Source organism: Podarcis cretensis, assembly GCF_951804945.1.
Source record: "Podarcis cretensis genome assembly, chromosome: Z".
Taxonomy (NCBI): Eukaryota; Metazoa; Chordata; class Lepidosauria; order Squamata; family Lacertidae; genus Podarcis; species Podarcis cretensis.
The window spans coordinates 18,693,541-18,823,271 of record NC_137184.1 but is presented as its reverse complement, the minus strand read 5'-3'; the positions used below and the strand labels follow the sequence as shown (position 1 = coordinate 18,823,271).

The window sequence follows — 129,731 nt, the reverse complement described above, 5'->3', positions numbered from 1 at the left end:
TCTATAAAGGAGAAGCCACTTGTTGCCCAAAGGCCTGGTGGATGGGGAAAATCTGCCTTGAACATGGGTGTGTGTGCAGAAACAGGACAAATAGAAATGAATGCTATTAAAAGCAGGGCCAGATAGAGGCAGGGTGTGGACTGATGAAAGAGCAATTAGTGGTACAGGGAGGAGGGGAACTGCTGGAGGAGGTTGTGGACTGCCCTGGTGGGCAGGATCAGGGTGACTGTGGCTGCAGTCTGTGAGAACATAAGAAGAGCCTGGCTGGTGGATGAGGCTAAAGTTCTCACAGTGGTTGACCAGATGCCCCCAAGGGAGGTCCACAAACTAGATCTGAGGGCAGCAGCCACTCTCTCCCCAAAATCCAAGCTAGAGCAAAAGCAGCAGCTTCCACTAGAAAGGCTGAGCTGACAGGAGGTTACAATGCAAGGAAAGGCCAAGGCCTTCAATGCAAATCATACAGAGGAAGATGGTATACAGTGCTTTGTTGATTAATCTGAAAAACAGCATTTTAGAACTTACTTCTCTCAAACAACCAACAGAGGAGGGTAAAGCCAACAATAGTTGCCACCCAGTATCAGTTTCCTGGGAGCAATATCAAGAGCAGGAGTGGAGAATTGTACTCATATCCTCATAGGCTTCACACTGGGACACATGGCTGGCTAGTGTGAGGACTGGGTGCTGGACTAAATGGACCCCCTTTGATCTGACTCATGACTCTTCTTGTGTTCCTAAGGAGTTGTAAGAGCCAACCAAAGGAGAAGCTTCAGAGCTTGTCATAGGCAGAGCTTGGCAACAGTCAGCACATTGTTAGATGCCAATGTTTACATGGGTGGAAAGATGGCCCCATCAGCCATGTTTAACTCCAAACAGTGGAATTGCTAGAGAGAGGCTGCTGAATGTAAAAACAGAGCAGAAGCAGAAGGAAAAACAAAAAAGGCTGCCCATAGGGGCTCACAGCAGCACCAAGTCGACCATGACATGCACTAAGGCTTCATCCACCCTAATTGCTCTTTCCTGAAATCAGCAAAACTTAATGGAACCTGAAATAAGGCAGCCTAAGAAAGAAATTTCAAATGACTTTGCTGTAAAGAGCAACAACTAAAAATATCTTAACCATATCAGACACAGAAGATGTTGGGGGAATGAGGAAAGTGGACTTATGTTAATGCTGATACCTATGGGAAAGGAAGGTTCCCCTCTTCTGCCTCAGCTCCTTCTCCACAGAAGGAGCTGAGCCACACCTTAGTCATTTCTACATGGGTTTCCCACCTCAGCAGAACCAAAGCAGGGAGATGGCAAAGAACAAGGCATCAGCAAACTAGGCCAAGTTGGGTGTCTGGATCACTGACATTTGTTCAAGAGTTGAGCCCTTAAAGAACTCAAACGTGAAATCCCACAGTCATAAAAATATCCAGTGCAACATTAAAACCAGACTCTATCTTGGGTTCCTGGAGGATAATCAATAGGGTGTTTGGTTTGATGACAGCATTGGGGTAACCAGCCTGAACATAAATATGGTCACAGAGGGGAGCAATGAATGGTGCTCAGTGACCTCTTTGGGAGGGGGTACTTTTTAGCCTGGCCACCTGCTGTGTCCCTTGAGCAGCTTGTGGATTTCCATCCATCCACAACAGATTAAGTGTCAGATTGAACAGAAACAGAAACTGCAACTTCTCTACATAATGGCAAAAAAGAGATCAGAGTTGGTTTAGGGATCCCAAAATGTTAAATGGGCCTCACTGACCAGCCCCAGATTCCTCTATCTGTCTGTCATCCAGTGTCCTCTGCTTGGGTAGAAGTATGTCCTTCTCCACCCCATGTAGGAATGTATTTGGATCTTGGGGTATGGAAAGCCCTCCACCCCTGAGAATGCAAAAAAGCAGCAAAGGCTTTTGTCAGCCACCCATCCTGCTTTCCTGCCAGGTGTGGGAAGTGGGGACTTTAAATCTGCTTGGCCGTGCACACCCCTCTCTTGGCTGAATGTAGTCTTTGCCACAGATGGTCCCTAGGTGCACTCCTGCTGCCTGCCCTGAAATGCTCTCCAATCAACTGCAAAATAATTGCCTTTCCTTGGCAGATGCAAGGCACAGGAGACTCATCACAGCATCTGTGCCAGTCCCCAAGGGGCCAGCAGTGCAGATGCAAGGGTCAAGCTCTCCCCTGGGCCCAGAGATAGATGCTACTGAAGTTGAGCACAGCAGCACTGGAAAACCTCTTGGAGGCAACAGCCTCTGAGGTCAGCTTTGCCATGTGCAGGTTTCTGCAGGATAACAGTCTCCTGGGGTTACCATGGGCCATGAGAAACTGAGCAGGGCCCATAAGGGAGAATAGCAGCGTGCGCACACACAATGCAGGGCTCCTCTGAAAGCAGCAGTGGTGGCAGGGGGAAGAAGCACCTGGCCCAAATCATGCAGTGCAGCCAAAGGCACCAAACTCAGCCCCATAGCTATGCCTAAGCTGGGACTGGAAAGAACTGGGGTGGGGAATTGCAAGGAAATCCCTCCATTTGAATTATATTGCATATATCCTGTTCCACATTATCAGTTCCCATAAGTGTACCCATGGGGCAAAGGATAGATTTGTCCCAAGGAGCAGATTAACTCCCCCCCAACCCTTCCCCTAAAGGTCTGTGGGGTTCAGGGTAGCGGGCGGGGGGAGGGGGGGAGGGATCCTATTTCCTTTCAGAGATCATGAAAAGCCTATAGCTTTCCATTTTTTCCAGAGACAGGTCTAATTTTTTTCAGGAGTGGTCTTTTTCTTTTTTTACTTACAGGCAGTGGGACACCCCCACTTTCTCAGAGAAGCATTTACAGAGAGCCACCTAGACCCAGATTGACATTCCTTCTCTGCTAGATAAAATTAGCAATGGTGATGGAAAGGCTTGAGCCTACAGGTAAAGCACCTTGTCCCAATCATCCAACAAAACTGCTTTAGATTTTCTCCTTCCATTGAGAGGAAACAAGACAGTGTCCCAGGCCAGTAGATGATGCAAGCTGTGCTCCTAGTTCCCCTTGGCCCAGGAATGTGCCAGTGACTTTCCTGCTCTTTGCACCCGCTTGGTTTGTGGGCCATGGCTGGGTTGTGGGCAATGGAGATTTGTTCTGGGTGGAGCAGCTCCTCAGAACTCCACAGCTGGCTGGCTGGCTGGCTGGCTGCCACTATGGGGTCAAGGACAATGTTCCACATACATGGGGAAGGCAAATCTTAGATTTGTAAACCATGTGAGAGCCACCCATGAAATAATGTCAGAACCCCAGATAGTGCTATGGGGCCCTTCCCAGTGAAATCCATGGGCTTGCTTGTGGCTGCATCATCTGGGACAGGGTCCTCCCCATAGTGGTTCTGTCTGCCATCACACGATCATAGCAGGGGCTGGGCAGGCACTGGGACCTCTACAGAAAAGAGCAAACTCATATGTGACACAGCAGGTGCTTCTTGCCTTTGTGTCACCAACACCTTTTTTAGACAAGCAGGTCTCAATATGACACACAGTCTGGACTTGTTTTCACTACTTTTTCTTAAGCAGCATTCAGCAACTAATTAGCAGATTGTTTTAAAAATAACCTCTCAGAACATTCACACCCAAGTGCTGGAAATTTGGGTCAGTTCAGAGACTTGTAGTTTGGTTAGAACACAGGAGAGCATGTTTGACTTTTCCCTGGCAAGGAGGCCACAAAGGTGGTCCTGGCTCCTCTCTCATGGGGCATCCTGTAAACCTCAGCCACCAGCTTGCCCTTGGTTTGCAGCAACCATAAGAAGAGCCTGCTGGATCAGGCCAATGGCCTATCTAGTCCAGCATTCTGTTCTCACCATGCCCAGCCAGATACCTGAGGGAAACCAGCAATCAGGACCTGGGCACAAGAGCACTCACTTGTCCTGTGGTTTAAGGCAACTGCTGTTCAGAAGCATTGCTGCCTGCTGCTTCCAACTGTGGAGAGCAGAGCGTAGTCATCATGTCTAGTAGCCATAGATAGATCTCTCCTTTGTTTTCTGTTCTGCATAGTTTTATCTTGGTGGATAAGGAGAGTTGCTGGGCAAGCTCTACTTGGGGATCCTTCCTTCCATCTCTGATTCTAGCACCACCTGAAGTTCAGAGAAACCACTGAGTCTCTTGGGCTTGCTAAACAGAAGGTCGGTGGTTCGAATCCCTGTGATAGGGTGAGCTCCCATTGCTCTGTCCCAGCTTCTGCCAACCTATCAGTTTGAAAGCACACCAGTGCAAGAGAAATAGGTATCGCTGCAGCAGGAAGGTAAACGGTGTTTCCGTGCATTCTGAGTTCTGTCACGGTGTTCCATTGCACCAGAAGTGGTTTTGTCATGCTGGCCACATGACCTGGAAAGCTGTCTGTGGACAAACTCCCTCGGCCTGAAGCGAGATGAGTGCCCACCCCAAAGTTGCCTTTGACTGGACTTAACTTTCCTTTTACCACCAAAGTCCACACTCCCACTTCTTCTTCCAGCTTCTCCCTGCCTCTCTGCCTTGCACTTTGTTGAATGGATTTGGTTGAGTAGGAGAAGATATTTTATTTATTAATTATCCTTCCTCTTCTCATTTGTGTGAGAATGCAAATACCTATTTAAGCAGAGTAAAAACTGTAGGAATGGGTTTTGACACTAGGAGAGGTTATATTGCTTAGTTATTATCCTTCCTTGCTCATGTTTGTGAGATCAGCAGAATACCATCCTTCGCTGCTTAAACCTGGAAGCTAAGACAAGGTTGATTTAACCTTCTGCAAACAATAATCCAGGATGCTGTAAGACAGACTGGATTTTCCTGGTATTACCCCTTTTCTTCCCCTTAAAAACAATAATCACACACACATTGTTTTATGAATAAAAGTAGTGTTTACTTACTTAATCTAGGTCTTGAAGCAGTAGTTACAGTAGCAGAATGAAGGAAAGTTTAAATCTACTATCTAAGTTACAAAAGTACAAGGTAGAACCTTACAAAAGGACAATATGAGTGGACTCTCTGTGCCCCTACCGCAGCAAAAAGACTGATACTGATGAACTGGAAAAAGAAAAATGCGGCTCACTTCTATGATTGGATTGGAAACTTATACAAACTTGCAACATATGAACAACTTGCACATAAACGCAGACTTGCAATGGACAAATTCAATGATACAGTGGTACCTCGGGTTACAGACACTTCAGGTTACAGACTCCACTAACCCAGAAATAGTACCTTGGGTTAACAACTTTGCTTCAGTAGAGTGATAGAAAAGATTCAAGAATTTGGGGAAGTGGCAGGTTTTAAATTAAACAGAAATAATACTAAGCTATTAGTATAAAATTTGAAGGAAGAAGAGAAAAAAGAGTTGATGCAAAGCATTGAGATAGAAGATCATAAAAAAGTAAAATATTTAGGGATATGGTTAACAGCAAAAAACATAAATGTTTACAAAGACAATTATGAAAAAGTGTGGTCTGAGATAAAAAGGAATTTAGAAATTTAGGAAAAATAGCAGTGGTAAAAATGAATGTATTGCCAAAAATGCTTTTTCTGTTCCAGACAGTCCCAGTAATGGTGAAAGATGATTGCCTCAAAAAATGGCAGAAGGATATTTCAAAGTTTGTCTGGGGGGGAGGGGGCAAAAGGCCAAGGATTAAACATAAGATACTTACAGATATAAAAGAAAGAGGTGGGTTTGCCCTCCCAGACCTCAAATTATACTACGAGGCTGCATGTTTGGTATGAATTAGGGACTGGATAAAACTGGAAAGGAGGAAGCATTAGATTTGGAAGGACATGATAACAGATTTGGATGGCATGCATACTTATGGTATGGGAAAGTGAAAGTCCACAAGGGATTCTACAATCATATAATTAGGAAATCACTAATAAGGGTGTGGGAGAGATATAAAGACTTAATAGAACAAAAAAATACCATGGCGGTTATCACCAATTGAAGCTTCATTACTCAAACTGCTTGGCAAAAAAGGGAAGTGGCCTACATACAGAGATTTGCTGAAGGATCAAGAAGAGAGATGGAAGCTAAAAGTTTACTGGGAAATTAAAGATCATTTTCAGAGTTGGTTACATTACAGACAACTACATGAGATGTACAAGGAGGATAATAAGAAAGGGTTTAGTTATACAACTTCTAGATTTAAAAAGGAAGTTATAGAAGAAGAAGTGAAGTTGTTGAAGAAAGCATATAATATTTTGCTAGAATGGGAAACAAAAGATGAGGAGCTCAAAGCGGTTATGATCACATGGGCACAGGATATAGGACATAATATACAATTTGAAGACTGGGAAAAATTGTGGAAAATAAACTTGAAATTTACAGATTGTTCTCTCTTGAAAGAAAATTACATGAAAATGATGTATAGATGGTGTATTACACCAGTACAGATCGCAAAAAATTATAAAACCGGCTCAAATATATGTGGGAAATGTAAAGAAAAAGCAGGGACCTTTATCATATGTGGTGGGAATGCAGAGAATTTTTTTAAAAAAGGGAAATGATATATAGTCATACCTCATGTTACGTTTGCTTCAGGTTGAGCATTTTCAGGTTGCGTCCTGCAGCGACCCGGAAGTACCAGAACGGCTTACTTCCGGGTTTCACCACTTGCGCATGTGCAGACAGGCAAAATGACATCACGCGCATGCACAGAAGTGGTGAATCATGACCCGCGCATGCACAGACGTGCAGGCGCGGGTTGTGTTCTTTTCAGGTTGCGAACAGGCCTCTGGAACGGATCCCATTCGCAACCAGAGAAAAAATGTTTGGAAAAATGTTTAAAATGACATTTGTAAAGAAACCAAAAGCATTTTTGTTAGGGATTGTAGGACAAGTCCTGCCAAGAAAAACAAAGAATTTATTTATGTATATTGAGATTGCTAATAAAAATGATTAAAAAAAAAAAAGAACTTTGCTTCAGGATGAGAACAGAAACCGCGTGGTGGCAGCGGGAGGCCCCCATTAGCTAAAGTGGTACCTCAGGTTAAGAACAGTTTCAGGTGTCATGTCATGGACAAGAATTGACCAAATTTGGGTAACTAGGGGGCTGGCCCCGAAGACTAGAAAAGTGGAAATTTGTCCTAAAACCTGCTCCGACCACAATGCGGTGAAGATGGAAATGAAACTAACACCAATTGGTTCCTTTAGATGGAGGATGAATGACACTTTGTTTAGGAATGAAGAAGTGACTAAAAAGGCCCAAAAAAACTTGAGAGACTATTTTGAGATAAATTTGAATACCAATGTTGAAAAAAGAGTAATCTGGGACGCAAGTAAAGCAGTTATGAGAGGGTTTTTGATACAACAGAATGTAATTATTTTTTTTTTATAATAATTTTTATTAATTTTCCACACAAATAATAAAGAACAATATAAAACAGTATAACTTCAAGCTCATCGGTTCATGCCCTTTTTTCTTTGACTTCCCCATACCTCCCCAACCCTGCATCCTTATTTAATAGTTCTTTAGCAACCCTTAGGTCCATTGTCTTAATTCCCTTTCATCAAAAATTTCTTAAGTTTTTTATTTACTGCTGCAATTCTTTACTTCTTACCCCCTGACATCTTAACATTCCTCAATTTTACAATTATTTTTAAGATATATTTTGAATTTCTTCCAGTCCTCTTCCATTGTCTCTTTCCCCTGGTCCCGGATTCTGCCCGTCATCTCGGCCAGTCCCATAAAGTCGATCACCTTTGTTTGCCATTCTTCCAGAGTAGGTAGTTCTTGCGTCTTCCAATACTTTGCCAGTAGAATTCTTGCTGCTGTAGTGGCATACATAAAGAAAATCCTATCCTTCCTTGGCACCATTTGGCCCACCATGCCCAAGAGGAAAGCCTCTGGTTTCTTAGGAAAAGTCCACTTAAGGACCTTCTTAATTTCATTATAGATCATTTCCCAGAAAGCTTTAACCTTTGGGCAGGTCCACCAAAGGTGGTAGAAAGTGCCTTCAGTCTCATTACATTTCCAACACTTATTATTAGGCAAATGATATATTTTTGCAAGCTTGGCTGGGGTCATGTACCATCGGTAGATCATTTTCATAATATTTTCTTTTAAGGCATTACATGCAGTAAATTTAATACCGGTGGTCCATAACTGTTCCCAGTCAGCAAACATAATATCATGACCAATATCTTGTGCCCATTTAATCATAGCTGATTTCACCATTTCATCCTGTGTATTCCATTTTAACAGCAAGTTATACATTTTTGATAAGTTCTTAGTATTGGGTTCTAACAATTCTGTTTCTAGTTTTGACTTCTCTTTCTGAAATCCTATTTTCCTGTCCTGTTTAAACGTCTCATTTATCTGATGGTAATGCAACCAGTCTCGAACCTTAGGCTTTAGTTTCTCATAACTCTGAAGTTTCACCCTTTCGCCATCGTATTCTAAAATCTCATGATATTTTGGCCATTTAGAATCCATATTAAGTTTTTTTACTTCCCTAGCTTCCATTGGTGACACCCACCTAGGGGTTTTACTTTCCAACAAATCTTTGTATCTAATCCAAACGTTATACAGTGCTTTCCTTACAATATGGTTTTTAAAGCTTTTATACACCTTTACCTTGTCGTACCATAGGTATGCATGCCAACCAAAACTATTGTCGTACCCTTCCAGATCCAAAATGTCAGTGTTCTCAAGAAGTAGCCAGTGTTTCAACCAGCAGAAAGCTGCTGATTCATAATAAAGTCTTAAGTCCGGCAGGGCAAACCCCCCTCTATCCTTTGCATCAGTTAAGATCTTAAATTTAATTCTGGGCTTTTTGCCCTGCCAGACAAATTTTGATATGTCTTTCTGCCACTTCTTGAAACAGTCCATCTTGTCCACAATCTGCAACGTCTGGAATAAGAACAGCATTCTAGGCAATACATTCATCTTAATAGTAGCAATTCGGCCTAACAAGGAAAGTTTCAACCTTGACCATATTTCCAGATCCTTTTTAACTTCTGACCAACATTTTTCATAATTATCCTTAAATAAGTTCACATTCTTGGATGTTAAGTTTACCCCCAGGTATTTTACCCTTTTTGTTATTTCCAAGCCTGTTTCATTCTGAAAACTCTCTCTTTCTTCCATTGTTAAATTTTTTTCCAACACTTTCGTTTTTTGTCTATTCAATTTAAAACCTGCTACTCGACCAAATATATCAATTAGTTCTAATACTCTTTTAGTACTAGTGTCTGGCTGTTGCAAAGTCAATACCAGATCGTCTGCAAATGCTCTTAATTTGTAATGTCTAACTCCGACCTGAACTCCTTTAACCAACTGGTCCTTTCTGATCATGTTTAACAAAACCTCCAGGACTGATATAAAAAGCAAAGGGGATATTGGGCAACCCTGTCGTGTACCTTTTTCTATAGGTATTTCTTCTGTTACCACGTTATTTACAATTAATTTGGCCTTTTGTTGAGAATATATTGCACCTATACCGTTTTCAAAACCTTGGCCTACCCCCATCCCTTGGAGATTCTTTTTCATAAAGGTCCAACAAATGTTGTCAAAGGCTTTCTCCGCGTCCACAGAAATCAAAACTGCTTTCCTGTTAATATCAACGTCCAGCAGCTCCAAAATGTCTATAATGTTTCTCACATTGTCTGACATATGTCTACCTGGGAGAAAGCCTGTTTGGTCCTTATGAATCTCTTCTGCTAACACTCTTTTCAATCTTTTTGCCAAAATGTCTGCAAAAATTTTGTAATCCACATTGAGTAAAGATATAGGGCGGTAGTTTTTAACCTGGTTCTTCTCAGTCTCTGTTTTCGGTATAAGTGAGATGAAAGCCTCTTTCCACGATTCAGGTGCCTTTTTCCCCTTCAAAATTTCATTGCAAACTTCCTTCAATGGTTGTATCAGCCATTCTTTCAGCATTTTGTAGTATTTGGCCGTCAGGCCATCTGGTCCTGGTGATTTTCCCAATTTCATGTTTTGAATGGCACCCTCTATTTCTTGTTCTGTTATTTCCTCATTTAAGATCCTTTTACTTTGTTCTGAAATTTTTGGTAGACCGTATTTTCTGATGAATTCTTCTATTTCTTGTTCGTTGATTGGCCCTTGTGCATACAATTTCTTAAAAAAACTTTGAAAACAATTGTTGATCTCATTGGGTTTGTGGATAATTTTTCCATCCATTTCTAGACTTGTTACAGTATTCATTTTCTGCCTTTTTTTCAGTTGCCATGACAGAAGTTTCCCACATTTATCCGCTGATTCAAAAGTTCTTTGTCTCATTTGCTTTATCTTCCATTCTATTTGTTGGTTCATAAGCTCCATGTACTGCATCTGATAAAACTTTATTTCTCTCAAAATCTCATGGGACTTTGGTTTAGACCTCAACTTCTTCTCTCCTTCCTTTATTTTTTCTAAAATTTTTTCCTTCTTCTCATTTTGTTGCTTCCTCTTTATAGAATTTTGTTGAATTAGGAAACCTCGCATCACGGCTTTGCTTGCGTCCCAGATTATTCTTTTTTCCACATCTGTTTTCCTGTTGATCTCAAAGTAATCTTTTAATGTTTTAAGGGCCTTCTTGTGGATCTCTTCATCCTTAAATAGGGTGTCATTCATTCTCCATCTAAAGGATCCAGTTGTTGTTAGTTTCATCTCCATCTTCACCGCGTTATGGTCGGAGCACGTTTTTGGACATATTTCTACTTTTTTTGTTCTTGGCGCCAGACTGCTAGAAATCCAAATTTGGTCTATTCTTGTCCATGTCATTTTTGCTTCAGAGAAGAAAGTTCCCTCCCTCTCTAGAGGATTCTTTGTTCTCCAAATATCAATCAAGTCCATTGTTTCAGTCATTTCGAAAAAGATCTTTGGTAGTCTCCCTTCTTTTGAAATCACTTGTCTCTGTGCTTTGTCCATATTTGTTGAGACAACTCCATTCATATCTCCCATCATTAGGATTTTATAATCTAAAAAGTCAACTAATGTCTCATGCAACTTCCTGAAGAATTCGGCCTTCCCTTCATTTGGGGCATAAACTCCCACAATTAGTATCTTTTCTCCTTGGATTTGTATTTCAATTGCCAGGTATCTTCCTTGTTCATCTTTAAATATCAATTTTGGAACCAACTTTTCCTTTGCATAGATCACCACACCTCTTTTCTTTACTTTGTCTGATGAGATAAATTCTTGACCAAGTCTCTTATTTATCAGTAATTTCCTGTGTATCCTGGCAATATGGGTTTCTTGCAAACATATTATATCTAATTGTTCTTTCTTCAAAATGTGAAAAACCTGTCGTCTTTTCCGAGGAAGGTTCAAACCGTTACAGTTCCAACTAAGGAGTTGCAGAGACATTTTGTATTTAAGTATTTAAGTAGCTGTTCCTCCAACTGCTCCAAGCTTCTGCTCTTCCTCCGATGGTGGTGGTAAAAGTCCAAATGACAAATTTGCTATATCAGGCGGTTCCCTCTCCTCCACGGTTCCTTTCTGCAAATCCTCCAGGTATCTCTCCAGAAATTGTTCTTTGTCCTGAATTGTTTTTATTTCAATCTTCCTTCCTTTAAAGTTAAAGGACAATCCTTGTGGAAACTCCCATCTGAATGGTATGGTGTTTTTCTTCAGCAGATCTGCTAGGCTTTTATAATATGTTCTCACCTCTAAAATGTATTTGGGGATGTCCTTAAAAATCTGTATCTGACAATTTTGGATCACCAATGCCTTCTGATAATGCAGATTCAATATTTTATCTCTTTCTTCTTTTGATCTCAGTGTAATTAAACAATCCCTTGGTTTTTTATCCTGCTTTCTACCCAATCGAAAAGCTGATGTTATCTCCAATTCATCCTCTTCCTCCCATTCCTCCTGCCAAAAAGTTATAATGTTCTCTGTAAGAAATTTCACAAGGTTGTCCCCTTCCCCTTCAGGCACCAACCTAAGTTTTAAGTTCTTCTCTTTACGTTGAAGTTCCAGTAAGGAGAGGGCTGCATCATGCTCATTCACTTTTTTAATAATAGGCCCGAACTTTTCCCTTGTCTCTTCAGCCGTTATTTTTGCACTTTCTGCAATCTTTCGTGTTTCTGAATTTTCCTGAATTAATCTATTTATAGAATCTGTGTTAGATTTAACACTAGCTGTATTCACATCCAATCTTGTTGTCAACTCAGTTAGTTTTTTAGAGTTCTCTGTCGATAGCTTTGTCAGTGCTTCCAGGGATTGATTTATTTTAAGTAGTGCCTGAGTCATAGGATCCATGGAAGCTGGTGTTTTTTCCTGTGCAGCTGAGACAGTTCCTGATATAGAGCCCCTTTTCTTGTGAGATTGTTTTGCTTTCAGCCTTGTTACTATCTCTTCTGTAGGGGCACTCATATCCTCAAGGTCGTTTTCACAGAGTTGATTTCCAAGTGGAAAATCCCACTGTTACTTTTCCCAGTGCAACAGTTTCACTTAAGACCCTCTAGAGGGAGCATTCAATTGTATCCAAGTGGCAAGGATAAAGAGAAACAAAGAAGCAAGGAAGTATAACAGTAGCCAAAAGTTTCCAATATCCAAGCTGTAACGTCTCTATCTTCTATGTGGCCAAAATGCAACAGAATAATTCTAAGGTCCGGTAACTTTGTTACAAGCAAACCCCCGCTTCTCAAAGTTTGACAGTCCACGTCCCGGTGCCTTATTTGGGCAGCCCGACCCAGGGGGATTTGGCAATGGAAGATCTTAATTTTCCAATAATTTTCCAGCAGGTTAACAGCGTTCCAATCCCTTCCCCCCTCCTCCTGCCAATCTGGGGGGAAGTTTTAAGTCCGATGTCAGTTTGACAGCTTAAAAAAATAGAAAGGTTCCCTTTAAATGCAGCTTGATTTTCGTTGCTTTATCTCTTCTGCAGTTCCGGGGAGGCAGACTTCCTTAATTTATGCCTTTCCCGTTTTCAGCCGAATTTCTTATTTAATGTCCCGTTACTTTTCCAATCTTACTCACGGGTGCTGTGGTCAAATTCCAATTGCAGGAAGGAATCGGCGCTCTCCGCTCATGGCGACGCGGCTTCACTCCGCTAGCTGGGTGACGACTCTCAGCACCGCGCTTACCCCGATGCCGCTCAGAAGCCTTTAAAAAGGCTCCCTCACAGTGCCGGGGGGCGCAAAAGGTGCCCACCGAATCTCCTTTGTTCACAGGCTCCGCGCCTGTGATTTTAGGGGTCCCCCGCTTGCCGTAGCGGGTAAGACCCGAACTAACGAAGCAGTCCTGCCTCGGAGCTCGAGGCTCGGACCGCCATTAAGCGCTGGCGCCGACCGGAAGTCCCCAACAACAGAATGTAATTAAGAAGAAAACTCAAAATGAAAAAAAAGGATAAAATTTTGGAGAAAATAAAGGAAGGAGAAAAGAGACTGAGAGCAAAACCAAAATCACAGGAGATCCTGAAAGAGATAAAGTTATATCAAGTACAATATACGAAATTGATGAATCAGGAAATAGAATGGAAGATCAAACAGATGAGACAAAAGACATTTGCATCGGCAAATAAATGTGGGAAATTGTTGGCTTGGCAAATGAAAAAAAGACAAAAGCTTAATACTATTACCAATTTGGAAATGGAGGGAAAGAATATACAGAACCCAGTGGAGATTAGGAAATGCTTTCAGAGGTATTTCAAACATCTATATACACAGGAGACCCAGAAAGAAATGGACATTGATCGATTTTTGAAAACAAATGGATTACAAAAAATCTCTCAAGAAAATAAGCTAAAATAACAGACCAGGAGGCTGAAGGAGCCATTCAGAACATGCAATTGGGCAAATCCCCAGGGCTGGACGGCTTGACTTCAAGATACTATAGATCTTTGAAAGAATGGCTAGTACAGCCTTTAAAGGATGTTTGTAATGAAATACTGGAAGGGAAAAAGGCACCAGAGTCGTGGAAGGAAGCATATATTACACTTATACCGAAAACAGAGTCTGAAAAGACACAGCTTAAGAACTACCGCCCTATATCATTGCTCAATGTGGATTACAACATTTTTGCTGATATTATGGCTAAAAGGCTAAAAAAGGTACTGGTAGAAGAAATCCATAAAGATCAAGCGGGCTTTCTCCCGGGGAGAAAAATTACAAGTGAAGATTAACACCAAAGCAGTTTTGATATCTGTGGACACAGAGAAAGCCTTTGACAATATTTCCTGGAGTGTCATGAAGAAAAATTTACAGGGAATGGGGGTAGGTCAAGGTTTTGAAAACGGTATAGGTGCAATTTATTCAGAACAAAAAGCTAAATTAATTGTGAACAATGTAGTTACAGAAGAGTTTAAGATTGAGAAAGGAATACGACAGGGGTGCCCAATCTCCCCATTGCTTTTTATATCGGTCCTGGAGGTTTTGCTAAATATGATTAGAAAGGACCAATTGGTTAAAGGTATACAAGTCGGAGCCAAACAGTACAAATTGAAAGCATTCGCTGATGATTTGGTATTGACATTACAGAAGCCAGAATCTAGTACTAAAAGAGTATTGGAATTGATTCAAGAATTTGGTCAGGTAGTAGGTTTTAAGTTGAACAAGTTGAAAACTAAGGTTTTAGAGAAAAATCTAACAGCAATTGAGAGAGAGAGGTTTCAGAAGGAGACAGGATTAACATTGGTTAAGAAAGTGAAATACCTAGGGGTTAACATGACTGCTAAGAACGTGAACTTATTTAAAGATAATTATGATAAATGTTGGACGGAAGTGAAAAAGGATTTAGAAATATGGACAAATTTGAAGTTATCATTGCTAGGCCGAATTGCTGCGATAAAAATGAATGTATTGCCAAGGATATTGTTTTTGTTTCAAACATTGCAAATTTTGGACAAAATGGAATGTTTCAAGAAGTGGCAGAAAGATATTCCAAGATTTGTCTGGCAGGGCAAGAAGCCCCGAATAAAATTTAAAATACTAACTGATGCTAAAGAAAGAGGTGGATTTGCCCTGCCAGACCTTAAGCTTTATTATGAGTCAGCCGCATTTTGTTGGCTGAAGGAATGGCTACTTCTTGAAAACACTGATGTATTGGATTTGGAAGGGTTTAATAATGTATTTGGTTGGCATGCATACTTGTGGTATGATAAGGCCAAAGCGTTTAAAAACCATATTGTCAGAAAAGCATTGTTTAATGTCTGGATAAGATATAAGGATTTGCTTGAAAACAAAACTCCAAGGTGGTTGTCACCAATGGAAGCAAAGGCTCTGAAAAAGCTCAATATGGAGGCCAACTGGCCGAAATATTGGGAAATATTGGAACAAGAAGGAGACAGATTAAAGTTGCAGAGTTTTGAAAAACTAAAAAACAAAGTACAGGATTGGCTTCATTATTATTAGATAATGGAAGCTTATAATTTGGATAAGAAAATTGGTTTTCAGGTGGAGAAATCAAAATTGGAAACAGAATTGTTAGATCCTAAAACTAACTTGTCAAGAATGTATAACTTGCTGTTGAAATGGAATACTCAGGATGAAACGGTGAAATCTGCTATGATTAAATGGGCACAAGATGTTGGACATAATATTATTGTCAGGGGTTCAGGGAGAGAGGCGCAGAGGAGGGAGGAGACCGAGAGTGAGGGAGAAGGATTCCAGCCTGACGAGGAAGAGGACGACAATGACCCGAGATGGTCCATGAGTCCGTCCAGTGAATCGGAGGATTCCCAAAAGGGAGCCTCCCTGGTCAAGCCAAGGGGAGCCCAAGGGGGAAGCAGTCAGGAGCAGGGGAACGTAGGGGGAACCGCCAGTGGGAGTTGGAGATCGAGACCTGCTTCTCCACCGGAACGGAGTGAAGAGGGTGGAGTTACCAGTGTGTCGGGAGGAACAGAACAAGGAGCAGAGGGGGGAAGGAGATCGGGGCAAGACGTCCTGCCGGAAGGGGCGGAAAGCAGTACCGGGAGCAGTGTGGCTGTTGAAAGGAAGGTCAGGAGCAACGTACGCGCGCCAAGTTCAAATGTGGAGGCGCGCGGAAGTGGGGAGAGCTCTGGGGAGGAGCCTGGTGCTAAAGCACGAAGGAGGGGGCAGCAGGCAGGAGAAGACTCAGCCTCTGGGGAGTCCCGGAAAGAGGGAACACAGGGGGGCAGGAAGACCCTGCGGAAAAGGAAAGAGAGGAAAAGGTGGAGCAGCACAGGGCTCTTAAATTGGTGCAGGGGAGGGACGGACTCAGAGGGGACTTCTAACATCTAAGGGTAACAGATGCGGAGCCACGGAGTTTGGATGTAATGACGACAATGATCTTCAATAAAACCTTTTGTATATAACTTGGACTGGACTTCGGTCTCTTGTGAGCTGGGACCCAGGGTGGCTCTGACAGTAAGTCCCCTCTCTAGAACGCAAAAATTTTTTTTTGCAAAGCTCACGAACGGTGACAGCCATGAGTGCGGAGGAGCAGTTGACAGCTCTGCGAACTACAGTTTCCGAACTCACTGCTGCAGTCCTTGCGTCTCAGAAGAAGCATGACGAAATGGAGAAGCGCTGCCAGGACCTGCAAACCAGGTGGGAACGTGCAAGCAGGGAAGGGTTCCCAGGGTCCAGATCACAAGGGATTGGACTTGGACGGAGGGGGGGCAACCTAGTCACCCACTTCGATGGGAACCTGAAGCACTACCCCAGTTTCAGAGCAGACGTTTTGTATGCATTGCACTTGCTTCGTCATGACTTTAAAGATGAGGAGGAGAAAGTGGGGTTTATTGTTTCTCACTTGCATGGGCCGGCCAGAGACTGGTTGCGCAATTTGTGGCGTGAAGATGGCCCTGCCCGCCGCGATGCAGATGAATTCATTAAAGCAATGGATGCCTGCTTCCAGTCAACTGTAGATGTGGATCTTGCACGCAGGGAAATTTTTGGATTGCGGCAAGGCAAAGCCACTGTGCGTCAGTACCATTCCAGATTTTTTGCTTTACTGACTGCGCTAAGCTGGGAGAAGGATTGTGCACCTGTGAGGGATTTGTTCTGGGAGGGGCTCAGCGGTCCCATTAAGGATGAACTTGCCAGGGGAGACAGACCCCGGACCCTGGAGGAGCTTGTGCAGAGGGCTTTGGCGATTGGGATAAGGCACGAGGGACGTCCTTGGCACACTGAGGAAGAACGTCAGGTGCGTCCACCAGCGAGGACGTCTTCTTTCATCCCCAGGGAGTTCAGTCAGTCACATCCTTCGCCACTGGGAAGGCAGGGGGAGGAGCCCATGGAACTTGGTGGTGCTAAGGCTCAAGCAACAGCCAGAGCCCCAGCTTCCGGTGCAGTAAAGGCACAGCCTCCTAGAGGGACCAGGAAGTGTTACATTTGCGACAGTGCACAGCACATGGCGAAAGAGTGTCCCCAGAGGCTGCAGAAACACACTGCAGCTTTAGCAACTGTTGCAGCAGAAATGATGCAAGCAGAGCAACCTCAGGGAAACGACAGTGCCTGGCTGGAAGCAGAGCTGCTGGGGCTCAGCCAGGCGAATCTGTAGAGCAGTCCCCAGCGCTTTTGCAACGCACAGACCCTTTACCACTCAAGCCAGTACACCAGAAGCCGGCGGGCTTGCTGGAACCACTGGAAACACCACAGCAACCGTGGGAGAGGGTGGCGCTGGACTTCGTCACTGACCTGCCCAGTTCCAGAGGCAAGACGGCGGTACTGGTGGTGGTGGACTTGTTCACCAAGATGGCGCACTTCATTCCCTGCGCGAAGGTGGCGACGGCGGAACAGACCGCCAAGCTCTTCATCGACCACGTGTTCCGGGCGCATGGGCTGCCGCGGGCCATCCTGTCCGACAGGGGGCGCCAGTTTATTTCCAATTTTTGGCAGAAGCTCCTAGGTATCCTGCGCGTCAAGATCAACCTAGCGTCGGCAAGACATCCACGAACCAACGGCCAGGCCGAGAGGGTCAACGCGATCATGCAGCAGTACCTGAGATGCTATGCAAATCAGCGACCTACAGCTTGGGTGGACTACCTACCGATGGCGGAGTTTGCCTACAACAACACGAAGCATGCGTCGACGGGGGTGACGCCGTTCTTCGCGAACAATGGACGTCATCCCAGGACCTTCCCGGGGTTCGTAGCACCAAGAGAGGGGGAGCCGCAAGAGGCCGACCAGTTCGCTGCAGAACTACAAGAGGTGCACGAGGAGCTGCGGAGACATTTGGAGCTAGCCAAACAAGCATATAAGGTGCAGGCAGACAAAGGCAGAAGAGTGGGAGAGGACATCCAGGTGGGGGACTGGGTGTGGTTAGCGGCCCAGGCGATACCAACCAAGTCGTTGGCCAAGAAGAAGCTAGGGCACAGGCAGCTAGGACCATACCAGGTGGAGGCTAAGATCAACCCCGTGGCTTTTCGACTGGCCCTCCCCGAAGGTTCCAGAGTCCACCCGGTTTTTCATAGGTCGGTGCTCACTCCCTACAAGGCCCCGCACAGGTTTCAGGAGTCTGAAACAGTACCGCAGCCACGCACAGAGTCACCCAGGAGGGAGGGATCGCCTAGGGTCGAACCACTCAACGAGGTCACAGAGATCCTGGACTCGAGATGGGGGGAAGAGGGAATAGAATACTTTCTAGTCAGAGAGGGTGCACCAGTCAGTGCCAGTGGGTGGGTGCCGGACTACGCTTTAGACGAACCTCTTTTAAAGGACGAGTTCCATGCCCTTTTCCCACATAGACCCATGCCAACCGAGTACTTCGATGACTGGCTCTTTACCCCCACATGTTCAGGCAGCACTTTCCACGGCTTTTCTTCAGCCGAGGAAAGAACGCCGAACTCAAACTCGCCCAGGGGATCGTGTTCGGGGGTGGACACAGAGCCCTCTTATTGGTGGGATGAGCACCCAGAGGAAGCCTGGCGCAAGAAATGGCTGAAGGGGCCTTGGCTGGCAGCACCAGACGAAGTAGCAATGGAAGAGGGAACTGCGAACATTTTGGGTGAAGGACCCGAATTCGAACACACGTACACCGAGCTGCCAGCAGAGGTCATGGACGTAGCCGAACTGTATCCTGCACCTACCTCCGAGGAGCTGCAGTTCCCACAACCCGCACCCGATGGGGGGGAGGGGGGAAGGGGGGGCTTCGAGGGGGGGATGGATGTCAGGGGTTCAGGGAGAGAGGCGCAGAGGAGGGAGGAGACCGAGAGTGAGGGAGAAGGATTCCAGCCTGACGAGGAAGAGGACGACAATGACCCGAGATGGTCCATGAGTCCGTCCAGTGAATCGGAGGATTCCCAAAAGGGAGCCTCCCTGGTCAAGCCAAGGGGAGCCCAAGGGGGAAGCAGTCAGGAGCAGGGGAACGTAGGGGGAACCGCCAGTGGGAGTTGGAGATCGAGACCTGCTTCTCCACCGGAACGGAGTGAAGAGGGTGGAGTTACCAGTGTGTCGGGAGGAACAGAACAAGGAGCAGAGGGGGGAAGGAGATCGGGGCAAGACGTCCTGCCGGAAGGGGCGGAAAGCAGTACCGGGAGCAGTGTGGCTGTTGAAAGGAAGGTCAGGAGCAACGTACGCGCGCCAAGTTCAAATGTGGAGGCGCGCGGAAGTGGGGAGAGCTCTGGGGAGGAGCCTGGTGCTAAAGCACGAAGGAGGGGGCAGCAGGCAGGAGAAGACTCAGCCTCTGGGGAGTCCCGGAAAGAGGGAACACAGGGGGGCAGGAAGACCCTGCGGAAAAGGAAAGAGAGGAAAAGGTGGAGCAGCACAGGGCTCTTAAATTGGTGCAGGGGAGGGACGGACTCAGAGGGGACTTCTAACATCTAAGGGTAACAGATGCGGAGCCACGGAGTTTGGATGTAATGACGACAATGATCTTCAATAAAACCTTTTGTATATAACTTGGACTGGACTTCGGTCTCTTGTGAGCTGGGACCCAGGGTGGCTCTGACAATTATGATGGCTGACTGGGAACAGTTATGGACCACAGGTATGAAGACCACAGGTATGCAATGCCTTAAGAGAGAATATAATGAAAATGATATACAGGTGGTACATGACACCAGTCAAGCTTGCAAAAATCTATCATTTGCCCGATAATAAATGTTGGAAATGTAAAGAGACTGAAGGTACATTCTTTCATCTTTGGTGGACATGCCCAAGGATTAAGACTTTCTGGGAGATGATCTATAATGAAATGAAAAAGGTATTTAAGTATACCTTTCTGAAGAAACCAGAGGCCTTTCTCCTGGGCATGGTCAGCCAATTGGTGCCAAAGAAGGACAGAACTTTTTTTATGTATGCTACAACAGCAGCAAGAATACTCATCGCAAAGTATTGGAAGACACAAGATTTACCCACCCGGGAAGAATGGCAGATGAAAGTGATGGACTATATGGAACTGGCGGAAATGACTGGCAGAATCCGAGACCAAGGTGAAGAGTTGGTGGAAGAAGATTGGAAAAAATTTAAAGTTTATTTACAGAAACATTGTAAAATTAAGGAATGTTAGAAGGATGTTGGAATGAAATAATATAAAGGGTTAGATAAAAATTGATTTTTTAATTGGCGAAAGATGAGAATGTAAAATTACAGTATATTAAGACAGATTATTAGGGTAAAAACAAAGCTGGAAAGGATTTGCTGAAATATCTAATTGAACTAGAATACAAAAAAGGGAGGTGTGAGGAGGTCAAGGAAGTAAGCAAAGGAAAGAAAGTTATGTAAAAGTTTGAGTTGGGTTTTTTTTGTTCCCTAACTGTTTGTATTTTTTCTGTATTTTTTTTGTTCTTCCTTTTTTTGTCTTTTTTAATTTTCTTTTTGTAATCTTTAAAACTTAAAACCTGAATAAATATTATTAAAAAAAAAAAGAACAGTTTCAGGTGAAGAACGGACCTCCAGAACGAATTAAGTTCTTAACCTGAGGTACCACTGTATTTGGAATCCATTACTTTGTAAAGTAAAAGGAAAAACAAGATGAAAGTTCAAGTGTTGGAGCTGGTCAGTTTGGAAGCATGATGAAGAAAGAGACAGAGAGGGGAAGGCAGGCAGGCAGGCAGGTAGGCAGGCAGGCTGTAGTGTCACAACTTCTTGCCAAGGCAGACAAGGGAAGTGATCTCACAGAGTTCCCCCCAGCAGTTTGTTGTTGTTGTTGTTGTTGCTGCTGCTGCTGCTGCTGTTGCTGCTGCTGCTGCTGCTGTTGTTGTTCTTTCAGAAAACCTCTATGAGCCTCAGCCTCTTCATGTGTGCATTTGGCAAAACATGAATTGCAGGCTTGACTGCAATAATGTCCCACAAAAATCACCACCCATGCTCAGCTTATCTGTAGAAACTATTAGGGCAAATTTGCATAGCCTTCTAGATATCCAATGTTGCATTAGGCGGACTTGGATTATCTTCTCCCTTTTTAGGTTTCCCTCTTAACCAAGCAATCAATCTCAGCCTCTTTAAGTAAAACAAGAAAACAAAAAGGTTCATCATATCAGTAAAGTCTTGCCAGAATTCAACATGAAAATCAGACAGGCAATAATTCTTAAACTTCATAAAAGTCCGTAGTCCAGTTCAAAATGGCATGTGCGATCTGGAGGAGAGCTTACAGACATCAGACCTCATTGCAGGTAAGGAAAAGGGTGAGTAGACTTCCGGGTTAGCGCGATCTGGTTAATGGCGGATTCCCTCCGAGCTCCGGAGGGAATCGGCTCCACTGGAGAAGGGTTCTACTGCGACGGCGATGCGGGGACCCTCAGAAACCGCAGGCGCGGAAGCCTGCGGACTTGGTGACTCAGCGGGCACCTAAAGCGCCCCCCCGACCCACGAAGAGCCTTTTTAAAGGCTACGGAGAGGGTACAGAGAGTGGCGTGGTGCTGTGAGTAGACCGCTACTGCAGTGGAGCGAAGCCGCGAGCCATGGCCGGAGACCGCTGACTTTCTTCCCTGAAATTCGGACTTTAATTAATCCGTGAGTAGATTGGAATTTGGACTTTAAAATTTCTATCCTTGAATTCGGCACGACCGGGGGATGTGCTAAAGGGAAGTCCGCACCCCCCTGCTTACAGAAAATTTAAAGCAAGGATCGGAGAACTAAGGTGGAGAGTTTTTTCTTTTTGGTGTTTTTTAAATGATAATTTTTTCATGAATTTGACAGAAGAAGATTTGTGCTGCAGAGTAAGAGTGGAACTTTAGAAGCTTTTGTTTAAACCCCCCCAGACCCGGAAGTGTCCTCTATGTGAGCTGGAGAAAAAGGAACAAGGAGTTTGACAGCTGTCAAAGGAGCTGTCAAATGGGCAGTGAAAGTTAAAAACTTTATTATTTAACACCTTTCTGGGCTAAATTTGTTATATTTGAACTAAAGTGGTTGGAAACAAAGTTGGGAAATAACAAGGTAACGGACTAGTGGGAAAAGACTAATAAGTAACTAGAATCTCCCTAGGGGAAACATTGAAACACTACAATGGCTACAGATGGAAAATTACAGGCAGAGATAGAAAGAATGTTCTTTCTTGTGGGAAAGTTACAGGAGCAGACTACGGTCATGAGTAAACAACTTATAACCTTGAACTCTAAAATAAGCGACTCTGCTGAAGGCACAATGGACTTGACTGGGAAAAAATCTGCAGCTGAATCGGAAGAGATAACTTTGGAACAGGGGGAGAGTGAACAAGGGCCAGTACAGATGGAGAGTACCAACCACAAGCCTATATTGTCAGAACACAAAGAAGAAGACCCTTGGATTACAAATCTGCGAAAGATGCGAAAGAGGAGGGAGGAAGCCCCTAAAAAAGGAACACTTGGAATATTTGAATTTAAAAGAAACAAGAAATATGATTGGGGCTTCCTCTTTGAGTATGGATTAGCTGACCTTTCGCAGCAGCTGGTACCAAAAACTTTGGATGGAAGAAAATTTGATGAGACTGAGCTAGAACTCCTTCGAGACCCGAGGACCAATAAAGAGGGCTACCAACAAAATCGACAGAGAGAGACTGACAGAGACTTAAAGGCCTCAGATGTGAGGAATCCAGGCTAAAGACTGTTTTTGTGGACATGGGGACATTGGGAAGGGACAGAAACCGGGGCGGGGGGGGGGAGAAAAAGAATTTTTAAAAAATGTTTATGACTTTTGTGTTTGATTATTATGACCTATTTTTAAGATAGAAGGGAAATTCGTGGAAGGAATTCGAGTCGACCTTAGAAAAGGATTTAATATTTATAAGAAAATTGGAATTTGGCTAAGTAAAAGGAATTAAGTATTTCCTTATAAATATATATATACAATAATAATATGTAAAGGATGAGAGATATGAACTTGCTGAGCTAATTTAATTGAATTAGGATGTATGAAGGGGGGGTGGGGGGAGGTCAAGAACTGGGGTTAGGAAAGTAAGGATATGAAACTTCATATGTGTTGTCTTTGTCTGTGTGTGTGTGTTTGTCTTTATAAAATGTGAAAAGTCAATAAAAATTTATAAAAAAAAAAGGAAAAGGGTGAGTAATGACATGAAGGAAGAGGTGCGGATTAGTCCGTTGTCTGTTCCCACCACTAGGTTTGGGGGTATGACTATGATATCCCCACTATAAAGGTCTTCTCTATACAGGTTCTGAAACTCCATGGTGCCATTGCCCCTGTTTGTGACTAATAATCATGCATTCGTGATTTTGGCTGAACATCCTCCCACACACAAGAAGGCCTTTGCCCTTTCATCAATGCTGCATCACTTGGGATACATTCTTCAGTGCTGTTCTCTGCTACACAAAGGCTCCTGGCTCGTCTGACATCTGATTTCGGCCACCCACGTGGCATTTCCTTGGCTTGCCTTCTTATTTGTATGGATTCCTTTTTGAAACAGCTTGAACTGTTTGCTCTCTCAGAGCCAGGTGACCCTGACAAATTTCTCCACATGTTTGTATATGTGTGTAGAGGGGCTGTCGTATAGAAGGGAGTCCAGAGACATTTCCATGGCTGCTCTATTCCCCCCCCCCCCAGCAGCCACAGTGATGAATGTGCCTGGCATCATAGGTATGAATGTGGTTGCTTAAACACCTGCATGATTCTATGGAGGAATCTGGCACGTTCTTAATCAGTTCTAGAGTTTTATATGTCAACTTGGTAGAAGTGCATAAAATTAAGCGTGGTAGGGGGAAAAGGGTTTTAATCTGTTTTCGGTCTATTGTTATTTTAACTTTTCAATAGTCTTAAATTATTGTTCCTTTTTCTTTGTGATGGTTTTATTGCTTTTGGAAACTGCTTTGGTGTGTGTGTGTGTGTGTGTGTGTCTTTTATTTACAATCAAGTGGTGCCTAGATTTTGTGAAATCAAATAAATAAACAATAAAGGAAAAGTCTTACATCTAGAGGCAGTAATGTTTCTGAATACCAATTCATAGAAACCGGGAGGGGGGGGGGAGTTCTCTTGTGCTTAGTTCCTGCTTGTGTGTTTCCCTTTGGGGCATCCAGTTGGCCACTGTGAGACCAGGATGCTGGGCTAGATGCGTTATTGGCCTGATCCAGCAGGGCTCTTCTTACGTTACACTTTTGCTCACCCCTGGCTTTTCTAGCAGAATGAATGAAATGAAATTGCTGAAGGGGCAATTGCACAAAAGTCAAAGCTTTGGATCAAGCAGTGACATATCATGGGAAGGGACCACAGGGGCATTTGCCCCAGGTGCAAAATTGTTAGGGGCACAAAATTTCAACACCTGGTGCTGCCTCAATACAGCTGCATGTTTCCATTGCTGGTCTCCGTTGAAAATGGCTTGTCCATGCAAATCAAGAAGTGATCTCTTCAGACCATGGAATGACTTTGTATCTCTGCAGCTGCAATCTCCTGGGTAACATGGATGCCCATAGGCAGTTGAATGTGTATGAGTATTCCCCCTGTTTCCCTCCCTGCCACCTAGCCCATCCCTCCATGTGGCCCCGGACACTGGCAACCCACGCTACGCCACTGGAATCTAGTCTGATGGTCACCTACGGCTGACTGTGGCCCTTGCTTGCTGGCCAGCCCCACGGATCCCTTAAGAAGCATATGGTTGTAAGGAAACAAGACAAAAGGCCAGTGGTTCTGAGGGGTCATTTTTCTTCTCAGCCTGTAAAGGAAATCATCCAAGCATTGAAGAAGCCAAGGACCTTTGGCACCTGAATGTTTTATGGTGACCCATTTAATAAAGGCACAAAAGCACAGCTCTGAAAGAGTGGTGAGGAGGCTGCCAACATGTGCAGTAACAGCAGCTCTGTACTGGCAGGAGTGCCAGGAGAGGCTTAAAATTTATATTGCAGGGGGGATTCGGGAAGCCATGTGCATAGAAAAGTATGGTTCCATTGTTGTGATCTCTTTACAGCCGACTCCGGCTCTCTCTCAGAGATGCAAAATCCTGCATTTTCTTTTGCCTGTGGTGGGGCCTGGCAAGGCCTCTGACATGCTGAGGGAGACCTCTGACTCACTGAGCATTGCCCCCTCCCACCACAAAAGAGCTGCATCAGCTTGGAGCTCATCTTCCTCCTGCCCGTACGTGCATGCGCACGCGCGTGCAAACACACACAGCTGTAATTGCTTTTTGCTTCTGAATCAGGGGATGCGCTCATCGTCAAAGGCAGCTGCTGCCAAGGGCTTCATTAGCCAGTCTCCATAGTAACCAATCTACAGCTCAACTCAAGGAGACCCCCATCTCTCCTTGCCTGGCTAGAAGTCAGATACCCAGCTCAATGTCCCCATTCAGAGGAGCAGATATTCCACAACTCGCAAGCACTGTGCTTAGTCAAAAGATCACACACTCTCCAGCTCCAGATTAACAGGACTGCAGGGACAGGAGCAGCACACCCCGATTCCACAATCTCCTCCTCATCAGCATGCCCTGGAAAGGTGGGGATTTCCCCTTCCCTGCAGCTTTACACTTATGGCGTTTGAGCAATTCCATCTCTCCACTACTGTTTTCCCAAACGAAGTTCAACATTTCACTGGTTTGTGATTAGCAATGCCATGAGAGTAGGGATGGGTGATTAAAGCGGCATGGTTCATGGTAATTTATTTCCAGCCACTGAGACATTCTGGTGGGAAAGGGAAATGGCTCTGGACTAGAATATCCCTCCTAGCTAAGCTTTCCTTTCTGCCAGAGGGTCCCACCCAGGGCCTCACCCCAGCCCAATGTAAGGATCCAGTGACATCAGTGGTAATGAATGGGTTAAAATCCATTTTAAATCTGTCAAATGGGAGACTGAGCAAGCTTGTTTTCTCCTGATCTGGAGGGTAGGACCAAACCAATGGCTTCACATTACAAAAAAGGAGATTCTGAATAAACATCAGGAAAAACTTTCTAATGGTAAGAGCTGTTCAACAGTGGAATGGACTCCCTTGGAACGTTGTGGATTCTCGCTCCTTGGAAGTTTTTAAGTAGAGTTTTTAAGCTGTTGATTATCATCTGAGGCCCTTCTTCATGTGCCTCCTCTGTTATTGTACATATTTTTGTGATTTTATATTGTAAGCCATCCTGTGATCCTCAGATCAGCTTAGAGGATCACATGATTATTAGGCTTGAGGGCCAATGCTCAGCAGTAGTGGCAGCAGTGACCACAGCAGAATTCCCAGGACCACCTCCTGACTTGGCCTATCCTGGAGCAATGTTCCACTTCTGGATGTTTAGAGATCATGCAGGCAATGTCAAAGAAAGCCCAAAGCGTACAACCCCTGCATTCAGTCCAGGGGAAAGATGCAGTTGGCAGACATGAGCACCTTCATGATCACTAGCAATTCGCACTAAGCCTGTTACCCCATCAGCACTTTCAAGGAAGAGCTGCACACATGCACCAGGTGCAGTTTAGTTGGGGAAAGGCTCCTTTCAAGAAGGGAGGGAGGGGGAAAGTGAAAAAATGTTAATTTCACTTGAGTGGGCAGAAATGATTCCCCCCACACGGTGCAGGTGCAGCTGCAGACTCTTGTAACTCTTGTCTTTACTGTGTTGCTGTGCAGATAAGCACATAGAGCTCGGTATGTAAAGGGCTCAAGTTACGGCATTTCCCTGTAGGAGATTTTGTTGGAAATATTTAGAAAACTTTGTGAAGAGAAGCGTTCACCAGAAAGAAGTTGGACAACTTAAAAGATGTCTGGACTCAGAGAACTCTGAAAGTTGCAGGACTTTGAAAGCAGCTAGACTTAGCACGTACCTTGTGGACTTTGGCACAACAAGGACTTTGAAAGCAAAGAACTCTCTCTGGGCTCAGAGAGTGGACAACTTGTAGCCAATGTAATTACTGTGAGTGCATGGTGTGTGCTAGCTTTTACTTGGCAATCTCTGCTACACAGTTGTTTCCTGCCACCACCAGAAGAGAAGCATGGAGAAGTGGCTGCTGCAGCTTCCAGAATCCAGCGAGATCATGCAAGAGCCCCTCGAGATTGTAGAGATGCATCTTGACAATCTCCCAAGGTTCTCACAGTCTCATAGGACTCTTGCAAGTTCTCTCCAGAACCTGGAAGCCGCAGTTGCATGACCCCAGTAAGTGAGGCTTTGGCAAAGAGGTAGGGGGGCAGTGCACGCACAGGGCAGCATATTCTCGTTTCATCTCAGGGGGTGAAATGGTAAGGGAAACCCCTGGATAAACCCCTTCCACAGCATCCAGGATCCTGCTGTGCCTAGAGGCAGTTGTGGGTAGTGATGTGAGGTGAGAATATTATCTGCTAGAAAATTCTCCGGAGAATATCATCCACAAACTGTAAATTCTGTGTCATCTATACAGCTGCTTTAAATGTACACACCTCATTAATAGAGAATATTCTGGAGAATATTCTCGATTAATGAAGTGTGTACATTTAAAGACTATTCTCGAGAATTTAACATCACTAGTTGTGGGTCTCAATCTGGGCTCTGTCTGTCTTGGCACTTAAGAGACTGTTCCCCCTCAGAGGGGTATAAACTAAAGAAGGAACTACCTAATGCACAGTTGTGCCCAGGCTGGCTCCACAGTGGTTTCAGTGGGCACTGCTCTTCCTTCCCTGGACTTGCACCTGAGCAAATGACTGTGTTTGGCAAGACTCGAATCACACCAGTTTCCTTACCCCAGCAGTCAGAATCCCACCTTACTCCACAGCTGGAACGGAAGGGAACTAGATTTTGTTCTCGAGGCTCTGGTACCCCCTGCTGGCCAAAGTAGAACCTGAAATATCCCCATTAAAAAAAAGCAAGAGAGTTGCGACATTTTAACATTGTTATGGCAGCGCTTCAAGAATGAGTTTCAAGAGCAGAAGAGTGACAACTGAAAGAACAAAAAGGAGGCTACACATTCTTCTGGAAAGGCCTACCAGAACAAGAATGTTAAATACATGGAGTAGGCTTTGCCACAAAGACCATCTATGGGCCAATAAATCATGGCATATGCCCCCTACGCTCAACAGATGGTACCACACTTCTAAAAGACAAAGAAACTATTGCATTGCACTGGAAATAACATTACTAGCATTTCCTTAACTGCAGCTCCCCCATAGTTGCTGAGGTTACAAATTCCACAAAAACAAATTAGAGATCAGCTTAGTATCTCCAAATCTGGGAGAGTTGTGTACAGCTATTAACCAAATGAGAAAACAACAAAGCCAGAGGACCTGCTGAAGTCTTCAAAGTGGGAAAAATTGAACTTACACAACTTCACGAGCTCATCGAAAAAATCTGGGAGAGGAGATTCCAGCAGATTTTAGGGATGCCAAAATTATCAATTTCTTTAAAAAAGGTGATAGAACGGATTGCAGAAACTATCAAGACATCTCTTGATTAGCTGCGGCCAGCAAAATTATTGCAAGGATCTTAGCAAACCTAACAATATCTGAGGCTACCCTTCCTGAATCCCAAAATGGTTTTATGACTTCCAGGGGGACAGTGGACAATTTTCACCGCTCAACAACTTCAAGAAAAGTGCAGAGAGCAAAGCCAACCCCTGTATATGGTGTTTATTGATCTAAGGCCTTCAGCACTGTAAATTGTAATGCTCTGTGGACTGTCCTTCTGAAAATTGGCTGCCCAGATAAATGTGTAAACATCATTCAGCTCCTCCATGATAATATGACAGCAACAACCAGCAGATAACAATGGCTCTCAATGTGAATAATTCACAATGGGATCAGGTGTTAAACAACCCCAACTCTTTTATTTTCATTGCCAAGATCCTACACTTTGGCCAAGGGAAACTGCCCACTGGAACAGAAATTATGTATCGAACAGATGGAAAGCTCTTCAATCTGAGTAGGCTGAAAGCAAAAAGTAAAGTTACTGTAAGTTCTGTTATAGAGCTTCAGTATACTGATGACAATGTAATGTGTGCACACTCAGAGGATGACCTCCAAACCATCTTAAATATCTTCATAGAAGCTTATGAAAAGCTTAGCCTATCACTCAACATCCAAAAAAACCAAAGTGCTGCACCAACAAGCACAAAACAACAACTCTGCAGTGCCACAAATCCAACTCAACGGTGTCATGTTGGAAAGTGTTAATCACTTCTCCGCCCTGCGTAGTTATCTTTCCACAAGGGCCAACATTGATGCCGAAATCCAGCATCACCTGAACTCTGTGAATGCAGCTTTCTCCCTATTGAAGTGCAGTGCTTGAGGACCAGGATATTTGCAGGGAAAGCAAAATGCTTGTTTACAAGGCTATTGTACTACCAACCGTACTGTATCCTTATGAAACTTGGACCATTTATAAGCGCCATCTCCAACACCTTGAAAAATTCCATCTACAGTGTCACTGAAAATTTTTACACATTACTTGGGAAGACAGGTGAACTAATGCCAGTGTACTGGAAGAAGCAAAGATTACCAGTGTTGAAGCAATGATTCTTCAACATTAACTTCATTGAACTGGTCATGTTATTCGGATTCCTGATAATCATCTTCCAAAGCAACTACTCTATTCTTAAAAATGGAAAGCATAATGCTGGTTGCCAACAAAGACTCTCTCAAGGAAAATCTTTAAAAAATGTAGTATGAAGACCCTCAAGGCAAATCTTTAAAAATGTAATATAAACACTGACAACTGGGAAACACTGGCCTGCGAGCGCTCCAGTTGGAGAACAGCCTTTACCAAAGGTGTCATGGACTGTGAAGATGCTTGAACTCAGGACAAAAGCGAGAAACATGCTAAGAGGAAAGCACATTTGGCAAACCCTCACTGTGATCAACTCCTACCTGGAAACTTACATCCCCACTGTGGAAGGATGTGTGGATCCAGAATTGGCCTCCACAGTCACTTACGGACTCACTGTTAAGACCATGTTCATGGAATCTTACTCAGCTACGAGTGATCACCAAAAAAGACAACTAGGAACAAAATGTACACATGCTGACCTTTATGCAAGGTGTGAGGAACTCATGATGTTTCCTGAATGCCTTCAGGACACATCTGGAGATCAGACTTGCACCAAGAGTAAGATCAGCAGAGTTCATTGTGGAAGGTCTCCTGTCAAACCTATGCAATAGTCTACAGACTGTGATCTACTCACAGTATAGGAAAACTGGCAGTGATCTACCCATTGTCGTTGGATGGTCCAAAGTTGCTCAGCTTTTTTTAGAGTTGTTCAGCTTTTTTGGGAAAGGCGAAGTTGCTGAGCTATTTTCAGGAAGCCACAGTGGTTTTTTTTCCCCTTTGGGGGAGGGGGGAGATCACTGAGGGGCCAAATCTACCAGGAACACCCAGTAGATCACAATCTACCTGTTGGACATGCTTGATCTACAGCAATAAACCACAGGACAAGTAGAGATTGAAACACACATCTATTAACACCTGCAAATAGCCAATTTCATCCCACCTTTTCTCTTTAGGATGAGTGTAATAGTCCAACCTGCCCTCTTTCCTGTGTATGCAACAGTTTTAATCTGTAGTATTATTTCTGGTCAACAGTTCCAACTCCCTGTTCTGTTATTTGGGACCTATTTACAAAAAACCCATGATGCAGCCTTCATGGAACTATATGACTTCAGGATGCAAGGAAAGGATGGCTAGGATGAATCATTTGCCTAGTCAGGAACCTCATGCTAAGAAAGCTAGTGTCAAGGAGAAGGGTTCGAGCCTCCTCCTAAAAATGATTGCTACTTTTCAGTGTGCAAGGATTCTTCCTTCCTCTATGCTCTTTTCTGAATGTATAAAGTTCCTTTCAAGCTAAGGGTCAATTAATTGACAAAAGAAAAGCTTCCACCTCTAAACAAGGGTAGTACTGTGTATAAGATGCCCCAATGTATAAGATGGCCTCTATTTTTCTGAACTCCAAATTAAGAAATCAATATTTTAAACATCCATGCCAGAACCCAACCCGAGCCTGGACTGCCTGAACCAGAACTAGAACCTGAGCCACCCATGCCAGAGCCCAAACTCCTGCGCATTCACCGTCCATGTATAAGGACGGCCCCCAATTTTTGACAAACTTTTTTTAGCAAGAAACATTGTATTATACTTATACTCTGAAAAATTCAGTAATCTTGTTTTGCTGAGCTTAATTTTTCCAACTTTGCATGAACTGCATTCAAGCTAGAAACTGTCCAAAGAGGGTCTGAAAACAGACAAGGCCATCCGAAATCTACTGCTGCTGAGAGTGCAGATCCCTTTCCAGTCTGCATTGGAAAAGAGGCAGAGGACGTTCTCAGCAGTGGCTGTGGAATGCCCTCCCATCAGATGTCAGGGAGATAAAGATTTACACAACTTTTAGAAAACATTTGAAGGCAGCCCTGTTCAGGGAAGTTTTTAATGTCTGACATTTTATTATTTTTTGTATTTTGCTGGACGCCACACAGAGTGGCTGGGGAAACCCAGCCAGATGGGTGGGGTATAAACAATATTATAATGATAATAATGATAATGATAATAATAATTTGGTTTGAAAATTATGACAGTAGTTCCTCTGGTCCATAGCAATTGTTGTATGTGTGGAAATGTTATATTGTCCAAGTATGCTTGGAAAGGCTCCAGTGAAATCCAAGCTCAGAGATTTCACAGAACACATGCAGCAACTGCCTTATACTGAATCCTGTTGGTCACATCCATCTCAGTATTGCCTATACTGGCTGGCAGCCGCTCTCGAGAGTTTCAAGCAAGCATGGAGTCTTTCCTAGCTGTATCTGGGCATTGAACTGCATGCATAGGTGCATTCACACTGGTTTTGTTCTGCTTCCTCCATATCCAATTCATAGGTTCATTTGGCCTAGGGTGTTTAGTTGCACCTTAGGGAGAGTGCAAAGCTAAATATTTCTCTGCTAGTTGAGTATGAGGGAACATTAACACAACGGCACACTTCTCCCCTCTCCCACAGGGCCAAAGGCACATGATATTAGCTGCTTAATGCCAGGATTTATCCTTCTTCGCTACCCTTCCTGAACACTTGCGTTGACATGTTCCTGAAGATATATGTAATGGCCTTGATTCAGTTACCCTGTTCCGAGCCACCAAATCAGCTTTTCTTGGTTACACCAAATATGCTCTTAGGGTAGGCACAAACCAACCCTATTCCCAGAGGTCTAACAGCACTTGGTCTCACCCCCACCCGGTCATGCTGCCCTCAAGAAACAACTAGCACAGACAGCCACATGCAAGATGTGTTTTATTCTCTGCGAAGGAACCCTGACCAAAACCAGGCCCGGCCTCAGAAGGGCTTCAGACAGAAAGAAAAAGCTGGAGGTGACCAATTCTTATGTTCTTAATGCCAGCTCCTTCAGATGGGGTGAGGAAGGTTACTTCCAGGGTCTCTCTATTCCACAATGACAAAAAACAGAATGCCAGAATGGTGTTCGTTATCTCAGTGCAGAGGTAACTGTATGAGGAGAAACAAACATTCTGGAGCTGACATTGTGGGGCCAGTCAGGAAGAGGCCTCTGCACTCAGTCTGAACATTAAAAACATGAATTATCTTTTCATTTCTTCAATAAACACATTCTGAGATAACTGTGAACACCTTTTCATGTATTTAGATGTATAATTTCCTGTTTCTATAGAAACACTTGAAAGAAAACAAACACCTAAGTCTTCAAACCATCTTCCACTAACACGGGGTGTGTGTGTGTGGAATAATAATAATAATCACACAGTATGTAAGCCAGAACTGCAAACAAAAAAGTGGGTGACACAGCAACCCCAAAATGCAAAGAGTGAACACCCAACACACTACTTCTGCTCTCTCCTGGTAAACAATTTGCCCTTTTTGTTCTTCTGGAGACTCGGGGCCAAAAAGAGTCCAAAATGACCATACAAGCAAGGATGTTTACTCCTCCCCCCTTCTTGTTCTTCATCTTGTTCTTCTTCCTCCTCCTCTTCCTCCTATGTGCGATTCAGCGTCTGGAAGATTCGGGAAATCTGTAACATGACTGGCCCTGTTTCTGGATCGTTCATCCACTGAGTGCTGTTTAAAGGGTTTTCAAGCATGTCTTCAAAGGCTGCCAAAGAAAGGAGGGTGGGGATGTTCAATTTATAAGATACAAGATAAAGTACAACATTTTATGCATTTCCCCATCTCAGTTTCCAACCTGGACTCTGAGTCCAGTTAAGCAGCCCAAAACAAGCATCAGCTGGAGAGACTGAAAATTCCCTTACAAAAAGTAACTGGTCCAATAGGCTGAACTACTTTTGCAGTTTAATTGCTGTAGATTCCATTTTGTTGCTGTCTTTAGGTTCTTATCTGAAACGCAATACCATTTTTTGTAAGCCTCCTGAGATACTGCAGGATTTGGGGTTGCTTAACACAAAGGGACGTGGGTGGTGCTGTGTGTTAAACCACAGAACCTAGGACTTGCCGATCAGAAGGTCGGCGGTTCGAATCCCCAAGACAGGGTGAGCTCCTGTTGCTCGGTCCCTGTTCCTGCCAACCTAGCAGTTCAAAAGCACCTCAAAGTGCAAATAGATAAATAGGTACCGCTCCGGCAGGAAGGTAAACGGCGTTTCTGTGCACTGCTCTGGTTCGCCAGAAGCGGCTTAGTGAGCTGTACGCCGGCTCCCTCAGCCAATAAACCAAGATGAGCGCCGCAACCCCAGAGTCAGCCACGACTGGACTTAATGGTCAGGGGTCCCTTTACGAAGAGTTATACTAATTCAGCCCACACAGATTTCCCATGGCACAAGAGTACTGACCGAGTAGCGTTTTAGGATTTGTGAGTCCCAACTGTACCACTGGGTTTTCTAGGATGGCTTGGAAGAGGGGGCTGGCAGGATCTATCCCCTTGTCTAAGTCTTCTGGGGTGGGCTTCCGGTCTCCCAACAGCCACTCACACTGCAGAGCAAGTCAGAAGGAAATACGTTAAGGCAGCAAATCCTTTTACAGTGGTACCTTGGGTTAAGTACTTAATTCGTTCCGGAGGTCCATACTTAACCTGAAACTGTTCTTAACCTGAAGCACCACTTTAGCTAAAGGGGCCTCCCACTGCCGCTGCACCGCCGCCACACAATTTCTTTTCTCATCCTGAAGCAAAGTTCTTAACCTGAGGTAATATTTCTGGGTTAGCGGAGTCTGTAACCTGAAGCATATGTAACCTGAAGCGTATGTAACCTTAGGTACCACTGTACTTCCCTTTCCCTGTAAACACAATTTACGCATGGCTCTGCTTTTTAATGCTTAGTTTGGAAGTCTTAGTATAGTTTCCGCACAAAAACAAGGGTTACAATTCAGACACAGACAAAGTTTCTTAAGAGATTAACTGAAAGCAGCAGAAGCTCACCCAGGAAGGAGACAATTTCTCCTGCTACACAGACCTGCTTTTCAAGCATTTTCTAGAGAATCTGGTGGCCAGATGAAGCAGAAGACCCACCCAGCCCAGCATCCTGTCCTCACAGTGGCCAACCAGATGACCTAAAGAAAAGCCCCCCAGTGCAACAGCCTCACTCCTCGCTTGCTTTTACAGAGCACCCATCTTCTAACAACATTTGTTTTCTGATGAGGGAAACAAGAGCATGGCAGACGAACACAAGCTCCAAGGAAGCCAATGGAGATTCCACACAGAAGCAGGCTACCTGCTCTGACCACTCTCTACTACTACCACCCCAGCCCAGCAATGGTCCTTTCCAGTATAAGGCTTGGCATTTGCCACCCACTGCAAAGTACAACTTCCATGTGCTATCCCGCTTAACACTAGCTCCTCACATGTGGCTTCCAACTCCCAAGCCCAAAGGAGTCCTAACAGGATGAGCTGAAATAAGCTGCAGCTTTATAAAATTCTCCACTAAGCAGGAATTACTGCATTTGATGGCAAGGATCAAGGATTGCGCCAATTCAATTGCACTGGGGTGGCACAGGGTTTTTAAAGAGGGAGAATTACATGCATCTCCACCACATTCTCAAATGCAAGGATCCATTCTTGGTGCATCTAGGAAAAAGCCATGCCATCTGCTAAACGTTCCCCACAGAAGGGACCTTGAAAGAATTCACCCACATCATGAGGCTCATCACCCAAAGGCACCCACAAGGTGCATGTGATGGTTTGGGAGGCAAAAGAGAACAGGCAGAGCCCCCAGGCATGATGGTACAGGTACTCACTGCTGCGTTCTGCTGGTTGTTGTTCACTCGGAGGGCATCCACCACCTCTCTCTCATCAAAGCCCATCTCCATCAAGGCGATGACAGCCTGAAAGCAGAACCACAAAGCTTATGTCAGGGACAAGGGCAAAGCCCTTCCAAAGGTCTACAACATACAAGGGCCAGGAGGTGACGGCCATACCCAAGTACGTGGCAGAAGAGGAGGAGAGAGGCCAGGTTTCTAGGAGCAAGGAGATTGTAAAACACAAGCCTGTCTGTAAAAGGGTATGCATTGATTTTGATGAGCCCCACTTGTCACCACGCTCTGAGATGCAAGAGATGCAAAAATATATCACAGGCTAGATTGGGCCCTTTTGGTGTCAGTGCTGGAAAATTTGAAGTGGGTGTTTTGACAGCAGCAGCACTAGAGATGCCTGCAACAGCCCAGGGGACAAGGTGGGAAGCTGAAGAATTTCTAAATGGTTACCATCCTACTCAAAAACATTTTTATCATGTTGGCTTTTGAAAAAAAAACAGACGGCCACAGCTTTCAGATTAAAAAAGCAGTTACCACAAAATACCCCCATTGTATAGAATCAAATGTCCATTTTGGGAATCTGACACACTGTGGACTGAGAATTTATGGACCATTTCCAGTGGCATCAGCAGACTCTCACACCAAAATCCAAAAGAACACATGTGCACATACAGAAAGCATACCCGCGGATCAGGCCGGAACTCTCTTTTCCTGCGGATCTTCTTGAATATTTCTGTCAGCTCATCTTTTGGCTCTTCTCTCCCGACTTCTTGGTTGGGCCCCTCGTGCGCCTGGGCAGGGGGGGCTGCAACTCCTTCCACTGAGGCATTTTCCAGAGAGAACTGACCTGGTAGGGGGGCATCAACGGTGGGGTCATCCGAGTGTTCAATCAGCCACTCCATGGCCTGAGTCACAGACATGCTGGATGAAAAAGTTGACAAGTAAGGAAGCAGCACCAACAACATTGGGGCAGAAACAAACTGGGGTGGGGGTGGGGGTTTACCCTTTGCCGATTCTCAGTGGACTTTGGCTCCTGCCACTTTTGCCAGTGGCCCTGCAAACCACAGTGACTACCAGCCACACTTTTGTACTTCAGTGGAACGGACTCCCTTGCAAAGTGGTGAGCTCTCCTTCACTGGAGGTTTTTAAGCAGAGGTTGGGTGGCTTTAGCTGAGCTTCCTGCACTGAAGGGGTTGGGCTGGATGACCCACAGGGTCCCTTCCAACTCTACAGTTTTATGATTCTATGAGACAAGAGAGCCTGGGAGAGAAAGAGCATTATGCGTGTGCACCAGAAACAAGCTGGAGGAAATGAAGGACAGCTGAAACTCTGTGGAACTGCACACCTGGAACACAGAGACCTGGGTGTTGCTGGGGACCTTTAGCAAGCCATAGAGGGGCAGGAACTATGGCAAGTGCTCACAGAACTCAACGCCAACTGGCTAATTCAACCTGGAAACTTGGCTGGGCCTCCCATTCTAAGCTCCAGCATTCACCATTCACCACCAATTCCCTCAAGAGCAGCAGAAAGCTACAACTTCTGTATATTCTGTGTATTCACAAAACTGAAGAGGCAGCAAGTGGCCAACTCTACTTGCTCCTGTCACTTGAAAACAGGCAGCCAACCACCTCTTCACACTCACTTGCACTTCTGTCTACCAGCAACAGCCCCCTGCCATTCCCCTGGCTCATAAAACCTATAATATGCTTGGGGAATATGTTGGAAAGGGAACAGGGAGAGAAATCACATGGTGGCTCTCGCTGGAACCTTTCTTTTTTTAAAAAAATTAAGCATACCTATACATAGCAATCCCAAATAGCAATGCAATCATGGGAGAAGGAGCCTCTCCAATTCAGATTCATTTACTGGTATCAAGTCATCAGACCATCACTTAATATATATATAATGCTTAATAAAGGGAACAGCTCATCCTCAGAAGTGAAGCACAAGTTCAATATAAAGAGTTATAGCTCCTGTTGTCATGTTGGTTAATTTCAATGAGTGCTGTGGATATGGACAAGCTGGAAGGTATGTAGAGGAGGGCAACCAAAATAATCAAGGATATGGAAACCAAGTCTTAATAGTTGAGGGAATTGAGTATGTTTAGCCAGGAGAAGAGGACAATGAGAGGGCAGTGAGAGGAGATATGATAGCTATCTTCAAATATCTCAAAGGCTGTCCCATGGAAGATGGGGCAAGCTTGCTTTCTCCTGCTTTGGAGAGTATGTTCCGAACTAATGGATTCAAGTTACAAGAAAGGAGATTCCAACTAAACACTGGGAAGAACTTTTCTGACAGTAAGAACTGTTCAACAGTAGAATGGACTCCATCGGAAGGTGGTGGACTCTCCTTCCTTGGAGGTTTTTAAGAAGAGGCTGGATGGGCATCTGCCATCAGTGCTTTAGTTGAGATTCCTGCATTGCAGGGGGTTGGACTAGATGGCCCTCAGGGTTCCTTCCAGCTCTACAATTCTATGAGTCTTCACTTACAGTCTTCTGTGGGGAGGCGGGGACCCATTCTCAAGGGGAGGCTCAATTGCCAGGGACACCTACTGGTTCAAGCGAAGGGCTTTGACCGCTCTGCTTTCTGGAAAGCCCATTTCTGTCAGTTGGCGCAAGGCAATCTCATCCACTCGGTCGTCCTCATCTTCATCCAGCATGGCTAGGGACAAGAATGGCAAGGTCAGTTCACACCTCAGCTCTACCAGTGCTGGGGAAAAGCAGGTCCATGTGTGCTTGGGGCATCTTTCGCTACTCACGAAAGCTGGGGGGCACTTGCTTCACACCATGCTTAAACTTCCCCAGACCTTCCCAATCTCCAAAACAGTGCTTGCAGTCCATGGCAGGAGCCATGTCAGCCCCTCTGTATGACCAGTGGACCAAACACACCTCAGGATGTAAGTCCTAGGAAGAAGGTCAGAAAAGACCCCATCGTACCATTTGCTTTCTTAAAGAGCTCAACTGCATCTGGGTTCAAAGCTAGCAGCTTCTGGGCAACTTCTATGAGAGAAACCAAGATCTTCCGAAGCTCTGTCTGGAACTGAAAGAGGGAAGGCAGTCAAAGCATTTTGTAGGTCACTTGTCAGGCATGCACCTTCCGCCCTTGTTCCTGTGCCAGGAGCGAGGGAGGGCAAAGAGTACTGAGCAGAATGAAGGGGGTGAGGAAGGTATGGGGGGTTTCTTAAACACTTTTTTTTCACCATAAGGTTTATAGGTAGGTTACAATAAAACAACAATACAACGTTCAAATCAGAAAAACACTGTGGGGCTCAGGTGTCAAAGGCCCGGGGAAAGAGGTGCAGCTTAAGAATACACTCATATTACGCTAATACTAGAAAAGCACCATCCATGAAATCTTGCAAAAAGTCAATCAGATCACAGCGTCTTATTAACCTGATTGCTTTCCAACACACACAAGTTATTAGTTCCATCAAGAAAAGGAGGATGCCAAATCACATGCCTGATTTGCTAGTGACATTCAACCATAGTTAAAAATAAATGATGGTATATGGCACCAGACAGACTAGCAAAAATGAAAAGATTGATTAGTAATAAATGTTGGAGATGCAATAAAATGAAGGGCACTCTATACCATATGTGGTGGACATGTTCAGAGATCAAAAAATTCTGGGAAACGATCCATGAAGAAATTAAAAAAAAAAATAAAGGTTTCATATAACAAAAGGGCAGAAACGTACTTATTAGGAATTTTGAGTAAAGATATCCCCAAAGATAAAATTAACATATTCCTATACGCAACAACAGCAGCGAGAATGTTGGTGGCCAGTTACTGGAAAGTAAATAACATCCCAACAAAAAAAAGGAATGGTTAAGTAAACTATGTGAGTATCTGGAGTTAGCAAAATTGACGGATATAATAAGGCACAAATCTAAAACTATGGTACAGAAACAATGGGAATGCTTAAATGAATATTTACACAAACAGGGATCAAATACGAAAGTTTGGTTGTGCTTAGACTAACCTTGTGGAGAATACAGAGAATACAAAGATTAGATGGACTCCGAAAGAATTTAAGGAAAGGAAGGGACTGAAGAACAGGTGTAAAGGTGAATTAGATAACCAAGAGACGTGTGGTGAATGCGGTGGAAGTCTTTTATAATATTTTAACTAGGATTTAAATATTGTAATGTTTGAAGTATGAATTTGGAATAATTGATTATGAAAAGTATTTTTTTTCTTCATTCTTTTTCTTGTTTCTTTCTTTTATCTTTTGTCTTTCTTCTTTTCTAGTCTGCATTCTGGAAAATTGTGTAGACAAATTGTTTTTATGTATGGTTATGTATTGTTTCTATTTCTTTTTCTATTCATTTTTTGTAGCGTATAGTAAAAATAAATAAATAAATAATGGCTTAACATAGGGGTGGAGAATACCTTTTGGTCTGAGATTCAAAAGCAGCCAACCTTCCACGCATGACACTGACAGATGGGCAACCATAGCTAGAATCCAGGGCTGTCTGAACTGGGTACCTTTTCTGCTTCCCTGACTCCAGCAAGATGGGAGCCAGACCCAGCTTTGTGTATGCCCTGATGTGGCAATAGCAGGAGCAGTGTAGGGACCCAGCAAGGATTCATTAGTACAGAAGCATGCAACTACTTTGCAGTGAACCATCACTTATTTTTAATGATGGCTAAACAGAACCATAATTTGTAAACTGGGCTCCTGAAGGGCAGGAGGGAACAGCTGTCCCTGGGTGCTCATAGCCAACAGAGTAAAGGTAAAGGACCCCTGGGCAGTTAAGTCCAGTTGAAATCGACTATGGGGTGTGGTGCTCATCTCTTTTTTAAAAATAAAATTTTCAAGTAGTTTTTCCATAACAAACATCATATAAAATAAACATTGATACAATATCGCAATATGGGAATTTCCCCATCCTGTGACTTCCCTCTACCCTCTCCATGGTTCCATTATTTTTGGTTATATCAAGCATGTCCAGGTCATACTTTCCATCTGTATATATCTAATTCTTATCTATCATCATAATACTGCAAATGTTTTTTGAATCCTGATGTATCAACTTGTATACAATGCTTTGACATATATGCAAAAAGAAAAAAAAATCCCATTCATTGTTAAATTTGTTATTATCCTGATTTCTGAGTCTTCCTGTTAATTTTGCCATCTCTATATATTCCATCAACTTAATTTGCCAATCTTTTTTCGTGAGAATTTTTTCCTCTTTCCAGCATTTGGTTTTCAATATTTGTGCAGCCGTGGTTGCATACATAAATAGATTTTTTATATTTTTGGGATATTTCCCTTGCTGTTATTCTTAATAAAAAGACTTCTGGCTTTTTAACAAAAGTTATTTTAAGTATTTTTTTCAATTCATTATATACCCTTTCCCAAAAATTCTTTATAACTTTGCATTGCCACAACACATTATAAAATGTACCATCTACCTCTTTATATTTCCAACATTTCATTTCTTACATTTGTGATCATTTTACTGGCATTAAATACCACCTATACAGTGGTACCTCAGGTTAAGTACTTAATTCGTTCCGGAGCTCCATTCTTAACCTGAAACTGTTCTTAACCTGAAGCACCACTTTAGCTAATGGGGCCTCCCGCTGCTGCCGCGCTGCCAGAGCCCGATTTCTGTTCTTATCCTGAAGCAAAGTTCTTAACCTGAAGCACTATTTCTGGGTTAGCGGAGTCTGTAACCTGAAGTGTATGTAACCCGAGATACCACTGTATATCATTTTCATATAATTTTCTTTTAACAATGTACAAGCCGTAAATTTCAAATCATTTCCCCACAATTTTTTCCAATCTGACATTTGGATATTATGTCCCATGTCTTTGGCCCACTTTATCACTACACATTTGACGTCTTCATCCTTAGTATCCCATTCAAGCAACAAGCTACATATTCTTGACAATACTCTATTATCACATTCATTTTTATCAATGATATTCTTCCTATCAATGACATATTTATTATTCTCCAAATCTCTAAATTCCTCTTTATCTCCTTCCATGTTTTTTCATAGTTATCTTTAATTATATTTATATTTTTTGCTGTTAGCCAAATTCCTAAAGAATTCACTTTTTTATGAATATTTATACCTGCCTTCTCTTCTATCTTCATTTTATCTTGTCCTGAGACATTTTTAACTATATGTTTTGTTTTTGCTTTACTTAATTTAAAACCTGATACTAGGTCGATTTTTTTAATTTTCCTCAATACAGTGGTACCTCTGGTTATGAACTTAAATTCGTTCCGGAGGTCCATTTTTAACCCGAAACCGTTCTTAACCTGAGGTACCACTTTAGCTAATGGGGCCTCCCACTGCTGCCGCCACGCGATTTCTGTTCTCATCCTGAGGTAAAGTTCTTAACCCGAGGCACTACTTCCAGGTTAGCGGAGTCTGTAACCCAAAGCGTTTGTAACCCGAGGTACCACTGTACAAAACTATCGGATCTTCCACCGTGATTACTAGATCATCTGCGAATGATTTCAGTTTATAGGCTTTGCTCCCCACCTTAATTCCTTTAATTGCATCGTCCGGATCATGTGGCATGACTAAACCACTTCTGGTGCACGAAACACTGTGACGAGTATACCTTCCTGCCACAGCGGTACCTACTGATCTGCTTGTGCTAGTATGCTTTCAAACTGCTAGGTTGGCAGGAGCTGGGACAGAGCAACAGGAGCTCACCCCATCATGCTACCAACCTTACGATCAATAAGCCCAAGTGGCTTAGTGGTATAGACCACAGCACCACGTGCATCCCTAGCCAGAAGAGTAGTGACTACTAGAGATCGCTGAGCAGAGCTGATGGGCCCCAGACTGTAGCAGCCCAGAAGAGGAGCAGAGTACTCACATCCCTCATACTGTGGTGAGCCACGCTGCGGTCCACACTGTGGGATGGGAGGCTGGTGGTTGCCTTCAGAATTGCCTCCTTGTCAGGTGCCTTCTGTTCCTGTTTCCGCTAAAAGAGAAGTGAAATATGCTGTCTGCATAGTGCAGCAATCTCCTTCAAAGAAGCAGACATCAATGAGACAAGAACCAACTCCTCCAGAAAGGAAATGCCCATTCCACTTATAATGAGGGTTTCATTTCTTGAGGAGCCTTTCTAGTTCCTTTAGGGAACCACCCTCCCACTCTCTGCCAATGGTTCCCACCAGGTGGGGGGACGACGCAACAGCCTCCCTTTTCCAACCACCCAACATGCACATTTTCTTGGCCAGCTAGTCATACCTCTTGCCTTGCAGTTCTTTTCATCTCCTCCACAAAAATGTTGGAGAAAAAATATCCCCTGGCCCTTTAAAAAAATGCCTTACAGGATGTGTGCAGTGATAACTTCTCCCTTGGGGACATACAGACACCCTGCTTATCAATTGAGGATAGGAAGGCTGCCAGCAAGCAGCTAAAAATAGAACCGAGGAGATCTTGAATGATCAGCACACACCGCCCAAAATAGGCTGCAGGGACATAGAGCTCAAAGACGGCGGGGGGGGGGGGGGAGAGAGAGCAGCTGCTTCCCACCTGCTGCCCAGATCTGCCTTTGCCGCCCAACATGCACACACTCAGCCCTACTTCCTAAACCTCACTTTTAAAAATTTTCCCAGTGCCCCGGGAGATCTGCTCTGCACTGGCTTTGGGTAGCTCCCATGCTGTCTGTTTTTTCACAGAGAGACTCACAGGGTAAACACAGGCAGACTGTGCCTTAAAGGATGCAAAGAAAGAAGCAGAAATACTCCTACAAGCTGACAAGATGGACTCTCTCCTGAAATCCAAGCCAGATGAGCCACAGGTATCTTTCTACAACTTGTCAAGGCAAAGGCCAGAAGAAGCCACCCCACAAGGCCCCTGGACTCACTTTTTCCTCTGCAGAAATGTCCACCATTTTTGGAGGGGCAGGTGGAGCTCTTTTCTTGACTAGCACTAAAACATCTAGAGAGAGAAGAATTGTCTGGAGTCAGAGAACAAGCATTCCTTGCACATTTTCTGCAAATGGGGTATGGGAAGATGAAGTATTCTGCTGTGTTATGCCCCCACCAGTAGAAGATGAGTCCACAGGGAGAAATGAAATACAGGCAGCCCCCGCTTACATGGGTGTTCTGAGGCACAGCACACGTCAGTGAAATATAATTGAAACCCATTGAAAAAGCCTGCAAACACCCTGTTCCCCCTTTTAGTGATGCTTCAGTAATTTTTTCATTATGCTTCCAGGTCACTTCTGGCTTCAGCATGATGCACGTATACACAATTGTGCACATATTTAATGTGCATAAACGGGGGGTTGCCTGCAGAGTAATGACTTTAATACTATTTCTGAGGACAGCATATGGCAGTAAATGATACAGTTCCCCTCAGTGTCCCAAGTGCTTAAGAAGCTGAAAGTTGTCCTCCAGACAGCAATTCAGGTGGGCACACTTCTGCCCATTGCTTAAGACTAATTGCACAGTCTGGGTATCTGGATACTCCCTGGGGTGTTACTTATCACAACACTCCCTTACCTTGGTCTTGAATATTTTCCTCCAGGACCGTTTTTGTGTCGGTCAGCACCTTTTCTGAAGCAGCATGTATCAATTTATGGTGTGTTATACATTTTGGATCCTCCAGGCTGCCGGGTGCACACTGAGGTGGGAAAGTAAAAAGAAGCAGAAGCTGAATCAAACTACTAAACTGGGGGCGGGGATGGGGTGTGTGCGCACGCAAGCCTTTTCCACCTGGGCCAAACGCTTCCAAGGTACATCGCAGCAACAACAAAACGAAACAAAACGCAGCCCCTATGTTCTGCAAAATCACAAACGGTCAGAAAAACCCTGGGAGAGAAGGAAGTGAACGCAAGGTAGAGAAGGTTGGAACTCCGCAGCTGAACACCAGCTTCGCCTGCAGAAGGCCTTGCGGAGGAGGGGGCATAGCAGCACCCCTGACTCCCAGCCCCAGAGGGCCACGGGTCGGATCTGGCAGCTTCTCGAGGCAACAACTGCGACTGCAAGCGGGGCATAGCTGTCAACTTCTCCCTTTTCTTGCGAGGAATCCTATTCGGAATAAGGGAATTTCCCTTAAAAAAAAGGGAAACATTGACAGCTATGAAGCGGGGAGGCGGGCGCTTCTACCAGCCGCCGCTTCAACGCTGGTTCTGCAAGGCCTCTCCCCTCCCGCCCCCCCGCTGATGAACCCAGCAGGATCGGGGCCGCTCCGAGCACATAAGGACCCCTGGCCAGGCCCAGCATTCAGCGTCCCCCTCCGCCCCCTCCTCTGCTCCCCTCCGCTCACTCGCTTGAGGCAGCGCTCTTTGAGTCGCTCCACGGCCGCGTCCTCGGGCACCTCCTCCAGCCACTCGGTGCCGTCCAGGGCGCAGACGCGGACCCGCAGCACCTTCGCCGCGAAGATCTTGTCCTCCTGCACGAACATCGCCGCATCGCCGCCGGGAAGCCGCCCAGGGAGAACGCAAGGATGCGAACGGCCGGCAGGGAAAGGAGACCGGAAGCGGGCGGGGAGAAAGGAGGGGAGGGGCAGGAAGCCCGTCGCCCGTGGGATACCGGGACCTGCAGTCCCAGCCTCTGCCGCGGAACTACGCGACGCTCTTCCATAGAGATAGGAAAGCTGTAGAGTGGATCATTGCCTGGTTGACAGGGGCAACCTCGGGGGCCGTTTCCAACCCGCCCACTCCGTAGCTCCGCCCCGAGTGGACTCCCGCGGAACTCCAAATTCATACTTCAAACATTACAATATTTAAATCCTAGTTAAAATATTATAAAAGACTTCCACCGCATTCACCACGCGTCTCTTGGTTATCTAATTCACCTTTACACCTGTTCTTCAGTCCCTTCCTTTCCTTAAATTCTTTCGGAGTCCATCTAATCTTTGTATTCTCTGTATTCTCCACAAGGTTAGTCTAAGCACAACCAAACTTTCGTATTTGATCCCTGTTTGTGTAAATATTCATTTAAGCATTCCCATTGTTTCTGTACCATAGTTTTAGATTTGTGCCTTATTATATCCGTCAATTTTGCTAACTCCAGATACTCACATAGTTTACTTAACCATTCCTTTTTTTTTGTTGGGATATTATTTACTTTCCAGTAACTGGCCACCAACATTCTCGCTGCTGTTGTTGCGTATAGGAATATGTTAATTTTATCTTTGGGGATATCTTTACTCAAAATTCCTAATAAGTACGTTTCTGCCCTTTTGTTATATGAAACCTTTATTTTTTTTTTAATTTCTTCATGGATCGTTTCCCAGAATTTTTTGATCTCTGAACATGTCCACCACATATGGTATAGAGTGCCCTTCATTTTATTTCATCTCCAATATTTATTACTAATCAATCTTTTCATTTTTGCTAGTCTGTCTGGTGCCATATACCATCATTTATTTTTAACTATGGTTGAATGTCACTAGCAAATCAGGCATGTGATTTGGCATCCTCCTTTTCTTGATGGAACTAATAACTTGTGTGTGTTGGAAAGCAATCAGGTTAATAAGACGCTGTGATCTGATTGACTTTTTGCAAGATTTCATGGATGGTGCTTTTCTAGTATTAGCGTAATATGAGTGTATTCTTAAGCTGCACCTCTTTCCCCGGGCCTTTGACACCTGAGCCCCACAGTGTTTTTCTGATTTGAACGTTGTATTGTTGTTTTATTGTAACCTACCTATAAACCTGGGACGCAGGTGGCGCTGTGGGTTAAAGCCTCAGCGCCTAGGGCTTGCCGATCGAAAGGTCGGCGGTTCGAATCCCTGCGGCGGGGTGCGCTCCCGCTCCCAGCGCCTGCCAACCTAGCAGTTCGAAAGCACCTCCGGGTGCAAGTAGATAAATAGGGACCGCTTACCAGCGGGAAGGTAAACGGTGTTTCCGTGTGCGGCTCTGGCTCGCCAGAGCAGCGATGTCACGCTGGCCACGTGACCCGGAAGTGTCTCCGGACAGCGCTGGCCCCTGGCCTCTTAAGTGAGATGGGCGCACAACCCCAGAGTCTGTCAAGACTGGCCCGTATGGGCAGGGGTACCTTTACCTTTACCTATTTTTGGTCATCTGCATACTATCTCTTGCTTTTTCCTGTAGGACTAATTGCAGTCATTAACAGTCATCAACAGGTTTACCATACCATACCCATAGAGTCAATCACCTACCTCTTACTACCCTTCTGAGAAAAACCCCACCCCCACCCTCCCACTATATTTAAGGCTCTGGTGACTTCTGTTTCAGTGTATCTGAAAAAGTGTGCATGCATACAAAAGCTTATACCCAGAACAAACTTAGTTGGTCTCTAACATGCTACTGGACGATTTTTTAATTTTACACGGAGGGGGTGCTGGTGGGGCTAAGAGGTTGAAAAGTTGATTGCAGCTTAAAGTGGGGGGAAGAGACCTACAGCCTCACAGTGTAGGCCAAGGTTTGTGTTCCCACACTGCAGGTGTGGGGTGGGACAGTGAAAACAGCTTACACAGCCTTGCAGTGTAGTTCAGAGAGAAAGAAGGGGGCTGTACCTAGACAAACCCCTATAGTTCCCTGAGAAAGGCTTTGCTGGTTTTTCATTACAGCTGAAAAGTCTTAGTAGTTTCTTAAGGGTTCCCACTGCCTGCAGTAGCATCCCTGCATCAAAGACATCCGAGAAAGTAGCACGGAATGGGTGCTGTCTCCCCCACTTTTACTATTATTATATTCAGTGCTATTTTTCTAGAAAAAGAGGTGCCAGAACTCACTATGAATGCTTCCCTTGTTTTCTTATAATGGCAATGGCATCCAACTGAGAGGTAACAGAACTGAGTTCCAGTGAGTTATGGCTGAAAAAAAGCCCCAATTATATTATGTATTTTATGTTTTAATATGTAAAAGGCCCAGTGGTCTCTTGATTTTATTATTATTATTATTATTAGTAGTAGTAGTAGTAGTAGTAGTAGCAGTAGTAGTAATAAATTGTACAGGGTAGAGGTGGGAGCTGGGTGAAGTTGGTTTTGCAACCACGTCCCCCAAAGCTCAAGGTATTTTTCTGTCTTTTGATGGGGGATGAGAGAGAGAGAGAGAGAGAGAGACAGAACACCAGCTGCTCCCCAAAACACAGAATTCCCATTTTCAGCTCCAGAGTTTTGCATGTCCCCTGCACATATCTACCCAGGTTTACTCCAGAGTAAGCCCAGTGAGGTTGACTCCCTGGCAGTTTTCGAAATTAGCCAGGCTCCAGTCGCATTTTGCACCTGTATTTTGACCACTTGCGACCAAGTGAAGATGCCTGGGTGCCAAGATGACTCTCAATATCTCATTGGATCTGGATTATTTTCACACACTAATATCCCATCCTGTAGAATTCTTTCAGTTTTATTTTATCTGCATAATTGGAATGAATTTTTGGAACCAAATTGCTTTTTCTGTGCAGCCTGAGCAGGAGCAGTCACCATTAAGAAAAAGAGCTTGGAATAGGTCAATAGATACAGGAACTGTCCCTGAATGAAGTGAATTTTCTTCTTTAAGTTCTCAGAGCTTTTAAACTAGCTCTAGATTGTCATCAAAACTAGCCAGATGTTTAACTGAGAATCAATCAAAGTCAGTCCACCATTTGAAAAATAAGACTTTAGAGCCATCTTGCCCAAAAATGACAACAAAACATTCCATTTTGGTGACTACAACCTTGGTTTAAGCAGTCATTTGGGACCTAGCTGTGAGTTTCTAACACTGCTCCCTGGTGTGTCCAACGAGGGTTGACTTGAACACCCGCAGAAAGTGAGTGTGGGGAAGTTGGGTCCCACTTTGTCATAGTCTCAATTCTCGCCCAGAAACAGAAAACATTTCAAAGATGTTTTTTCACAATAGGTTTTGACAATTTGATTTAGAAGGCACAGCAAGGCAAAGGCAAAGCCATCCTTCGTGATGGATTAGTGATGCTCTAGAAATGACAAAGCCCCACAAGAGGGCAGAGGAGGGCTGGAAGCACCAGCCAGAAAAGATTGAATCATCTCCACCGCATAGAATCGCAGAACTTTAGAGTTGGAAGGGACCCCAAGTGTCATATAGTCCAACTCCTTGCAATGAGAGGGTCTTGGGGGTAGCAGCCGCTTAGAACATCTGCTGTGATTGATGGATTCCCATTAGCAACAATACTTAACTGGAAAGTGCAACACACTTCTTTTATTGCATTTTACCTATTTACTTCAAATCAAAGCAATGAATTTCATTCATACTTTACTTCCCTTGCAATGCAAGGTACAGGGTGGGCACAAACAAAGAGACACACGTCTCCAAGGCAGGCAGAAAATAAGAAGTCAGATGAATACACCTGGACTCCCCTGATATCAATTTAGTTAGCCTACCAGCTCCTGACCAGGACCGACCCTCTTCCCCAGCCAAATAAAACTCCTTTCCTAGACTGATGAAAGCAAAGGGACATCAGCAGCCATGGGAATGGCTAGACACTTCTATTTTGATTCCTGGCACCCTGCTTTGGGGATCTGAACTGAAAACTTTGTTGCCAGGTTGAGAAGCGCCAGTTCAAGGCAGCACCTGGAGCCGGACTCCTGAAGGGGACTCATCTTGGGATTCTTATGGCCTCCCCTTTCCCCACAGGAAGTTTGGGGGCAGCAAGAGAGGGTAACAAGTTATGCTGTGGATGGTTTGAAAAGGGGCTCCAGTTCCACCACTTTCCTTCATTGGAAACTGTTGGCTGGGGCATGCATGTGGTGTTGCTATTTTCACCTGTGCTGCAATGTGGCTGCTAAACAGTGTTATGTGACCTCAACATTGCAACACTTCTTTCCCCATGTTTCTAGGGTGAGAAGGGGTTTTTTGTGGGGGTGAGGGTTTTTGCTGGGAATAAGCCATTCCTCCATGCAACCTGCCAGATTGGTTTATGCTCCGACGGCCTCGGCCCAGTATACCTGAAGGAGCATCTCCACCCCCACCATTCTGCTTGGACACTGAGGTCCAGCACCGAGGGCCATCTGGCTGTTCCCTCACTGAGAGAAGCAAAGCTACAGGGAACCAGGCAGAGGGTCTTCTCGGTAGTGGCACCCGCCCTGTGGAATGCCCTCCCATCAGATGTCTAAGAGATAAACAACTACCTGACATTTAGAAAACATCTGAAGGCAGCTCTGTTTAGGGAAGTTTTTAATGTGTGACATTTTAATGTATTTTTAATCTTTGTTGGAAGCCGCCCAGAGTGGCTGGGGAAACCCAGCCGGATGGGCAGGGTACAAATAATAAATTTTGCTGCTGCTGCTGCTGCTGCTGCTGCTTCCTCTTTTTTTCTTCTTCTTCTTCTGCTTCTTCTTCTGCTTCTTCTTCTTCTTCTTCTTCTTCTCCTCCTCCTCCTCCTCCTCCCCCTCCCCCTCCCAGATTCATCAGGCAAACCTCTAGCCATCCCTGCACTGAGCTTTGAATGATCTTGAGGATTGAGATAATTCATTCTTTTTTGTCTTTTCCAAATATTCATAAAACCCTATTGCTGTACCGTTTATTCCTTGATGGTTTCCTTAATGGGGTGGCTAGCGTCCCTTGATTTCCAGTATTGTACAGACCCAACTCCATTACTTTGCTTAACTGTGTGCCCTAACTGCGTAGAGTTGGGTTTAGATGCTTAAAGTCTATGTACGTTATGCAAAATACCTGAAGAAAGCATTACTGTCCTAGTACAAAAGTTGTATAAACAGATGTTTTGCCTCTGGAAGGAACATAGTAGAATCACAGAATTGTAGAGCTAGAAGAGATCCTGATGGCTATTTAGTCCAGTGTTCCCCAACCTTTTTCCGACCGTGGCTCCCTTCCGACCTGGTTTCCTTCTTGTGGCCCACCCCATGGGCGAGGCTAAAGGGGGCAGGTGGGAGCAGCTGCCCCCCCCCCAAGTAACAAATCAATATAAATCTGAGGTTCTGCCCCCCCCCCAACCAAAGTCCTGGCTACACCCATGCCTCCTTCCATCCTACTGGTAGAAAGTTAGCTATTTAAATGTTTTGTTTGTAAATAGAACATGTTATATTTATATTTTTTATAATTTATACAAAATACAATTACAGTGGTACCTCGGGTTGAGTACTTAATTCATTCCGGAGGTCCGTTCTTAACCTGAAGCACCACTTTCGCTAATGGGACCTCCCGCTGCGGTACACTGCCACCGTGCGATTTCTGTTCTCATCCTGAAGCAAAGTTCCTAACACGAGGTACTATTTCTGGGTTAGCGGAGTCTGTAACCTGAAGCATATGTAACCTGAAGCGTATGTAACCTGAGGTACCACTGTACATAAAATGATAGAAACAAAATGAAACATTGTTGAAGCAGAAAAACAGATGCCCATCCAACCTCTGCTTAGAAACTACCAAGGAAGTTGAATCCAGAAGCTCCTGAGGGAGATCCATCTTCCATGTATTAAAAAAGTAAACAATACTTAATTGACCCTAGTTATTTGACAGAGGTGGAAACCTACAGATACAGTCCAAAAGGTGCACAGGGAGTTCTGTATATATGGGAGAATTTTAAAAAGAAAGTGGTCCTCGCCGACTTGGTGCAAAAAGATATTGTCATTCAGAGAAGCCCTGGCTGCCTAGATAAAACACTATAGCCCCACACACCCTTACCTGGGAGTAAGGCCCACTGAACTCAGTGCGGCTTTCTTTTGAGTAGACTTAGTTATTTACTAGATGCAAGTCAGAAGCACCAGATAACCCCACTCAGCTAGGCACTGGGGTGGATTTCACCAGGTGCTTTGCAGAGCTGGGCCAACGGGCCTTGCGTCCCTTGTCAACATCCAAAGACCCTGATCCACTAGGTGCTGGGGTGGATTGCACCCTGCACCTTGCAGAGTCAGGCCCAGGCTGCCACCGCATCCAGCACTGGAGGCACCAACAAGCAGCTCCGGCTTGCCCAGCCCTATCAATTGCTGCCCCACCACTGCACTCACCTGACCTGGGGTTCTGGACAGCAGGCTCAACTGGTCAAAATGGGAGGCTCAGCAATCACCCTCTCCCTCCAGAAACAAACCAGGACTGCTCCAAGAAAACCCATGTGGCAAAAAGGAGCATTAGGACCTGATTGGCCACCCCCTTACCCACTTGTGATTGGCCAAGCAGATAGCCAGTCAATCAGGATTTTTTTAACAAAATGATTTCCCCCCCTTTACTTCTCACTTCCCTCTGTGGCCCCCTAGCCTTGTGCTGTACCCCACCCCCATTTATGGGATTTTCACCTGTGGCCCCCTTGGAATATCCTGGGGGCTCCCAGGGGGCCGTATGGCCCCGAGTCGGGAAACACTGATTTAGTCCAACCCCCTGCAATGCAGGAATCCTGGCTAAAGCATCCCTGACAGGTTGCCACTCAATCTCTGATTAAAATCCTCCAGTGAACTAGAGACCATCACCTTCCAAGGGAGTCTGTTCCACTGGGATAACTTAGTTCATAGAACATGAGATCTGAGGGTGATGGGTTTGAGCCCTACATCGGGCAAAAGATCCTTGCATTGAAGCGTGTTGGACTAGAGGACCCTCATGGTTCCCACCCCTGAACAGAATTCCATACCCAGGCTGCATTTGTAAGAACTCATTCCTTTAGTGTGGAAGCACCTGTACTTTGGAACTCCCTGTCTCTTAATATCAAGCAGGTGCCTTCCCGGTATTCCTTTGGTGACTGCTAAAAGCATTCCTGTTTTGATAAACCTGTCCATATGCTTAGAAAGCTGATGTGAATTTTAATCTGTTTTTATATTTTAACTTTTATATGTTTTAAAGTATTGTTGCATTCTTCCCCTGGATTTTAATGTTTTATCTTTTTGGTACTGTATTTTTCGCCCTATAGGATGCACTTTTTCCCCTCCAAAAATGAAGGGGAAATCTGGGTGCGTCCTATGGGGCGAATGCAGGCTTTCACTGAAGCTTGGAGAGCGAGAGGGGTCGGTGTGCACCGACCCCTCAGGCTCTCCAGGCTTCAGGAACACATCCGCAGCCAAGGCAGCGCTGCGGGAGTTCCGCAGGGTTGTCTAGGCTGCAGATAGCAGCCTGTTTCCTGGAGCGCTGGGCGCGCTGAAAGCAGAGCGCCCAGCACTTCGGGAACACATCTGCAGCCTAGGCAGCGCTGCGGGAGTTCCCGCAGGGCTCTCCACGCTGCGGATAGCAGCCTGCTGCCCAGCGCGAGGGGCGCCCTGAAACAGAGTGCCCCGCCCGCCGGACAGACATCTGCAGCGTGTTGGAGCCCTGCGGGAGTTCCCCGCAGGGCTCCCCACGCTGCGGATAGCAGCCTGCCACCCGGCGTGAGGGGCGCCCTGAAGCAGAGCGCCCTGCCCGCCGGACAGACATCGGCCAGCCCCGCAAGCTCAGGGGACAGCAAGGAGGCGCAGCGCCGTCATCCTGCTGTTCCTTTACCTGGTTCGATTTCCCCGACCTGGTTTTGGGGGGAAAATAAAGGGGGGAAATTTCCTTTATTTCCCCCCAAAAAAACTAGGTGCGTTCTATGGGACAGAGCGTCCTATGGGACGAATAATACGGTAACTGCTTTTTGTTTTGTTTAAAGCAATCAAGTGGCATAAATTTAAATAAATAGATAAATGCTATGGGCTCAGAAAGTCAGTGTCATTATGAGCAGAAAGGGGACCTGCAACGAAAAGGGTGCAGTATATCCTCATCCCCTGAGAAGAGCTCAGCTCTTGCACAGTATCCCAGGCCCTTATGGCCTCCCCCCAGGTGGCTAGCACATTGTGTAAGGATTTCAAACAGGAATTTTGGCCCATCCTATGCCTCCTTTTTTCCGTTGCATGTCTTGCAGCTTACATGTGGATACTTTTCTCTTCAACCTGGTGCTCTATCTTCTTGGTCTCCAACCACCTGAGCTGGCTATTGGAGGGGAATCTATTTTGCACTGCCTCTTCTCCCTCTGTATGGAACAGAATCTCAGGAGTCCCTGCATGGATGTTCTAACTCTCAAGGTATTTTAAAAACAGCTTAATAGACTGTGCTGTTCCTGCCCAGATCCCATTTTCAGCAACCGAACCCCACAAAGGACAGGATTTGCTTTCCCCAATGCCACAGGAGGCAGGGAGCTTTCTGAGGGGGCTTGCATTTTACTTAAGAACCTAGAAAAAGAGTGTGCATTATGGCATGTTTTATCGGGGGGGGGGGGTACCTTCTTCCCTATTTTGTCGTAGCACAAAGCCATAAAGATGAAGGCCGACAGAACCCTTCTCATCTGGCATCTCAGGCTCGTAAATTAGTTTCGTATTTATAGCGCTACAGCAGAGAGGAAATGACTATTGAGCACCTGATTTAGCCATTCAAATTCTTTGTAGTGCTTTAGATTAATAAAAAGAATTTAATAACGAATCAAGATGGTTTATATGGCATGGGAATCACAGCTACTGTACTTCCATTGCTGAAAAATGGGAAGTGGGAAGAGAAAGAGGTGATATAAGCTATGGTAAAAATGACAAAAAAAACTACCAATTCCAGTTATATACAGTGCTCTATGGGCTTGCTTGCTTTTTTTTAAGCCAATAAATATAATTGAGTCTTCTGCCCATTTGAGATGATTTGGTGGGAACCTATGTAATTTTTTGGTTAAAAACCACCTCATCCTCAGCAGCTTAAGAAAGCAATTAAATGCTAAATAAATTCTACTGTCAGTGCACTTAAAATCAGATCAAGGCTCATTTACTACCACCAATGAATCAGTTATTCATTTCCAGCCTGCAAACAGTCTACTCTGTTTGTCTCCTCTCCACCACTATATTTCTAAATGCTGCAGCAACCAGTTAATCTTTCCATAGCAGCAAGTGGCTTAAAATGTTCTCCATGCAGTTAGGAGTCACAGAATCAGAACTATAGTGTTGCAAGTGATTCAAAGAGCCATCTAGCCCAACCCCCTGCAATGCAGGAATCACAGCTAAATCAGCCGAACTGCTGGGGTTCCTCTAGCTGAGCATGTGTCCTTGCTACTCTGTGACTGTGGCTTCTAGTCTGAGAAGCTGGCCTGGTCTTATGATGTAAAGGTAAAGGTAAAGGTAAAGTGACCCCTGACCATTAGGTCCAATCGCAGACGACTCTGGGGTTGCAGCGCTCATCTCGCTTTACTGGCTGAGGGAGCCGGCGTACAGCTTCCGGGTCATGTGGCCAGCATGACTTAGCCGCTTCTGGCGAACCAGAGCAGCACACAGAAATGCCATTTACCTTCCCACCGGAGTGGTAACTATTTATCTACTTGCACTTCATAATTTCGAACTGCTAGGTTGGCAGGAGCAGGGACAGAGCAACGGAAGCTCACCCCGTTGCGGGGATTTGAACCGCCGACCCTCTGATCGGCAAGCCCTAGGCTCTGTGGTTTAACCCACAGTGCCACCCGTGTCCCGTCTTATGATGTAGGTGTCCTTAAAAACAAAGGGAGACCTGAGTGAGGTGGAATGGGTGACTCCTGCAGAAAAGACGTTTTCAATGGTGAACCCCTCCCTGCGGTAATGGAAAGTTCTTCCCAAAGAGAAACCTGAGAACTTCCAAGAAAACAAGTGTCTCCAAGGAAGAAATATGCCTAACAATAGCTACAGTTTGATACAATTTCCTTCATAAGTCATCTGCCTATGCTTAATTTATTCATGGGCATCATTTTAATGCAACATCATACATATTCATGCCATTATTGATGGCTGTGCTAGAAAATGCTTGCACCATTTCAGAGAATTGTAAGCACAGCTCCCACTGCTCCCAAGAAACTCTTCCGAGCTTTCCCGGGGCTTTCCTGACACTACAGACGATATTAATATTAACAATATTATTAACCATTCACATGGGCAGAGATGCTCGCTAAAGCCACAGTGGCTTAGCATTAGCATGCATTTGCTGCAAGCTCAGGGATGAAATAGGATGCTTCACAAAGTTGACAGGGAGATCTGTTTTGGAGTCAGTCCCTCTAGGTCTCACATGTAGCCACAACTTGATTTGAATTCTCAACTGCTGCAAATGGGTCTAGCTGTAGTTTGTTCAACATACAGCCACCACCTGCCAAGGAGGGGGCCCAGGCAGCAGCAGCAGCGGCAGCAAAGAATACATGAAATGGCACAGCACTGGTAGCATTTCCCTATTTTTAAATGGTGAAATGAATGCTGTTGGGATAGAGCACACAGCTTCTATGAAATCAGAACAACTTTCAGACATAGGGCATCCTTTCTTCCAGACATCACAGCTGAGCACAAACAATTTCTGAAGCTATTTTGCTTCCACAGGATAGGCCCTGCCTGCCACTATGAAACACAGACATCAGTCTAAAATCTCTTCTAGGTGTTGTGTATTGAGTCAAAGGATTTTATATCTGTATTATTATTGTCTGTAATTGCATTAGGGTAAAGTAACTGCCTTTTGGTTCCAGAGGGTACAGCTATTGGTTCATTTAAGCTGCTGTATTTGGATCCTCTGTCTTATTGGTTGCCTCCAAAAGGCAGGACTGTGATTGCCTATTATTGTTCCCTCCAAAATGTATCCCTTCTAGCTAGTTCCCTGTCCCTATAAATGTAGCTCTCCCCTCCTCAGGTCTCAGTCTTGTTGCTTTAATAAAGAAGTGTTACTAGAGAACTGTCTCCAGCATATTATGTCAAGAGAGCTGAAATCACAAACCCCACGTCACAACAGTACCTTTTATGTAAAGGTGCTGGCACTTACCATGTTGTTACAGTAAGTGCCACACTTTTAACCAATGCTTTTCTTCTAGAAAAAAAAATGGTGCTAGTACTGCATACTCTTGAGTACCCCTATAAAAAAAGCACCATCTAATCCTACAAAGGTCTTCCATCTGAATTTACCTAAAAAAATTACATAAAAGATGCCTTGTGCTTCTCTGTCAGCTATCACACACAGGAAGGTGACCAATACAGGGTCAGACCATTGACCCATCTTGCCCACCCGCATGGACTGGCAGCAGTTCTCCAGGGCTTCAGGCAAGATTCCAGCCCTACCTGGAGGAGATGCTACCTGCAGACCACGCTCTACCACTAACCAAACCAGAGATGCTTCCTGCCACCCTCTGCAGGGCCTTCCTTAAGCCCGACATTCACAGGAGCGAACAGGCAAAGGAGGGAAACTCAGCAACAGCAGGAGCATGGCTGGTGCTCTGGTGACCCCATGGACGGTGCGCTGGGCAGCTGTCCCACAGAGCAGCTCAGTCATCAGCAGTCGCCAGGAAGGGGCATTTTTTTGCCATGCATGAGGCAGGCGGCCTCAATTCTTCCAGGCTGCCCAAAGGGCCGGTCATCCATTCACCCGTTTATTTGGCTGCGGGGTGAGAGGGGCGGCGAATGGGGCGAGGCAGGCAGAAACCGGGCGATCCCCAACGAATCCGCCCAGCCTACTCCGCAGGGCCGTTGTGGGGATTATCACTACGGGGAGGAGGGCAGCGGGTCCACATGCAGCGCCCTGAACTTCCTCAAGGGGCTGAAACACCATCGCCGTCTGGACCGCCCCGCCTCCAAGCATTATCGGGATCCTCCCGCCTCACACTCTCAGGAGAGGGAGGGACGGGCAGCGGCGGCACCACGACTTAGCTGACTCTCGTCCGCTCCGTCTTCTTGCCTTCCTTTGAGCCAGCGGCGAGGAAAGAGTCGCGCGGGCCGATGGCATCATCGCAGGGCGCCAATCTGCCGCAGCCTCCAGGGCCGGGAAGCGGTTACCTAGCAACGGAGAGGAAAAGTCCGAGGCCTGCTGGGCCTTTGGAGTGCATCCATGACATGCGTTAAACTGGTTTTCATATTGCTTTAAAGTTTAAACCAATCGTGGTTCTGCTCCCCCCTCCCCCGAAAAAGAAAAGAATACTGTACTTGGAACTTTAATTTGTTTAAGATGCCGAGGATGGTTAGGAGGCTCTACAGCTATAATTCCAGGAGTTCCTTGGAAAAGGGATTGATTGCTAAACCACTCTGCAATTTGCAACCCTGGGAGGGGGGAATGGGGGCGATATCCTAACTCCCGAACTACAGTTCCCAGAAATCTTGGTTTGGGGGGAGCCATGGCTCTTTAAAGTGGTCTCATAACGCTTTCAGTGCATAGTGTGAATGTAGCTTTGATTTGCTTTTTCCTGCCTGGTAAGGGAAAGTTAGAAGAGTGGAGGGCAGGATGGGATCTCTGGCCCTCCAGTGGTTGTGGGAGGCTGACCAATCCCCTCGCCCCTTCCCCCTAGCCACACTAGCCAGTGCTAATGGGGGCTACAAAGACCAGTCACGTTTGGAGGCTCGCTGGTGCTCCTCACCCTTGTCATAAAGCTCCCCTCCCTTTTTTTCAGGGGGCTCCAACTGAGTCAATCAACAATTCCCACACTGGGCAAATTCATTGCCCTGTTGAATGTTTAACTGTAGTAAAACAAGGCATTTTTTTTAGGATTGGGACGTCAACCATTATTTTGTTATGCTGTTAACTGTGCAACTGGGTTTTTATTTCAATTTCCCCCATAAAGTTTACTCCACACCTTCAGCCTGCAAGGACAGCTAACACAAAGAAATAAAAGCAATATGGGATAAAATCAGTTGCTGATAATATGTGGATTCCCACAATACCCAGGATATTTTGCTTCTCCTACAAATTTCCTGGGAACCACCTTAAGCCCACAAATTTCCCTTGGGCACTTCTTGCAGTTTTTGTTTTCAAAAAGAGATTTGGGAGATGTGGTTCATTAGTACCACCTCTCAAGAGCTGCTTCCCAAACGACGACTTCTTTTTTATGGCTTCCTGCATTCTACCAAATATGTCAGCAAACTTTAAATACCTCTCCTTCTCTCCCCTAGAAACCAGTTTATGGACTCTTCCATGAAGAAGAGGACAAGAAGTGAAGGAGAAGCCCTGCCTCTGTTCCAGAACACTTTTTACAATTAACAGAATATATGTACAGCCCGAGCTTACAGCACACAACTGATTCTGATTAAACATTAAGGAAGAACTTTCTGATGGTAAGAGCTCTTTGACAATGGAAAGGATTTCCTAGGAAGGGGGTGGACTTCCCTTCATTGGTGGTTTCTAAACAGAGGTTGGATGGCCATTTGTCAGGGATGCTTAGCTGTGATTCCTGCATGGCAGGTGGTTGCATTAGGTCAGGCATCCCCAAACTCGGCCCTCCAGATGTTTTGGGGCTACAACTCCCATCATCCCTAGCTAACAGGACTAGTGGTCAGCGATGATGGGAACTGTAGTCCCAAAACATCTGGAGGGCTGAGTTATGGGGTGCCTGCATTAGGTGATCCTTGAGGTCCCTTCCAACTCCACAGCTATGATTCTATGAAAATGATGTGGGGAAGCATTAAATCATCACACTTGAGTGCCACCATTCTGTACACTGCTGTTGCAATTGCCACAGATGAGATGGCAAGGTGGGAAGAAGTGATCCCCAGTGCTAGGAAACCAAGAGGTTGAGTTTCCCTGTGACCCAGGGCTGGGGAATATATATGGCAGCTCTACAAATGTTGATGGACTCTTAGCTTCTCTCAGACCCTGCAGCCAGTAAGACCGGTGGCCAGGGATAAAAGTATTATGCCAGATTTTCATGGGGGGGGGGAATGAATATGATTTAAGGGACCCACACATTTTAGATTTCACAGTTCTCCTGGGCAAATCCAGCAGTAAAGGAAATAAGATAAAGATCCATGGCTACGAGGAAGAGCTGCATTAGGCAGTGTTTCTAAGGTAGGGGCACTTATTTATTTAAGAGAGTTCTCTCCACTTCAACAGCAGGGAAAGGTACATGGAAGAATGTAGGTGAGTTAATTAAATAATAATAATAACAACCAACATTTCCCAGTCTACACATTTGGCATTAAACAGGATGAGTAACCAGTTCCATGATTCCACCAAACCAGCAGTTGTAGCTGCAGTCGTTCAGCACCAATTAGGGGACAGTTCCACAGCCCCAAAAGAAAAAAAATGCAACCAAGTATTCACACAGTTGGGGTTTTTTTTAAAATGCAAAAGTTGCCAATTGGGGTGGGGAGGCCAAAACAGCAGCCCCTTCCTCATGCTTGTTCTCAGGCAGTTTTTCCAGCTTTGCATTTGCTCTGGTGCTGCCTCCTTCTGGAAAGGCTCCTTCACTCTAGGAACTGTGTCATGAAGCAGCAAATAATTCATTCCTATTTCTTATTCCTGCAACCGACCACCATCCATCCCCTACTGACAATACTGCAAGCCAAAGACCTCATTTGGGAAATGGCATTGATAAGTAATCAGTGTGAAGTATGGGAGCATCTGGGCTTTGGCTTTCCTAAAACACTGATGCCTGCAAGAAAAGGGAAAGTCTGATTATAACAACTCATTTAGAATAAATCAGTTTGGAAATGGCTTCTATAACACAGTAGGAAGTTTTATGATTCTACATTACAATGGTTTAGGGGGGCCCTCCTATCCATAGGAAAGAAATTAAATGGCTGTGGTTTGGGAGCAATTGCTTTATATATATTTTAGGTAACTAGAGGAAAATGCAACTTTGCAGCATTTTAATGGTCAATTTGCCTAGGTAAACAGGCAGTAAACTGACAGTTACTGCAGCTATCATGCTTGATGTTGAACACTGGCCTCGAAAATGGGCTGCAAGAGAAAAGCTCAAACCAGCCATGGATCCTTTAGGTGGCACTTTTACGTGGCTATAGTTTCATGCACTAACACCTGTGATGAAAACATCCTTTCTTACTATGTTTTGATACAACAGGGTACCTAAGCTCCAATTTAGGTCCTAAGTTACTGTAAGAGCTAACTGCCCCCCCCCCAATACAGCTCATCTTTGCCCTGCTCAGTGATAATCCTAGCTGGCATACATCAAATTGATAAGACTGCGTATCAGTGATATCAGGATTGGATGCCGGGGGCAGAACTCTCGGATTCAGAAAACGAGCCACCCACCCACCCACCCACCCACCATTCCACCATTCCCACACGCAGCAGGGATAGCATACCATGTTTTGAAATAAGTAAAGCAACACACATTGGGCTCCAGAGACCAAAGTTCTCAAATGGCCTGCACTAATATCCAGGGGCTCTCTAAGCTTCAGAAGGGGGCCTGGTCCAGGCCTTATTTGGAGAATCTTCAGAAGGGGGCCTGGTCCAGGCCTTATTTGGAGAATCCAGGAACCAAATGCAGGGCCTTTTGCAAACAAAACAGATACTCCACCTCTGAGCTTTTCCGAGCGTTGAAAACTGGCTGGCTGGCAGAGTTGTCACTCCATGACTTATTACTTGACCATTTTTAAGTGGCAATGACAGAGACTAACTTCAGGGCCTTTGAAAGGAAAAGCAGCTGCTCGAGTTAGGTCTGTCAGGGCCCCTTACTTGGCCCACAAGACCATGTTCCCCAGAGTGCCCACCTGTCCTATTCCTAACATGTGTGAGGCAAGGGAAGATGTGGCTTCCTGTCAAAAGTGGGGCTTCCTGGCATAAGCACTCAACATTTCTTCAAGAAGCTTGATTTCAAGCCAATTCCCCAGGTTGGAGATGGGACTGGCACACGGCACAGCCACCATCTGTCTGTGCCAGGTGTCCCTTACTTGGCCTGCCCCACCTCCCACACCATACCTCCCCCTACCCTGAACCACTGTGATTGGGACCTCTCCTGCTCTCTCCAGCTCCTCTTTTCTGAGGCACATCCCATAAAAAGCTCAGATTTAGAAACATACAAGGTTAAAGAATTAATAACAATTTAAAACATTTTTTACAAATGGGGAAATAACAGAACTGAAACCAGCAAAACAATACCCCAACCTAAAGGTCTGTTCAGCTGCCTCAGCTTTCAAAGCTGCAGTCAGTCAGGGCCCAGCCCTCCTAGGCAAGGTGGAAAAGATCTGCAAGGCAGGGAGCAGGTCCCCCAAGACTCATAACCAAGGTGGTGTCTGAAAAGCTCAGCAGTCTCAGCTACACCCGCACAACTTCTCTGTAGAATGAGTCCCCCTTTATCCGAGCAAAACACTATTTCTTCATCCACTTGCCTTGCACTTTCACCCGTCTTAAAAGCAAACAGAGCTCCAAAACAGGAATGTCATGGCCACCCCCAGAAGTGATGAGGAATAACCCTTTTTTGAAGATTCAATTGTGCCTCAATTCTTACATATGAACACAACCTATTTATCTGTCAATAAACAGCACATTACACAATTCAGAGGGCTTATACTCACAGGCACCGTATTGCAGTAAAATGTAGGGGACAGGGCCAGATTTATAGGAAAGCAGGATCATTCTATGCCCCACCCGACCTCAGCCCCTTCTTACCCCCATTGTACTCCAGAAATGGTGGATAAGGGAGCAGGGCAGCAGAAACAAGAGACAGATGGTTTTATTTACTTTATTATTTTGTAAATGTGAATTTTACAAAGCATTTTCATCATTAATGATCACATTTTTCCATGGATTTTTCATTATATGAAAAGCGCTACAACCATACTTTGAACTCTTGGCAGGGGGCTTGTGAAGAAGAGACATCTTGAAGCCACTCCCCCACGTTACCCCCGCCCCCGCCCAGCCACCTGACACTGTTCTGAATCTGTAGTGTTAGCCATGGCTGTAACAGTCTCAAGCTGAGGGATGGCACATAAATAACAAAGAGAATAAACAAAACTTTGCATGGCTGAAACAACTCCAAAGCACTTCAAAATCTCCCCTATTAGCGCTGGGATTTTTAACTTTTCATTTATTTTTAACAGTCATGAGTTACAGTACTACTGGGTACTCTTGATAAAGACTCCAAGAGAAACCCTTTTGCTCTCTTAAGACTTTTCTCTCAGGCAGTTCAAAAGGATCTGCACACAATCTGAATCAAGTGCAATCCAAAGGTTCAAGTTAAACATATTTATACATTTTCTTGCTTAGCTATGACTTTATCATTTTTGAGTCTTAAAAATAGTATTGCAAGGTTGGGCTCCCTCCCCTCCACCTCAGACGTAAAAGTGCAAAAAGGACGTTTGGAAGAAACAGAAGATTGTAAGTTCTTCAGCAAGGACAACACATGGGATCCCTCTTTCCCTCCTCTCATGCCAGCTTTGGCAGAGGCACAGATTGCCTTGCTCCAAGGTGGGCACCCAGTGAATTGACCACAACCCTCCATGGGCAGCCACAGCAGCACTGTAACAGTGACACTGAAAGGGCTTTGCACCCCTGGCCCTTTAAGACTGGTTAGGGATCCCTTAATGCCACAGGAGATATGGTCAAAATGCACAGCACATATCACAGGCTGCATCATTTGGACAGCTGTGGAAACTCTGCTGCTCAGGGAAGACAACATCACAGAGAGGGCCTCTTCTCAGGCAAAGATGATTACATGTAAAGCAGCCCGTCTCCCCCGGCACCTTTCCCCCGGAGAGCACCATGCCCAAACGGCTGTGCCCTTTTTAGGACTCCCCCCTTCTCCTGCCCTGTCGGGGGGACGGACCAATTTGCTTTTCCTCTTTGCATTTAATGCTGCAAGGAAGAAGATGCAGAAAGAGAAGTCACCAAGAGGGTCCCAATTCCTCAGTGATGGGAAGTACCAGGAAAGGTTGCCACACCAGGTGAGAAAACAGTCACAACCTTTTATCCACCCTGACAAATCAGCATCCTACAAAAAACAACAACAACAAAAAACTTTCTAGCCAGGATGCTTTCCAGCACTTAATTAAAATGAGAAAGAAGAATTTCTTCAATTAAGCAAAACCCATTTCCAAACTGGATTCCCATGACAGGTGAGAAAAAGTGGGGAACAGCCAAACATCTCTGGCAACTTGAAGGTTGAATTAGTGGCCATTTCAGTTGGAGCAAGAAGAGAATAACTGTCAGGGAAGTCTCAGAGCAGACAAAAGGACAGGACTTATGGCTTAACATGGTCTCACCTTTGCAATGAGATCAGATTTCTGGAATCTTTTTTTTCCCAAGTCTTGTTTTTGGCTCCAAATTTTGGTTTAGAGTGAAAAAAAACCCTGGAATTGCACACTTCTGAGCAAGGGTTAGGTAAAGAAACTTTAGAGAAGCCAGGCTAATTTACAAAGCAACTGCAATCTGGGGATGTTTCCATTGCAGAAAAGGAGGGGGTGGGAATGTTGGTTCGATTCCGATACTATGATGTGGCAACCACTAAATTCACTCGGTTTTCTCTCTCTTTAAAAAGGTGCTTGATATAACTTTATATATATATATATATATTTAATATACACATGTAATATTGCTAACAGTCAAGCATTAAGAATAGAGGTGCAGACATACCATAAATACTTCTGCTTCCATTTTTATTTTTTTTTTAGATCTAGAGGGATGCCGTTTCCATTTCACATTATGCATCATCACAGTCAGAAAGCAACTCCCAGACACTCTCGTGACATTTCTAGCATTATTGTAAACAAAGAGGGGGAAATCGGGGCGGGGGGCATTCCTTCTGATCTGGCATTTCCCCCCCTCTCTGTCCCCTCCGCATGGAAAACAAGTGATCCAAAAAGGGCTAAGGCACTCAGGAAATCCCGATCATTCTGGGCTTCATTCTCACTTTACATTCTTTTATTTTGCGACATTCTTCCTTCCCACCAGGGAGGAGACAATCATGATCCACAGATACGTCTTGGAAATCTGCCCTTAAGCCTCCACATGCGGATCTGGTTTAGTGCAAATGCTCATCCTCATCAAGAAGACAAGGAAGGCCCCCCTCCCCAAAAACAAACCATTCACATTTTTTTTCAAGTTTACCTAAAGCTCTCTCTCTCTCTCTCTTTTACTAGAAAGTAAAAACAAACAAAGAAACCCCAAATAAAAATGTACATGAAATTGTGCTCGGTATAAAAATATATCTTAACTGTGCAATGCGACACTCTCTTCAGATTCTTTTCTAAGCCATTCAAGTATTTTCTTTATGTTCTGGTCATTTCATCATGGGGCCAGGGGCGGGTGGAACAGCTCCTGGATGCACTTTGTACCACCATTATTTTGGGTAGGGTATCCAATTGGAAGAGGAAATGACTCAAGGTAAGAAAGGCAGTAATCCTTTCAGTTTGATGCCATCATATTTCATGGACCCAATCCCCCTTTACCACTGACTCAGGGAAAGATGCAGAAGGGGGGGGGGTCACTGCCCACAGAGCTGCCCCTACTCACTGGACCATCTAGGGCAGATCATTACTCGACTGCTCACTCTGATAACAAAGTTCTCATTCACCTGCAAACGCAGAATTAGGCCCCTGAAGGTGTGGAGTCAACTGCCAGGGCTTCATGCCAGATCCCAGATGAAGCCTTGCCTTGCCTTACTTTCCCTATGGCACACAGGGCAAGGGTAGCAAGGACCTGTGGGAGTACCATGCCAACTACTAGTTGCTTGAAACTGCATGAGGGGAAAGGGCTGCTCTTGTACTCAGGCAGTGCTTGCGAGTTTCCTGTAAAAGGAAACTGGTTGAGCACTGTGAGGTTAGGATGGACTATATAGGCCAATGGCCTGATTGAGCTGCAGCTACAGAGGCATCCCAGGCCAGAAAAGGCCTGGAGACACGTTGGCTCAGCCTCCTGGTGCTTCTCCTTCCCCTCCTCAAGGCCTCACCCATCCACTTCACCAGTGCTCAGCTGGTTTTAATCCTTTGTGGGGTGGCACTGGTACAGATCAGGGACCACAGGTTTTTTATTCAGGGCCCAGAATGAAGTTTCAAATATTGGCCAAAGGCAAGGACTCCCTCCAAAGCCTCCATGGTCACATGACAAAGGGAGGAACCCCCAGGAAGAGAGTATACCCCGCAACACCTCGTGCCATTGGCTCCAGCACAGAGCCTCACCTGGAGCTCAGAAAGTACCCATTACAGAGCTTTCAGAAGCTCCCACTGTCCTGAGCTTTCTGCACCTGAAAAATCCCCCCAAACTCAGTCTGTCTCCCCTCTCCCCTCAAGAGCCTGCTCCGTGGTCCCTTCCCAGAAACCCACACAGGGATCCTGCCTAGAAAAGCAGAGACAAACCCTTACATCAAGGAGGGTTTGGGCTAGGAAAGGGGAGAGATTCCTAAGCAGCACACCCTTCATAGTGAAGCGTCTCCTCTCACATACCAGGTGGGGGCCTTCCAGTAACTCCTGTGTTTCGATCAAGGTGACTGAATCTTGGGATAAACCATTCTAGAACGGCTAAGGGGATGGCTGCCAAGGACCCATTTTGGTTGGAAAAGGGGCAGATCCCAGAGCAAAAGCACCTTTCCCTTATAGAACTGTGGAGAGGAAAGGGTCCCCCAAGGGTAATCTAGGCAACTCCCTGCAATGGCCATCCAACGAGAGACCAGAGAAGGGGCCTCTTTGCCCTTCCATTTATGAAATAGCCCAGTCGGGCCATGGTGGCTTCCCCCTACTCTCTCCTCTGCTACGCCTGTCCGACATATATTAGGGGGATGTGCTGAGTGCAGCAAAAATGGGGCTGCTCTCCCCCTGACACACAACCATCCCAAAAGCAAGCTAGGCTGCCTGCCTGCTTCCCCAGCCCAGATCCCACCCCAACCTGCTCTGTCTCTTGCACACATGCTGGTTCTCCTTTGGCCAAAGTTCGCTCTGCACCCAACACCTTTCAGATGTGAAAGTTGAGCTGTACCTCTCTAAGAAACACCCTACCAGACAAAGCAGCTCAAGCCATCAGAACTGAAAAACTTGTTCTGCCTATTTTACATGAGCCTTCTCAAAAGAAAAAGAAAAAAAAAAAGAAGAAGAGTGGGATCAAATAGGAAAACACAGATCCTAAAAAGGAACAATAGGGTTTGGGGTAGGGTTGGACAGCCACCAAAGACATCCATTCTGGCCAAGTGTGCCACAAAACTCTCAAGTTAGTGACTCCCTTCTCACCTCTCCCTCTGATCTCTTTTCTCTTCCCTGTCTGCTCCTTCAGAAATGCCTTCAGAAATGCCAAGAACAGCAACTGCAGCCCACACTCTGGCCCAGTAGAGCCTTACCATATTCCACCTCCATCAACACACCACTCAATGCTAACAATAACCTCCCTTCCCGGTCCCATGAGATGCATCAGGATAGAGTGAGGCCCTCAGTATTAGTCCCCTGGGGGGCACCTCTGCCCAGCCCAAGCAGCTTTTGCCTTTCACCATCTCTGCCAGCAAAATTTCAGCATTAAACAAAATGAAGCTCAAAGATGTCCCTGTATCTAAGAGCAGGCCAAATAGTATCATGGGAGTCATTCTGGAATGTTTTGTGCAGCCACATACCCACACAAACACAATACTCCTCAGGACGAAATCCATGACACCCACAAATGGTGTCATGTGCCCAACCTGATTCAAATAATTTCAGAAGCCGAAGGGTGTTGCTGTGCCAGAAAGAGCACTGCGCTCACCTTCAAAAAACAAAAAACAAAAAAAAAACCCAAAGAAACTCTGGGGGAAGCAATTGCCTGAGGGGGACACAAAGGAAAGTGTGGTGCCCTGGTGCCACTACCAGGCAGGGGCCACCATCAAGGGAAGAAAATGGGCAATTAAGGCTTTCCATCCAGCAAATATCCTGAGCACTGGCCACCGGTGGAGTTTCCAGGCAAAAATGTCCCTTCGTCCCAACAGTACCTGCACAGGATATATTCCTAGTGGATTGTGCCTGAAAAAAATCCTCCCTGTCCGTAAGTCAAACAAAAGGTCCAAGCAATGGAATTGTGCAGCAACCAAACCAAAACCTCACCCTACAGCAGCCAACCCCAGCAAGGCCTCCTCCTCATCCTACATCAGCTCCTTGCCCCCTCCCCTCTCTGTACATGCCCCATCACAAGGAGGAGGAAGAGGAAGAGGAGGGCTGAGGATGGTGGTGGAGGAGGAGGAGGATGAATGGGGGAGAGGAATATCGCTTAGCTCTTTTGAAACAAAATCCTACTGCCTTCTAGACAAACCTCAGGATTTTTGATTTTAAAGGAGCCGGGGTTTGTTTCATTTCCGTTTTCCGTAAGTAGGTTGCCTTAGGCCTAGAGTTGCTTACAGTATAACGAATGTGATATTTCCTTTATCCATCTTAAACACAAGCAGAATAAAAATCACATTTTTCTCAGGCAACAGTAGCAGTTCAGTAGGTAAATGGTTTGATCACATTTCTCTTTTTTCTGTATTAATAATGCATGCAAGCAGCTTTAGTATTAGAGATCCCTCGTTGGTCAAGCTCAGCATGATCCTGGCTCTTTCACAAAGTCCCTCCTCCTCCTCCTCCGTAGGGGCCTTCCGGTCGTCTTGCCGGAGTCTCCGGCCGGCTAGTGGACCCAGATGGGCCCTGTTCGAAAGGCGGTGTGGTGCTGTGGCTCTCCAAAGCCATTGCTTCTGGGCCAGCAGACTCCTGGATGACAGAACTGGCTCCTTCCCCCTGCTCATTCGGCTCAAACAGCTGGCTGGATCTGTTGCTCTGATCCACAGTGACCGTGTTAGTTCTCAGTGCCACAATGGTTCCAGAATCCCCCCTCCGCTCCGCGTAGATCCGCTGTTCGAACATCTGAGCAGCAGAAGGCTGGAATTCAGGGTCCAGGGAGATACTGCTGGTAGTGGAGCCCATGACGGAGCGATACATCTCCATACCCTCCGGCAACATGGATTTGATCTTCGGCAGCCATCGCTTCCGCACCCGGCGGGCATTAGTGCACATGTCGGCTGCGATGACGTTCATCTCACTCTCCTTGAAACTTGGGGCAAAATTCTGGCAATACACTGCAAAGACAAGGGGGTGTTTTAGCTACAACAGAGGTAGAGTTTTAACATTTTTCTCCCCAGCATCAGGAACAATGGCTGTAAAATTACAGATTGCATAAAGGCGCCTTTACAAGATTTGTAACATCCAGCACAGATAAGGAGACAGTGCTGGAAGGTCCCATAGTAGACTGTGACTTATTCACTATTTTAAGAAAGAAAGATTGAATGCTTCCAGATTTGCATTCAACAGCTTGAATCACACCTCACCTGGCTGGTAGGAAACTAGCAAGCAAGCACAGAGAAGACCAGACCCAGCCTCTGCGGATGACAAACAACTTGTACTTATTGAGAGCCTCTCTGGCATTGCTCAACTCAAGGCCTCCCTCTCCTCATCCCCCTCTCAGAGCCAATTCTCCCAGTCATGCAGCTGCCAGAGTCACGAACCCTAACCCTACACTGCTTTTCAGGCCTTGATTTCCCAAGTCCAGACCTTGAGAGAGCCTCCAAGTCCTTCAAGAGCTGCACAGAAGGACATAATCCTGTAGTGGTAGAAGTTTCATTTGGCAGAATTTCCCCTTCTTTTTAAAGAAGCCCAGGCAGGCTCCTCACCTTCCGAAGCAAAACTGCACACACTTTTTAGAGCATACCCTCTGCTTTGGCTCTGCATGCATCTGGTCTCATTTGTCCTTATCAGATTTATGCTGCTGCATTTTAATTTTCTAGTAGAACTATTTAATTCTTGCAAGTTGCCTTGAGGATACAGCTGAAGTGCAAATTTCTCCCTCCCAGCACCGCCCTCCCAAGTGACTTTCCGATTGGCCCCTTCTGGCTCATGACCTCTCAGCAGTCTTTTTTCAGCCAACATGGCTTGGCCTGGCTCCGGCAGTGTCCAAATTCCCTGACACCCCTTCTGCCTGCCCTTTCAACCAGGGACAACATTCTAAGGAGGGTCTCCTGTTTGGGGCTTCTTTCCACATTGCTGTCATGAGACAATGAGCATTTCATGAAACAGGAGGAGCTCAACCAATTGGGGCTGCCACAAAATAGCTTAGTAGAGAGAAAATCTGCTGTGGCCACAGACTCAAAGATCTTCCCTCTCAAAGATCTTCCCATGACTCAAAGATCTTCCCTCTTATGCCCTGACTTAAAAACAAACTTTGTCAGCACACACAAAAGGCAGTAAACATTTCCCCCTCTCTTCTCCCCCAACCTTATACTGTCTACAACATTACTGTCTCACATTGAATAGAACTGCCCTGTAGAAAGGACTTTATGATCTGAAAACAGAGATAATGTATGTACCTTTGTAACCCAATAAAATTATTTTTTAAAAAACAGTTTTTCAAAAAGGCAGTAAACAGGGTTCTGACGCCAAAACGCAGGATTTTAAAGCTTTGGTGTCTTTTTAGAAGGAGCATTTGAATCCAGACCCCTTAGAATAATAGAGTAGAGCAAGAGTCTCTTAATCTGGTAGAGCAAGAGTCTCTTAATCTGTAATTGGAGATTATAGTATTGTAGAGGACCCATAGGTCTTCTAGTCCAACCTCCTTTAGTCACAACTAAAGGAAGATGTAAAATAAACCGAATAGCTCCCCATCTACCCTCAGAGGCTCCTTCTCCTCTTCCTCTCCACACTTACGTTTCACAGCATTAAGGACCCGGCTGTCCAGTGGCTTCCTGCTGGGATCACTTGTGGAAGACCGGATCCCAGTTCCGCAGCTGTTGGCCAGTGTGTTCCTGTCCCGGGAAGGAGTGGGAAGCAGAATCTCAAGAGCACATTCAAAGAAAACCCACAGCTGGGATCCAAAGCATGGGAAAGAGCCCATTTCAGGCAGCAGACTTTGAAGGAGCTTCCATGGAGGAATGGGTGGGGGGAGAAGAGAGGGAGAAGCAGAAGCCCAAAGAGGTACACTCCCCCAAAAAAAACTCATACAGGAGATAATACAAACCAATCAGTTGTGGCTTGTTGAGGCTCACTCTGCAAATCAGCAGAAATTAAGGAATCTTCACCATGGCCAAAGAACAAAATTTTTAAAAAGGTATTTCATAGTATTACAAATACTGAACACAATTCCAAATTACTTACACTGGATAAACCCCCCAAAGTTTCAGCTTTTCAGGGGGGAGAAAAGCACAACGGAGACATCAACCTACATGTCCATTTCTTTGACTAACCAAATCTATAGACCTACAGAGACATGCAGTGTCAAGAACTTCTGGAAGCTATTTCTTTGTAGATGGTGCAAATACTAGTTGCTAAGAAGAGGCAAGAGAATTTTCACTTGCCAGTAGACTCGTCAGCCCATTTAAAGGAATTATTAAACATACATATTTATGCTCACACCAGTTATTTGAAGAATCATCTGCATCTCATTCTGCGATTCTAGGATAAGGGACAAAATCTGTTACCATGTGTATTTCCAAATGTATTGACATGCAGTGTCCAATTTAGGCTCTGTGATGTCTTATTATACCTATGAGCATTTGTGTACACTGCACCTCCTTCAAAGAACAGCAAAATGAAAGTGGTCTGTCTGCCCTCGACCTGCGGATCTATATGCTGATGGTCCCAGATCTCCCCGCTCCCAGCGAGAGCTAAAACATTCTCTGCCCGAGGGCTGTTTTTCCCCCTCTAGCCAACCTCCTGAAGGTTTCATGCCAGGACTGAGTACAGCCACCTCAGACTCTTACATGTGCAAATGCACAGGATCTGCACACACATACAAATTCCACCCAGCATGGTTGTTAATCTTAATCTGGGCAGGGTTTAGCCATTTCTGATAATTGGTAAAGACAGACATGAAGGGCTGTAACCAGAGTAGGCCTGCTGAAATGAACAAACTTAAGCTAGTCATGTCTGCTAACTTCAGTGGGTCTACTCTGAACAGGACTAACACTGGACACAATCCCACGTCCTCATATTTATGTTTTCTGCTAGGAAACATGTGGCCTCCATTGAGAGACAAATTAAAAACACTTTTAATTCCCATTAAGCAAAATGTGATGGGTAATTTCCCTCCCTTCCATCACTTAAAGCTCCTGCTCCCTCCAAACTTGGTTCCCTGGCAGCAGCTCAAGAGGAGCTAGGAGGACGGGCCCTTCCTTTGTGTCCTACCTGTCAAAGAACGTGGCCAGCAGGCGCCGCAGGAGAACTTTGTGCTTCACACCTGCACACAGGTGGCAGTTCATCAGCTGCCCCCGAGTGATGTAAACACCGGAGCCTGGATGGAGAGAGAGAATCATAAAATTGTAGAGTTGAAAGGGACCCCAAGGGTCATCATGTCCAACTTCCAGCAATGCAGGAGAGAGCAAGTAAGAGGTCCAGAAGTCACACCCCCAGCTCTGCTCTGCAAGGTGTACAACAGGACACAAACATGCAAGCAGTTAATACTGACTCAGATCATCTTGAAGCATCAAAGACTTTTGACATACCCCAGAGAAGTGACCTGGGCAGCAGGAAAAGGAGTTGTCTGTGACCTGAGCGTGGCAACCCAAGGGAGGGTCCTCAGATCCCTCAGGATCACCACCCCCAGCAAAAGATCCAGCCTTTTCACTCTTTACTGGAATGGCCAGCAGTAAAGGCACATTCTCTTCCTGCCAGGTGAGGGCGCCCTGGCCCTGCCCACCTCTAGCCCCTGCTCTCTCAGGGAGGCAACCTTTCTTCCCCCCACTGAAGGCCTGACAAGGGGGAAATGCTCTGGATTAGCTCTTTGGGGTCTCTTATCTAAAACTCCCTTCACACCTAAATACTGAGAAGTTGCTCAGGGAAGGTGGACACCAAGGTGGCCAGTCCATTTCATAAACAAAGCTTAGAAAAATGTAAGACCACATCACAGCTTTCACAGATACAATGTAAAGTAAATGAAATAAGAATCCAAGGAAGTTAGATTTGTTCTCAGAAGTTAAAGACAAGAAGGGGGGGGGGGGACTCTACTTAAATAGATATCGCATTTACAATATTACCATAAATAACAAAGTAATTTTATAAACAAAATAAATTTAGGTCAGATTAATTTTATAAGCAAAATTTTCTACATTTTGGTTCACTGCAATTTATCTTTTCTAAATTTATTTTATTTTTATTTTTTAATTTAAAAAAACCACCAAATCAAGCAGAAATTAAAAGATCCCTTGTTAATGAAACAAATAATTTCAAGAGTTCTACAATTTTTACAATTTTTAAGCCATGTTACTGCAACAAGTCCATAAGCATAAAGGAAAACCTGCCCCTGTGGTCCTTACCTGCCACGAGTTCAAGTTTTTCTCCAGGATCTCCTTCTGAGTAGAGTTTTGGGTGGCAGCGATACCCAATCTGACTGATAAGGCTGGCAGGGAGGGCGACCAAGTCCCGCCTGATGAGGACACAAGAGCGGCTCTCCAGGGGCACCGGCTCCGGCTTCTCTTGAGGCCCTTGGGGAGAAGGAGGGAGGCATGAAAGAGCTACCCAGGATTGTAAGGGAAAACCCCGGGGTATCCCAAATGGCTGAGGCTGCAGGAACCCCGCTTTCTCTTGGGCCAAGAAGCCAAGCAGAAGCAGCCACTGCAAATGACCCCTGTTCTGCAGAGGCAGCAGTGGGAAATGTGAATAGATCCTGACAAGAGGGTTGGGGAAGTAGGCCCAATGGTTACAGCAGGGCCACACTGGTTATGTTCTACCTCCACTCTCGAAGGCAGAATTTATTGTTCATTTATAAGTAAAAATATTTATGACGCCATTTCCTAAGGGACTGATAGGGTGGTGGCATGGCACGCAACGGAACACAAAACACTAGCAAAACTTTATGTAAACCGCTTTGAGGATTTTTCTGACAATCAAGCAGTATATAAAAGTTACGAAATAAACAAATAAGTAACACTGCACAAAATAAACTTTAAGATGGCTGGCTGATCAATGTTTTAAAGAAGTACGTAATATGTAGGCCTCTGAATGCCAGTGGCTGGGAACTGCTAGTGGGGAGAGCTCCTGCTGCTGGCAGCAGGTCTTGCCCACAGGTTCCTTCCCGCTGAGCTACCTGTTGGGGGGCTGGACTAGGTGCTCCAGGTGCTCCTGGTGGGCTGTTGTTTCCCTGGCATACGACTCACATCAAGGAATCACTGTCTCTGAGTGAACCAGATTGGCTTCACTCTCTCAGGGTTTTAAGTTTTGAGTGAGCTTTGAAGGATGGATTTCAGTTTCTCCCTGGGAAAGGAGGTCCACTTTTGGACAAGATGACCCTGGAGAGTCACCTGCTCCTCAGCACCAAAACTATCTGTGCAGGCAGGGCAAGTTTTAGCCTGGTCAAATTAGAACATTGACATTTTGCACACTCCCAGCTTTTTCAAACACCTGCAAAGTGAGGTCCCCCTACCCCCGAGCTAACATACTTTGGGCACATGAGATGCTGCCAGCCAAGCACCCTGTCAGCCACCCACAAAATTTAGCTGATCAATGGACATAGAACCTAGCTGGGCTCTGGCTATAAAATCCTGCTGGCTTGGCTAGAAATGTGTCTCTCCAGTGGGTCGGCGGGGGGCATCCAGGCTGGCCATAAAGTGTCTCTTGCCCTACAAGCTCTTTCATGACCCCAAGAGTACCACACTGACCCACAGTGGCCTGGACTGTAGAGTCACACTGTCACCCCTTCTTTGGTTTTAGAACACAGCACCTCAACACAGCTCCAAAGCCAGCACCTCATTCCCAATCCTGCCTGAAGGCATCTTGCCTCTTTCTCCTGGGAAGGAGAGGAGACATCTGCCTGGGCTGGGCTTCCAGGCTCCTTAAGCTACAGAAAAGAGAGAAGAGCTCAACAATCTTGCTATGCTCAATATGCAACCCTTAAAATCTGTCGGCATCAAGGAAACTGATCCATAGAGTAATGCTGCATTGCCAGTTTCATTAAATGAGGAGGAAACTCTGAACATGCAGACACACACACACCCCAAATAAGGAAATAGACACCATCAATAAGCTTGCAGAAATTAAGAGCTTATTACTTTCCGCAAGGAACCAAAGGGACAACAATGGCACCTCCGGCAGATTCACATGTAGAGATCCAGTCCCTCCCGCCAGAAAACATCTTATTGAAAAATGAACTACTCCTTACTAAGAAATGCCTTCCCTGTCAGCAAATTCACAGAGCCTGGAGACCTATATCTGGCAGGAGGGAAGGAAATAAGAGACCTCACCCCGAAATGGAAATAAGCTGCATTCAGCACTGTTCCCATTCAAGTTTTCAAGTCTTAAATCAGTGCGAAGCTTCCTTATTCCAAGTGAGGACATCAGTCTGCCCAGCTCGGTATTACCAACACTGACTGGCAGTGATGGCTGTGCAGGGTTTCCAGCAGGGGATTTACTACCAGCCCTATCTGGAGATGCCAACTGGGGATCAAAACATCTGCTTGCAAATCAGACACTCCACCTATTGAACTACTTTTCTAAAATGCAGGGAAATGAACACCTGCCTGACTGCAGATGCCTCTCATTTTACGGTCCCATGAGAATGACAGTGGCAGAGGCTAAAGGGGGCTTTTACCTGCATAGCCGCCTGTGGACTTGATGTGCATCTGCCCGTACTGTTCCTCCGCCATGGTGTCATAGGCTTCATCGTCGTCCTCATCTTCCTCGTTGTGGTAGGAGGTGGGACTGTCGGTGGTGGGGAGGCTGTTGGCCCCAGGGCTCGTCCGCTCCCCCTGGCAGTACTGAGCCAGCGGGATGCTGGGGAGGAGGGTGGCAAGGCTGGGCACCCCGTAGTAGGAGACGCGTGACAATTTGAGCGGGGCGCTGGCAGAGGAGCTGCCCCCGGCCGCCTCCCGCAGGCTGCACTCCAAGGACCGCTTCGCAGGCTCCAAGGTCTCATGCTTGACGCGGGTGAGCAGTGGAAGGGGCATGGAAGGCGACACAGCATAGGGCAGGGTGGGCGGCTGCAGGGGGTGGCAGGGGCTCTGGGGCCCCGAGCAGGGCTCCTCCGTCATGGCCGTCTGGGAGTCGCAGTGAGGGGAGCTCACTTTGAACATCAGGTCTGTCCCCTTCTCCACGATGTGCTGGATCTGGAGGAAGCCTGCTGTGTACATCACCACCAGCTGCTCGCTGGCAGCCATGGTCAGCTTGCCGGTGTAGCAGAAGGAGAGGATCTGCTGGAAGCAGGCGGGCGGCACAGAGCCCGGCAGCTCAAAGGCGCTCTTGCTGTTGCCACTGAAGAGGTCTCGGAAGTAGAGGCTGCTGGCTGCCAAGACAGCCCGGTGAGCCTTGAAGGCCTGGCCCTTGACCAGGATGGAGACATCGCAGTAGAGACCCAGGAGGCGCTGCTCATTCAGGGAGCCCAGGACGGTGCTCCCAAAGTTGGGGATTTCTATGTGCAGCATCTGCGACATGGCTCAGCGGCTGCCTCACGCGCTCAAGGCCAGGGCTTCTAAGAGAGGGCACATCTGTAGGCGGGGCAGGGGAGTGGGTGGGAGGAGAGGAAACAGGCACGTGAAAAAGAGAAAGGAAGAGAGAGGATATCTGGCAGAAACACAAGAATCAGGAAGTACCAGGGAGAGGGATTCTGCCGGTGTTTGGAAAATCCCCCTCCTGTGAAGAGCATTCCTAACAAGGGGAGGAAGAAACTCAATATAACAGAGTTCAAAAAAACTACACCCCACCCACAGAGCCCTCAGTGTACCACCAGTGCAACACATCCAGTCCAGGGCAAGAGAAACACAGGCAAAGATGGCTACCCATTCCAGCTGGGGTGGGGGTGGGCGTTGAGAACTGCCTCCATTGACTCCACCAACCTGAATCCAGGCTGCTGCTGCTGCAAGATTTTTCCCTTTTTCGGGGGTGGGGGTACACACGCCACAAAAGGTATGATCCCTCAAACAAGGTATTGGGATGGGATTTCCAAACCAGGCACTATCAGGGCAGGCAGCGCACGCTCCTGAAAAAGCTGACACAGCTGGAAACTTGGGAGAAAGGAGGGGGGAGAGAGAGATGGGTGGACGCTTCAGAAATGCAGCAACTTCTGCGCATAATTATTCCAAGTTTCCCTACACATTGGAACTGCTGAGGAGCCAAGGAAGGGCCAGGCAGCTGTCCGCCCCCTCTGCCCCCACCATCATTCAAAGTGCTGGATGCAGGGAATGGAGAGGGGCTGGGAGCTGCCGTCTACTGCAGCAGCCCAGGATACGGAGAGGCTCCCCATTTCCTGAAACTCTTCTCAACTGTTGGACTCCCAAAGGCATTCCTCTATGGCACCCCCTTTCTAAATTTCGGGGGGAGGGGAGATGTTGACCTCCATGCAAAGGAGACACCTGCCTGGGCTCTCGCCTTTGCATCAAGAATGCAGCAAAGCCCATGGATCTATTTTAGGATCCTCCGGGAACCGTCATGTCATGGCAGTGATGCTTCCTCTTTCCCCCCACCCACATGCACCAAAACACAGGCAGCATGCGGAGAAACGCCAACAAATTCTCTTAAACCAGCAAAATCTATGCCTCTCTTTAGCTGGTTGAGGCCAGGGAGGGAGAAACTCCCCATGACTTCAATGGCACCTCCCTTCATCTCCTTGGCACACAGGAACAATTAAGACCTCTTCCCCCCCACAAAAAAAAAACACACACACAGTCCACCCCCTCCACACAGGAGGTCCCGATTCTGAGTTGCTTCAACAGCACCTAGTTGAACTAGACTCCAAAAGATCTCTCCTGTCTGCAAACTGACTGCTCCTAAAAAAGTGACCACACAATGGGTTGCTCTCTTCTCTCTCTCTCTCTCTCTCTCTCTCTCACACACACACACACACACTACCTCCAACCACCCCTGCAAAGCTGCCAGCTAGGATATCCCCATTCTGCAGCTGCATCACATTGCCCAAGCATTCAGCGCAGGGATGTGCCCCCCTCATGTGAACATACCTTAAGTGGTGTGAAATCCACAGCACCTGCTTCTGGAAGGGTCTCCTCAACCCCCCTCTTCAGCACCCAACTCTCCAGTGCAGCAGCAAAGGCTGCTTGGAAGGGGGGGCACAATGAGGAGGTGCCCCCTCCTGCCTCAGTCCTTCCCGCCTCAGCCCCTCCTGCCTGTCCTCCTTGCTTCTGCTGTGAGGAGTTTCAGCTTCAGACTAAGTCAAACCTCCTCAGCAGGAGCAGCAGGAGCAGCGCAAAGCAGCATCTCAATGAACAGGGCCGGATATGCAGCTTAACATTCAGGCCATTCTCTGCAATGAATAGAGCCCTTTGACGAGAGACCTGAAGCAAAGGCCAGTTTCAAACTGAAGCTCGGAAGAAAAGGAGGAGAGAGAGAGGGGGGGGGGGGGGGAGAAGGATCAGTGCCAGAGGAATGCTCAGGGTGTTGGTACAAGACAGACTTTTGATGAGTCACTGCAATGCAAACAAAGATGGCAGAAATACTGTATGGGGCGCTGATGAAATGCTTAGTGGTGCCACAGCAACTGAGACAGGGCTCAGGATTTATGGCACAGTTTTGCATATGAATTAAGCTGCAAACCGCCTCCTCTCCCATCCAGCACATCCAGAGTGTCAAAGCATTTAAAGTATTCCAAACAGTCTGCAGAGCTGGCGCAGCGGAGGCTCTCCATTAACTCCTCAGGGTGAGAAGGAACAAAGGACAGGAGGAACCAGGGCAAAGGCAAAATACCCCCCACCTACCTTTTACTATCCCCTCCTTCTGCCTGATAAGGTCAATGGCCAGGGTGTCACAAAAGGAGGGGGTTACGCACACATGGGGGGTGTACATACACACACCCTTCACAAAACAGGCCTGCCCTGGAGCCTGCCTCAAAACCCTGAGCCTGACCCAGGGGCAATACCAGTGCTGGAGCTGGCTCTGAGCCCACCTTGCAGCATGGTCCCCACCCCATGCCCCTGTGTCATTTTCACTATGTGCTCTGGAATCTGCTTGCAATCCCCCAGCAACTGCTGGAGGAAGCCTGGTCTATTACCACTGGAATCTCCTTGGGACAGAGACCTGTTTTCCTTCTACAGTGCAAGTTATTAAGACTAAGTGTTTCAGGTCATAGAGCCAGTTGCCTTCCACTTTCTACCCCCACTCCACACACCACACTCCTCCCTTTGCACCATTACTCAGACCTGAGCCCCTTCTTACAAGACACTCCCAACCAGAAAGACACATTCTCTCAAAGACTGCAAGTCCTCCGCTGGAGGACTGGAAGGTTTAGGTAGAAAAGAAACTCCAGGGAGGGGAGGGGGAAGCATCCTATCATACCCCCCCCCCCCGCTCAAAGCCTCTCACAACACTTTTATTTTCCAGTGAAACAATTGGAAATTGGGCCCGACCCTAGAGATCACTTTGGCTAGCAAGGGGCTAAAAGGGAACCTCCTGGGCTGGCTGGCTGAACTTGCAATGATGCATAACCTCCCAAATACACACACAGCTTCTAATTCCTACAATATAATCTAAATCTGCTGTTTGTTGAAGCTTTTGGGGAAGGGCAGCTTAAAAATTGGTGGGAAGTATTAGCAAACCCCATTTTTTATTTAAAGGTAAAGGTAAAGGTACCCCTGCCCGTACGGGCCAGTCTTGACAGACTCTGGGGTTGTGCGCCCATCTCACTTAAGAGGCCAGGGGCCAGCGCTGTCCGGAGACACTTCCGGGTCACGTGGCCAGCGTGACATCGCTGCTCTGGCCAGAGGCAGAGCCAGAGCCGCACACGGAAACGCCGTTTACCTTCCCGCTGGTAAGCGGTCCCTATTTATCTACTTGCACCCGGAGGTGCTTTCGAACTGCTAGGTTGGCAGGCGCTGGGACCGAGCAGCGGGAGCGCACCCCGCCGCAGGGATTCGAACCGCCGACCTTTCGATCGGCAAGCCCTAGGCGCTGAGGCTTTAACCCACAGCGCCACCTAACACATATAAAAGGATTTATATACTGCCCACTCAGAAATTATAAGGATCATCTTGAGAGCCTCTAGATCAGTGGTTCCCAATTACGTAGCTAAGCACTGAGGACCCTGTTTTTCAAAAGCCAAGTTATGGACCCCCTACTTTTGAAAATGTTATCTGTTGTAGTTTTTGTTACGTGAATAGTGCTGTCATACCCTCCAACATGTCCCAGCGCAAAACAAGACACATGTCTTCCAGGCCCCATCCTGCATAAGTCACATGACCCATGCAAGAACATGTCACCTAAAAAACACATATTTTGGGGCACCGCAATCTCGCACGCTTTTGGACACCATGCTCTCATGCAAGCACGGGCCCCCAAAATCACACACACTCTTAAGGTGAGCCTCCCCACATAAATACCACTTTTTAAAAATGTAACCCACCTTGCCACAAAGGGTAGGTAACTAATAAAAGAAAAATCAATCAATCATGAATTTGGGACTTGCTTTTTTCAAAGGTCTGTGTTTGCTTATATTACTCAGCAACCACAGAAGCAGGAAATTACTCCTTTTTCCTTTCCTTGAAAGAGAGGGATGCTAGAGTTTCAAAAATGTCCACAAAAAAGGGCCATTTCTCTCTCCAGTTAATTCATCAACTGTTAATTCAGATTTTAGCCTTGTTGCATTACAGATGGTTGCCACACAAGCTGTCTGAATTCTAGTTATCCCTTAAAAAGAGACTTAAAGGCCTCAGAAGGGGAGAGACCTGGAGCCTGATCTGTCTCCTTATCACAAGTGGAGCAATAGGCACCAGACAGATCCAGCCTCAGTGGTCGTAGCACTAGGGAATTTCAGACCTAGAACTTAATGGCCTTGAGATGGGTGGCTCTTGAGATGGCTGCAGTTGAGAATCTCCCAGTTCATGTTGCCCTCTCCCCCAGTTGCCACCCCAAACTTCAGGATGGCTTCTGCACAAAATATAGAGTTGCATCCAACATTAGACAGGCTCAGGGCACACCAAGCAAAATCAATTTCCATTAATTTCTGAGTAAAAACTTGGTTAGATACAACACAGAGGTTTACCAACCCTAATAAAAAAACCCAAAACACTCTTTGTGTATTGCAGTTTCACATTTTAAACTCACTTAAATTATAGCACTAACATGACTATAGGAATGTGGGGTTTGCTTCAGCTGCCCCGATGCTAAAACACATTTATCATTTTGCTGGAGAGAAGGGTAAAGTATTTTTAAACTAAAAAACAATTCGCAAGTAAAAAAGCAGTTCTGTACATGTCTGGCCAGTTGGCTTCTAACTATATACCTCTGTCAGGCAACTCCTGCAGCCAAGCTGGTGCCAAACATATTTCTCTGCTTTCCTTTGCACCACATCAGTATGGCCAGTAAGAGTCTTGTCTTCTGAGCGGCCCAGGACCTCCATACACACTGCCCAGGACTATGCCCTGATCACTTCAATGCTGCAAAACGCAGCAAAAACGCAGGAAGCAGAAGTTATGAGTTATAAGTTCAGTCTGATTGACGTAAGGTACGAGCACAATGGGTAGCTTTCGTCAGTGGGAGAGATCATCATGTCTCACTTGTTAGCTACTGCCCACCTAAAGCCAGGCAGTCCTCGGTCAATAAAGTGATGGCCTGCCACTGTCCACCTGCTTCAATGGGTGCTTGAAACTCAGGGTATCAATCAAGAAACAGACCAAACTACTATACTAGGTAAAAAATAAAAGAAACAAATCCTCTTGCACCTAGCAAGCTGGTATGTCAAGACCATGTGTCCTCGCTCGTCCACTGAACTGCTGCAAGTTAATGACTCATGGAAGACTGTGATCTGAAAAAATTCAAACACTGACATGCCATTCTACAGGAAACCAGACTCGCTTTGAATGGCAGACTCTGAGAGAAGAACTACACCATTTTCTGGCAAGGAGGTCATCCAGAAGACCCATGTGTTCATGGCGTAGGATTCACAGTGGGGAACTCTCTTCTGTCTGTGGCAGAACCAGCTGAGGGCTCAGAACACTTGTTTTCCCTCCACCTCTCAACCACCTTCAGTCCAGTTAAAATATTGAATGTCTATGTTCCCACTATGTTCCCACAGGGGGCCAGTCCACTGTCCCTCAGAACTTGGGGGGGGGGGAGCGGACTATATTTTTTTGGGAGGGAGGAATGAACAAATTCCTATGCCCCACAAATAACCCAGAGATGCATTTTAAATAAAAGAACACATTCTACTCATGTAAAAACACACTGATTCCTGGACTGCCTGCGGGCCAGATTTAGAAGATGATTGGACCAGATCCGGCCTCTGGGCTTTAGTTTGCCTACCGATGGCCTCTTTGGTACTGACAGCATTACTGAGAGCAGACAAAGGCTGCTTGAGCTGTGCTTGTATCAAAGCCTCTGCATCACAAACTTGTTCATCTCTACCAAGGTAAAACAGCAAATTTCCTGGAAGTATCCAAGGTCAGGCCACTAGCACTAGATGGACTTGATTATCACCAGGTGAACAGCACTGAACTGTGTTTGCGTCACACAAAGTTACCACAGTGCTGACTGCGACACTGATCACTCCCTGGTGGCAAGCAAGATCCATCTCCAGCCAAAGAGGACCCATAGCACAAAGTGTGGTTTCGAATCAACACTGGCAGAAAAATCATACTTGAACTTTGTGAATGCTTCTGTGATTCTGCCGAACAAGTGTTGAAGTAAGGTGGAAACACATCAAAGAGGCAACCTACAACACAGCTACCATATTTTTCGCTCTATTGGACACACCAGATGATAAGACGCACCTAGTTATGGGGGGGAGGAAAACAAGAAGAAAAAAATTCTGAATCCCAGAAGCCAGAACAGCAAGAGGGATCAGGCTTCTGGGATAGCCTCTTGCTGTTCTGGCTTCTGGGATAGCCACTGAAGCCTCTCCCAGGCAGCGGGATGAAGAGTCTGCGCGCAGGTAAGCTGCCCTCTGTACCTTCCCCCATCTCCCGCAAGAGCTGCATGCTCTTTAAAGAGAGCGCGGTTCTTGGGGGCTTTTCTGGGAGGTGGGGGAAGGGACTCTGTCCCTTCCCCCCACTTTCCGCAAGAGCTGCACGAAGCCTCCGCAGGGCAGCGGGGAGCCTTCGTCCTGCTGCCCTAGGAAGCATTGCGGGGCTATCCAAAAGCCAGAACAGTGAGAGGGAGTGCTGTGCAACGCTCCCTCTCCCTGTTCTGGCTTCTGGCTTAGCCGTGCAACCTGCATTCGCTCCGTAAGACGCACACACATTTTCCCTTACTTTTTAGGAAGGAAAAAGTGTGTCTTATAGAGCGAAAAATACGGTATATCCTCCATTGGCAAAAGAGACCAACAGTTCCCAGACTGGTTTGAGGTTGGCATGAAGGACATGGAGCCTATTATCACTGTAAAGCGCAAGGCTCTTCTGAACTACAAGCGCTGCAAAAAGACATCTGTTACACTGAGAAAGGCAAGGAGTGATGCCCAGCACACTGCCAGATAATGTGCCAATAACTACTGGCTAAAGCTGTGTCACAGCATTCAATTCATTGCTGACACTGGCAACAGTCGCAAAATGTATAATGGTATGAAGAAAGCTTTTGGACCAACAGTCATGAAAACTGCACCACTAAAAACTTTTGCCAGGAGAGATCATCAGAGACTGCAGCAACCAGACAAAGTGATGGACAGAGCACTACCAAGAACTGTACTCATGGGAAAACATGGTCTCTGACACAGCAGTCAGCAGTGGCCTGCCTGCCTGCCTTGGAAGAGTGGGATGTCGCTCCCTTCCTTGACAAGCTGAAGAATACCACCAACTCTCAAGCATGTGGTAAAGCCCCAAGACAGGATGGAATCCTAACAGAAGTGCTGAAAGCTGGCTTCAATTCCTCCCTCATGATGCACCTCCATGGCTTTATCTTGCACTGTTAGAAACAAGGATCTGTGCCACAAGACATGCATGACTCCAGCATTGTGACCCGCTACAAAAACAAAGGTGACCACCATGACTGTAACAACTAACATGGAATCTCCCCACTGAGTACTGTGGGGAAAGCCTTCACCTGTGTAGTTCTCAACAGATTACAGTCACTCGCCAACATGGTTTATCTCAAGCCACAACATGGCTTTAGAGCTCAGAAGTCAACAGTCAACATGATTTTCTCAATGCATCAGCTGCAGGAGAAATGCCAGGAGCAGAGATGCCTCTTGTACATCACCTTCATAGACCTGACAAAGGCCTTTGATCTCATCAGCCAAAACAGGCTCTTCAAACCGCTCAACAAGATGTGGTGCCCACCAAAGCTTCACAAAATGATCATGTCTCTGCTCCAAGACAAAAGTGCAGCGGGTGCTTATCAGAGAGATGTTTGCAGATGAAGCAGCCTTTACAGCACACTCCAAGGAAGCTCTACAGAGGCTATCAACCATCTTGCCCGAGCCTGCAGGGAGGTCCGCCTTACAATCATCCTGAAAGACCATCATCCTGGGTCAGGACATTGCCAGCACTCCATGCATCAGCATTGGTGACCAAACGCTTAAGGTTATAGACAATTTTGTGCTTCTGGGCTCCACCATAACCAGCAACCTCTCCACTGATGCTGAGCTGGACAAGTATATTGGCAAGGCAGCTCTGGCAATGGCTCACCTCTCCAAAAGGGTATCGGAGAATATGATGCTAATGACCAATACCTAGATGAAGGTCTACCAGGCTTGCATCTAGAGCATGCTGCTTTATGGAAGTGAGTGGAGGGCAACTAACAGCTGTCAGGAGTGATGCTTCAAAGCCTTCCACATGTACTGCGTCAGGAAGATTTTGGGCATCACATGGCAGGACAGAGTCTCAAACAAAGATATGTTCTCCCAAACCCAAATTCCCAGCATGTTCACACACCTGTCTCAGTGATGTCTCAGGCCATATCCACAGAATGGAAGATGGAAAGATCCCCAAGGACATGCTCTACAGGGAGCTGGCTACAGGGACCAGGCCTGTTGGCAGACCAACTATGTGTTACATAGATGTCTGCAAACAAGACATGATGGTTGGCGACATCAACCCTGCTGTGTGATAATCCCTTGCAAATGACCACAGTGCCTGTAGACAGGTCGTGTATCCATAGCAGTGACCAGAGGAGGAATGATTGCTGGGAGGAGGGCAAAGAGAAGAAACGCCATGATACATCTCTAACAGTGATCACTAACACCTTCATCTGCCCTAGCTACAATAACAGATGTCTCTCCTGCATAGGTCTCTACAGCCACAGCAGACACTGTAACTCTCCAATGGTTTGACTTTACCCCAAAGGCGCATTCCTCCACTGTCTCCTGAGACAGAGAGATTTTAGATAGACAGACAGACGTACAGTGGAACCTCCACTCATGTACGGAATCCGTTCCAGAGGTCCGTTCGTGAGTTGATCTGGGTAGCTGGTAGAAGCGCGTTCTGTGTGCGCGCAATCGGTGGCAGTGCCGTTCTGTGCGCGTGCACGAATCGTGGCAAACCCGGTATTTACTTCTGTGTTTGCTATGGTCGCGAGTCGAACTGTTCACGAGTAGGGGCGGTGGTAAGTTGAGGTTCTACTGTAGTATGAACTGAAGGATGCTGTGGTAATTGCAGCTCAGGGACTTTTAAACTTCAAGGATCAGCAGGAGTAGCCTACCGCATTGTGTGTTTTCAGGTATGAGGGGAAATCCACAGAGCCCCCCAGGTAGCACCTGTGTGCAAAAAACCATTCCCCCCCCCCAGACTATCTTTCAGCACTTTTGAGGGGGAAAGGTGCCCAAACCCTTCAAAATCCCCACACTGCTGGCTGTGAAGATGCACCACTTAGCACAATGCAAGATCCAGACCTGTGAGTCTGGCTTCCAACCATCTCCTGGGGAAACTATTGTGGCTGCACCTTAAAGATGCATAACACTCTCTGGATTGGGTCCTATGCACTGCAATCCTGCACTCTGTTAAGAAGCTCTAGTTCTATTGAAATGAATGAGGTTTGCAGGCACTGAAGGACTGCTCTCCAAAAAGCTGACAAGTGGCCACATTTCATCCACGGCAAGGAGCCACAGTTGAGTGGCACAGCAGCAGCTCTGGAGGCAGAAGACCTCGGGTTCAATCCCCCAAGGCAGAAACCTCCAGTTAAAAGGAACAGAGGGAGGAGTTGCTGGGTGAGACCTTGAACAGTTACTGACAGCCAGAGTAGACAACACTGGCTCCAACAGAGGACAAGGCTATCAAAGGCTATTGTGCAAAGCGTCAAATGGACAATTTTATTGTTATTTATTGATTAAATTTGTATACAGTGGTATCTCGGGTTAAGAACTTAATTTGTTCTGGAGGTCTACTCTTAACCTGAAACTGTTCTTAACCTGACGTACCACTTTAGCTAATGGGGCCTCCTGCTGCTGCCACGCCGCCGGAGCACAATTTCTGTTCTCATCCTGAAACAAAGTTCTTAACCTGAGGTACTATTTCTGGGTTAGCGGAGTCTGTAACCTGAAGCGTATGTAACCTGAAGTGTATGTAACCCGAGGTACCACTGTACTGCCCTTCATCTGAAGATCACAGGGTGGTTCAGCTAGGGTGCTGTTGCACACAGGTCCTGCTTATGGGCTTCTCACTAGTCATCTGGCTTCCCTCTGTGAGAACAGAATGCCTCTAGGCAGGTCCAGCTGCAGGGCTCTTATGACTCTATAGAGCACTCTATAGTCTCCCCCCCCCCATCAGACCAGAAAGGCTGGGGAAAGATGTTATCAAGGCAAAACATTAGAGGAAGAAGCCAGTTAGCTCAGTGACAGAGCACCTGCTTTGTACGCAGAAGGTCCCAGGTTGAAGCCCTACCGGCAGCATCTCCAGGTAAGGGCTGAGACTGCCTCCTGCCTGAAACCCTGGAGAGCCACTGGTTCCTGTCAGTGAAACGACACTGTGCTACAGGGACTAACATTCCAATCTGGTATAAGGTGGCTTCCTAAGTAACCTGCTACCAACAGAGCAAGTTGCCCAAACATACAACAGCTCCTTCTCAAAGAGCAGCACACTGATTACAGCTTCCACAAGGAGGAAAGCAACCAAAGACAGTGTTGCCTTCTAACCACCTTTCCCAACTAATATGCCTCCCAAACCACAGCCATTTTCTGGAGGGTGTCACAAACAACCCCAAAGCAATGTTACCTTTACAGAGAATGCTGACCAAGATACTGAGGCCAAGGAGGGGAGCTGTAGTTGGGGTGGGGTGGGGTTTCCCTCACCTTCATAGTACAGAAGCATTCAGAAGAAGGGATGGGGGTGGTTCACAGTGCCGATAGTGCCTGGGCAAGCCTTGGCATTTCAAGATTTCAGGTGAAGATGAAAAGAATGGGAAGAGGCATGCCATACCGAAGGGTCCCAATTCAAAAAGAGGAACCCCGAAGAAGGAAGAGGAGGCTGGATGCCCAAAGTCTACAGGCAACCACCACAAGGACAAGAGCAGCAGATGCGGAGCAGAACCACCGAGGCAGCATTTGCTGAGAAGCCCCCAGGCTAGCCGGCTGGCCTCAAACCTCCTCTCCAATGCACCAGGACAGCAAAGCAGAAGAGGAATATACCTCTTTGCATTCGCACCCTCTCTCTCCTCTAGCAGGCGGTTTCTTGCTTCAGCTCATTGCCTAGTATGGTGGGATGGGATGTCCAGCCCTGAACTTTGCGTGGTTGTTTTTTTCTCTCCCTTCAGCAAGTTACTCTGTGAGTCAGCAGAAACAGACATGAGAGCACCAGGAATGCTGCCTAGTTCTGATGCAATGGGGACGGGTGGGTCCCCTCTTTTTTTAAGACAGGGGAAAGGGAAAAGGCAGAAGGCAGCTCACTCCTCCATCTGGCTGGCTGGCTGGCAGGCAGGCAAGTAGCTGGGGGACTCACTTTTTCAGGGTCTGCAAAGGCGCTTCTCTCTCCTTCCCTCCCATGACACTGGACAGGAACCTGAGCATAGTGTCCCCCATTTAGATTATCAGCCAAAGGCTACAAGGCAGACTTAAGCCAGATTCAGGTGGGATTCCCCCAGTCTCCCCCCTCCTGACCTTCACAGCACCACCCCCTTCAAAATTCAGGGAGGGGGGATAACTGGATGCCCCCCCCAGCCTCTGGACTCCCTCAGCAACTGCTGGCCTGAATGCAGCTGTCCCATGCAGTAAGCCACAGAACTGCAACAAGTCACACACTCTGCCCCCCACCCAATCTGGCCACTGGACCTTCATGGGCAGGAAGGGGCTGAAAAGGCTGCTGTTTCAGCTGGACCTTGCTTGAGCCACAAGGTCTTCCTCAGCCCACCCTGGTGTGTTCCTGTATCCTTGGTTGCTCTTTGGTCCTACTGCAGCTGCTGCTCTCAGTTTGCTGCCCATGACCTCAACCTTGAAACTCTTTTCCTAGGCTGGGTTTCTGTGAGTCTAGGTTTTTGCAACAATACATTGCTAGTCCCTATTGAAATGTGCAAAAAGATGAATGACTGTGGGCTTCTCATTACCCAGAGTGTATGGGCTGTTAGGGGAGGAGTAATACCTCTGGTTGGGGACACATCATGCTCCTTTTGGGGTAGTCTGTCCACCTTGGGGTCCCCACCCTGCATTCAGCTCTCACCTGTGGCTCCTAGAAACTGTCAACATGCAACAGCAGCCACACCCCAGGAAACAGCTTCAACTGGCTAGCTAAACCAGGTGAGAGTAGCCGATGGTTCTTAAAACCTAAGTGAGTTAGGGACATCACCTGCATATGAAGACAGGCTCCAGCAGACTGAGAAGAGAGTCTAATAGTGGGTCCAATGGTCAAGAAGGCGGTTTCTGCACATGCTGCAAAGGGAAGTGAGGGGCAGATGGAGCTCATCAACCTGTGAAAGAAGCTCAACTAGGAGATGGAAAACTCAGATCCTAAACCTCTGCTGCCTTCTTTGGGAGAAGAAAAGGCTAAGGAGTAAACCCTACACAATTCCAGAGTGGAATCCCTAAGATGCTTGGAAGATGCCTTGAGTGTCTCCTGACAACTCCTGCAGCCAAGCTGATGCCAAACACATTGTTCTGCTTTTCTTTGAACCACATTAGCAAGGCTGAGAGGGGGGTCCTGCCATATGGACAGCCTGGACCTCCATATGCACTGGTTACTCCCCAGCGAAATCACTTCGGTGCTGCTAATGCAATGGTTTAACTTCACCCCTGAAGGAGCACTCTACTGTCTCTGGAGACAGATGGATGCCAACAATAAGCTCACACACACCCCGCCAAAAATAAATAAATCAGTGGTCCTTCAGGTGCTTGGAGGTGGAGGCAGCCTGATGACTCCCTTCTTTGTTTGGTTCTGAAACTTCACATCAGCATGAAAAAAGACTCGGGCCTGTATGTTGCTGTAAGAGCTGAAACACATTCCCCATTCATACCTTCCCAATCTGCTAGCTATGAAGCTGAAGAATAAGCGAAACTGTATTCAGATGCTCATCAAAGTCAGGAAAATGATATGCAAATAGTATTTATCACATGCAACTACGATGCTGAGATTGGCATATTTTCCATTTGCATTCATGAGCCATGTCTGTTCTTCACAGAGACTGTGACACTGACACACACACACACACACCACGCCCGCAGCCATCGAAGTACTCTGCCTGCTTCTGTGACCAGCAAGGCCAGACTCTACCCAGGAACAAGCCCTGTCTTCTGGGGGCAGGGGGCACAAGTGTGCTGCTGCTCCACAGGGAAGAATCTGGGATTTCCTTTCACAATGCCACCTGCAGGACAGATATCAGCAGAGGGAGGAGGGCCCTACTCAGGAAGACGGTGCAACAAAAGCTGCACAGAGATGGCCCAAGCCAGCTTGAGGCCCTGGACCACAAAACAAAGCATGAAACGGCACCCCCAAAATGGGGGAAATGTAACAATTAGCCATTTGCCACCTTGACATAGTAGCCCCAAAGAATAACCAGCCTTGGCTGAGGGGCTCCGACATAAGCACATTGAAGAATCAAACAGAAACAGGCAAAGGAGAGACTAGACTTCAAAGAGCAGGATTTGGAGGTGGTGCCCTGCAGCAACATAGTCAAAGAGCAGTGTACGTCTCACTGCCTCCAAGGCAAGCAGTGGGTCTCGCTGCCTTGGGTCTCACTGGGGGACACTATTCTGCATGCTGATGGGAAGGTACAAAACAGGGGTGCTACTATGGGCATTTCACTTGCACCAACAGAAAGCAAATTGGGTGCTTATCTCAACACAAATCTGGGGAAGAGCAGCCGTGTGCCCACAAGGCTGCCTCCCTTCCCATGAATCCCTCTCTCTCTCTCAGAGGGAGCTGGAGCAAGAACCTCCACACAGGAGCTTGTCCTGGGAAGAGGAGGTCGGATGGCAGATTTCTCCATACTCCCTCCTACACAGTAGGGCAGGGTGGGGGTCTCTAGTGCATGGGTAGGTAAACTAAGGCCCGGGGGCTGGATCCAGCCCAATTGCCTTCTAAATCCAGCCCACAGATGGTCCGGGAATCAACATGTTTTTACATGAGAAGAATATGACTTTTTATTTGTGGGGCATAGGAATTCGTTCATTTTCCCTCCCAAAATATAGTCCAGCCCCCCACAAGGTCTGAGGGACAATAGACTGGCTCCCTGCTGAAAAAGTTTGCTCACCCCCTGCTCTAGTGCTTCCACATTTTCTAAAGAAAACCTTCATAAATATCTACTTTGTATATCAATAAATGCAAGTGCCTGGCTCTGCCCCTTACCTGGGGGTGGGAGGAGCAGGAGGAGCAGCCCAACAGCAGAAGCATCTTATCGGTGCTCAACATAGGAGTTTGGGACAGGAAAGTGCAGAAGGCCACAAAAAGCATTTTTTGCCACTTCCTCTGCTTGCTTCAGCAAGTACTTATTAGTGGGATGTGATAATCAAATATAGATTTGGACAACACCATAATTTAATGAGTATATAAAAATACAGGTGTTTACATTGGCATGAATTGATTTGAAAGGGCCAACTTGAGAGATTTGGGGAGGGGGTTGGAGAGCAAAAGAAACTCTGCTGTGTTTCCTTAAAATTCAGCTGGGTCCTCCCTGAAGGAAATGGCAAGGTGGGATCCTGCCACTGCCAGTGTGCGGGCTCTATAGAGTTCATCCTATCCAAAGGCCTCTCCACCATCTCCAGTCCTACAAAGCCTCCTGGAAGGGCAGCGCGGGTGGCGCTGTGGTCTAAACCACTGAGCCTCTTGGTTGGAGGTTTGAATCCCCGCAACGGGGTGAGCTCTCGTTGCTCTATGCCAGCTCCTGCCAACCTAGCAGTTCAAAAGCACACCAGTGCAAGTAGATAAATAGGTACTGCTACGGCGGGAAGGTAAACAGCATTTCCATGTGCTCTGGTTTCCGTCCCGGTGTTCCGTTGCATCAGAAGCAGTTTAGTCATGCTGGCCACATGACCCAGAAAGCTGGCTGTGGGCAAACGCCGGCTCCCTCAGCCTGAAATAGATGAACACCGCAACCCCATAGTCACCTTTGACTGGACTTAACTGTCCAGGGGTCCTTTACCTTTACTCTTGCCTCTGATTCATCAACTGACTCATAATGGCTATCTGTCAGGGATGTTTTAGCTGAGATTCCTGCATTGCAAGGGGTTGGACTAGATGACCCTTGAGTCCCTTCCAGTCCTACAATCCTGTTATTCTGTGATCTCCCAAGGATTGAACCCATTTCATCTAGGTAGTTTCCAGCCCTCCCTTCCTCTTGCCACAAGGGAAGCTCTGGGGTAGACAGGGCCCTCTTGAGCCATCAGAGGCAGTGGTTAAGGCCCCCACCCCCGGCTGCACCCTTCAAAGAGCAAGAGAAAGAGTTTACAAGTTTAATATTCATAGCTTGGTTTATTTGCATATCGTGCCATAAATAGTAGACGATGAGGTGAAATACAAAGTGTTCCACTTGCATTTCTAATTGTGCTTAAAATCAGATGTAATCCTTTCTCTCTTAGAGATTTACAGTTGCTGTATTTCCATTCAGGTCTGGTATTGCAAAAACTGGGAAACAACAATAAGGTTGGAACCCACCCTCCACCCAGGAGAGGAACTGAGGTTCAGGACAGGTGGCAGGAAGGGAGAAGGGCCCCTCCCCAGAGGTTGCTCTGTTCTATGGGTTGGACTAGATGAGTAGATGAGTTGGAGTAGATGACCCTTTGGGTCCCTTCCAACCCTACAATTCTATGCTGTCCTTGGGATCCCACCACCCCACCCCACCCCGTGCAATTTGAGTCCAGAAGGCAGCTAGCAAGCACAACATTTCAGATAAAATCACATTAAAATAATAAACTACACAGAAGGCAGCAGAAAAACCAAATGTGTGTTATTTAAAGCTGGGTCCCCACATACTCACTCAATGTGGTACCTGTGGGCAGCCCCACAGCACCCACCTGGCCTTCCCATTTGTTATTTTACTTTTAAAATTGAGATAGTTTACTTTCTCTCTGCCTGTGTTTTTTTCCAGGGGGTTCTAAGCATTGCTGCTACTTCCCCACTCTTTGCTAAAGGCCAAGGGAGAGAACAAGTCACAGATGACAGCCACCCCTGGGGAGGCAAAGGAAGACACAGCTGATGGTTAAGGACTCAGCAGGCTGGATGAGGGAAGGGAGGGGGCAGAAGTTCCCAGGTTCAGCCCCAAACACCACCTCCAGGTGGGGCTGGGGAAGGTCCTTTTTTCTACCTCAAGTCTTAGAGAGCTGCCACTACAGCATGGGAACTCCCAACTCTCACCATGACCCTTAGCCTCTGGCCATGCCAACCAGGGCTGATGGAAGTGACCAAAGGCCTGACTCAGCCACCTCCTCCTCCTGCAACCTCTTTCAGAAATCTCCTTAAGACTTGGACGCTCATTGCAATATCTATCCCCCTGCCCCCAAAATCATTAGCCTTCTGGTTAAGCTGGTTAAGACTCTCCCTGGGAGTAATTAGTTCCCTTTCACATGTAAGGATGGTTAAGTATTGTGGGGCTGGCCGGAGGAGACCTCCCCGTGGAGCATGGAACAGCAGCTGCTCACATTTTCGCCTGCTCACAGAGTTCTGGTTTGAAAAGGGGAACATTTTGCAGGAGACCACCACCTCTGTCCATCACCGGCCCCCACATGGCAGCCACTTCTTCTTTAGGGCATCTACCACCCCCAGCAAGTGAACTCCATCTTCCTCTTTTCCCTCTTATTTCCCTTGGGGGGATGGAGTGATTGCAGATTCATAAACATCTTCACAACAAAAATGTTAATGAAACTGTGTGAAGATGACAAACTCAGCAAAATAAAGGCAATAGATTGACTTATACAATTATACCATTACTATTCCATCAAATGACTGGGTCCCATTTCAAGGAATGATTCCTTAAGCAAAAGTGACTAAATACCAAGGCACTTGTTTAATTCCAGAAGGCTGGAGCCACAGCACTAAAAGCCCAGTTTCCAGTGCAAACTAAACATACTCCTCAGGCGTGGCACCCTCAGCAGGGCCACAACCTAAGGAGCCCAGTGGCCAGGCAGAGGTGTAGGGGACCAGTCCTGATTAATGCCTTTTAATGTGCTCCTTTAACTGATGTACATTGATTAAGCCCATTCATACATCCAAAGAAGGTACAGGTGGGGTAGGATGACTGGGCAATGCCTCTCCCCAGCTGGCTTAGAGAAAAATATAATCCCCACCCTTACACACTTTCTTCCATTAATCCTGCCAGCACCCAGAGAGAAATGAAAGCAAACTGTTCAGAATTCGCCATTTGTTGCCTTGCAGTTTTGCACCATTCAGATGTTCTTTGGCTTTGTGCCCGGACCTAATTTTAAACCCATTTACTAGAAATCCCACAAATTAAAGGAAATGTGGATAATGTTGTAAGAATCCTCTGGGCCAAATAAAAGCTAAACGTTGCCTGCCTTCCTGGTGCATCGGAGTAAGACCCTGAACCACAAAAGCCAGATTTCCCCAAAGCTCTTTTGCAACAGTGAGAGGATCTTGTTTTGTTAAAAGTTGCTCTGATTCATGACAGAATTACAAGGAAGGAGGGCAGGCGAGAGAAGGCAGCAGCCACCAAGGCTGGGAGAGCCTCTAAGCCAAAGGCTGGAAGGAGCAACTAGGAAGAGGCTAAACCAGGGAAGAAAGCAGGTGGAAGAAAGCAAGAGGATGCAGCAGGGGGTGGGGAGAGAGAGGGAGAGGGGCAACACACAAACACTGGACCACCCTCCACCCCCCACAAAAGAAGCTGTAATGCCCATGTTCCATTTTCCTTCCAATGGAAGGGAAACTCAGAACTCACAGCTGGTGAGGGCCAACTCTGCCCCACACCATGGCATAGAGACAAGGACAAGTCTCCAGCCTTGTGTTTGAACCTTAAGCTGTTTCCACCCTTGCACCTCCACCCCAGTGCCACATATTCTTCATAGAATCATAGAGCTGGAAAAGCCCCCAAGGGTCATTTGGTTCAACCCCCAGCAGCGAAAGCATCATAACGAAAGCATCCCTGACAGGTGGCCATCCAATATCATATCAGAGCAAAACCTGAAGTTCCCCAATGAGGGAGCTCTGGAGGAGGTTGCTTTGGACAAGGCAAGGTGGGAAAGGGACAGCCCAAACTCAAGACCTGGGGCTATGGCACCGAGGACTGTACCTGCTGCCCTTGCCCAGAAGCGGGTGGTTAGGGGTATACCTCCCATAACTATGGAAGCTTGATTGGCAGTTATCAACCCAGACACAGAAAGGCCTTTCTAAAAAGTAGGGGGAGCTCTTCTCTACTCCCACAACCATCATGTGCTGCTGCTCCTGCTGCACACCAGACACCTCAACGGACAATCTTCTTGTGTCCACACAGCCCAAGGATTCCACATCCACGCTGCCTTCCTGAACCCTTTGAAGTCTTGCAGGAGAAGGAAGTGCAAGACCCCACTCCCACCCCCATTAGATGATCACCCCACGACAAAGCACTCATTAGGGGCTGATTCACTCCTCAAGTATGTCAACAAATTCAGAGGTTTTCCTGAACAAGCAGCCTTGGGGAGCAGCCCTTTGTGTGACCCTGCCCACCTTGCCTTATAGGGGGTCCCATAGGTGGACTGGAAGAATGGAGAGGAAACAGAGGCAGCCTTGGCTCTTCTGTAAACTGTAAGCAAAGCAATGGAGCTGCAGCCCAGCAAGCAAACTAACTTGTGGCTTCACTCCAGATCCACACGCAGACATTGGGCAAAAACCTTCTAAAAGCTTGTTACACACAAAGGTGTCTACAGTGCAGATATTTTCCTAGCCTCCCTGGTGCAAAATACCACCATCCTTGGATCTGGGCACTCATTCATTTTGCAGCAAACCTCTACCTACGACTTACAATCAACTATCATCCTGACATTATACTGTATTTCATGTATGCTTCCTTTTTTAAAAAAAGAAAGAAAATAATTATGCAGAAGCTGGAAGTGCTTCCAAGGTTTGCAAATAAGCCCAGCATTTTGGGAAGCTTCCCTGGATCAATATGCTTTTCTCTGCTTGCCTGTGAAAATATTCAAATGCTCAGCCTATGAAGCCAAGTCCTTTTCCTATACTTTGCCTTCCTTCTGAGGCAGAAGAGGAGGGGCTGCATAAACCACCAGATGACCTGAACCTGGAAAGTGACAAGACTCAGGGACTGATTCTGCTGCTGTTTTGTCCATCTGCTGAGGGATAGGGAACAGCTTTCCCAGCCATTCTCCCCTTACTCAACCACTGCCCTCCACCAGTGCCTATGGGGGGCGGGGCGGGGAGAGACTCCTGTGTGTGGAGCAGCTGGGGATGAAGACCCAGAGAAGAGGACAGAACAAAACTGAGTGGGCCCATTAGTCCTTTGCAGCACTCCAGGAACCAGTAAAACGCTCCCTGCACAAGTGACAAAGCAAGGGCAAAAGGACCCAGGGACATTCACCAGCAAACATCCCCTTCTTTAAACTCAGTTTCCTGGACAAAGAGGATTAAGCAAGCACTTGGAGCAGTGGTGTCCAAAGTTTTTTCAAAGAGAGCCAGATTTGATGAAGTGAAGGGCTGTGGGGGCTGTGTTGAGCTTTTTTTTTAGGATTGAGGTTGTTAAGGTTTTTTTTAGGATTTTACCCCAGAGAATAAACTGCCACAGGGGCCAGATTAAACCAACTGACAGGCCGGATTAGGCCCCCTAATCGGACTTTGGAAATGCCTGAGGATCAGTATACTAGTAACCACTACCCCACCCCCAGCAACTGGTATTCAGAGACATCCTGCCATGATGGTCCAGTTGCTGGAAATTGCAAGTATGGAGAGTTGCTACTGTGGAGCTCAGGTCCTGTTCATGAACTGGAATTTCTTCCTGCCTTTCCATTTGTAGCTACCATATTAGGATGGATTGCTGGGCAATGGGGAGGAGGCATCTAGGTCATCAGGGAAAGTAGCAAAACAATGCTTTACACAGGTCCAGGGTTGCAGCAATGGAGTAAATGCACTGACCCCACAGAGCCCTTCCCAGCTGAAAGAATGAGAATCACAGCAAGAGAGAATTTCAGCCAGGTCTCTTCAGTGAGAGAGCTCTGAAAAATGCACGTTCTGCACCGCTGAAGTTACAACCTTCAAAATTGGGAAATACAGGAAATTTTGCAGTCAAGCTCAAATAAGACTGTGCTCTCCCTTGCTGTTTTCTCCTCCTCCTCTTTTTATTTTATTTTTAACCACAAAGTTCTTCTTTAGAAACAAACAGTTGTTGAAACAGCTTTCAAGCTCACTCGCCACATTAGTTAAATAGCAAGAATGGCATTGCTCAGCATCGTGTCCCTCTTGGCATGGGTGATTCCCCACAGAGAACACCATCCAAAGAGGACCAGGAGATGCCTAAGAACCAGAGTCCCTTGCGCCAAGTGGCATCCTTGGGCAGCAGTTGAGTTCCCTGCCCCTATGCATCCCCAAACCTCCCTGCATGTCCCTCATAATGACTGAGCAGCAGAACAGCAAACTGGCCAAAAGGGCAAGTTGAACCACTCTTGCTGGCTCCTCCCAAGCCTCTAACTTGATGATTTATGGCCCCCATTAATGTTCTAGCTTCTTAATTAGGTTTCTGAGAACCATTATATTCTCTCCAGAATCAGACATAACTGAAAAACCTTTAACAAAACATTTTGCCATCAGCTGCATTACATAAATGGCTACTACACCAAAAAACAAGATAATATTAAATTAAAACTAAACAGCACCAATCCACCCCTCCCACTACAATGGACCCAAGGGCCTCTGCTATCATGCAACTAAGGTGGGACACACCTGCCTCTTTCACAACTAAGGAAAAATGAAAGACTGCTCACCTATAACCAGTAATATTCAAGGGGTCATCTGCACATCCCCCACCTGCACCTGCACATCCCCCACCTACATTCAAACACCCAGGGTTTTCATGGGGGAAACTGGTGGCCTGTAATATTTGATTACTTTCATGTCAGCATAGATGTCTAAAGGCTCAGAAGTTACTGCATCCATAAAATATACAGTCTCATTTTTTCTTGCTCCAAAAACCTGAGAGGATTAATATAGTTAGCATGAGATCTTAGTCATAAAGTCAGATGTAAGTGGTGGTAAAATTAGCTGCCAAAATGGTCTGCTTATGGAAATCATTTCTTCTGTGCATTGTGCCCCCCTCCTTTTACATTTTAGAAAGGGGGAAGAATAAAGGGAATGGGCTGGAAATTAGAATAGTTGGTTTCTGCATTTGAGGCTTTTCTACAAATGGGTTTGTTTCATCTTTTTCCGGCAAGAAGGGGAAAGGCAGTAAGTGCTTTTAAGCTCTGCTATATATTGAATAGCCTGGGGTACAACTGTTTTTTTTTTTTTAATAGCAATTAGGATTTGTGTAGATTTATTTGCTCCAAAGAATAGCGGGTGCAACGGGGGTGGGGTGGGGGTAACAACAGCCTGCCCCCATCTTCAGGTGGCATGTCCACACTACAACTTGAGGTGACTCTCTGCAGCATCCATCCCAGTGGAACACCCTGACCCCAAAGCAAACAGAGGTGGAAACTGTGACAAAAGCACCAAGATAAAGAGGAGGAGGAGGTAAAGAGAGGACACTGGTACTTAGCACTAGCAGTGACAGGACCCAGAGCCTCATGCCCTTTAGAACAATCTGTTCCACAGCAAGATGTCAGATACTAGGCTAGATGGTCTTTGGTTTGGTCCAGCTGCAGGGCTCTTCTTCATTTAGGAGCACTGGAAGCTACCTTCTTCCAAGTCAGATTTATTGGTCCATCTAGCTCAGTATTGTCAACACTGACTGGCAGGAACAACTTTCCAGGTTTTGAGGCAGAGAACATTCCCACCTAGAGATATTGGGCGTTGAACCTAGGACTTTTGCATGCTGATCTATTAAATTCACAATTTGATTTATTTATTTTTGAAGGGGAGACAGCAGAGCAACACATCCATCCTGCAGCTAGGCAGAAGTCGGGACACTTATTTTATGCAAGAATAGCCTGAACCAAGCATCATTATAATTCATTTTCAGAACACCTTTTATTATATTCACTCACAAATTAAACTAAGTTGGAATAATCATGCCTCTGCTTTGAATTTACATAACCAATTGAGATTCTTGGCTGTTACTCTCATGCTGAGAGAAGAAGAAAAAAAAATTAAATTGTATCACTGTAGATGTGAAAAGGATTAACTCTTCCCTAGTTTGGGGATCAAAGATGCATTTATTGCAAGGGCAGTAAACTAACTCTGCAGAGCTGCCTCTCCCATGGAGTCACAGACCGAGAGTTCAAAGGGTTCAGAAAGGCCATCTATTTCAACCCCTTGCAATGTTAGGTATCTGGAAAGAGGCAAGAATGAATTGGGCCACTGAGGGGGAGGCAGATTGCAGCCCCTTCAGGAAGCCCCACAGCCCAAGTAGAGAATTATACCTGGAGGGAGCAGGTGGGGGGGCAGAGAGACTACAGCCCTGGGAGCAGGAGGGAGAAGCAAAAGGCTTGTCAAGAACCCTGACAAAGCCTGAACAATCAGTTGTCATTTCTCCAGAGTGCCAGGAAAAGCCTGGAAAGTTTAGTCAAAACATTCTCCATAGTAATTTGCACTATAAAAGAAAACATTTATGTAAGGAGAAAACTGAGCGGAGAAAAATATCCCTTCTTGCGACTGTGTTTGAATTAAAACCTCTTGCTCCTCTAATTCATGATGCCACACAAACATCTTATAAGGAAGAGGATGTCTTCAGAGCCATTTGTTTAGCAGATTCCATTCTATGGGCACAGGGGGGGGAGGGGAGGGAGAAGGGGGAGCACTAATTAATGCATTAATAAAAACAAGTAGTGTGGGAGGAGGAAGGTGATTGAGTTGGTGATGGCCCAGGCTTTCATTCAAGCTCAGAAATATCAGGGGAAGTAATGGGGAGACAAATCTGCCATTTATGACAGTTTTCCATCTCTCACAAAAGAGTCCTATTTTGGACACCACTCCTAGGAGGCCCCTTGAGCCCCTTACATCTGACACACATACTCCACTGCCCCTGTTTTGTCTGAAATGGCCGTCAGCCAGCCTTGGCATTATCTGAACTGTGCTATTGTAGGTTCTGGGAAAACAAAGCTTGAAGCAAAAGAAGCGTCAGCTTCGGCCTTGGGCCTCCTACACTGGGGAAGCTGTTATGCTGACTGGATGCATGTGCCACTGTTTTAAACTGAGGGCATATATACGTATACACACACATAAGCAATGAAAGTTTAGACTGTTTTTATATATGCAACTTTTCAATTGTTTCCTAAAAGCTTTTGCTATCCTGCACATCTCTTCAGGATGCTTTTCTACCTGGCCTGGGAGGGTGGGGTCCCAACTGACTCCAGCTGCTAAAGCTGGACTGTGGGGTTGTTTTCAGGGAGTTTGTGGCAGGGTGTGTGTGCTGCTGTTGGGGTTTTTTTTTATCCTTGTTATACATCTTGTGATTTATATGAAAATTGTTCCTGAAGGGTCATTGTGCCATTCTGTTGCAGAAAACAGCAAAAAGTCTTGTTGCATCATAAGGACCACCAGTTTCTTATGATGTGAGATCTGCTGGCATCTCGGACAAAAGAGGCTGGCTGATTCCATCAGAGATTTTTGACTCCCCTATGTCTAGGAGCACCTCCCCCAAATTGTGTATGGGACTTTGTGAGGTAGTACAGTGGGCTCCCTCGGCCAAGAAAGCAAGATGAGCGCCACAACCCCAGAGTCGGTCACGACTGGACCTAATGGTCAGGGGTCCCTTTACCTTTACTTTTTAAAGTGGTACCTCTGGTTGTGAACGGGATCTGTTCCGGAGCCCTGTTCATATTCCTGAAGTGAACACAACCCGCGTCTGCGCATGTCGTGATTTGTCGCTTCCGCACGTGATGTCATTTTGAGCGCCTGTGCATGCGCGAGCGGCGAAACCATGGAGCGCTACCCGAAAATGCTTAACCCGAAGCTACTTCAACCCAAGGTATGACTGTAATATCTGCTTCAAGAGAGGTTTGAGCAATAACCACTAAATGGCTGCACAGTTGTCATGAGATCTTCACCAATGCAAAGAACAGATGGATCAGTTTGTTTCCTTCACTATTTGAGAAAGAGGGAATTTATAAAATCAGGAGCAGCAAAGGCTGCGGCCAAATTCACTGGCATCTTGGATTGCTGTTTCAGATGTTGTCATTCCACATCCATAAAACAGTTTTGGGAATGTCTCCCTGCACGTGGCAGGCAGCTGGAGACACATTTTTGGGGTTAAGTGGGATAACAATTTAAATACTGTACATAAAAATAAAGGAACTCAAACATCCAAGCAAGTTATTCAAAGGCAATCCCAAGAGTCCAAGATGTCAATCAGCTCTGGAAGACAGTACATTTCAGGCAAAAATGCAACTTCCAACGACAAACCAGCAGTGGTGGGAGGGGGGAATCTCCTTCCCTGCTGGCAGCTTACACCCCCCCCCCCTTGCAGATCCCAATTGCTAACTCTGGGAGTTGTTGGACCTGGTGCTTAGACAGAGGCACTTGGTGTGTCTTCCCACTGGCCCTGCAGATGGGAGAGCTGCTAATGAGATTGGGGCAAAGTGTAAGGCAGAGAGGAAGGGAGCAGGTCCCTGCCACAGCTGGTGGGCAAGGCAGCCTATGGCAGCACCAATGCGTCCTGAGAGCCAATACTGCCACCTGTAAGAGCAGGACTGAGTAGGAGGTGGCAGGCAGGTGTCCCTTGGGGACCAACAGGACCCAGGGCTCGTTGCCTTGAAGTCCCCCACTCCCCAAATGTGTGTGTCTGTGTTCCCATTTCAGGATAACTGACTCAGCAGGGGGTCAGTGCAGAATAAAAATTGTGCAGTTAAGATGAGACGGGGAGGAAGAGAAGATGGTCCAGGATGCTTGAGCAGCTTCAGAAGTCAGAAATGCAGGCAGCATTAACATTTTAATTGTTATGCATCTTTTTAATCTTCCTTCACACTAATGATTTTACAGTCTTCAAAAAAACAACAAGAGGAAAACTGCTGAGAACAAAAGAACCCCTCCAACGTTTAACAGAATTTAAGTCCATAATGAGAACTGAAACAAGCCTAGTAATCTATGGTGCATTAAAAACAGAAAACGTTTCTGCAAGCATCAGGAAATTCAAATTTAGGGTTGCAACCTTAACTCTGCTCTCTTGCAAAGATGCATTAAAACTGGGCATCAAAATGCTTCCAGATATGAAGATTCTGGAAAAGGCACCAAACACTTCAGAAGATCAAGTACGCTGTAAGTGGAGGACTATGGTCAAGTGGGGGTGGGGTAGGGCCCCAGGATCAATTCCCATTCTACTATGGAGATCACTGGGTGATTTCAAGGCCAGTCATTGCCTCTCAGGCTGGCCTACCCCACAAGCTTGCTAGGAAGGAAATTATGGGGAGAAACGCTGCACCCCTTGTAGACATGCAAACATGGCAGGTAGGCAGAGGAATTCACTGATAACAAGGGGTAGAAGCAGCTGCCAGGCAGAAGACTCCTCTGTCCGCCTAGGGATATTTGGGAAGGCATCATTTTGGGGGCACTGCTGGTGAACAGGTGGGCAGGAGGATAAAAAATGCAAAAGCAAGCAAGGGCATTGCTGCTCTGCAAAGAGGCTTCTTTGCTTTATTATTACTTCAGACATTAAGCTGTATGCCGTGTACTTATATTAAGCAAAAGAGCAATTTACAGACCCAAAAGGAAAGAAATGCTCCATTTGTCCCACATGCTAATTCTAAAACAAGGTGCAAGATTTAGGAGAGGCGCTGAAATATCTTCCAATCCCCAGCTTTTTCCCCCTTGCTTTTTTTCTTTTTTCTTTGGTAGCCAGGTGCAGGGCTACAGTTAAAGAATGTCATGAACCTGGGTGGCAACCAGGCAGACCATGAAGCAAAACAGTGGCTGAATCTTTGCAAAGCTCACAAAGCAGATTCCCCGCTATGATCCCTGGAAGAGTTTCATGTTATTTTGGTGCAGCAGGTTTTGAGAACACAAAACCAGGCCCAAAGAGCCTTGTGTGATTTCACTGGCGAGTCTGTGAGTCCCAGAAACCACACCACTCTCTCCTATCCCCGCCAACACAAAAGGGTTTGTGTGTTCTTTTTCAGTCCTTTTCACAGGCACCAAGCAAGAAGTAATCCAGCTTCTTTCTTAAGAAAGCATAAAGAGGGGACCCCGGTATCTCTGTGCCCAGAGCAAGTAGACTATGCCTGTGAGTATGTGCAGAGTGCTAAACACAGCCACTGCAAAGCTACCATTCTGCAGGTTGCAGCTCCCATCCCTTACCCTGAAAAAGTCCATTTAGACATTCACTGGAGCAAACTGTCCCTGAAATCCCTGGAGATCTGGCCTCTGCACCAGTGTTAGAAACTCAGATATATAAACTAGGCGCCAAACACCTCCTTCAACCAGGGTTATAGACACCAAAACAGAATGTCTAGTTGCCATGTTGGGGCCAGACGGCTTGAAACTTCTATTTTTCAATACGGCTTTTTGTTCCTGAAATTCATTCTGATTGTGCAGATAAAATATCACTGATAGAATTCTACAGGATTAGTTGTTAATGTGTGAAAACAGGCAAGATCGAAGGATCCCCAGGCATGCACCTCCAGATGGTGGAGGTGTAAGCCATCCTGGCGCCTGGCATCTTCACTTGGTCACGTGGCACCTGGTGAACTTTGAACACTGCTCTGCCCTCCTCGATGACTCTCTTCATGAGGTAGAGAAGGAAGAGGAAGAAGGAGAGGAGGAGGAGGAGCCTGCCTCTCCTCTCAATTCATGGGGCTCTTGACAGGTGGGACAGGATGAAATTTTCAGAAGATTTCATTCTGTGACCCAAAAGCAAATTAATAATAACAATTATTATTAAATAAATAATAGCAAGACTAATAATACTGGAGGAGTATTATTTATGCATTTTATTGAAAAGCTTCAAACCCTTTGGATGAAGCAGAAAATATGCATGAATAAATAAAAGGCAGGCTGACCTAGAAAAGGCACTGCTCGGATTTCTCCCTCCTTCAGAAATTTCTCTTCCATGGCAAACTTAAATGGCTGAAGTAAATGTGTGCATTGAAAAAGGGGTGGGGGGGTCTTGATAAGGATCTGTGAGTTTCCAGGACTTATGGGTTTTGAGACCAGGGAGATAAGAAACACAAAAGTAATTGCTTCACTGTTTGGAGATGGAGCTTTCAGGCTCCCCCTGAATGCCAAAGGCAGCTGCTCCTAGCCCTGCAGCAACCTGGATCACAGCTGTACTAAGCCTCAGGATCATGTTTTATATGGGCAGCTCTTACTTCCATCCCGCTTTGCAGGCAGTGAGCCATGTGCCCAAGAGGTGAAAGGTCACTTGTTTGTGGTCTTGCCTAGGAAGGCCTGGCCCCAACTTTGGGCCAAATCACAGGTCCCAACAAACATCAGAGAACAACAGTTCCAAGAGTGGAGGCAGTTTTCCCCCTGACAAGCAAGCTGGGTCATTGAACAAAACATTACACATGATTTACCGTATTTACTCAAATGTAATGCACACCTTTTTTTGACCAAACTAAGTATTGAAAATTAGGGTGCACCTTAGGTTTGATGGTGCATTTACATTCACCACAAATACTTTTTTGCTTTCAAGGTTTTGAAAATGGAGGTGCATTGTGCATTAGATTCGCATACAGTAATCACTATGAAGAATCTTCCCAAGGTATATATTTTTGTGACTTCCCTTTGAAAAATTAAACAAAATGAAGATGAAGATGAAGATGATGAAGAAGACAGCCTTGGCTAATGAATCACAGTTCCCAGCAAATGAGCACTGGCAAGTGACACAGTGAAATATGCCTGCAGCAAGGGAGAAACATATTTTGCAAATGATCTCATTGGAAAGAAAAGCCTTGGATTTGCTACAAAAAAATTGGCACAGAGATTATCAAAAGCCTTGTCACTAGGATGTAATGGCAGGTCAGATGGAGAAGGAAAGGACCCTGGGAGGTTTGTGCTCTCTTGTTAGCTGGCTGAACAATCACTCTCTCGATTACTAATCACGTTTTAATTTTCATATTTGAAATTGCTTCATTCAAGTCTTGTTAGCCAAGCCCCCCTAAAACAGGAGATAAACTGGGCTGTCAAGATCGAGCCCCACAGAAAGAAGAGTCAACTCACAACAAGGAAAATGTTAAGCCAGCAATTTGCACAAGATGCTCTCAGCTGGTCTCAGAGGCACCAGCAGAGTTTAAGAGAGGAATTAGCAAAAATGTACAATTCTATCTGCAGCCATCTGCTGTTGCATAGAACTTAAACAAGGCAAGGGAAGAAGTAATAACAAGAGGTACAAGCCACTGGTTGAAGGAAAGAGCACAGCCCTTCATTTCCTTCACTGCCTCCCATCGCTGCCTCCTTTTATTCCCCATATTTTGTGGTGTCTGTCAGCACCAAGTGCTGCTTAAGGCTGCCCTTGATGACTGCCCCAAAGTCACAACTGGAGCAGACCAGAGCCACTAGCTTTTGACTGGGTGGAGCACCAGAACATAAATGATGCTCCTTCTAGCACCTCCACATTTCTACCACTAGATAAGTGGGGCCAAGCATACTTCATAGGATCACGTCTGCCACTGGGCCCCGTTAAGGCCTCCAAGATCCACCTGGAGAGGACTGCTATTTAAGGTTATGATAGGAGAATCAGGGCACACAGCAGGGCTTCTGAAGCTACACCCATCCATTGTGAAGGCTGAGCACCTGCAAAAAATGGTGCAGGTCTTTGCTCTTTAACTTTATCTGGCTTCAGATGACTCTGGGTTAGGGAACAAAGGAGTGAACAAATGCACCAGAGTGGGATCTCTTCCAGTAGTACCACCAGCACCACCCTTGCCCTGTTGCACAGATATCATTTTCCTCACATCTGAAACTGCGAGCAATACCCCAAAGCTACCCCTCCAACTTTTTATTTTTGGAAAAAAACAATTTTATTGGTTTCTAAACAAATACAAATACAATAACTATTAAATGCTTATCCAGCAGTACAACTTCATTTTCCCCAGAGACCACACAACAGCTGGAGCCTAAACATTTAGAAGCAAAAGCCACAGAATGAAGAAACATATTTGGATGGCAAGCTTGGACACAAATCTAAAGCCAAAAGCCCAGGAAAACATCACATCCAAACAGCCCCTAGTGAAGGAATCACTACCCTCTCTTTCCTTCAGAGCTAACAGTAAATATTTCTATATGACTATGTTGAAAGTAATAAAAGTGAGAGGTGTCATGCTTGGGAAAACTCTCCTCACTCTACACTTTACAAACATTACTACAATTTGGCACAATTTCTGCTTTAAAAGCCTTTAAAGTAAAAATTGAAGTGTACCTTTATTTGAAGCTTTGCATAACACTTCATGACCCTAATGGAGACCTACCGTAAGTCCATAAAAACTATAAACTTGTGCCAGAAAACTCCACAATGTTCCTGAAACCAACAATTCAGGGCTCAGGAATGTCTCCTCTGTACAGGTTGAGGCCAGGTATGTTTGTTAAGGACTTTGGGAAATTGGTAAAATCATCCTATAAACACAAACTGTGAATGTGTGAAAATCACAAGAGTCAGGCCCAGAAACTGCATGACAGGAAAATATTTCGCTCAGGCAGCAGAATACTAATTCATAGGAGCAGCTTTGACAGGAAGAGAACAGCCATAAATTCCACTCTGTTTACCAAATTCAACTTCAACTGCTCTTTAATATTTCAGTTAGCAAAAGGTAAGAGCGTGTACCAGCTCATCAATTCCTCATGTCACAAGACCAACCCTGGGCATGCAGCCAGGGCATCAATCCGCACAGTCCTGCAAAATGCCTCCCAAAGAGGAGGAAACACACAAGTCAGTTTCCCAATTAACGGAGCAGCATGTAATGGATCCACGTCATTTTTAAGTGCTTCTGTACTTTGCTGCCGCAGCACAGAGACTCACGTACTGGAGTACAGTGCCCCCCCCCTCCTCTTCACAGAAGCTGAACCATTTGGAGGAGTCCTGGGGCACCAAATGCATTTTTAACCACAGCATGTTCAGGAACACACCAGCGCTGGGAAAGGCACTTATCTGACTTGGAATCCAAGAAAACGCACAAACACACACACATCTGCTGAGGTCAGGAAGTGCATTCTTGATCAACTGGGACAATACACAACACTATCAAATTCTAATAGCTCTCCTCCTGCCCTTCCTAAACAAACTTCCACATGTGCCACACCATCTTCTCAGATGATGCACCACTGCTCCTAAATTAAAATCAGGTATTCATTAAAACAAAATAGCCTTAAGAAATTCTGAGAAGTCCTTTTCCCATGAGGCATCTACATTGACCATAGGGGAGCAGAATCACACCTGCTGGTCAGTCAGGCCGCCCATTGGCAAATTTTGAGGAAGCCACTTCCATCCAAGGGTGTAAAGAGATTTGGAGAGAAAGACTAAGAAATGAAAGAACAACATATTTATACTCCAATTGTCAAATTATTTCCAATAAAGAAACCAATCTTTTAAAACTGTGCAACATAGGCAAATTCTTCCAGAACACCAAGGTTACTTTTCTTGAAAAGCACCAGTGTCTGTCTACCAGTTGCCCCATCTCCTCTCTAGTCCACCTCCAACAACACACCAGTTCCTTACACTGAGAATCTTTCTATCTGTACATCTTTGGAACTAAGAACATGCACAGACCCCTCTGCAAAGTCCTCAAATGTCTTGCCCTTGAGGGTGCATTTGCCAGGTGTGTCCTGGCAACACCTGCCAAAATCCTCCTCCTTCTCTAAAAGCATTTAAAGTGCAAGGTCCATCAAAATGCTGAGGTAAGAAATATCCAAGCAGCTCACCTCAGTGAAGGAGGAGGAAGTGTGTGTGTGTGTGTGTGTGTGTGTGTGTGTAATACACTAGCCCTCTGGCTCTTTCTAGCCTTTGGAAACTTACACCATCCTGCCCTGCAAAGTGACAGCCAATAAGCCATTTTTTGCTTGCTGACCATCTCTTGCACCCATTATCCTGCTCTGTTAATTTGATTAACACACTGAGCTAATTGTATTCAAAGAAGAATCTACCAGACATAACCCTCCAAAGAATTCTTACAGGGGGGAGGGGGACATGCACAGGTGAAGAGAAGCAGAACAGAACTCCTGAACCAATGAGGACCACTTTCCTCACCCCAGAAAGGGATGCAACAGGTATGGAGGGCTGCTCCTTCTGCCTGCGTCCCCCTTCTTCCAGCAAAGAAAAGGATTGAGGGATGGTCTCCAAGAAGAAACACTTACCAGTTGTGGGCTGTCTGGGGCCGCTTGTCCTTTCAGGGGTCCTGAGACAGTGGGTGCTGCTCTCCCTTCCCAGACTTTGACACTGAACTGGCAAGGAGGTGCTCAGCTGGCAGAGCAGGCAGGTGAAGGTGTCAGGGAAATGAGTCCTAAATTGCCCCCCATCCCCCTACAAAAAGAGAAGGGAATTTGCGGTGCCTCTCTTCAAAGAGCAGGTGTGGAGGGGCGCCAAAGCAGGGGCGAGATAGAAGGCGACTGTCGGGGAGGTGGGAAAGCTGGTGCTGCTGCGCTCCAACTCCCAGCAGCCCCCGCGGCCAGGGGAGAGGGCGGGAGAAGCAGCACCTGGACAACCAGCACTCAGGTGTCCCCACCCCGCACCCCAGGCTACGCCCTCTCCGTAATGGGGCACGAAAGCCACCAACCTCCAGAGTCCCCCACGCGAGCAGCAGCCTGGCTCCCAGCAGACACAGTCGTCCTGGACCACTTTGGGAAAAGGATAAGCCGTGCTCGAGTTTGGGTCCCCCCTTGCAGATTTCCCTTCATGTGGGGGAATGCGAAGAGGAAATCAGCTGTGTCGCTGGGGAATCTCTACTATCCTGTCCTGTCCTCTTCTAGGGCGTGGGGAAGACTCGGGTGACATAAGAGGGGGCGCAGGGCAGTGCCGGGGAGGTTGGCAGCTGACGCCCTCTCCCCACTCGGTGCGCGAGAGCAAGCGGGGTTGAAGCGGGGGGGGAGAGAGAGAGAGAGAGACCCCCTCCCCCCCCTCCTGGGGAGAGGTAAGACTGGAGGCGGACGGCTTACCTGTGGGGCCAGCGGCGGGGCCCTCCTCCCCCTCCTCCTCCTTTCCTTCCTTCTTCCCCGGCGGCAGCTCCTCCCGGCTGGAGGCAGGAAGTGATCGTGGAGGAGGAGGGGGGAGGCAGGCGCGGCGGGCGGGGGGGCGCCTAGCCCTCTACCCGCTCAGCCCCACAACACTGACGGGGGCGGGTGGGAGGCGGCACACACCCACACCCACCCAGTGTTAGTTACTGGGGGTAGGGGGGGGGGCTCACGAGGGGGGAGGGAGCCTCCCCGCCCGGCCATAGAAGAGAAAGGGGTTTCAAAACTGCCTGAACAGAGAGGGATGAGGGGGATATCCTGGCTAGAAAGACCTCAAGGAGTTACCAACCTAAGAAGAAGCAGCAGCATGTGCACCCATTGCTAGTACTACTCAGAGTAAAGCCAGATCCCAGATTAATTAAGAGCCACATTTCCATGCAGGGTACAACTTTTAAAACCAAACTTAGCAGTTGCTTTATCTCCATCATCTTAAAACCTTATTACCCTCTAGAAATTAATAAGGTGAGTTATTTAATCCACACTCACCGCCTAGCTTACCTCACAGGGTTGTTGTGAGGATAAAATGGAGGATTGGGGAAAAGTGTATAGGCACCCTTGAGCACCTTTATTTATTAATTAAAATGTTAACATACTGATGTGTCATGGAAATATATGGATTTACAACAATATAAAACCAGACAGTAAAATAAAAATAATAAAAGCTGAAAAACTTCTTTGGAGAAAAGGTGGAATAGAAAAGCAATAAATAAATAACTACCATCACCACTCCGTCAAAGGAAAGTGCTTACTTGGCATCAAAAAGATAGCAAGATTTGCACCAGGAAGGCCTTGTGGAGGGGGGTGGATCCTATGACCTCCATCACCCATCTTTTGCTTCTAAATCAGAGGAGGAAGAGGCAGCAATTGTAAGCCCCCCCCCCAATTGTTTTGTCCCTTTTCTGCCTCTGGGTAGTCCCCTGCCCCATCCAGGCAGCCTCCAGGGGTGGTCACTTGGGCATAGGGCCAGAAATGAGAAAAGTAGACATGCACATGGTAATTTACTGTATTTTTCTGTGTACAGTGATATCTCGGGTTACAAACACTTCGGGTTACAGACTCTGCTAACTTGGAAATAGAACCTTTGGTCAAGAACTTTGCCCTAGGATGAGAAATCGTGCGGCGGCAGCGGGAGGCCCCATTAGCTAAAATGGTACCTCAGGTTAAGAATGGTTTCAGGTTAAGAACGGACCTCCGGAACGAATTAAGTTCATAACCAGAGGTACCACTGTATAAGACTAAGTTTTTATACCAAAAAAAGGTTTAAAATTGGGGCTCATTTTATACACAGGTAGTGCTGAGAGGTGTTTTTTTAATCTGGAGTCCCCAAAAACTGGGCGTCTTATACATGGGGGCGTCTTATACACGGAAAAATACGGTACATGACTTGATAAAAATTCAGAAATAATTACTTACGATCAGATAAATGTTGGTGATGTGGATTAAATAAAGCAGACTATATATACATTTTTGGAATTATTCTCAAATAGAAATACTCTAGAAATCTGATCAGGCTAATAATATATGTGATATATTTCGATATCATAAACCCTTAGAACCTAAAATATTTCTGATTGGTTATCTAAAATATGTTATTTCAGAAAGTGATGAATAAATAGTGTTTAACCTTTTAACTAATGCTAAGAACATAATAGCTAAAAATTGGGAGGGTCATACTTATCTCCTACTATGTCTGAATGGACTGAGAAAACCTGGTTCATATGACTAAGCTAACATATCAAAAAAAGGATACATGCAAACCAGCCTAACAGGTTCTTGGGGAAATAGACATTTTTTGTAATGTTTTAGAACAGTAAGTTCAAGCATCATGTACAACTTATGCTGCTTTCAGCCTTCCATTACAGGATTTATTTATGCTCCTTATCTTTGGTTTATTTTATTAATTAAATCAAACAGAAGATGAAGAATAAAAATGACTGGAATGTAAATAGAAAGACAATGAACTGTGTGGCCCACTAGCTCAGCCTGGTGCTACTAACTATGGACAAGCAGCTTCAGTTCTAATGACAATGAAATGTGGGGCTTGAATCTAGTGCTGGTTTTGCTTCAAGAATTGTACAGATCAGCCCCTCTGAAAGGTCTTCCTCAGGAGAGGATGCCTCCAAGCGCCTCTTCCCTCAATTTCCACAGTGCAGACATTTCTGCATTTCAAGCTACTTGCCATGCTAGAGGATTTTTTAAAAAATAATGTGATGCTTCAAAAATTGCTAAAGGATGAGGAATTTCATTAACACCCAGCGTTTAGAGAAACAGTGTGGAGTCACAATAATACACTGTAAAATTATATTTTTAAAAGATTTTGTATTTACATGTAGAGAGAGCATGCCCTAGATTCACATTGACATGGTACCTAAATGTACTTTCCACATGCAGGGGGACATTTTAATTATAAACACAGAAACGTTTGGGTCCTGGTGGATCCAGGGCAGATCTCCAGATGCATTTGGATTCCTATTTGGTCCTCCAATGATAAGATTGTCTGCTGCCTTGACCTGGAGCTTCTTCAGACTCTCAATTTCTTTATACTTAACAAGCCTCCAATTTGTAATCAAGCACCCTAACACATCCCAAAACATTTGATGCAATGGGTGCCAGAAAATGAAGAAAACAACACTTGAGGTGGGCTCCCAATCAACAGCAGGAGTCATACATGGAGTGCAAATACAGTGGTACCTCTGGTTACGTACTTAATTCATTCTGGAGGTCTGTTCTTAACCTGAAACTGTTCTTAACCTGTGGTACTACTTTACCTAATGGGGCCTCCTGCTGCTGCCGCGCGATTTCTGTTCTCATCCTGAAGCAAAGTTCTTAACCTGAGGTACTATTTCTGGGTTAGCAGAGTCTGTAACCTGAAGCGTATGTAACCCGAGGTACCACTGTATAGCATTCAAAAAATGGGGAAGGAGAAGAGGCCCCATTACTGGGTAGGGAGGGGCAAAGTACCGTAGGCCTTGGCCATTGAAGCCAACTGCAGCCAAAGACTGCTGTGCTATGCTCTCTCCTCAGTAGAAAGACAATCCTCTGAAGACAGCTCTCAGCTCTGCATGGTCTTAGGAAGATAGTCACAGACCATCTACACACACAGCATATGGCCTTATTACAAGGTTATCATATTACTTTAAAACCCCAGAATGTTAACCAGAGCATCAGCCCTCAACTACAAAAAGCGAAGCCAAAATCTCTCTCTCCCCTCCTCCTTGTAGATTTCCCCTATAGCAATCAATATACATTGGACTTTGCAATGCCAATTGGGTTTTGGTTTTTTTAACAGAATGCTTGATTGTAGCTCAGAGTGACATCATTGCTGGTGCAGGGATTGATTCCTCAACCCCACCTGAATATTCACACAGCATTTCAGCCAGAAGCAGCATTAATATTCCAAGGAGGAAGGGATGAAATGTACACTCTAGTTTAATGAATGACTGTAAATATATATCTGATTGATGGCATGACAGGAAATATTTCAGAAGGCATCCATATTTCAAGTCTGATGCTATTATTACAAACAAAAGGGGGGAAGCAGAGGTAGGCAGGTAGTCTATGTCACAAAAAGAACAAACAAAATTAAGGAAGGAAGAAAAGGAAAAGGCGGAAATCTAATTTGGGGCAGGGGGAGCCAAAGCTTTTGCATTCCTTATTGGCTCAGGTATAGATATTGGTACTAATACTGAATGAGCAATTCCTTCCCCTCCCCCCACCTCATTAACTTGCACCCAAAGTATGATGCCCAACCCCAACAAGCCATCTGGGTTTTCCAGCTCTTGCCCCAAAGTTTGATAATGGTCTTTCATCCTGCTGAAAGAAGTGTGTTTCCAAGGATGATGTTGGAATGCCCCCCCAAAGCAAATCTAGTCCACCCCACCCACCCCCTTGGCATCCCTGATGGGTGGCCATGTAACCTCTGCTAAAGAAACTTTCGACTAAGAACAGTCCACCACCTTCCAATGTCACTTTTTTCACTATCAAACAGCTCCTGCCATTAGAAGAGAACATCTCAAAATCTTTCAAATAATTGATGCTGTCTGTCTATTATCTGGCCTTGGAGCAAAAGCAGCAGTGGTCCTTCCGGTGTAGCCTTCATCCAAGGTCTGGTACTCAAAGGTAGACTATGCCACAACATGGAGGTTCCCGACCACAAACCCAAAACTACAACTAATGGCAAAATCCATGTAAGATAGGTCTACTTTGAGGTGGGTTAGGGCTGATGGGAGTTGTAGTCTAAAATTATCAGAGGACACTGGGTTGTGGATTAAGCCAATACAGTCAGAGTGAAGGGAGTACAGTCTCTCAGCCTGGACTTTTACTGTCAGGGCATATCAGTCTTCCCTAGTAAGCATACCACCTAACCCCACCCAGCTGCTTAAAGCCATTCTCTCCCTGGGTAGAGGGAGAGGGAGGGCTCCAATGCCCAGGAGAGGGCAGGCAAAATGTTTGGCTGGGCATGACCCACAGGTCCTGAGGCCAAACAACAGCAATAAGGGAGCCAGGAACAAAGAGGCACTCTAAACTGGGCAAAGAGCAGCCCCAGCCACCCAGCACAGAGCCTGGCGCTGCTCCAGGAGAGCTGAACAACAGCCGCCTCCACTGCCAACAGAGTCTGCTCCTACTGCTGCATCTCCAGCCTCACTGCAGCAAATGCTGTACAAACATTCTGAGCTGGTGCCAGCCCCCTCCTTGCCCCCACAGATCATGTGCTGCCAGCAGAACAGGAGAGCCTCAAGGTCATCAAAACATCAACCCAAACTGGAAAAGGACCCAAAATGCAGCACCAGGAAACTTAGAAGCCGCCTTGGAAGGCAGGATATAAATAGATGCAATGAATAAAGCAAATCATCTTTTTCCCCGCTGGCCTCTGGGACAAAGCCCAGAAGAGTCTCTTCCCACAGACCTATCAACTCTGTGCAATGAAAAATTATCATAATTTATTATTTATATGCCACCTTATACGCGCTGCATTGTGGAACATCTTTGGGAAAAGGTTAATAATAATAATAATAATAATTTATTTATTTCTTCCGCAGCCGCTCTAGGCGGCTTCCAACAGAAGGTTAAAAATACATTAAAACATCAGTCATTAAAAACTTCCCTAAACAGGGCTGCCTTCACATGTCTTCTAAATGTCATACAGTTGTTTATCTCTTTGACATCTGATGGGAGGGCATTCCACAGGGCGGGCACCACTACCAAGAAGGCCCTCCACCTGGTTCCCTGTAACTTCACTTCTTGCAGTGAGGGAACCGTCAGAAGGCCCTTGGCGCTGGACCTCAGTGTCCGGGTTCGACGATGGGGGTGGAGATGCTCCTTCAGGTATACTGGACCGAGGCCGTTTAGGGCTTTAAAGGTCAGCACCAACACTTTGAATTGTGCTCGGAAACGTACTGAGAGCCAATGCAGATCTCTCAGGACCGGTGTTATATGGTCTCGGCTGCCACTCCAAGTCACCAGTCTAGCTGCTGCTTTCTGGATTAATTGCAGTTTCCGAGTCACTTTCAAGGGTAGCCCCACATAGAGCACATTGCAGTAGTCCAAGCAGGAGATAACTAGAGCATGTACCACTCTGGTGAGACAGTCTGTGGGCAGGTAGGGTCTCAGCCTGCGTACCAGATGGAGCTGGTAGACAGCTGCCCTGGACACAGAATTGACCTGCACCTCCATAGACAACTGAGTCCAAAATGACTCCCAGGCTGCGCATCTGCTCCTTCAGGGGCACAGTTGCCCCATTCAGGACCAGGGAGTCCTCCACACCTGCCCACCTCCTGTCCCCCCAAAACAGTCCTCCTGTCTTGTCAGGATTCAACCTCAATCTGTTAGCCTCCAACCACCTCCAGACACTCACACAGGACCTTCACTGGTTCTGATTTGAAGGAGATGTAGAGCTGGGTATCAACAGCATTCTGATTAACACCCAGCCCAAACCCCGATGATCTCCCCAGCGGCTTCATATAGATGTTGAAAAGCATGGGGGAAAGGACGGAACCCTGAGCACCCCACAAGTGAGAGCCCAGGGGCCTGAACATTCATCCTCCACCACCACTTTCTGGACATGGTCCAGCAGGAAGAAGCGGAACCACTGTATAACAGTGCCCCCAGCTCCCCTAGATGTTATGGTCAATGGTATCAATGGTATCAGCACAACTAGGAAACAGCTTTCACCTTTGTCCCTAGCCCGCTGGAGATCATCAGCCAGTGCAACCAAGGCAGTTTCAGTCCCATGATGAGGCCTGAATCCTGACTGGAAGGGATCCAAATGGTCCGCATTGCCCAGCCCTTCCCGGCTTGCTTTTATTAGCCAGGATGGAGTAAACCCTACACAAATCTGAAGTGGAGTCCCTAAGGTGGCTGGATGGTGCCTTGTATGCCTCCTTTGGGCAACTCCTGCTTGGCATGGGGGGAGGGGGGGAGAATACCTCCTTCTCAGATCCAAGTTCAGCAGCCAACCAATGCTGTGAGTAAGAAGAACCGACCCCAAATGGTTCCCAGAGACCCCCACTGGCATTTTCCTTAGCCTATAACAATGTGGGCATCCTCTGGCCACACCCTTCTAAGAAGGATGAGTTTATAGCACAGATTTTGCTCTCTAGCGCTGAGTTTATTCTTAATGCTTCAAGACTCATTTTGTATATTTGATGTGTTTAATATTTACTGCCAGCTGCCCAGAGAATGTTTTGGGGTTGGGTAGCCTAAAAATATACTCTAAATATATATATGTATATCAGCTGAGACATTTGGGACGGCAAGCCACGCATATGCACACACAGAGCCTTTGCATCTGTGTAGCTAATCTGGCTACTGCAGAAGTTGAGGGAGAACTAGTCACAGGTTGGAAAGAATATGGCTAAGCCATTAATAAGGCAAATTCTTGAGGAGGTGGCCTAAGTTGAACAAGGGAGCGAAAGTGGGGGTAAAGGAGAGCTGGGGAACATCTGTAACCCTGCAGGTGTTGCTGGACTCCAACTCCCAGGAGTCTGCTGGGCTGCCAATGGTCAGAGATGATGAGGATGGGAGTTGGAATCCAGGGGCTTTGAGAGTCCTGCCTCTTCTCCAGCTCAGCAGGAAACAGGCAGGGAGATGGGTAGGATAATGTCTCCTAGAGCGTAATCCAGATTGCCCTTCCAGCTATTAACAGGGTCTTTCTTGTTTAAAGTAAACCAATTGGTTAGGAATTTGTGCGGACACACAAAAACCCAAAACCAAACATTCATCCATGTGGCCCCTTTTATCTGGCCTCTCTCAAGATTTCAGGGAACACATTTCTAGGAACAGAAAATCAGTGCTCAGTTTCTTTCTGACCCCACCTGGTCTTAATTTGTTTCTTCTTGGAAGTCACAGCACAGTATGGCATTTGCATAACTTGAATTATGGTGCTGCAGCTACAGCATAGAAAGAGCAAAGCAGCAGGGTGGGGGTGAAGGGCACGGATGTGTCACAGGACAGGGACTGGGGCCAAGGAAAGGCCTCAGGAGATGGCTGGAGTCCAGTCTCTATGTTGGACACTTTAATGAGCTGGGTATCCTTATTACAATGTGTTCTGATTCACAACAACAGAAATAACCTCTCAATAAAAGAGATTCCAGAAAACTGAGCTGGAGGGAAACCAGCATCCAAAGTGCAAAAGTTTACTCTCCACTCCTCTTGGCCCCTCAACCATGACCTCAAGACCCCCAGCAGCTATATGTCCTATATCAGGCATCCCACACCACAGAAAAGCTTCCTCTCCCTGGTTACAATGGTCCTGGGCCTGCAAGATCTACTGATACAAACAACAGCTTCCTCCTTCTAAAAAAGAAAATAATCCTTATTTGTAGCCTGGATTAAAACTGCCATGTAACTATATATCAAGGTAGACCCCAGACACGGAAGAAAACAAAGAAATTAATTCAAAGCAATATGATTTGGGGCAATAATTTTGTCCGTAAGTCATTTTCTGTGCAGAATCTTTTGCTTTGGTGCGAGAGAAAGAGAGAGAGAAAGCAAAGTCACAGGGTTGGCACACGAAGAAATGAAGGAGATCTTTATTCTCCTTCCCACTCACACCCTGTCCAAGAACTACAGGAACTCTTTGACCAAGCAAAAGACAGAAGCAAAACACTTCAAAACAGACAAAAGGAAGGACTTCTTCACATGGCACATATAGTTAAACTCTGGAACTCACTCCCACAGGAGGCAGTGACAGCCACCAAAGGCAGATGCTGAAAGAGATGGCAAAGGCCCAGGATTCCGGAACTGAAACCCAGTGACAAATCACATCCCAGGAGGTGGAACATGTCTCTCTCACTTTCCCTTTCCAAAATAAAATGGGTTCCATGTTCTTGGCCCACCCAGATGCCCCAGGGAGCTGGCAAACCAGCATTTGGAATCTGCCATCCCTGCCTGGCATCCTGCTGCACATAAATGACTTTCAGACAGCAACACTGGCAGACCCACCACTGGGGAAAGCCTGTCCATTTGAAACTATGACTGGAAGCAAAGGCTAGCCCAAAATATGACCAAAGTCCAAAGCATGGGCAGCAGGAAGCTGAACAGGAGATGAAGCCCCAAAAAACAACTCACAAGGCAGATTCCTTCCACAACTCTCTCCTCCAAGAGAAGTCCATGTTCCTAGAGGCTCTTCCACCACCTTTCCTCCACCTTTTTGCTGCTTAAATGGAATACCAAGGAAAAGCTCTCTCTTCCTCCTCCCTCTCCCTCTCCAGAGCTGCAGAAGTTTCTTCTAGTCTTCTCCAGGACTCTGAGTCAATGGATCACTCTGCAAATGCAAAACTGGTTCCTGCTGCAGAATGGAGGAACACACAGCTCAACACTGGCAAAAACACACACTTCAGAGTGCTTCCCATACTTTATACCAAGAACCCTGTGAGGTAGGCAAGTACTACACCAGTGTTGTAGGGGGCCGAGGCTAGCCTAAGGCTGCTTGGCAACCCATGGCAGAGACAAGAGCTGAATCTGGGAGACCCTTGTTGGTATCTCCACCATTCACCTACCTTGGCTACACTAGGCCTGTCCATCTTCAGCTTTAATCTGGAAATCATTGTAACCCTGAAAGGAACTAGGGGTGGCTAATGTGAGAGGAAATCTCAGAACGAGAGGCAAGAATGCATCAATCCACATGCTCTTAGCTTTGTGGAATTCTCTTCCTCTGGAAGGAAAGCAGGACCCAACACTGTTCAGTTTCCAATGTTTGTAAAAAATGTTTTTCCCACCAAGCATTCCCAAATTGGTCACTTATATTTTTGTGCCTTTTAATTGTTGTTGGCTTCACATTTTTCATTGTTTTGAGATTTGTATTATGTTTTATATTCTATTTTTTTGTACACCAGTGGAGTTTATAAATTCTGAAATAAAATAGATAAATGATAGTGCTGAAACAAACAGTTCCTCAGAGTTCTGTATTTTACATCCCTCAGCCAAGATACAGGGATGGAAGTGCACAACTGTCCGTATGAAGGATATGTTTTTTCAATAGTCTGAGCAAAAGAACTCTGCAGTGGAATGGCAACAGGCCGTTGAGATCCTGAGGGGCTGCCCTGAGAATGGCATTGGGGGCAGCAAGCACACAACACATCCCTGCCTCCAAGAGCAAACTCAGGAAAGACTGAAGAACAGCCACTGAGCAACAGGAGGAAAGAGCCCCCAAAAGTTCGCAGAAGTACCTCACATACTTTTTAAGAATGAGGATTCAGCATGCTTAGTGGCCACCTAATTTTTAGTGCTAGTTGGAAAAGAAAACAAGAGGAGGATGGAACGGAGTACCCTGCAGGTTATCTTGGCTGGTCTCTGTTAAGAGGTGGGAATGGACTGCAACAATTTGTTGCAGGGCCCACTTAAATACCATTAGATTCCAAAAAAGATGGCTTTTGGGTGGATCTAAAAGAGATTAGACAAATTCATGAAGGACAAGGCTACTAAACATGATGGCTATACTCTGCCTCCACAGTTGGGGGCAGCAACGCTTCCAAATACCATTTTCTGGAAACCACAGGAGGGGAGAGGGCTCTTGTGCTTGAATCCTGCTTGTGGGCTTCCCAATGAGGCATCTGGCTGGTCACTGTGAGGACAGGACACTGGACTAGATGGGCCATTGGCCACATATGGCAGGTGCTTATGGTAAAAAATGAAGCAGATAAAAATACGATTTGTTTTCCACATATTACCAACCAAGGGCAATGAAGAATTAGAAATGAATTTCCAAGTCAACTTCCAATCCTTACTTCTAAGCGAGTACCCATTAATTTATAAACCTCAGCAGCAGGACAAAGTGAGGGAGAAGAGGACGCATTCACACATACAAGACCTAACCCAAGTTAGAGTCCAACATGCCTCCTTGACCGACATGCACTGGTTTTTTATTTATTCACATATCCACAAAGACCATGAAGCACCAGCCCAGCCCCCCCACCAGCAGCATGGTGACATGGATGCCATAGATGAGCAGTTCGTTGAAGAGGCTAAAGTCCACACGCCTCCTTCCCAGCAACAGCAGGAAGATGGTGAGTTTATACTGGAAACGGAGAAAGACCCGGATGCTGAGGTACTGGAGGCAAAACAAGACTGACAGCACCACCCACAGGATGGAGGTAAACAGGCTGCAGCTGAAGTACAGCAAGAAACGGATGAAGCCATACATCCACCGGGACTTCAGGTAGATGTCAAAGTTGTTGTACTTGGTGCGCACCAAGTGGGTGGTCCTGACCGGCCCACATGCAGAGTGCAGGCATGTTGTGTGGGGGCCATGGAAAGAGCGGACCCGCCGCGGGATGGGGATGACAGGCATCAGGCACCACCCCACCTTCTACAGAGCCAGAGAGCAGGGATTGCTTGGGAGGACCCAGGCAGCATCCATGAAGGTGAAGGTGGAGATGGAGGGGAAGACCGGCGACCCAGGAGCACAAGCACTTGCCGGGATGGAGGCTGCCTGCAGGAAGGAACAGAAGGAGAGTCAGGTTGAGAAAAAACCTGAGAGGGCAAGGAGGACCATGGAGAGGGCTGGAAGACTGGCTCCAAACCAGGACCCATCTGCACCCATGCTGGCCAAAAGGCTGCTTCCCAGACAGCGGCCAAAAGCAGAGTCACCCAGAGCCACCTGTCACACAGTGCAAACTATAGCTTGCTCCCACAGGAGGCCAACCTGGATGAATTATAAAGACAAGACAAAGTCATGAAGGAGGACAAGGCTATCAATGGCTACTGGTCACAATGGCAATGTTCTCCCTCTCCTGTCAGAGGCAGTATGCCTCTGAGTACCAGTTGCTGGGAATTGCAAGTGGGGAGAGCGCTGTTGCACTCAAGTTCTGCTTGCAGGTTTCTCTTTGGGGCATCTGGTTGGCCATGAGAGTATGATGCTGGATTAGATGGACCACCTTTGGTCTGATTGTGCAGGCTGCTCTTATAAAGTCAACCTGGCCTGGCCCATGAATGCTCCAAAACATTTCCAGATTTTAACTGATCAACTCACTCTAAGATTTTCCTGGCCAATCGCCAAGCCTGGAAAATTTCTAATGGAACAAGGGCAAGAGAACAACTATTGGTGGGAAGTCTATGGAGATCTTAATACATTAGGAAGAGAATCGCAGATGAACAGCTTACGCAAAATTCTCACACCACATAAGTAGGTTAAAAACTGACAGATGGTGAATCCCAAACCATTGGCTGAGTTGCTGCAAAGTCAAAAAAAAAAAATCAGCAACTAGACTAGAATGTCATCAATAAAATGCCAAAAAACAGTTTAGCTTTGGTAAGGAAGTAGGTTGGTTTGGATGATGGAAAGCCAGGGAGTGTATGACCAGAAAGAGCTCTATCCGGGTGACAAAAAAAGGGAAGGTGGACAGAGAGGCTGGTCAAGAACCCGGATGGTAACTTCTGTAATAGGAGAATTCTAAAAGGCCATTTTACATATGACATGTTGTCAGAGGTACAGGGAAAAGCCCACATACAATACACCATCACGTATGTAAAATGTACATTCATTTGCATCTGGAAGGACCCTTTCAGAGAGGCTACCTGTAACATTTCCCCTGCATCTGTCATGTTTTAAACACACAGTAGTACTTCAAGCTATGAGGCTTTTTATGAGAGGGGTTTTTTTAAGCCCATGGCTTCACTGCTACACCAGGGGATGTTTGAGGGCTTGATTTTGTGATCAATCAATCCTGCCTAACACCCCTGCAGCAAATCCCACCCACTAGATCTCCAGATAGCTGATGAGAGCACAGAGGATTCATCACAGAAGACACGTTTAATACTCACTATCCACACTGCAGCAATGAGTCCAGACCACTGCCTACTTGCCATGCACAGCTCCAATCTGACAACAGTGAAAGGAAAGTAACTGAAAAACGTTAACTATGAGACAAATTCGCCCAGACAAATACACAATGTTCCTAAACACTCTGACGCAACAAATACAAATACAAGATAAGAGCCCAGTCAGTGGTAGATTCTGACTGCACTTCTCTCCTACAAAAGTATCCTTGCCTCCAAGGACACTGTAAACTATCTGCATTTGACTCTTGACCCAAGAAAGGGAAAAGGAATTATTCCTCTGCTGAGCCAGGGGAACCTTCTTAGTTTATTAAAAATCACTGACATAGCATCTTTGTTCTTAAAGCATAGGGTATCCTGTCTTCCAGATACCACAGCTGAGCACAACAATTTCTTAAACTACTTTGCCTCCACAGCATAGCCCCTACCTGCCACTTACAATATGGAACACAGTCATCAATTTAAAATCTCTGTGTATACCTTATATGTGGAGATGAACAAGATGTGGATTTGGGGAGCTTATTATCATCATGCTCGATGACCTCTCATGAAGGTCACTAACCCTCTTTTGCCACTTGCGCACTACAGCTTCAGATCAAGAATCCAGCTCAGATTTCCCACTCATGCAAGCTGTGATTTATTCCGCACAAGTAAATCCCAGGAAGCAAAGATGACCTCTACTCAAGTGGCATGTCTGAATATAAACAATTAATGCATAAATGAGTGAATCTTGTCTGCATCTTATTTCTCACTAGGCAACTTTTCTGCTATGATGTAGCAATTTCTTTCACTCAGATGTGGGTTTATTGATAAGCAGCACTTTTCACCTAGAGAAAAAAGTGCTGGTACTCACCATGAAGTTTTTACAGTAAATGCCACACTTTTAACCAATGGTTTTCTTCTAGGAAAAAAGGTGCTGGTACTGCATACCTTTGCGTATCCCCAGGGGGAAAAAGCACCATCTGTTTCTACAAATTTGACCAAACTGCGGGAGGCAGTGGAAGACAGGAGTGCCTGGCGTGCTCTGGTCCATGGGGTCACGAAGAGTGGGACACGACTAAACGACTACAACAAATTTCTACAAAGGTCTTCCATCTGAATTTACCAGTACAGTATAACATAAAAGATGCCTTGTGCTTCTCTGTCAGCTATCACACATAGGAAGGTGACCAATACAGGGTCAGACCATTGACCCATCTTGCCCACCCGCATGGACTGGCAGCAGTTCTCCAGGGCTTCAGGCAAGATTCCAGCCCTACCTGGAGGAGATGCTACCTGCAGACCACGCTCTACCACTAACCAAACCAGAGATGCTTCCTGCCACCCTCTGCAGGGCCTTCCTTAAGCCCGACATTCACAGGAGCGAACAGGCAAAGGAGGGAAACTCAGCAACAGCAGGAGCATGCCTGGTGCTCTGGTGACCCCATGGACGGTGCGCTGGGCAGCTGACCCACAGAGCAGCTCAGTCATCAGCAGTCGCCAGGAAGGGGCATTCCTTTTGCCGTGAAAAAGGCAGGCGGCCTCAATTCTTGCAGGCTGCCCAAAGGGCCGGTCATCCATTCACCCGTTTGTTTGGCTGCGTGGGGGTGAGGGGGGGGGGGGAGAATGGCGCGCGGCAGGCAGAAGCCGGGCAAGCCCCAACGAATCCGCCCAGCCTACTCCGCAGGGCTGTTGTGGGGATTCTCACTACGGGGAGGAGGGCAGCGGGTCCACATGCAGCTGAAACACCATCGCCGTCGGGACTTCCAGAAGCCCTTTACCACTCCCAACCCTTCCAGGCATTATCGGGGCTCTCCCGCCTCACACTCACCCGCGGGGCATTCCGTGGACTCACCGGGGACCAGCGGAGGCGGCGGAGACTATTCATGGCTAGGGAGGGACGGGAGGAAGGGACGGACGGACGGCGGCGGCACCACGACTGATCTGTCTCTCTCGTACCCTCAGCTTTTCTGCCTTCCTTCCTTTGGAGCAGCGGCGAGGAAAGAGCCGCGCGGGCCGATGGCGTCATCGCAGGGCGCCAATCCGCCGCGGCCTCCAAGGCGGAAGTGAGAACCGGGAAGCGGTTACCTAGCAACGGAGAGGAAAGTCCAAGGCCTTGCTGTGGCCTTGGGCTACATTCAATGACGTGCATTAAAGTGGCTTCATATTGCTTTAAGCCAGTCGTGGTTCTGCACCTCCCCCCCCATAAGAAAAGAATACTGGGAAATGTAGTTTGTGTAAGGTACTGGAGATGCATACGAGGCTCTACAGTTACAATTCCCGGAGTTCCTTGCGAAAAGGGATTGATTGCCAAACCACTCTGCAAACTGCAGCTCACAGATCCCAGGATTCTGGGGGCGGGGAGGGGGGAGCCAGGGCTCTTTAAAGTGGTCTCTCAGCGCTTTCGGTGCATAGTGTGAACATACAATTGATTTACTTTCTCCTGCCTGGAAAGGAAAAGTTGGAAAAATTAAAGGCAGGATGGGGTCTCTAGCCTTCCAGCGGTTATGCTGATGGGAGCCACTGGGGTAAACAACATCTGGAGTGGCGCAGATGCTCACCCTTGTAAGCTCTCCTTTTTTCACTTTTTCCTCAATTTTTGCAACTAATCCCATCGATAACAACTCCCATATTAGGGAAATTCACTGCCCTGTCGATTGTTTAACTGTAGTAAAAGAAGCCCTTTTCCATAGGATTGGGAAATCAACCATTATTTTGTTATGCTGTTATCTGTGGCACTGGATTTTTATTTCCATCTCCCACATAAATTCAAAATAAAAAAAATCCTTCCAGTAGCACATTAGAGACCAACTAAGTTAGTTATTTCCTGCCAACCTAGCAGTTCAAAAGCACGTCAAAGTGCAAGCAGATAAATAGGTACCGCTCTGGCGAGAAGGTAAACTGTGTTTCTGTGTGCTGCTACGGTTCACCAGAAACAGCTTAGTCATGCTGGCCACATGTCCTGGAAGCTGTACGCCGGCTCCCTCGGCCAATAAAGAGATGAGCGCTGCAGCCCCAGAGTCGGCCATGACTAGACCTAAAGGTCAGAGGTCCCTTTACCTTTACCTTTAAGTTTGTTATTGGTATGAGTTTTCGTGTGCATGCACACTTCTTCAAACACAAAGTTTGTTATTGGTATGCACATGAAAGCTCATACCAATAATAAACTTAGTTGGTCTCTAAGGTGCTACTGGAAGGAATTTTTTTATTTTGTTTCGACTACGGCAGACCAACATGGCTACCTACCTGTAACCACATAAATTCAGTTGCTGGTAATATGTGGCTTCCCACACTGCCCGGGATATTTTGCTTGTCCTGCAAATTTCCTGGGAACCACCCTAAGCCTGGCAAAAGCACTTGAGGAAGGTGCAGAGCAGGGCACTTAGGAGATAGGGGGTGCTCTGGCATAGGCATGTCATTCGTGCCAAGGGTTAGATTGTTTGGCCCCAGGCCTGATATTCCCCACCCCTGCTAGAGAAGTTAGTTTATTATTGAGTTTAATACATATGTACATATGCCGTACATATTATTGAGTTTAATACATATGTACATATGCCGTACATATGTACATAATGAAATAATTGAGACCAGGCCTGGCCCATGGCCATCTAGTAATAAATTGTCATGGTGGGCAAACACCCACTTCTGGAGCCAATCATCTGTATTAATGAAATTTTCTTTCCCATGTGGTGGGACTGCAGAAAGGTCAAAGGCTTTTGGGAAAGTGTATATAATGAAATGAAAAGTATATTAAGATATAACTTTGGGAAAAAGCCGGAGGCTTTTCTGCTAGCCCTAGCAGGAAGTGATATAAAGAACAATGATAGTAAATTCTTTCAATATGCAACAACGGCCGCAAGGGTCCTATTGGCCCAAAATTGGAAACAACAGAACATACCGACGCTTGAGGAATGGAGAGCAAAACTACTAGAATACGCGGAGATGGACAGATTGACGGGGAAAATTAGATATTTAAAAGACCAAAGGTTCATTGAGGACTGGGGGAAATTTGTGGAATATCTGGAAAATATAAGTGAAGGTCAGATAACGCTAGTTGGGTTTAAAAAAGCTCTGTGAAAAGGTTGGAATATTGTCTAAAGAGAAAAAGAAGGAAAGAGAAAATAATGTCAATATAAGCTAGGATTTGTGTGAATTTGTTAAATTAGCGTATGGATGATTTCAGGGGAAGCTGAAGGAAGTCTTATAGAAAGAAATCTGTGATAACAAGGCGTAAATTGTTTTACTTTCTTGTTATGATTTAAAAAACAATAAAAATTATGCAGAAAAAAAAAAGAAATTTTCTTTCCCTGCCATGAATGGATAACACACACACCAACTGCTGCATTCTCATGGCATGAAGTCATCACCAGGGAGGTTTTGGCCTGCATTCATGTGTGTAAAAAATGAAATGAAGGCTGTAATTAGCCCAAATAGTTACCTGAAATTGCTTTCGTATGTTCAAGGAACCTCTTCAAGCAGTATCCACCACACTGCAAAAAATAGTAATTGTAGATTATATATGGAATTACCCTTACTGAAGTTAATGCTGAATTTATATAAGCAGAAGTGCTGTGCTTTTTGCTACCTGTGACAAGGGAGCTGCCGTGCCCCCAGGGGTCGCTGGCAAGGGACAGGGTGTTTGATGGTCACCTGGGAAGACAAACACACACATTTGTTTGTCACTTGTTGCCATATAAATGCTAACTTGTACTTCTTTTCCAAACTTTTAATAAATCGTATGCATTCCTAAAGATTTATAGCACCGCTGAAGAGCTCCAAATATTAATTTCAATATATTTGTCACTTTGTCACTAGAACAACACCAAGGAGGCAAAAACCTGGTCTTCAAAATAAATTATAAATATATGCATCTTAAAAGAGTTTATTTTGGTCATTAATAGTTGATGGGGGACCCTCCTGTGCAGATTTAAAAGTTAAATTATGCAAAATCAAAATTAAACCTTATAATAGTTTATCAAACATGCATTAAACTGTCATGTTCAAATAAATCCTCTCAATTAAATCACTTCAGATTGTGATTGCATTTACTAATTTAATCAACAGTAAGAATAAACTGGATCACCAGGAGTGATGAATTACAAGAGGGTTCAACACTAAGAGGCAGAAGGGAAAGAGCAGGTGGGAACAACTTGCAGTGAGAAATGCTGGACAGCATAATGAGCAAACCTTTCCAAAAGGTGGCAGCTTAGCAGCAACAAAATCCACCCAGCTGGAATATTCATAAGAGCAGCATTGCTTAGCAAAGCAACCACAGAATAGCAGGAAAGGGGCTTCTGGACACCTGAGCCCAAGCTAGGGTGAGGTGGGAGAGGAGAGAGTGAACCTCTGATAACTCAGGATTTTGTCACCAGTTATGCCAACTCTACATCTTCAAAACAGGAGCTCTAAATTTAATTGGGATAGTACTTGAGAAGGGAGCATTTAACCCTTCCCTCACTGCCATGGGCCTTAGGAAAAGGCAAACATCTCATGCACACCTATTTACCACTTGGATGTGTGGGGAGGGGGAGGTTAGAGAGGAAGAATCCCCAGGGACAACCATCAGTCTCAATGATGTTTATGTGGTTTCCCACTCCCTTTATTCTCACAACAGCCCTGTGAAGTAGGTTAGGCCAGGAGATGGTCAGTCCTACTTCAGTTAGTACAATGTGTGGCGAGGTACCAAACCAAATTACAAAACAACTGTCTAACCTGTAAAGTCAGAGGCAAAACAGAATCAGGCACAAGCAATCTCAGTCCGAAATATGATCCTGGAGCAGCAGCAGAAGACAGCAGTCCAGACACAGAGAGGATCTGTTCTGAGCAAGGTCTAACAAAAGGCCCTCTTCCACCTACAGGGAGCTAGAAACTAATGGTGTTCTAGCAACTGGGGTGCTGAAAATAAGGACTAATATAACCTTCCACACCCACACCTGCTCAAAATAAGGACTAATAACCTTCCACACCCACACCTGCTCACAGCTGCTGGTATTCTGAGAGCCCTTACTGTTGAGGAGCCCTTTATTCCTGAGTAGCATATGACTTGGGACCTCGGGTTTTATTTGCCTATGCTCCCTTATGGAACAAAGCAGAACTATTTTCAAAACAGCTTTTAAAGTCAGTGGCAGACCTACATTTCTGGGGCCCTTTGCAACCAGTAACAAGGTCTGGGTAACCACTGTTATCTTCTTCAGTGGGGTTGTTCCACAACAGATCACTTTAAAAAAAGTACTATATGTCCATTAAAAAAAATAATGCTGTAATTTACTGGATTATGTCACATGTCAAAGTCACCAATGTAAATAAAAAATTCTTACGTCTTATTGTTTTTTAGGCATGTGACTCAAATTGGGTCTACTAGACTTACTTTTTTTAAGCAATGTGGACTAAGGTCACTTCTGGGGCCCTTCCAGGATTAGGGCCCAGAAGCTTGAGCTTCATTAGTTTCGTAGTATATCTTCCCCTGTTTACAGTAAGGTACATTCATTGTTCCAACCCCATAAAACCTTCCCTGGAGCTCTTTCGGAGGAATTCTTTGTTGTGCGTGCTTCTGATGTTTGGCCATTAGGAGGAGCCCTTAGCAAGAAGATAGCTCCTTCCAATAGGGTTGGTAAAAGGGAAATAATTAAATTTGCTCCTCAAAGGTGGGGATCTACCCTCGTATTGTTTTTAAATGGTGTGAGGTCATTCTTACCAACTTGTAATTACTCAAGCGATGAACACCTCAAAGTGCAGAGAAAGAGGAAACAAAAATGATCAAGAAGCTAGGGAGCAATACCCTAATGGGTCTTTTTAATTTAGAAAAAAATATGCTTAAGTGGGGACAAGATAGAAGTGTATGAATGATAAGGACAGAGAAGTTTTTCTCCTCTCATAACACTGAAAATCTATGGACATCCAATGAAGCTTAATGTTGGAAAATTTAGGACAGAGGGGGCGAAGTCATTCACGCAGCACATAGTTAAACTGTGGAACTCACTCCCACCAGAGGAAGTGATGACCATGAACCTGGATGGCTTTAAAAGAGGATTAGACAAATTCATGGAGGAAAAAGAGCTGTCAATGGCTACTAATGACCATGGCTATGATCTGCCTCCGCAGTTGGATTCTGTATTGTTTCTGAATATCAGTTGCTGGAAGCCATTGAGGGGTGCACTTGTGCTCAGGTCCTGCTGGTGGGTTTCCAGCTTAGGGCATATGAGTAGCCACTGTGAGAAGTGGATATTTGGCTAAATGAGCTATTTGCCTGATCCTGCGGGGCTCTTATTATGTTCTTATGTGTGACTTGGTTGGCGGAAGACTTCTTCCTGGTGATTGTGCCATGTGGTGATTGGAGCCTTCCCTGTGTGGCCTTGGTACACAGTGTCCTTCCTCTCTGTTAGGTGGCACCGGTGTGGCCAGGGACCCTGAGGAAATTGCTATTGTTTATTCCTCTCTCTTTCCACATTTGCCTGATGAGATGGAGTCCACAAAAGCTTCAGACATGGTGATGGATTTGTGAGACACCTTTGTAGTCTTTGCACAACTATTCTTGTGCTTTCTGCTTTGCTCCTGAGAGCACTAAGGACTGTGAAGATGCCACGATGAGGCAAGGGAGGCACCAGTGCCATAACACACACACACCCTTACCCCAGCAGTTGCCCAGCTCAAAATGAGAAATAATAATTCTCTTTTCATATAATTTCTTCAGAAAGTAAGACCAATTACCAGCTATAATAATGCTCCCAATGTTTTTAATCAAAGCTTTTCATTAAAACTACAAGAGTGACTGCTTCAGCAACCAAACCCCTCACCTTCCCCAGGGGACTGTGGGACTCTTTGGGGTAATTTACGCAGGCCAGCTCAGTTAAAGGAGTTATAACACTAGAAAACAGGTTAAAACTCGCATCAGCTTTCCAAGTATCTGGACAGGCTTATCTAATCAGGAATGTTTTTAGCAGATGACAAAAAGAGTACAGCAAAGGCACCTGCTTTGGCAGGGGGTTCCAAAGTGTACGTGCAGCTACACTTAACGATGGGAGAAGAAAAGGGGTTGTGCCAAGCGCTTGAAGGGTCCTTTTCTTCACTAGTACAGGAAGCCTCCAAGAAGTGTGTTTTTCAGGCTTTACAGACAGAGGCACATATCTGAGCTCAGTCCTGATGTGGGCTCCCATTTTAAAGGGAAAGGACCTCTCCAAATAAAAGGAAGGCTGTGATTCTGAGAATCAGTCCCTGTCCATATTGCAGGTGTTTCTCCACCAGACATTAAGAAATCAGGAAAAATAAAACTGGATTTCCAAGGAGAGACATCTGCCAAGTGGCCTTGGTGCCTCCGTGCCCCTCTTTTAGTCTTGTTTGGCGTACAATATGCCCGCAGGGCAGGGTGGGGGGGCCACCCTCGCTTTCTTAAGAAGATCAGGCGTCTTTATGTAACCCATTTTTCCTTAACACTAAGTTAAGTCCTTTGTCAGGATTACAGGCTTCAGAAACATCTGTATGGGCTTGGGGGACCACATATATGTCCAGAGAGTGGCAGGAAAGAATGGCAAATATTAACCTTCTAAGTGAGACATTTAAAAACAACAACAACATTCAACCTAGAAGATCCAAATGTATTTTGGGGATATAGGTAGCTAGTAATGGTTAGAGCATTGGACAAAGACCTGGAAGAAACCAAGGTTCGAATCCCCACATACACACTCTGCCACGAAGCTCACTGCTTCTCAGCCTAACCTGCTTCACAAGGTTGTCATAGGAATTAAATGAGGAGAGAGATAGAACCATGTATGCCACCTTGTGCTTCTCAGAGAAAAAGGTGAGATCATAAAGTAATAGAGTCATAGGGTTGGAATAAGATGGAATGGTCTTTAAAGGTTTGCTTATTAATAACCTGCAGAAATGCTCAAAACACATTGCCTCCATCAGAGTGATATAAGAAATATGTGCATGAAATAAGTGCATGTACATTAGTGCATTAATACCCATCCACAAACACAGAAACCCACACGTGAGTTCACAAACAAAAAAGTGGCCTTTAAGTCAGTGTGCTAGCTGTCAAATGGGCCAGCCACTAGAGGCGCTATGGCAAGTGCCCTAAGCATTGGTTTTCAGCCAGTAGGCCATGGCACCCTGGGATGACTTGAGGGGCATTCAGGGAAGCGGGGGGCGGGCGGGCGCTGTCCTTTCCTTAACTTACAGCCAATATCTTCCCAAAATAAAACAGTGGCAAAAAGTGGGGAAACACTTTTTCCATGACTGTTTATTTTCTTAAAATCTCTCCCCCCCCCCCAAACAAAAATCCTCCCCAGTTCCAGTAACTAACAGTTCCTTATTGTTACAAAGAGGGCTTGAGAAATGCAAGAAAATAGCAAAGTAGCTTGATGATGTGTGCCTTGCTGTGTGTGTGCTCTATAAGGAGGGATTTACAAATCACCCTGAAAGTGAGGAGTGTCATGTGTGTTTCTCTCTCCTTCTACCCTCAACACTCCACCCATCCCTCTTCTTCTCTTCCTCTCCCCACAGGCAACCCAACTCACTCTTAACAGTCACCCAGCTTTATGGGGACAAGGAGGATGTTGCAGGAAAGTACCATCTCTGCCTGTGTGTCCATTGCTGTGTGTTTCTTGCTTTCCTTCACCGCAGTAACAAAATATTTCTGCTTCTGTTCTTCATCTTGTTTTGCCCTCTCCATCCCTGCCCCAACATGTGCACATTAATTTTGGGGAAGGTAGGCTGGGGCTGCCATGTGGAGTGTGTCAGCTCAGCCCTGCTTGGGTTCCCTTCAACACATGCACTCCCACTTACACGAGCACCAAAAATTGTGCTGAAAAGGGGCAAAGCAGAATGAGGAAATCTCCACTTAGCTCGTCCTGTAACAGAACCCCAGTGTAAGCGGTTTCCACAAAGGAACCGCAGAAAGGATGTGGAACAACCAAAAGTCACAATATTGTACACAGGGTGAACTGTGATGGCTCAGGCAATGGTGTTTGACCCATCTTTAACCCTCCATCATGTTCCTGACCTGCTGGCATGGAGGCGGGAACTTCCTTGGGAAATGTCAAATCCCAGACAGGTTGCACCGTTCTTAGAAGCTCTTTATACTTTCAGCAAGTTTCATCTCTCCCCAGTGAGTTGTGGTAGAACGTGGGCACATTTTGGGACCATGGCCTTTGTCATGACAGCTCTCCCACCTGATACCATCT

The 129,731-nt window shown here is 46.0% G+C and overlaps 3 protein-coding genes across 7 annotated transcripts; all 3 read right to left on the bottom strand.

Moving 5' to 3' along the window:
• Nucleotides 1–32,363: 32,363 nt before the first annotated feature.
• Nucleotides 32,364–44,783, bottom strand: UBAC1 (UBA domain containing 1). Its single transcript, XM_079961409.1, has 10 exons — nt 44,570–44,783; nt 43,804–43,924; nt 43,164–43,237; nt 42,165–42,272; nt 38,251–38,353; nt 37,867–37,975; nt 35,998–36,235; nt 35,300–35,386; nt 33,901–34,039; nt 32,364–33,209 (listed from the first exon to the last, which is right to left on the bottom strand). The coding sequence occupies exons 1-10, from the start codon at nt 44,705–44,707 to the stop codon at nt 33,094–33,096; spliced, it is 1,233 nt and encodes a 410-aa protein (XP_079817535.1). The 5' UTR covers nt 44,708–44,783; the 3' UTR covers nt 32,364–33,093.
• Nucleotides 44,784–61,539: 16,756 nt separating this feature from the next.
• Nucleotides 61,540–122,984, bottom strand: NACC2 (NACC family member 2). Of its 5 annotated transcripts, none has more exons than XM_079961342.1 (6): nt 121,406–122,984; nt 74,364–75,255; nt 72,094–72,261; nt 70,967–71,072; nt 69,491–69,588; nt 61,540–67,869 (listed from the first exon to the last, which is right to left on the bottom strand). In XM_079961342.1, the coding sequence occupies exons 2-6, from the start codon at nt 75,199–75,201 to the stop codon at nt 67,355–67,357; spliced, it is 1,725 nt and encodes a 574-aa protein (XP_079817468.1). In that variant the 5' UTR covers nt 75,202–75,255; nt 121,406–122,984; the 3' UTR covers nt 61,540–67,354. The 5 variants fall into 5 exon arrangements, with proteins under 5 accessions (XP_079817468.1, XP_079817465.1, XP_079817467.1 ...); XM_079961339.1 differs by having other exon boundaries at nt 121,382–121,531; XM_079961341.1 differs by lacking the exon at nt 121,406–122,984 and adding an exon at nt 107,221–107,294.
• On the bottom strand, nt 117,615–121,528 carry TMEM250 (transmembrane protein 250). Its single transcript, XM_079961541.1, has 3 exons — nt 121,382–121,528; nt 119,557–119,614; nt 117,615–118,225 (listed from the first exon to the last, which is right to left on the bottom strand). The coding sequence occupies exon 3, from the start codon at nt 118,082–118,084 to the stop codon at nt 117,665–117,667; it is 420 nt and encodes a 139-aa protein (XP_079817667.1). The 5' UTR covers nt 118,085–118,225; nt 119,557–119,614; nt 121,382–121,528; the 3' UTR covers nt 117,615–117,664.
• Nucleotides 122,985–129,731: the final 6,747 nt, after the last annotated feature.

What these genes read in the sequence shown, in the direction of transcription:
- UBAC1 (XM_079961409.1), bottom strand. Translation starts at nt 44,707, where the DNA reads ATGTTCGTGCAGGAGGACAAGATCTTCGCGGCGAAGGTGCTGCGGGTC. An exon ending in CTCACCACAGTATGAGGGAT is followed by an intron (nt 38,354 to 42,164) that starts GTGAGTACTCTG and finishes TCCCTCTTTCAG; the next exon opens with TTCCAGACAGAGCTTCGGAA. An exon ending in GCTCTTTAAGAAAGCAAATG is followed by an intron (nt 37,976 to 38,250) that starts GTACGATGGGGT and finishes TCTTGTCCCTAG; the next exon opens with CCATGCTGGATGAAGATGAG.
- NACC2 (XM_079961342.1), bottom strand. Translation starts at nt 75,201, where the DNA reads ATGTCGCAGATGCTGCACATAGAAATCCCCAACTTTGGGAGCACCGTC. An exon ending in AAAACTTGAACTCGTGGCAG is followed by an intron (nt 71,073 to 72,093) that starts GTAAGGACCACA and finishes CTCTCCATCCAG; the next exon opens with GCTCCGGTGTTTACATCACT. An exon ending in CTGGCCACGTTCTTTGACAG is followed by an intron (nt 69,589 to 70,966) that starts GTAGGACACAAA and finishes TTCCCGGGACAG; the next exon opens with GAACACACTGGCCAACAGCT.
- TMEM250 (XM_079961541.1), bottom strand. Translation starts at nt 118,084, where the DNA reads ATGCCTGTCATCCCCATCCCGCGGCGGGTCCGCTCTTTCCATGGCCCC.